The sequence below is a fragment of the Oreochromis aureus genome, linkage group 6, assembly GCF_013358895.1.
Source record: "Oreochromis aureus strain Israel breed Guangdong linkage group 6, ZZ_aureus, whole genome shotgun sequence".
NCBI classification, from domain to species: Eukaryota; Metazoa; Chordata; class Actinopteri; order Cichliformes; family Cichlidae; genus Oreochromis; species Oreochromis aureus.
The window spans coordinates 12,748,540-12,890,829 of record NC_052947.1 but is presented as its reverse complement, the minus strand read 5'-3'; the positions used below and the strand labels follow the sequence as shown (position 1 = coordinate 12,890,829).

The window sequence follows — 142,290 nt, the reverse complement described above, 5'->3', positions numbered from 1 at the left end:
ACACATGAAATTCAATCCTGTATTAATCACCATGTTGCAAAAAAAAAAAAGAGAGATGTAAGAGGCAAAACCGTGTGCCATAGTCAGGGGCATAGCTGGGCTGGGCATCGGGCATACCGGGCATTTGCCCGGTGGGCCGATGGTGATTTTTCGTTTTTATGGCCCGACGTTTTTTTTTTTGTTGTTGTTGTTTTCTTTTCTGAGATTAAAGTCCGAATTCTGACTTTTTTCTTAGAATTCTGAGATTAAAGTCAGAAAGTCAGTGATTAAAGTCAGAAAAAAAAGAGACGTGCCCACTTTTTTTTTTTCCAGTGGCCCTAATCCTCTTCCGTAGTCTCAGAACCTGACTTCAGTTTAGGAGATGAGGCTTGAGGTGGGGAAGAAGTTAATAAGGTGGAAATGAGGGTGGAGCGAGACACAATGAGAAACAGATTATAAAAATGGTCATACGTAGTTTTCATTTAAAGATCACAAATAGGTCTTTCAAAGTAACTTATAAGCAGTGTAGGGACTAACGCGTTATTAAGTCATGCGTTACAGTAACTACGTTATTATTGTGGTAACGAGCACGGTAACTAGTTATTATGCCAAAATCAGGAACGCGTTAATCGTTACTGGGATTTAGACAGGGTCGTTATTCGTTACTTCATGTGGTGGCTGTCACAGAGCTTCCACAGATTCAGTAACATTAGCAAGTGGTGGAGGCCAGCAGGTGGATGAGGGAAAGGGGAGGCAGGAGGAGCAGAGACTCGAGGCGGCCGCTGGTCCGAGTGTGAAATGAACTTCAGGTAAGAAGTTATGACCTGCAGTCTATCTGGGTCAGATATAAACCAAGTTTAGGTGGAGTTTATTTTCGGTATGCTGACATTTTCGTACTAGGTACTAGCTAGCATGATGGAGTTTCTATACAGCTGGGTGGGTGCTATGATGTTACTTATGTTGAACTTTATTTTGTTCATAAGGTTAGTTAGTAGAGTTGCCAACCATCCTGTAAAAAACGGAATCGTCTCGTATTCAGAGAAAATATTACGCGTTTCATATTGAGGTGATTAGGAACGCGATTTGTCCCGGACTTCAGCTACAATGAAAAAGACACAAAGCTGGAGTTATTCTGTCTTTGCTGCACAGCTGCCTCTTCTCTCATTCTCTCCCCTCCTTCTCCTGTTTCTACTTCAGTCATGAAACTGATCAATGATCAGCTGATCGGCTTTTCTCTCTTGTTTTGTTTATCGCCCACCAGAAATCAGAAACCAGCGGATGTCGCGTTAAACAACAGCAGCACGTTTAAGCTTGATCAGCTGTTGTTAGAATTTATTTAATATTAATTTCTAGGATCAGCTGATGTTTGCTGGAGCCACAGCTGTAAAGCTGCTGGTCATGATATTGGTTTGGATATGTGGTGAGAGGGGAACATGAAGATGAAACCAGGAGATGTCCTTACTGAATCATCAGAGCTGAACAGGTGATGGAGAAACAGGTTTACCTTTTAGGTGACATGAATGAGTTGAAGTTATGAACTGTTTCTGAGAGACAAATAACACCAGGATCCTTTTTTTACATAGCTGGCAGCTGGTAACTGTGCAGGGGCGGGTATAGCAAAGTTTTGCCAGGGGGGCCAGGTGGGACATTGACAGGGAGAGGGGGGGACAAAGACGTACTTTTCTTTCTTATTCTCATTTAAAATGTCTGGCTTTTAAAAAATAATTATCTGAATCTTACAACAAACGATTGATAGATTGATGCATATATACCATCAAAACAGTGTACATCACTGTCACAACAGTGTTTGTTTTCATTCAAAGGCTTTATGATTTTTCCTATAATGGTGGGCCGGTCTCTAGTCAAAATCCCCGGGCCGATTTTTTGTCCCAGTCCAGCCCTGGTCAGGGGTTAAAGTGGGGCAGTGTTTCTCTTTTATTTTTGTGTTTCTTTGTTTTTTGGCACAACACCGCAACTACTGCAGCTGTCCATTAGTTGCGGTTGTGGTACTTCTGCATTTAAATAGGCCTACAGAAGACGAGCAAGCATAAAGGGAGTAACACGTTGTGGCAGGTAATTTCAAATGCAACGTTTCTATCTGCTCAACAAACATCAGCAAACACATAAACTGTGTGCAGTTTGTCGCACAGTGTGTTGCTAGCTAAAGGTCCAGCTAATGTATTTCACAGGAAGAGATAAGAATCAGAGCTAACTTCACTCAGAGATGGAGAAAGATAAGAAAGACAGGACAAGAGAGGAGGAAGGAAAGTTAGATTTAAAGCTAAGGACTGCTGACTGACGCTCGATAAACTGGAAATTTAAAGCTTACATGTCCTTACAAGTTGCCATGTTGTTAAATTAGAAAAAAAAATTGAAATATTATTAGTATTATTTAAAAACTGCATGAAAACACTCTGCAGTTTAGTGAAGGATAAACAGGTTAGTTTGGTGTACTGTGATGGGTTTAAAGTAAAGAACAGTGTATGACTCGTGCACAGTGGCTGTGGCGCTCATGGTTACATCAATTATATAAATAGTGTACAGTCATTGTAGAGGATGGAAATCAGCCAAGACAACTCATGAAACATCTGCTGACATTCTGAATTCAGTTGTGTACATTCTCAAAGAGCATTGATTCTCTTCCCTACGCTGAGCCACTACAACTCATTTTAGGGTTGCCCCACCCGCTGAATCCCACTTTAACCTCTGACCTCTGTGCTCATTTTCCTGTTTAGAGGCAAAGTCACCCTCTTTATTTTCCTTCTTTTTGTCTGCTCATGTTCTGCTTAACAGATTCAAGCTGAGTAATTAGAATTAAAATTTGACTAAAGCAAAGTTTGTATTCTCCTGTAATTATTATCTTTATTGTTACATTAATACACTGTTTAGTTAGTTTTGCACAAAAATAGCTGGTGCCTTGAGGCAACTGTTGTTGTGATTTTGCATTATATAAATAATGAGCTTTATTTATGTACCTCATCTGAGGTGAGTCCGTTCAGGGAGGACAGACAGGTTCGTGCAGCTGTGACTCGCCTCAGTCGACCACCAAGGTTAACCTGCAATGTGGTGCAAAGTTGGTGTTATAAATGCTTTTTTTTCAGTTATAAATTTTTAAATAAGGTAATTCACAGTGTGTGTGCTTTAACCTGGCGGATGTAGTGTGTGCCATAGGTGTGTATGAGCTGACTGTACTGAGCTCTGGTGAAGCTGTTGTAGAATCTTGGTAGCTTAGCTACAGCCGAGCTGAACTGAGGGCTGAGAGGCGGTCTGTCTGATACTCGGTAACTGGACACAAAGAGACAGATTAGTAAATGATCTTGACAAACTATTCAAATAAAGATTACAAGATAACCTAAATTTATCTGACTATTCTGGGTTATTCAAAGCCTACCCATAATGGTTGCAGGTGACCTTGTGTGTGCTGAAGGTGTGGCGGTCCTCTTTTGTCCTTTTTGAAGCAAAGTTATAGGCAGTGGATTGCGTTCCTCCCACATCCAGGCCAGCAGCCACAAACTTCTCTAAATTTAGGCCAAGCTGTTATAATAAATGAGAAAACAAATGAATTAGTATGTGGTCAAATACGGGACAAAAGTGCTTGATTTTCTTCCATGTTTTACCTCACCAATACTGTGACATTTTGTGATGTATTTTTCCAGATCCTAATTTATGTTCAAACTTGGCCTCAGATTTCAAAGTGCAAAAAACATGCTGGCAGTGGGTTGATGGACAATTTTTCAAAAGCTAAACATTTACAGTAATTATTATTTATATATCCAAACTTTGGACCATAATTTTTTTATGTAAATTAGAGATACTCCAGCAAAACATAAAGGTTTCATGATTTGAGGTGGAATTACCCTTAATTCATCTTTTTAGCAATTGGAAATGAAATGAAAGCCAAAGTACATATTTAGGCACTTGTCTCACACTTATCTAGATCTGTAAATGTATCCATCTGTATGTAAAATTATATTGTGTTGAAAACACAACATAATTTTATTATGTAATTTCCCCATGGGTCAAATACATATTTCCTTGGGATGCTGAAGTGTATGTGAGTAAATGTGTAGTTTGTTGATTTCTTTTCTGAACATTGGTTGTGAATTTTGATGCCAAAAGGTAGATTTCATTTTTGGTCACAAGGTGGCAGTCTTGTGAAGACGTGATTAATGCACCAAGATGAATGTTTTTATAGCATTAAAATTAAAATATGTCATTAGTATAGTAAAATGTGCCCTACCTTCCAGTCAGTACTGTCCTGGGAGGTGTAAGTGTCAATCACTGAGCTGTGAATACAATTCAAAGTAAAGAATCACTGTAAAATTTTACAGATTGATTTCAAAGTTAATTTGAATGATTTTAAACAGTTTGAAAAGTTAGTATTTACAGATGAACACCTGTTATTGTAATTAGATTTTCAGCTGTGAATAATATGATGAAGAGAATTTAGGCCAGAGAAGGTGTTTAGCAATCAAAATGCTTACTATTAAATGGGTCTGACTTTTCATTTCATCATTGCCAAAGACTGAATGAGCTTTAATTAGATGGAAATCTTTAGATAGCGAGTCAACAGCTGAGCCACAAGATGCTCAGTTGTCACAACTGTTTTTCATGGTAACAGATGCGTTCTCAGTTCAGCCTGAGTATAAACAACACAATTTAACTGTCCACATTTGTCTTTGGAAAGCATGCATTAATTTTAAGCAATGATAAAAATGTATAAGACTATACCTAACAGAGCTGTGGGCACTGCTGTAAATGTCGGCACTGCATTGGCTGAATGCACGCCAGTCCACTGCAGAGACTGGCAGCTGAAAATGAAGACAGATCATGAACATGTACACATAAAGTGTGTGCTACTGTTCAAATGGCTCTTTGTTGTTGCATCTTTAGTTACTTTTTGCAGCACGTTGCCTTGAAGCGGGTTGGAGCAGAGAGTACATGTTTCACTTGGGGTGAAGTAGGTATCCACATCAATCATATAGGCTCCCTTTCGTCGCAGAGTGACCACGTCAAATCCCTCCCCCACCAGGTTGTGACCTGGTACAAAAGGAGCAGCCTTGCACTGGCTGTAGTTTCCAATCTGACAGGAAAGAACAGGGGAGTTGCAGGACAGAAAGAGAACGAGGCTCAGGTAGAGAGGAGGTGGGGTTGAATAAGACAGCATAGCTGCAGTGAAAAAGACTGATATTTTGGAGAGAGAGAGAGAGAGAGATAAAGACATAAGTGATCATCATTTCAACAGCAGGTGATTCTCAGTAAAGTAAAGATCTCCAAATGTTTGCAAACATGCAGCCTCAGCTGACTGCAGGTTTCCCCGACCTTATAAACAGTACAGGACACAACAGTGTGTGAATTAACGATTTGCATAACTCTTAAGTCTATGATATGTCCCCCTTTATTACCTGGTGCAATGAATTTAAAGAATGTTATTACCTGATCTGATACTTGATGAAGGATAAGATTTGCATAATATTATAAGCTTGGATAAACCTGCGGTCAGCTGAGACTGAAAAAGTCAGTTGGATGGGTGAGGACATGTTTCTCCCACTTAAAATTCTGTGATCGGATGAACAGAATCAACTCTCTGGAAAATATAGTTAATTGTTTTAAATCTGAATCCATCTGGCAGAATATTTCTTCAATTTGCTGTAGTTGTTTAGTTACTCACTGCACAAAAAATGCCATTTTTCTCTTGCCATTAAAATCTTTTGTTCACATACAATGCTATTTAGAGGAAAACACTTTTGTTTGTGTGCACTGGCATCACATCTGATGTGATTCCTCACAACATGCTGCTTGATTCCAACTCGTCTGAGAAGTTGGAATATGTCCAGTACTGGTGGTAGAATTTGTTTACTTCTAAAAATACATTTCACATGTAAAATGAGCTTGACTTAAAAGAAGACACAATAAGAAATAAAATAACAAAACACATATACAATACAAGTATAAACATCTTAAATCTTTGTCTTATTAAAATAAAATGAACAATAACTTTGTGTAGAATTTAAAAAAATGTTTCTACCTTTTCAAAAAGTTGCAGTTCTCTGTCAACGACGCAAATCAGACAAAAGCATAACAACGAGCCAATAAGATTTGTTCAGAAACAGACTGAGGAGCTCAGCTTTTAAAGAATAAGATGGGTACACATGCTCAAATCAACAAAGATAAGCATCATAATAAATTAACCAACAATGACTTATTGGACCCAGGATTAAGGAAGTGTCCTTGGAATAACTTCACCTTCATCAAACGAGGTGCGCCTGCTGCTTGCTGCACAGGGAGGAGAGGGCGGGGCGGCGGGGGATTCTCTGACCGGCTGGAGCAGCATCTAATAACCAACTCGCAAAATAAAAGAAAATAAAAACAAAACAACAAACACGAAAACACCAGACATTATGATACAGACTTATAATTTGCACCGATGTTTTTTCGAAATTCTATACGCGAAAAGTGAGCGCGAGAGCCCTTGGTGCGCCTGCGCGCTGCTGAAGTCAAAGTAAACTTTATTGTCACCTCCGCTACATACAGTCTAGTATATAGAGAGACGAGACGACGAGGCTCCAGTTACAACAGTGCAAGTAAACAAACAATAAATATAAGAAGAGTAAGAAAATAAATATACACTTTAGGACTAGGGGTAAAGGGATCATTAACAGTTTAAAATTTATAATTTACAGTTTGATGATTTAAAGTCTCACACACAACCTGTCGAAAGGGGAGGGGGGCCGGCTGCTTCCAAATAGAGCACATTTCATTCATAATGATGTAAATCCAAGCCCATTATGTATTCATGATTTGAATCCTGGGTTGTGTGAAATCCCAGAAATACACCTTAGACAAAGTGAATCTGTGAACTAAGGTGTAGGTCTGTTAGGTTATGTTGTGGTGATCCTCTGGTTGGGGGACTTGTGTTCATACTGGAGTGCAAAATTAAAACCAATGGAAGATGGACAAGAAAAGTTCAAAGCCATCAGGTCCTCAGTTTAGAAAAAAGAGAAAAGAAGAGGAGAAGAAACGAGCAAAAGATACAGGTAAGCAGATGTGTCATTGGATAATGGCAGGTCATCCTGAAACAATCAGAATCAGAATATTTTATTAATCTCTAAGGAAATTATGTGGGTTACAGTTGCTCCAAGAAGAAATGGTAAAAATAGCAACAGTAACAGACTAAACTCCAAACAATACATTATGTTACAGATTTTAATATTAATTAGTCATTGTCAATTGTTGATTTGTCCTGTTCTCATTGTATGACGAATTATGATGGCTGTTTGGTAGCCGTTTGCATACTATGCATACTTTCTCTCTCTTCATATGTGTGTGTATGTGTATGTTTCTTTGGCGAAATTCAGTATGTTTCCGACATTTCCGACAACAGTTTTCGCCCGGGCGCCAAACAGGCTAGGACCGCCACTGCTTATTGGACCCAGGATTAAGGAAGCGTCCTTGGACTAACTTCATTATCAATGCTGAGAAGCTGTTTGAGATAATGTGCCCACTTAACTAACTGAGAAATCTATTTGTTTCATTAATAATTAAATTAATAATGTGAATAATAATATAATAATAAACAGACTGACGATCTGGCTGGGGTGTGCCCCAACTCTACCTCTATTGACGCGCCAGCCCCAACCCTCATGACCCTCATAAGGATAAGCAGAAGAGAATAGATTATTAACGGATGCCAAATTTATTAACGAATGTTTATGGTAACAGAGGTGTTATCAGTTCAGCCTGATAGGAGCCCACTGCATGTCCCATTTTTCTCCAGTGTCCAGTTTTTCTCACCAATTCCCTACACAACGCTAGGGGCAATTTATGTGTGGTTATGTATGGGTTCACTCTCCAAATGTGTTTTTCATGTACCCGGAGACATGCACTGTCGGTTCTGCACTAGATATAAAGCCTCCTTTCATTCTGGTCAACAGACAAAAGCAGGACAACAAACCAACAAGATTTGTTAAAAATCAAACTGAGGAGCACAGCTTTTAAAAATAAGATGGGTACACAAAACAACAAAGATTAGCACAGTAATAAATTAACCAACAATGACTTATTGGACCCAGGATTAAGGAAGTGTCCTTGGAATAACTTCATTGTCAATGCTGAGAAGCTGTTTGAGATTATGTGCCCTCTTAACTATACATTAACTGTGTACGTGTAAGAGAAAGAAGGCTGTCAGCCCCCAAACCACAACAGAGATGCCACACATGCAGTTTGGTAGAAATCTCAACAATTATTAGAGTCAAGTATATTTTTAATTTCATTGCCAAATCTACTTATTTAATCAATAATTAAATAAAAAATGTAATTAATAATATAATTAATTAATAAACGGACTAATAAATTAACCAACAATGACTTATTGGACCCAGGATTAAGGAAGTGTCCTTGGGCTAACTTCATTATCAATGCAGAGAAGCTGTTTGAGATAATGTGCCCTCTTAACTAACTGAGAAATCTATTTGTTTCATTAATAATTAAATTAATAATGTGAATAATAATATAATAATGAACAGACTGACGATCTGTCCGGGGTGTGCCCCACCTCTACCTCTATGGACGCGCCAGCCCCAACCCTCATGAGCCCGATGAGGATAAGCAGAAGAGAATGGATGCCAAATTTATTAACAAATGTTTACGGTAACGGAGGTTATTATCAATTCAGCCTGATATGAGCCCACTGCATGTCCTATTTTTCTCCAGGGTTTGTTTTAACACTATTGTCAACACAAACCAAAGGGTCAATTTATGTGTTGTTGTGTGTGGGTTAACTCTTCAAAAGGGTTTTTTATGTACCCGCAGACATGCACTGTTGGTTCTGCAGCCACTAGATATAAAGTCTGTCTTCATTCTGGGTAAATGTGTCACGTTTGTTATCACGGCTCTGATTGTTGTCCCTGTTTCACTCCTTTCTTCAGTTGTTTTTCATACACCCACAGGTGCCCTTGGACTTTAATTGCTCCTAGTGTCACTCATGCGTTTGGCATTACCTGAATCAGCTTTGTGTGTAATAATCAGTGTTGGGACTAACGCGTTATTAAGTAACGCGTTACAGTAACTACGTTATTATTGTGGTAACGAGCACGGTAACTAGTTATTATGCCAAAACCAGGAACGCGTTACTCGTTACTGGGATTTAGATAGGCTCGTTACTCGTTACTTCGTGTGGTGGATATCGCGGAGCTTCCACAGATTCAATAACATTAGCAAGTGGTGGAGGCCAGCAGGTGGATGAAGGAAAAGGGAGGCAAGAGGAGAGACCCGGCGGCCGCCGGTCCGCGCGTGTCAGGTGAACTGAACTTCAGGTAAGAAGTTATGACCTGCAGTCTATCTGGGTCAGATATAAACCAAGTTTAGGTGGAGTTTATTTTCGGTATGCTGACATTTTCGTACTGCGTGCTAGCTAGCATGACGGAGTTTCTATACAGCTGGGTGGGTGCTATGTTACTGATGTTGAACTTTATTTTGTTCATACGGTTAATTATTAGAGTTTCCAACCGTCCCGTAAAAAAAGAGAATCGTCTGGTATTCAGAGAAAATATTACGCGTTTCGTACTGAGGTGAAAAGGAACACAGTTTGTCCCGGACTTCAGCTACAATGAAAAGACACAAAGCTGAAGCTGCACAGCTGCCTCTTCTTCTCTCATTCTCTCCTCTCCCGTTTCTACTTCAATCACGAAACTGATCAATGATCAGCTGATCGGCTTTTCTCTCTTGTTTATTTATCGCCCACTTTGCGCCAGAAAGAGGAAACCAGCGGATGTCGCGTTAAACAACAGCAGCACGTTTAAGCTTGATCAGCTGTTGTTAGAATTTATTTAATATTAATTTCTAGTATCAGCTGATGTTTGCTGGAGTCACAGCTGTAAAGCTGCTGGTCATGATATCGGTTTGGTTATCTGGTGAGAGGGAAACATGCAGATGAAACCAGGAGATGTCCTTACTGAATCATCAGAGCTGAACAGGTGATGGAGAAACAGGTTTACCTTTTAGGTGACATGAATGAGTTGAAGGGAAGTTATGAACTGTTTCTGAGAGACAAATAACACCAGGATCCTTTTCTACGTAGCTGACAGCTGGTAACTGTGCAGGGGCGGGTCTAGCAAAGTGTTGCCAGGGGGCCAGGTAGGGCATTAACAGGGAAACAGGGGGACAAGGAAATACTTTTCTTTATTATTCTCATTTAAAATATCTCGCTTTAAAAAAAAAAAAAATTATCTGAGTCTTACAACAAACAATTGATAGATTGATACATATATACCATCAGAACAGTGTACATCACTGTCACAACAGTGTTTGTTTTCATTCAAAGGCTTTATGATTTTTCCTATAATGGCGGGCCGGTCTCTAGTCAAAATGCCCGGGACGATTTTTTTGTTCCAGTCCAGCTCTGTATGCAGCTCATCTGCAGTCTGGTGTTACCTACATCTTCCTATTCAGAAGGCAGAATTTCCAAGTTCTGAGTACAATCAAAAGCACCACGACTGCAGTTTTTGTGTTGGATGTAAAAAGCAGGCTAGAATCATGGCGGCGGTCAACGATGGTCCAGGCGTGGGATTTCTCTCGTGGAAATGTGCACATTATTTTTTCCTTTCTATTGGTAGGTGGCACAGTGCACTTGTGGCAAGTAAGCAAGATAGAAGACTGACAATCTTGCTGGGTATCCAGTTACAGAAGCAACACATTAACAAGAGAATTCTGAGTAAAACCAAAGTTACTTTCCCTAGTAACTAGTTACTTTGAAAGTAACGAGTAACTTGAAGTAACTGAGTTACTTTTTTAGAGAAGTAACTAGTAATGTAACTAAGTTACTAATTTAAAGTAACTTACCCAACACTGGTAATAATACCTGAAATCTTTCACTAGTTGTTTTCAACAGTGAAATGAATACATTACCTATAAATCAACTTCCTTTTGCATATTTGTATTTTTTATTTGTAAACTCTTAGTGTGAACATACACCAAGTTATGTTATTCACTATAAAACATGTTCCATCACTACCTAGGCATACAATTTCAATTAATATCCAAACCTTTAAGTAGTCGGACTATTCATTTTCAAACTGTAAAAACATTACACACAGACAAAGTCTCATGAAGAGACTCTCAAGAGAGACTTATTGTTGTGTTTGAAGTAGTGAACCTTGCCTGTCGAGGTAAACACAGAGAATCATCAAGCATGCATGTTATTAAAGTATTTTCCCCCTTTTCAGCTGCTCAATAATGCAACTGTATAATAAGCCAGTCTAACGGTAGCAACGGAGTGCATTTAGGCACCTAGACATGATCATCCTGCTGAAGTTTAAGTAACTTTGAATATGGCATGTTGATGCCAGACGGTGTAATTTGGATTTTTTTTTTTTCCCATAAAATCATCTCTAGGGGTTACAGAGAGTGAGTGAAAAAGAGAAAATATCCAGTTTTCTTAGTGAAAATTCCTTTTTTTGTTTTTTGTTTTTTTGTTGTTTACAGTTTTTACAGAATTAAATCAATCATATATATTTCATCTCTGTAATATTCTGGATATTTTTAATTGAGCTATTTGTATATAGTAGAGCTATTTCTCAATTTTGTAAACTTTGTAATATATTGTATTATTTAATTTAATTCAGTCTCTTACTGTTCTTATTGTCTTGGAGCAATTGTAACCACATAATTTCCTCAGAGATTAAAAGTATTCTGAATCTGCTGATTCTGATGATGAGACTGCTTTGAGCTGATAGGAAGGTGACAATAACTTGCATAACCACTCATTAAAACCAGGATACGCAGAAGAGCATCTCTGAGCAAACAACATGCTGAACTTGCGCATGAGCACACCAGTTACACACTCCTGCCAGCTAACCCTCTAAGTGCCAAATGAGTATTACTGAATACCTGAGTGTCGTTGCCGACCATGTCTATCTGTTTTTGGTCCAAGTATACCCATCTTATGAAGGCTGCCTCCACGATAATGTGTTGTCTCACAAAATTCAATTAATCTCAAGCTGGTTTCTTGCACATGATAATGATTTAGCTTTACTCAAATGGTCTCCACAGTCACCAGATCTCCACTAGAGCCTGATGGGATGCGGTGGAACAGCAGATTCACATCATTGATGTGCAGCTGACAAATCTGCAGCAACTTTGTGATGCTGTCATGTCAATATGAACCAAAAACCTCTGAGGAACATTTCCAGCACCCTGTTTAACCAATAAGAGCCAAGACCCAACTGGGAGAGTCAATTTTGAAACTTCAACAGAAACTTTCCTCAATGTGTAAAGGGGCGTGGGTTCTTATGGGTAAATCTATGCCATGAATGATTAAGGTAGTTCTGGGATCCAGGCTATTACTAGCAAAGTGTACCTAATAAAGTGAGTATAAACAATGGAAATGAGTGTCAATGGGGAAGCCACTGCCTTTTCCCCGTCTTCCCCTATGGCACCTCAGATACGCTCCATCCCCTGCGACCCTGATGAGGATAAGCAGAAGAGAATGGATGAATGGATGCCAAATGACCTCAGTCAACTTTTTGGATGAGTTTTTTTCCCACTTCCCAGTTTCAGTCTTTTTCACCAGTGTTCATGTTTTAAATCATGGTTTCATTAAAACAGTAAAAAAAAAGGAACCCCTTTTCAACAGCACTTGGACTATTTATACAATTTAAATGTATTCTAACTTCACAACACTTTATTTATTCTGGTCTTGGTGTCTTCAGATTTGTTGAACCAACCCTGAGATTAAACAAAACAAAACAAAACAAAACACAAGTGCCAATTAATCAGGACTCGTTTATTTCGTTATGATGAGCATTATTATACATTATACCCATGCAAACAATACCGAATCAAATGTTTTATACTCTTAAGTGTTACAAATCAAAGAACTGAAGAAAAACATTACATGTTATAAAGGACTTTGCAACAATGACATACAAAAATCTATTTGTAATCGTACTTATGGAGAGGACTTGACTGTTTTTACACATAATTCAGAAAATAATCAGTGTTTTTAATGAATGCAAAGTGATTTGAATGCGTACCCACCACCAAAATCAAATGAGGATTAAACACGATGACTATCTGCCCCAAACTGTATAACACATCAAATTAGCTTTAACTCTTAAGTGTATGATATGTCCCCCTTTATTACCTGTTGCAATAAATTTAAAGAATGTTATCACCTGATCTGATACTTGATTAAGGATAAGCTACCAGCATTTCCATAGTGTGCCCCACCCAGAATGCATTTCTCACTGTGGAGATGGTTGGTATTTGTTACAGGTGGGTCCAGTCAGGTGACGGTCACACGTCAGAGTGTAGTTGACAAAAACAGTGCCGCCTCTCTGAAGGGAGCATCTGATTGTGTTTGTACCTTGAGTCAGGTAGTTCACACATGATCCTAGCCAATCATCAAACCACGCATCTTTGTCCCAGACTTCAATCCTCAGAGGACTGCTTGTTTTCACCTTTTTAAAAAAAAAAGTGAGCCAAAGTTAAAGTAGCATACAGTATAATGATGCATGTTGTGTCCATTTATTGTTTCAACAATAATTAAAAAGGAAAAAAACAGCATTTCAGGTGTGTTTCATATAATAATTTAATATTTGTTGGAGTGTTATTAAAGTCATGTCTTTAATATACAGATATAACAGGGTTTTGGTTTTTTTTTTCAAATAAGGAAATTATTCTAAATTGTTTCATCTTTGGTTTTTTTTCAAATGTCCATGCTTTTACTTTTTGTTGGGGATACAAAATTAGGTAAAAGTGTTTTGTACTGACATTTTCCAGACGGTAATAGGTGATCCAGAAGGGGGAGTTAGATCGGATCACATTAGTCTGGTACCTAGGGTAGTCATAGTAGAGCTTCACATATCTGTGAAATGGCAAAAGAAATGGAGAAAAAATTACTGTATACATGTCTATGATTGGTCTTTCCTTTGAAGCTTATCTTGTTCACTGCTCACCCCTCAGTCTTGCCCCAAAAATCTCCTTTCAGACCAAAGGCTTGGATCATGGTTATCGTCACTGTTCCCCTCTGAGTGTCTTCAGGACAACACTTGGAATCCAGGTCGGGACCCCTGCTGCTACAGGAAGATTGTGTGTTGTTTGATCTACTGATGGCGTTATCTTTTAAGTACTTCTCTATGGCAGCCTTCAGTCCTGCTTTTTGTGCTGACTGTTGCACCAGGTCATGCAGTGGTCTTAGGGAGTAGCAAACTACATCAGGCTGATCCTTGAGGGTTTTTAGCCAATTCTGGTAGCCCAGGGAGTCATTTCTGGTGAGTGAAAACTCCCCAGTCCAGCCTCTGCCTCCCACCACTTCTGAATAATGACTGTGGAGACCAGAGCTGTACAAGGCAGAGGTACTGTGGGTGTCTATAATTCATTATGATTCAGACTGGACAAGCAGGTACGTGTAGACGTGACTCGCCTGAACTGCGCTCCAAGATCAACCTGAAGAACATTAATATTTGAAAAAAAATTCATACACTTCTGAATATTAAAAAATAAATAAAAGTGATGTGTATATTAATGTTATTACCTGGTGAATATAGTGTGTCCGTATGTGTCTATGAGGCGTCTGTACTGGGCTCTGGTTGCATAGCTGCAGGTAGCTGGCAGTCTGGCCAAATCTGGCCAAATGTCCATGTTTTATATTTACATTACATTACAGTGCAGGGTGTGTGCATGTTATTGCAGGTGATTCTTTCTTACTTTGAACTGTGTATTAAAGCAAGCATGGGGTTGATCTTCCTCAATAAAGGGAAGCACGTATATATGATGTTTGTAGGGCTCTACTGTAGTTGCCTGGTTATTTTGCTTCATTTTGTTCTTTTAAATATTGTCCTTATAATGTCCAGTCATGGGACCCTCTTTTAAACATGGAGCTAGGAATGATTACAGGACTACATCAACAGTTTGCAGTAATAATAATATGATTTGCATGTTTCACTCAATATTAATGTTTCCTACCTTCCAGTCGATGCTGTTCTGGTTGGTGTATGCTGCGACCAGTGAGCTGTAGAGAAATTATTTTGTTTAATTCCCCAAAATATTCCAGTAGGAAATAAATGCATTTTCAATTATTAAATATTCAACACCATTCAGTTTGATAAATGAATTCATGTAGGAGGTGTGAGTGTTATGATGCCTATAAGTGAAGCATATATGAAACATGTCAGGGCACATTGAGTTTTTAAGTCCTAGAATACCTGATGGAGGTGTGTTCACTGTCCTCGAGATGAAAACTGCAGCGGCTGAACGCACGCCAGTCCAAAGCAGAGACTGGTAGCTGAAAATATCACCAGTGTTAGCATGTTAATGGTACGTCAAAGTAATTTGTTGATGTTTATTTATTAGTTTAGTTACTTTCTGCAGTTTGTAGCCTTGATGAGGATTGAGGCAGAGTTTACAGGTGTCACTCGAATTGAGGTAGGTCTTCACATCAATCACATAAGCTCCTTTTCGCTTAAGTGTAAGAACATCAAAGCCCTCCCCTGCCAGGTTGTAGCCAGGCACAAAGGGGGCAGACATACACTGGCTCCGGGTCCCAGTCTGACAGGAGAGAACAGGGGAGTGGCACAACAGAAAGAGGAGGAGAAGGCTCAGGTAGAGAGTGGTGGGAGTTCAAAAGGAGAGCATGGCTGGAGTCAAAGAGAGAGAGAAAAGGAAAGCAGTCAGTTTAATTTAAGCTGTAATGTAGTGTGTCAAAGAAAAACTGCAAAAAGTATTTTATATTTTGGGGGTTTTTTGTTTGATTTTTTTTATGCATTTGAATGATTCATCTCTCTTAAGTAGATATGACCAGAATATGCAGATTGTTTTGTCAATATAACACCATGGTATCATAATATTTAGGGTGGCTTCTAATAATTACTGTCCTTATCAATTAATATGCTACTTGTTTTTTCTTTGTTTTTTCTTTTTTTGGGAAAAATCACAAACATAAAAATACTCAGACTAATGCATTCCATGTTGAAAGGGTCCATCTGTCTTCTGAGGTGCTTGTTTTATCAGATCAACAGCTCAAAAAGCAATGTCTGTGATATTTCTTTACCTGTGCTAACAAATCACAGTGATACAATCTCAGCTGTTTGGGATTGGTTGGTTTGCACCAATGTTTAATGTGTTTCTGCCAGCTATATTTTTATATTTCACACAAAATCTGTAATTTAAATAAATGCATTCAATTAATTAATTCAGTCTAATTTGGCAAAAAAAAAAATCAGTGGGAGGTTTCACAGTTCACTATATATGATGCAACATTCATTTAAGCTCTTCATTGATTTGGTTTAAAAGATGTGTTAAATATAAAAAAGCCCATCAGATTACCTGTTCAGACCTCAGCAGAGAATGTGTCAAGAGATGGAGATGATGATGGTATCATCTGAGGATGTGGCATCACTGTTCAGGCAACAGCACTTTTATACTGTATCCAAGGTCATGTGACCTACACTCAGTAGTTTTTTTTTTTTGGTTTGTTTGTTTTGTTTTTTAAGATAAAGCATGGATGCGGAGAAATTGCACGTAATGAATACAAAATATTTGTGATATTGGAGTTCTGAAAAATCATGCTTTATAACGTTAAAACAAGAATTATCTGCATCTGCAAACTGACAGTAAAGAAAAAACAAGAACTCTATTTTCAAAGAGCTGGAACGCCTCCCTCCTATGAGAAAAAGAGTCATTTAAAATTCACCTGAAGCAACAGATCAGCTAAACTCCTGACATTCAAATGACACACAGGAAATGTAACAGTCGAACAGGTTAAACACCATTGCTGTGTTGACCTTCTGGCATCTTTCTCTCTTTTTTAACTTTCCATATCATGATAGCTACAAAACTATGTAACTATCAAATTATTTTGCTACTGTATATTATGTGTTATACAATAACAATGCAACATATACATTTAGTATGCTCCATCTGCAGGTCATATATCTTTCTGATATAAGAATAAACCTTTAAGAAATATTTGAGATGTAATTAATAGAAAATGTTTGATCAACTTTTTTCTAAATACTACTTATACAAACATATACTTCAGCCTAAATCTTTAATGCATACTAATATGACAATAACAATATAATATGGAATATATGTCAGTCTGTTTTAATAATTGCATTTTCTGAATAATAACAAAAAATACAGTATGTGTGTGCAGGTCTATAAACCGTGTTTTATTTTTATTAAGCAGTAAAAGATATACAGTACATGCAAAAGCAGAAACCAACAGCAAAACAGAGAACTAAAGTTGTTACAAGAACAAAAGACTAATGAATACATTTTTTTGTCGAGCACACACCCACCTGTTATTTACATTTCAAGATATCCATCAACGAGAACAAATGTACAGTGACATGTGACAGAAGAGAATGTGTTGTCATCCTTTTCTGCCATTTTACAGTCATCTTAGTCAGGCATATTATTGGTTGTCTGATGAACCATTGGGAGTTTATCCTCAAAGATTACACTGTATTTGCAAACTCGCAAATTTTACTAGGCTGCACATACTGAGAGAATGCTGTGCTACTTTTGGATTTTCTAAAAAAAAAGAAAGAAATGACCATGCAACAGATGAGAAAACAAATGATTATAAAAACTTTGCTGTTACAAACACGTAAACAGGGGATATACAGATAGATCCATTATTGTTGAACGAGAACGTAATTTTTTATAATTGTGCTTCTGTGCACCACCACACATTATTTTGCTCTGTTTCCACCCTTGAGATGCTCTGCCAGGCTTTTACTGCTTGTTTTGTGTCTTTTTGGTTTCAGTTTTTGTCTTCAGTAACTGAAAAACATGCTCTTGTGTTGAGATCTGACATGGCCATTGACGAATGTCTCAAGAAACTCTTGGGTTGCTTTTGCAGTTTGCTTTGGGTTATTACCAATTTGCCATGTGACCCACTGTCCAGTCACTCTTGCACCATATGGCTGAATCCGGGGCTGGAGTGGAACAAAAAAATCATCCTGACATTTTTGTTAGATTTTGTTTTATTATTGATATTGAAACTGGTTTTAAGGAGGCTGGCACAGTAGTTGGGTCATTTCTGCATGTTGTGACAATAATTAAAGGCTACACTTTAGCTATTAGCTATAATGACTTATAGTCAAAGTAGTAATTCATTTGACCTGAATCCTTGAATCTCTCCCTTCCTAATTATATCCCTAAGGACAGCCTATTGGCCCAAAAGTGCATTGGCCCACGGGGACAGATTAACAGTCCTGTCCTGACTGAATCTGAACAGAGAGTATAGCCCTGCACACTTCATTCTGATACTTCTATCAGCAGTCAAATAATCACTCTGGTTCCACTGGCAGCCATATATGTCCATGGTAGAAGCACTGTCAAACATGGTCACACACTGATGTCTCTTTAGGCCTCATATTTCAAATTACAGTGAAAAGGTAATCTAATCCAACACTTTCAATCAACCTAATACATTATGTTAGCTTCATGAGCCATAGTATAACACGGGAAAAGAACTGAAAAACATTAGAGTTTCTCAGTCCAATTATCCACCTAATGTTGAGTCTCTGATAGTGGAGGACTTTGTAAATAAAGTAATCACTGTAATCACTGTAATCAAACAAAGTAATCACTGAACGTTTCATTTTTGCACTGCAGGCAAAACAAGAAAAACTGTTCCTCTGTCCACCAAATTATGGCCCTAACTGTAGACGAAGGCAGGAAAGTACAGTTAGAAAATCTATTTTTGATGTGAAGTCCAAATGCATTACTCTCTGAAAATTATAATAAGACAAAACAATGGTAAAGTTTATATGAAGATTTTGTCATAGAAAATTGCATAAATGAGAGGAAAGCCTTTGAACATACTATGCTTTAGATCTAGATTTAGATTCCAATACACTAGGTCAAGCAGCAGGGAGCTCAACATTCATTCTTGGGGAAATTAAGAATGAACAAAACATTTATAGTATCTCAGTGCATTACCTTCTGTTGGAAGCTGCAACATAACTATATATGTATGCAAATCACAAAACATCTTCTATAGAAGAGTATAGCGTTAGCTACTAAGCAATCAACTTAAACTAAAAAACTTTGTGCTGTGGTAATTTTAAAACTATCTGTCAGAATATATCTAAACAGTGTCATTACATCAAAAATGCAAATGGAATCTAGACTAGCAGGGACATAGCTTCATTTATCTGAAATCTCAGGCATTCAAGATGTTGGGAGTTGGAAGAAAACAGGAGGTTACCTCTAAATGGTCATGCATGACATCCTTACACATCAATACACACTGTACTGTATGTAGACCACTCAGAAAGAAACTTAGAGAAACACTTTCTTTTTCACATAGACACACCTAACTGAAGGTTTAAGGTTTAACATGTCAGTCAAGAATCTTTCTATTTATATCCTTATTATTTGAATTAGAACACAATGAACAAAAGACTGCAGATAAGCTGAACACTGTGCTTTGGGGCGAGGCCTCATGACTGAACTCACATGCAAGAGGTTTTACCAGTTTTGTGTTTCGGTTGTCTTTTCTCAGTAAATCAGTCACATGTGAAATATTACATGTGTCTGTTCTGGGTCCTTTCGTTTTTTCTTTCTGTCTGTGCTAGCTATTGTTTAAAACAGAGCTATCAGGCTTTTCTCACTGACAGTGCCTGGGGTGGAGTTAACCTGTCTTGCCTTGGATACAAGGCAGGAAATGTGAGTGGAGATACTGCAAACTCTTTTATTTTTATTTTTCTGGTTGTATTTGTTCAAATCTTTTTTGATCTTCTCCACAATGTCATCTGCGTACAGGAACAATTTGTGATATCTGCCTACCCCGAATACACCTTTCATCTTGCATTTTCTCTAATTTGAATTGCTAATTGGGCTTAATGGGCTTATATTACATCCTTGACATGTTGAACTGGAAATACTACAAAAAGAAGAAAGTACACCATTCGTAAATACAGTCGCTTCTGGCCCCGAGTTCTAATCCATCTGCAAAAGTTTTCACCTATTCCAAATTTTTCCAGGTCCATGAATAAAAAGTTCCACTCCACCCTATCAAAAGCCTTCTGTGCAACTAAAGATATAGCCAATACAGGATTTGTTTTATTTTTACACCAGCCACAGCAGGTGTAGTAATCTCCTTACAGGGAGTCTTCCAAATTCAAAAGCTTCATGTAATACTTTAGTTAGGAATGGACATATCAAATCTATTAATGCCGGGAAGCCATCTATTCCTCGTGACTTTCCAGCTTTCATTGCACCCTCTTGTGAAACTTTTGGTATTTTCATTTTATCAAAGTATGCACTCAGCAGATCCATACTTACTTTGTTATCAGACGTGTATAAGTCTTGACAAAATATTTTAAAAATCGTGTTTATCTCTGAAGAGGATGTAACTAATTTATCATCCTTTTTAATTGCCGTAATAACATTCTGATTGTCTATTTGCTTAAGTTGTCTTGTTAATAGCCTGCCTGTCTTCTCACCTTTCTCATAGAAATTAGTTTTAAGGCAAAAGAGGGCATACTGCTTTTTTGTTATAAATTTCATGAATGTCATACTAAGCTGACAAATCTCTTTAAATTTATTATCATCAAATTTTCCTGCTAATTGTTTTTCCAATTTACCTTTATTTTACTCCAAAATTTGTATCTTTTCCTTATTTTCTTTATTTTTCTTAGATACTTTCCACGAATAAATGCCTTCAAAGCATCCCATACAGTGGCCAGCCTGTCCGTAGATCAAACATTCACCTCTAAAAAATATCTTATATCCTCTTTTAGGGTTGATACAATTTTTTCATCCCGCAATATGCTTGAGTTTTGTCTCCACCTACCCATTCTGTTCTTTTCAACATTTAGATTTATGTGCAACTATACCGGCGCATGGTCTGTTAAAGCAATCACACCTATTGCACAGTTTATTACCAAATGATCACATGATTTAGAAATAAAAAAAATAATCTATTCGGGAATATGTTTTATGCGTGTGAGAGTAAAAGGTGTATTTTCTTTCCACAGGGTGAACAAGCCTCCAAATATCTACCACACCAAGATCTTCTTTTAAAGCATTTAATGTTGTTTCTGTTAAGCTAGTGCTTGAGGTTGCATTAATGGCACTTCTATCAATGTATTCATCCATCACATTATTAAAGTCTCCACCTAACAAGATCTGGCCCTTCATGTTCCCGGGCATCATCCATAAAATTAGGTTCATCCCTGTTTGTGGCGTAAATATTGCACAGAACAACCTGAACTCCATTAATGAGAGCCTGCAGAGCTTACACTCGCCCATCTTCATCCCGGCTTTCCTGCAATAATACAAAGTTTAGTCTTTTATGAATAAGTATCATGACACCACAACTCTTGCTTGGAGTGTTGCCAACTCCTTAGTAAGGAAAATCACTATTGGCTGTCCTAAAAGTCGCTAGAAGTCGCTAAATGACGTCATCGCCTAATTTGCAAAATTGGTCATGCTTATGTAATTGTAAGCTATGTTGTAGGAGAGAGAAATAACATCATGGAAGAGACATAAAGTGAGTAAAAAACAGCCTAAATGTGTTTAGAATATATTTAGAACTATAAATTAAATTCTTTTAGCAATTGTTGCTTTTTTTTAATGTCACAATTCCAACCCTTTATCCGGGCTTGGTACTGGCAAAAGTGACCCGAAATAGGCACTCTGGTGGAGTTACTTTGTGTGTGTGTGTTTAGTTTTAAACCTTGTGATCAGGCACGTGCAGAGGGGGGTGCTAGAGGTGCTTGAGCACCTGCCCCTTTCCTGATGGGTGCCCAAAGTGCCCTTTTCTTGAGGCAACTTTTAAAAAAAAATATATATATATTTTTTTTAAATGTGTGTGTGTGTGCGGAGTCCTGTCTGTGCCCCTCGACAATAATATTTAACTATTAATCACAATTTGCTAAATAAAAGGATCTGTCGTGCATCAGTCACATGATCACCATTAACCAATGATCGCCCTTGACGGCAGAACGCGCTGGTTACGAGCCGGGAACGAGCTCATAAAGAGCACGCGCATTTTAGCGGTCCGGAGCTGTAGGAGAAACACAAATTACCTCAGGCACACAGACTGATGCGACAAAACCGGTAAGTAGGTGTACAGCGTACACTGTAGTCTACAGCACACAGGAGTGTTAGCTTATTACGTACACGTTGGTAAGTTGTCTTGTGACAACTGACGAACTGAAACAAATGAGCGTGCTGTGTGTGCAACAGCGCGACAAACATTACCTGTCCTTTTATTAACTACACAAGTAGTGCTGGTCATAGCTGCTGGCTCACTGGGTAAGGCTGTCATGGGTCTGTAGCTCTGTCACCGTTTTAGGGAACATATTTAGTTTTAAAGTAAGTTACAGGGCTTTTCCTGCCTTTCTGGAGGAGGATTATATTTCACTAAAACGATCTAATATGCATGTCCACATAATTATGGATTATTATAATTATAATATTTAAAAACATACGCTGTATTTTAAAGAACATACATTAAGACACAGATTATAGTAGATTTATATTTTAAAATGCTGATTTTATAGCAGTAAAATTTTGTATCTCTACAGTTAAAAAATGTAATAAGCTTTCTCCCTGCACAGAGTGGATAGTGAAACAAATGGAATCATCATAAATACATTATTTCATATTTATTATTGTTTTTCCTCATTGCTTTATTATTGTAGCTCTAGTAATAAATAATAATGGAAGGATTCTGGATCAGCACCATGATGCCTACATTATATACAGTATTCTGAAGGTCTAAAATGTCCCTGTGTGTGCGTGCATGTGTGTGTTTTATGTATATGGATTTTTAAATTATTACTCATGATATAACATTGTCCAGACATGACTGGTTAGGACATGAGGAGGAAACAGTAGGAGCTGTGTGAGGCTACTAAAGGCAGCAGATCCCTCAGCAGCTGGATTACAAAGAACACAGGTAACATTAACACATGTACCAGTTGTTGGAGAGGTATTCCAGTATAAAAATAATAATAAGCACAACTGGAATGTTTTGCTTCTATAACATTTTTCTGTCATCATTTTATTATAGATTAAATGCAGCAGTTGTTAGGTGTGGATAATTATATAATAGTTTATTGCAATAGCAAGTTGTGCCTTGTTCTCAGATAGACAGCAAGTGGAGAGTGATATGTGAAATGAGGGGATGGAAAGAAGAAGAGAAGCAGCGTGATTCACAGGCAGAGCCTTGTTTATTTCTCACAGTTTTTGTTGCTTTGTGGTTCCAAGCCCATTTTCTTATGTTCTTTGCATTTAGTTATTATCTCATAACACTTGTTTAATCAGCTACCATCTCTCCTATGAACATTTTAATGTCTACAGTCTCAGATCAGCACAGCCCTGCCCTCCAGCACTATCAGCAGCAGGAGCAGCAGCAACCCCTCAACAGCAACATTGTACCCATCAGGTAAAACATAGGCTACGTTTGCTTTGCCTTGTTGCCACCTCACAACAGTAATGTAGTATGATGCGATCCCATATTAGATTCTTGATGAATGTGTGTTGTTGTTATTCAGCCTGGTTCAATGTGCCCCTTTTTAACTTTGAGCACCCGCCCCTTTAAACGTCTCTGCACGGCCCTGCTTGTGATCCACAAAAAGTAAGAGTAAAAGAAAAACTGACTTTGTTACAGTCAGGACGGGAGCAACGGCTTCACTCATGCGCGATTCATTTGCAGTTTGGACACGTAGGGGTGAGCATCTCCTGCTCTGTGACGGCAGCTGGGGGCGACTGCTGCGTGAGGACGATTCACCACCTGTGAGTGCTTTGTAGACTTGTAGTCAAGACCGCCTAAGCCAAGACCAAGAAAACACCAAGACCAGAGGGTATCGAGACCAAGACAAGACCAAGACCAAGACAAAGTCGAGACGAGACCAAGACCGAGACAAAAAAGTCTTTAAACTGTAGCCAGATGCTGCTTCGTTTACGGGTGTCAGGCATATTTGTGTGTTTTTGCGATGCTTTCGCACAGCCCTCCTCACCGCTGTCTACTGTCTCACTCACTTACTGAGAGGACAGACGCACGCTCCACTTGACTGTCGCGTCTCTCACCCTCTCTGTTTTTCACATAATGATATTATCCTATATCCTCGCATGTGATTGGCCACAATATGGAGGGATTGGAGCATAGCTGAGCCACTGTGTGAGAGCTGAGCAGCGAAAGGAAATTAAGTGAGGAGCTGGCTCTCGCTTGATGGGAGTCGACTCTTCTTATTCACTACAAAGGACTCTCTAAGCACGGCTCTTAGAGCTGATGCTTTTGCGCATGACACATTATTGAACGTTACGTTGCGCGTCATGGATACTGTTGACTCCAAATCTCCCGACCACTATGTCGATCTGAGACAGCAAGACCGAGACAGCGAGACCAAGACAAGACCAAGGGATCCGAGACCAAGACAAGACCAAGACCACGTAAAAGTGGTCTCGAGACCAAGACCAGTCTTGAGACATCCAACTCTAGTGCTTTGGCACGGGCAAGGTGCCCACGGCAGCACCCACTGCTTGTTGAGAGTAAGAGCGATACGTGCTTTCACGTCAAAAAGCTGTCATAAGTCTTCCCAATAACACCAGCAAAAGTCGCCAAATTTGTCGCTAGTCGCTTTTTAGAAAAATAGTCGCTAAATATAGCGACAAAGTCGCTAAGTTGGTAACACTGCTTGCTTGATATTGAGTTATGAAATACTTTCCCAACCCAACCCCATTTTAATTTCAATACTTCACTTTGATTCCCAAAATGCATCTCCTGGATGTATGCAATATCAGCATTATGAGACTTGAGGTAGCTAAGCACTTTTTTTCTTTTGACTGGTGTGCCACAACCATTTATATTCAATGAGAAAATATTAACATCCACATTCCCCATGACTATACAGCGGTAAAGTATCTATAAGCCTTATATCTTCCAGCCCATAACCACTAAACGTGTGCTGACAATCCTGCTTGAACTAGGACATAAGTTTAAACAAGAACAGTCCCTCACCTATAGAATCTCTACCCCCCCAAAAAATAAAAAATAACAAATGTAACAAAATAAATAGCACCGTCCAAAAAAGGGAACATGACAGCGCAAAAGCCCCGTGGGCAAAACCGTCTCTGGTCCCGTGGACAGTGAACTGCTGTCCTCCTGCTGTCCCAGCGACACCTCAGGGAGCCCACCCCCGTCTTATAAAATTATTAACAATGCGCTCCCATACACGTAGTTTAGTTTGCTGACCCCTTACTCAATCACTTCTCAAAACTTCTCATGCATGAATTTCTCTCCCTCCTCAACACTCTCGAAGCTCTTCTGCTGACCTTTCCATGTTAATTTAAGTTTTGCTGTATGTGCCAGGGTGTGCTTTATCTGATGCTGCCATAGCTTCTTCATCACTGGGTACAAAAGCTTCCTCTGCGCCACTCGCTCTGCGGTCATATCTTCATAGAATGACAAGCGGCAGTTCTCCCACATTGTGCCTTTCTTCTGCTTAGCGGTTATGAGAACTTTTTGTCATGCAGTGTAACACAGAAATCTCACTAGCATAGTTCAAGGTGGTTGACCAGGTCCCGGGCGTGGTCTTGTACCTCTGTGGCATCTTTCCAGCTCATATTCCTCCCCTCGTAGACCCAGGCCATCAGCAAGTATCTTCATCACATAATCATTTATGTTGCCACCACTCTTCAGACCCTCTTCCAGACCGATAAGCCGAATATTCTTTATGCGGTTTCTGTTTTCCTGGTCGTCTACTCGGGCCCATAGTTCAAGCTTTTTTGGTATTTTTGCCATTATCTTCTGTTATGCTCCTCATTTTGTTTTCCACATCTGAGATGCGGCCCTCAGCTTCAGTCATCTGTATTTGGATTCCACTTATAGCGTTTTTAAATTCTACCATGTCTGACTGGATGTGAGATACATCGGCTGCAACACCGGTTAGGATAGCTCAAAGCTTAGACATTTCGGCAAACAAGCCGCTTATATCCATCTTTGGTCCTTCTTCTTGACTAGCAGGGCTAACATTAGTACTGCTAGCATTATTTTCCCCCACCGCCATTGTGGAGATTCGAGTTTGCACGCGCTTCTTCTTGGTTCCTGTGGCCATGTCTCTCAATTCAAGGACACTGATCTAGCCACCACAGTCTGGAAATGTACAGGGTGGGCCATTTATATGGATACACCGTAATAAAATGGGAATGGTTGGTGATATTAAAGTCCTGTTTGTGGCACATTAGTATATGTGAGGGGGCAGACTCCTCAAGATGGGTGGTGACCATGGTGGCCATTTAGAAGTCGGCCATATTGGATACAACTTTTGTTTTGTCAATAGGAGAGGGCCATGTGACACATCAAACTTATTGGTAATGTCACAAGAAAAACAATGGTGTGCTTGGTTTCAACATAACTTTATTCTTTCATGAGTTATTTACAAGTTTCTGACCACTTATAAAATGTGTTCAATGTGCTGCCCATTGTGTTGGATTGTCAATGCAACCCTCTTCTCCCACTCTTCACACACTGATAGCAACACCGCAGGAGAAATGCCAGCACAGGCATCCAGTATCCGTAGTTTCAGGTGCTGCACATCTCGTATCTTCACACCATAGACAATTGCCTTCAGATGACCCCAAAGATAAAAGTCTAAGGGGGTCAGATCAGGAGACCTTGGGGGCCATTCAACTGGCCCACGACAACCAATCCACTTTCCAGGAAACTGTTCATCTAGGAATGCTCGGACCTGGCACCCATAATGTGGTGGTGCACCATCTTGCTGGAAAAACTCAGGGAACGTGCCAGCTTCAGTGCATAAAGAGGGAAACACATCATCATGTAGCAATTTCAAATATCCAGTGGCCTTGAGGTTTCCATTGATGAAGAATGGACCCACTATCGTTGTACCCCATATACCACACCAAACCATCACTTTTGTTGTTCCAACAGTCTTGGAGGATCCATCCAATGTGGGTTAGTGTCAGACCAATAGCGGTGGTTTTGTTTGTTAACTTCACCATTCACATAAAAGTTTGCTTCATCACTGAACAAAATCTTCTGCGTGAACTGAGGGTCCTGTTCCAATTTTGTTTTGCCCATTCTGCAAATTCTGTGCGCCGATCTGGGTCATCCTCGTTGAGATGCTGCAGTAGCTGGAGTTTGTAAGGGTGCCATTTGTGAGTACCTAATATCCGCCCGAAGGATGTTCGACTAATGCCACTCTCCAGTGACATGCAGCGAGTGCTACGCTGTGGGCTCTTGCTGAATGAAGCTAGGACAGCCACTGATGTTTCTTCATTAGTGACAGTTTTCTTGCGTCCACATTTTGGCAAATCCAACACTGAACCAGTTTCACGGAACTTAGCAAGCAGTTTGCTAACTGTAGCATGGGAGATGGGTGGTCTCGTAGGGTGTCTTGCATTGAAATCTGCTGCAATGACCCGTTACTGCGTTCACCAGATATCAACACAATTTCGATCTGCTCCTCACGTGTTAACCTCTTCGACATGTCAGTGGCTGTGAACAAAGAGAAACTTGTAAATAACTCATGAAAGAATAAAGTTACGTTGAAACCAAGCACACCATTGTTTTTCTTGTGACATTACCAATAAGTTTGATGTGTCACATGGCCCTCTTCCTATTGAAAAAACAAAAGTTGTATCCAAGATGGCCGACTTCTAAATGGTCACCATGGTCACCACCCATCTTGAGGAGTTTGCCCCCTCACATATACTAATGTGCCACAAACAGGACTTTAATATCACCAACCATTCCCATTTTATTACGGTGTATCCATATAAATGGCCCACCCTGTATTATTTGGGAACGTCTGACTTTTTTAAAACTAATGTAAGGTTGACGGGGGTCAGAGACTCTCTATGGCGGAGCCATTCCCAAACGCTCCATCACGCGACTCCCATCCTGATCGATTTTATAAATATACATGTATTTTGCCAGAAATGAGAGCAGGTAAACGGATTCCACTCCTTAAAGCACTTTATAGATACAAAGAAACCACTGCTCTGCATATTGCTTTATTTTAAGATAAAATAACTTTTTTTAAGATAAAGAGGCCCTGTACACATCCTAACTCAGTGGTTCCTAAAGTGGGGAGCATCAGAATCTGCAAGACCAAAAATTCACTGAACCAGCAGCAAAAGAAGATCAAAACCACATCGTCATTAATTCCCTCTTACTTTTGCTGTTTTGCTTCCACCATGATAAAATGTTTTGTGCATCATTTGCTTGCTTATTACCCACCCGTCTACTGTTGTGTTCAGTGTTCAGTGCTTGGACGCTGTTTTTTTTTTGTGGGGGGGGGTTACTTCCGACAAGAAAGCCAAATTGCAAAACCCTTAGCTGTGTCTAATAAAACCTCAGCACCATCAGGTAATTTTCATATGTTTAGTCATGATTTTCCGATCTGCTATAAAAAGCCAGGCCACGAAAATCCCGTCCATGTTTTTCTGTTTTATCCTCTCAATTATAGAAATCAGTGACAATACCCAGCCCTAGTGCCCTCGACGAAATTTGTTTCCTCTGTGTCGGGAGCACGCACCGGGCTGTCCAAATCATGGACAAACAGTATCCCACATTCTTGATTTTTAGTTCACACACACTTCTTATAATTACTAACTACCCCTGAAATATTGGAGATGTTAGCTCTTTATAAACACAGTAAAGTTACAGTGGGATACAAATAATATCAGACTGATCCTGTTGCAATTTGTTTCCCCTGTCCAAATCACGCACAAACAGTATCCCACAATTGTTTGCTTGAGACCCATTTTGGACAGAGAGGCATTTTTTGACAAATATATTGATAGCAATGTTGAATATTATTACACAGTAAAAAAAAACCCAACTACACTTAAAATAATTACACCATAAAGATGTTTTTTTCAGTTATTTAAAAGAGTTAGTAGTTTATATTATTGTAACCTGTAATTCATTGCAGTTTACTTTTGTTTATTTGTTTACAAAAGGTTTGAGGTGTGAAATAAACTGCAATTGAGTTTGAAAACAAAATATGTGTGTGTGTGGTTGGAGGATGTGTTGGTGCACCAAGATTTTTGTGTACAACCAAGGGGGGCCTAGTAAAAAAAGTTTGGGAACCACTGCCTTAGCAGGTTTGTAGTGAAGGAATTTAATACCAGCTATATTACCCCTTAATCTGTATTCAAGGTGTAATGTGTTTCCTGTTCTTGATCACAGAAACAACACCACATCACATCCTCCTACACTATGCCATACCTGCTTGTACCATCAATCTGAATGTAAATAAACCACATCTCTTACAATCTTCTCCCTGGATGTCAGCTTCTCCTTCTGACCGAGGATAACTATTGTAGCACAGCCCAGCGTTGAACTGATGTACACCAATCTGTACAGTCAGAGTAAAACATCATTCCAGTGTTACAAGATAAAGTTCAGGAAAAGTTTTTTCATGGTTCAGAGGCTGTTCAGTAGAGGATGATTTAAAGATATGCAAGAAATGAACTGTTACAATTGGTCAAAATTACCCCATGAAAATGTGATAAATGTTAACTTTTCATAAAGAAGGAAAACACATGTAGTCTTTTCATTTAAATATATATTTTTAACGCTATGCCAGTTTTTAGCTTTGCTTAACAGTGTGTGGCAACATAACAGAAACTTTATTGCTGACTGCATCACAGATACATGTGATCATTACATTGCCTCTCTGCAGATTATTTTCTATTCTTTTGTTCCTATTGTGTCCACTAGGTAGGGTAGTTTTTCACACAAGATACAACAACTCTTGTGAATATCACATTATCCCCTTTTTTCAGTTATTTTCTCAAGTAATAACATAGACAAAACTTCTTGCTTTAAACCAAAAGTCCAAGTTTAACAGCAACTTGTGTCCTGCTAAACTTTAGGTACATTCAAACATGAAAAATGATGTGACAACACCTGCAAAAACATTTGGTACTATCAGTAAGGGTCTCATAATGTAGCTATTCCTATAAGAGGTATAGTGATCCAAGAACAGAAATGATTAGAGCACTCAGTTACACAAAGTCAGCAATTAACAACACGGACAGGGATTGAGTAGCTGTAGTATCCAAGTAGCTAACACTACTATTTAAATGTTTTTAAACAATGAATGTTATTTTTTCACATACAGTATCCCAGGGCAATTGTAGGGTGTCATGGAAAGTTTAAATGAACTGCAAACACCTGGTGAGCGTCTTTTTGTAGTGGGTTTAATAACATGTTGCAATATGGAGTGGTCTCTAACAATGGCCGTCGCCCTGATCTCTTTCATACACACAGAGATGAAAGACCTTCCACAACTCTTACATGCTCACATAATTCATGGTTGTGGTTCTTTTAGTTGTTTTCTGCATATATTATTTTCAGTTTCTAGTCTTTAGTTTTCTGTTACTGTGCCTTCCCTGGGATCCACATTTAGTTACTCTTGTCTCCGTGATCCGTGTTCCTTCTCTGTCTCCCCAATCCATTATGTCCCCATGTCTCTTTCTCCCCCGTCACAGTGTCAACCCTGTGTGCTTTTGTCTTTGTCTCACACTTTGTTCCCATAATTCACAGAGAGGGCAGTGGCGCACACTAATGACATCATAAACAGGGGTGCACATAAGTGGTCCGCAGGTGCGCATTCACTGTCAAAATAAAAGACGCGCACCAGATAAGAAATTGCAACGCGCGTTTGCGTCCATATAAAAGGCACTGTTTTTGTCTGCTAGAGTGGGATTTTCACGGCATATTCTGCACCACATCTCTGTGCGTTCATCATTTGTTTGAAGCCAGCTCACCTCCTGCAACCACTTACGCGCTCCTTCTGACATTTCTTTGGAGGTGGAGGAACACCAAAGTAATTGCTTAAAGGAGCTTGCTTCTTCGACATCTTTAAGAGTTCTAAACAAATGTCTGTCCTCCTCCAGAAAATCTTATGTACGCAAACGCGCGTTGCAACTTCTTATCTGGTGCGCGTCTTTTATTTTGACAGCGAATGCGCACCTGCGGACCACTTATGTGCACCCCTGATCATAAACCCTTTACTTAGGTTGCATCGTGACTGTTACACACTACAAAAATTCCCCATGAGCAAACACATTATTTTAGCTATTCTGTCTTTAATGGAGTTACATCCACAGTCACTACATCGGTTTAGGAAACTTCGATTGCACTTCAGTCAATCCAACACAATACAACTTTATTTACATGAGAAGAAACAAAGATGATGCCACAAGGATTTGACAGTTCTTGCACAGCTGAAAGATGGGAGTACACAATATCTGATTTGATGTTTATGTTCATAGACCTAGATTTATAATTGTAACCCACTGAAATTTAAAAAGTGCTTGTTTTTTATTTAAACTATATATAATGCTAGTCAGTGTATGACTATAATCTTGATTTATTTGATCAAAAAATACAAATGTCATAAAAATGTACATTAAATGAAGTCAACCGGAAAACTGTATCCTAATGTTAAGAGGTATAAACTGATGTGATTCTTTACGTTGTAAGTTCAACAGATCTGATACAGATATCAGATACAGGATTTGTAACTATGGTGAAGGTTGATAGCGCTCACACTTCTCTCCTGTCAGATGAGGGTGGCACATCAGAGTGTAATGGAGCTCAAAGCGACCTTCGCTGGATGAGCACCTAAATGCGTTCATCCCTGTCTGCAGTTCTTTCTCACATGATACCAAAAGATCGTCATAGGATGGGTCAACGTCCCAAATCTGGACCTCCAAAAGTGAGTTTGTGTTTACCTTGATGAGAAAAAATACAAAAAAGATGTCATGTACTTCAAATATTCAGCTGAGATTTGGGGGTTGTAGAAACAGTGAGAAGAGCAGACCTAAAGTGCAAAATATTTAATCAGACTGATGTGATCCTAACCATACACTCTTAAAAACGATGTAGGTAATATAAAGATTCACTTTTGGTCTGTAAGATTCATGAGCTGTGTTGCTGAAATCCTAGGAGGCTGTTTCTCTGAGTGCACCATATCAATTCTTCCACTTACAACTCTTTGCTTTGCTCGTTTCCCTCCACTGCTGCCATATTGGAAAGTTGCCACTGTGATTCACCTACTTTTTCTAGAAACAGTCATAATTTTGTAGTCATAATTTGTTATACATTTAAGCAGAAATGCTCTCATGAACACCCCAAATAAGAGGGCCTGTCTGGTGAATTGTGATGCCAAAAAAATTGCTGTCCTTTTGTGAAGTTAAATTTTGTGCAGTACAGCACATCTGTCCCACAAACAATTAGGTCTGAGTGCAGTACCACTTTATCTGTGAATCCATCTAAAGTGTTGGATGCAGTGGATCATGAATTGCTGCTGAATAAACTTATTAATGCTGGTTTTCATTCTAAGGTCGCTATTTGGTTCAGAACTTTCCCTGTGAATAAAATTCAGTGTGCCGATGTCATAAAGAGGACCACGGAGCTGATTTCCTAAGCTCCCACAGGATTCCATTTTAAACAGATTTTGTTCTTTATGTTTATAAATAATTTAGGCATGGGCATCCCAAAAATACTAGTCTACGATGACATTACTGCCAATACATTTACTTCCTTAGTGGTGCAAGAACTTCGTACTGCATTTCACAACCTGCTCTGCTGCATTTAAAGCCATTTTTGTAATGTTCACAAAACAGTTTAAGGACTCAAAAGCTCATCCACATGGGTTTGATTATTTTAGCATTATTACATCTTAGGGGTAAATCAATTGAAAGGGTACACTTATTGAGGTATATGTAGTGGTGTGATAAGATGTTTGCCCCCCTTCCTAATTTCCAGTGCTTTTGCATGTTTGTCACACTTAAATGTTTCAAAACCAATATTAATATTAGACAAAGACAACACAAGTAAATACAAAATGCAGTTTCTAAATGACAACGTTTATTATTAAGAGGGAAAAGAATCCAAACCTACACGGCCCTGTGTGAAAAACGGATTTCCCCCTAAACCTAATAACTGGTTGGGCCACCCTTGGCAGCAACAACTGCAATCAGGCATTTGTATCACTGTCAATGAGTGCTTTACAGCGCTGCAGAGGAATTTTGGCCCACTTGTTTTTGCAGAATTGTTGTAATTCAGCAACATTGGAGGGTTTTCGAGCATGAACTGCCTCTTTAAGGTCATGCTACAGCATCTCAATTTGATTTGGGTCATGACTTTAAGTTGGCCACTCTAAAGTCTTTATTTTGTTTCTCTTAAGCTATCGACACCAGTGGACTTGCTGGTGTTTTTTGCCATGCAAGCCATTTTTGCCCAGTCTCTTCCTTATGGTGGAGTCATGAACATTGACCTTAACTGAGGCAAGTGAGGCCTGAAGTTCTTTGAATGTTGTTCTGGGGTCTTTATGATCTCTTGGGTGAGTTGTGTCTGTGCTCTTGGGGTAATGTTGGTCGGCTGGCCACTCCTGGTACGGAATACAACTGTTCCATGTTTTCACTATTTGTGGATAATGGCTCTAACTGTGGTTTGATGGAGTATCAAAGCTTTAGAAATGGCTTTATAACCTTTTCCAGACTAAGAGATCTTAATTATGTTGTTCCCATTTGTTCCTGAATTTGCTTTGATTACGACATGATGTCTGGCTTTTGAGGATCTTTGAGTCTACTCCACTTTTTCAAGCAGGTCTAATTTAAGTAAATTCTAGATTTAGAAAGGTGTGGCAGTAATCAGGCCTGATTGTGGCTAGAGAAATTGAGCTTTCCAAAGACTTATTAATAATAAGCACCTTCATTTAGAAACTGCATTTTGTGTTTACTTATGTTATCTTTGTCTAATACATTTAAGTGTGACAAACACAAAAAAATAGAAAAACAGGAAGGAGGCAAAAACTTTTTCACAACATTATAGATACATGACAAGCTTTTCTTTAACGTATTCATTGCAAATTTTATTATAAACCTCAAAGATTTGCATTTACTTTAGATATAAGTGCTGCAATAGATTTTTAATAAGGCGCAAAACAAAAGCAAAAGGTGACTTATAAACAGGGGTGCACATAAGTGGTCCGCAGGTGCGCTTGCGCTGTCAAAATAAAAGATGCGCACCAGATAAGAAGTTGCAATGTTCGTTTGCATACATATAAAAGGCACTGTTTTTGTCTGCTAGAGTAGGATTTTCACGGCATATTCTGCACCACATCTCTGTGCGTTCATCATTTGTTTGAAGCCAGCTCACCTCCTGCAACCACTTTTTAAGAATACAGACCCCACCTCTCTGGGGACATCTCAGGCCCTCCAAGGTTTGGAGGCCCATCTCCCCCCACCACTTCCCCTGCCGGTGGCAGACGCCCTCAGACATCGGTGCATTGGTGGTTCTTTGTGTCCGGGTGGGCGCCCGGGTACCCACCGCTCACTCCTTGGCGGCTGCTTATCGGGGCATGGAGCCTGGGGCTCGCTCGGGCCACTGGGGATGGGGTGCCCTCGGCCTCGGCCCGGGCTCGGTCACTCAGGCACAGCTGGCTGCCGGCGGAGCTCACGGGCACGTCACTGCAACCCCCTGGCTTCTGCTCGCGGCTGCTGAGTGACCCCTCATCTGGGACTCTCCTCAGCTCTTTCTGGGATAGCATGCTGCTGCCCTCTGTTGGTCTTCCTTGGTCTCTTGTGTTCTGGGGGCCTCTGGATGTCTGGAGTTTTGATCTCCTCCATACCTGCTTCATGCCCTGGAGGACGGGGCAGTGGCCCCCACACCTCTAGCAGATCATTACATGAAGGAACCTTTTAAAAACAAGCGCGTTCATGCTCACAGGTGTACACACGGGTGATCACACACACAAACTACACCCTTTTTGGCTCCTACCTCAAAGCACACTGTGCGCTGTCGATCTCACGTGCTGCACAATAATGTTTAATATTTAGTATTTACTGTCATATTCCCATATATCATTGTGATGTTGTTTATTACTCTCGTTTTCTTCTGCTTGCTTTCTTTTTCTTTCTCAACAGGTGATCCAGGTGATCGATATATGTATTTTTGTCTGCTTATTCTGTTGGTTTTGGTTTTGCCCTTTTTCCCCGTCCCTCTTCTCAGCTGTTTTCTTTCCTTTCTTTCTCCCTTTCTTTCCACCAGTCAAGTCTGTCCCGTATTCAGCAAGTGAAAATAAAATAAACAATAAAAGGTGAATCAGATGGACCATTACGGCAAGGCTGGGATGGTCCATTTGGTAAAGTAAATCCGTTGGGCATCTTTCTTCGCCTTTAGACAATAATTCTGATGGCAAAAGAACCAAACGGGACAGGTTAAAAAAAAAAAAAGAAAAAAGAAAAAAAAAGAATACGCGCTGCTTTTCTGGTTCGGACTCCTTCTGACGTTTCTTTGGAGGTGGAGGAACACCAAAGTAATTGCTTAAAGGAGCTTGCTTCTTCGACATCTTTAAGAGTTCTAAACAAATGTCTGTCCTCCTCCAGAAAATCTTATGTACGCAAACGCGCGTTGCAACTTCTTATCTGGTGCGCGTCTTTTATTTTGACAGCACATGCGCACCTGCGGACCACTTATGTGCACCCCTGCTTATAAATGCTAACTAAACTGAACACGAAGAACATGGTACATGTTGTGATGGAAAATTTGTGCTTCTCCTCATCTAACCTCTGTGTACTTTTGATATGTAATTGTAACTTCTTGTACAAAGAAAAAGTGTATGGAGACAGAAAAACAGCTGAATGTAGGCTTTGCTCAAGGGACTAAATAGACAAAGATTTTATCCACATGACGGCTATAAAGGGAGCTGTTGTTATTTTTCCTTTTTGTCAATGCTGCTGTGAACCCTGTTCATGCTGTATTGATCCCTTTGCAAAGTTCTTTAATTTCTTTTTTCAATAAAAAACAGAAAAATCAGTTTGGTCTTGCTGCTCGGTTTATTTTTTCCACACCGAGAGTGAGGGAGCGAGAGACCCGCACACACACACACAGAGGGAGAACTAAATACAGACAACATTACAGAGTCTCATGAGAGACAAAGACACAAAAGGGACCTAGTTGACTAGAAAAAATAAACCAGAATACGAATATACTCTGAGACACTAACCCTATACTCTGAGAACTAAACTCTAGACTAAACTGTATAAAACTTAAATCATTACAACACAAAGAACAAATCAAATATCAAATACAAAATAAACTAAAAAAGCTGGGTCAAAGACCCAGATATCTGACAATAAGTTATTTTTGACAAATAAAGATAAAGAAAGAAATAACTATAGGATAAAAAGACACAAAGATAAAGGCAGGTCAAATCTGACTTAAAAGAAATTGTTTACTGACCGTGCCGAGCTCATATTCAGTGTTCCAAATAGGGTCGTTTGACTCAATCATTTCAGTCCTGCGTTCAATGGAATCAATCTTCAATACAACATAGCTGTGAATAAGTAAAGAAAAAAAGAGGAAAAGTTGAATAAATATTACAAAATATATTTTTAAAAAAAACTGCCAAAACAGAAGTGCTGATGCCAGGAAGCAGATATGACTGGAGGAGCACAATGTTGGAACTCCTGCATTCACATCTCAGCCAAGAAATGATTCCTTCCCAAGGTAACAAGGTTAGGTCCATAAATATTTAGACACAGACAACTTTTTTCTATTTTTGGTTCTGTACATTACCACAATAAAAATTAATTAAATTAAACAACTCAGATGCAGTTGAAGTGCAGACTTTTAGCTTTAATTCAGTGGGTTGAACAAAAAGATTGTGTAAAAGTGTGAGGAACTAAAGCATTTTTAATACAATCCCTTCATTTCAAGTAACTGGACAAATTAAATAACTGAGAATATAATGTTCATTTCTAATACTTCATTGAAAACCCTTTGCAGCTGTGAACTCATGAACATCACCAGATGCTGGGTTTCCTCCTTTTTAATGCTCTGCCAGGCCTTTACTGCAGCAGGTTTTAGTTGCTGTTTTTCTGTGGGCCGTTCTGTCTGAAGTTTAGTCTTCAACAAGTGAAATGCATGCTCAAATGGGTTAAGATCAGGTGACTGACTTGGCCATTCAATAATATTCCACTTCTTTGCTTTAATAAACTCCTGGATTGCTTTGGTTGTGTGTTTTGGATCTGTATCATGAAATGCCACCCAATCAAATTGACTGCATATAGCTGGATTTGTGCACACAGTGTGTTAAAAAAGTGTTTATAGTGGGGGAAAGCTAAAATCAATTGTAGTGGCTCAGTGTAGGGAAAAGAATCATAACTCCCAATGATTTCTACTGAGAACTTCAGTAGATTTTCTTAGTGTACTGGCTGTGATCAGCTGACCTGCTGCTTTTCGTGGATCTACACAACTGAATTCAACCAGATGTCAGCCTATGTTTCAGGATTTGTCCGGGCTGATTTCCATCCTCTGCACTAACAGTAGACTTTTCATACTGTCTTTATATTAGACACTCTAAAGTTGTAACTCGGTGAATGAAACTCAGTATCATCAGCTTAAGTTTAAATTCATTTATGATATAATTTATATAATTTAACTCTGACCAGCCGCTGTGCACCAGTCACACACCGTTCTTTACTTTAAACCCATCACACTACAGCAAACTAACCTATTTATCCTGGATAAATCTGCATGCAGTCTGTTAATAATACAGTTAGTCTACCTTGGTTTATTTTGCAGCAGGTTTCCAAATATTAAAAAACATAATGTCACATGTACAGACACAATATCTGATTTAAAAATATGAGGGGAATAAAACGGTGAAATTGATTAACCTGGTTTCAGTGAGGCTGTGGCTAAGGCTACGTTCACACTGCAGGTCTTAATGCTCAATTCCGATTTTTTGATCAAATCCAATTTTTTTGTCTGGCTGTTCACACTACAAATAAAATGTGACAGCAAATGCGCTCTAGTGTGAACGCTCAAAGCGGCCCGCATGCACAAAAGAAGACATCACACACAACGCGATCTGTTTAGACCCAGAGCAAACAATATTGTTTGACTGATGGCCCTTAATATAAAGACTTGTTTCGGACTTTACGTTTCCCAATTTTGCTTTAAGTTGTAAAGGTATTTTGTTATTTACATATGGCCTAATAATTATCCTTATTGCTGTTTTAGAGAGGAGCGGTGCTTCAAAGGATAGTTGCAGATTTCTGTCAGAATCTGCAGATTATACAGTACAAATAAAATGTTCACGTTTCTCCAACGCTGTCTTCCCAACAGTTTCACTAACATCTACACTGGATGGCCAGGAAGAGTTCACGATGTCTTCTCGGGCGCTTCTCCGGCGCTGATAATTGGCGTCTGTCTTGTGTCAGTGACGTGAAAGACGAATTTAATGCGACATGACCGTTCAAACAGCAGTCGCTTTCTAAAACATCAGATATGTATCGGATTCAGTACCACATACGAAAGTGACCCAGATCAGATTTGAAAATATCGGATTTGTGCCGTTCACACTGAGATGTCGAGATGTCCTGGAGATGTCCTGGTATTCTGAGAATTTAAAAACATACTGTCAACTTGCAGGTCCTGACCTCAGCTTACTCACCTGTCAGACGTACCCCAAGTATCTCCCGACAGATCCCAGGCTTGAATTTTGGTCACATTCAGTAGCCCCCTCCTGGCTTGTATAGGACAGCAGTTGGAAGCCAGGTTATCGGGGTGCTGACAAAATTTCTCTTTGTATGAGGAACCTATGATGTTATCAGATAAGTACTTCTCTATGGCAGTCTTTACCCCTTCCTTTTTTGCCTCAGTTGGCATCAGGTCATACAGTGCCAGAAGGGAGTACGAAACTGTATCTGGGAAATCCTTCAAGCTGTTCAGCCAATTTCTGAAGCCCACAGAGTCATCAACATTGAAGGCAAAGTCCCCTGACCAATCATTGCCTCCTATCACTTCAGTGTGGTGTTTATGGAGACCAGCGCGGTACATAGTGGTGGAATCCTGGTTTTGTAGGACCTTCATGCAAGATTGTCGGAGACTGGATGATTTCTCCTTCCCCAAGCTGAGAGAAAATCCATGTGATAGACAGGAGTGAACCTGGAAGAGAGAAAGGGGAAACAATGTCATGTATATTTAATAGCTATACACTAAATGGCAGTTTGGTGTTTTCATAGTGTTTTATTGCTGCTTTTACTAAAATAATGGTTTGAAAAAGTCCACCATCACCTTGTTTCCATGTGGTGCTACATCATGTACAGCTAGTAGAAGATTTTTGGTAATATAGTAGATATTTAACTACAGACACATTCCTTTTACAATTCTTCAGTCAGAAAGCAGTGCAGAAAGCTGAAGACATCGATGTTTTGATCTGATCCAGTTTATCTTGTTAAATAGTGGAAGGAGATGTTTTTTCCTTCATCATACTTAGCATGTTATATGACAGAATGCAGTATATTTTGTCTTGAAAGATGATCTAACTGCAAGTCTAATTGATATACTTATACTTTATTTAGAATAAGAATTTTTTAAAATAAGGTTACTGAAGACAAATAACACTTATATGTAGAACTAAAATATATTATTATTATTACACTTGTATTGTTTTCAGTGTGCACTAAAAACAATATACAGTACCTCATCTGAGTTGAGCCCGTTCAGTGTGAACAAACAGGTTCGTGTGGCTGTGATTCTCCTTAGTCGGCCCCCAAGGAAAACCTGCAATTAAGTACGATATTGTTATTTTAAAAATGTGTGTGTGTGCGTGCGTGTGTATGTGTGTGTGTTTTAACCTTGTGGATGTAGTGCGTGCCATAGGTATGTATCAGTTTATCATACTGATAGCTGGTGGAGGAATTGTAGCGACTTGGCAGATTGTCCACATCCCTCTTGAACTCTGGGCTAAGAAGTGGTCTGTTTGCTAAACGGAAACTAGACACAAAGAGACTAATTAGACAATTATTTTAACAGAAACAAACTAACTGACAGAAACTTGTTTTCAGAGCCTACCTATAATATTTGCAGGTGATGCCATGTACACTGAAGGTGTACCGATCCTCTGCAGCCCTTTTTGTAGCAAATATATAGGCTTGGGAACGTGTTCCTCCCACAATCAACTCATCATTGAGAACTATATCCAAATTTAGGCCATCCTGATAGAACAGTTAACAAGCTGTTTGATGTTCAACCATAGTCTGCATTACATACAGTTACAACATAATAATCACTTCTTTTTTTTCTAGGTTCCTTTGTTCAGATGCTGTATCTCATTTGTCACAGTCTCCATCACATTATTAAAAGAAAAGTATATTTTTCATTTAACAACAGATACGTTTTAGCATTGGGTGAAATTAAATATAATGAGATATGAAATCTTCAAGATTTCATGTTTTATTTAGTGCCATGCTGAAGATTTAAAAAAAAATAAATCAACAAGCAGTGTTTTATTATTTTATTTGACCCAAATATTAATTGTATGTCAATAATAGGTGTAATATGTTTCATACCTTCATCAGTGAGCTGTGGATACAATGCAAAGAAAGGATCTCTGTTAAATTTCACTACTGATTTCTTCAAACAGTTAAAATTATTCACGAATCAAGGGAGGATGTTAATGGGACATTTAGCTTTTTCACTTTATTAAAAATAATAAAGACCATTTAGAATCTAAAAGAATATTATTTCATGTGTTTGTTTGTCCATGCCAAATATGACATTTAACCAGCACTTAGACACCAGCTTTTATGGTGAGACACAAGTCTGTGTCCTTGGGGATATTACATAAAAGACATGCTGGCTTTAATTCTTTTAGTAATTATAACAAGGTATAATACTATACCCAACATAGTTGTGTACACTGCTGTCAATATCAGTGTTGCACTGGCTGAATGCACGCCAGTCCACTACAGAGACTGGCACCTGAAAATAGAAGACAGAATACCATGATTATAGTACAAGCTATGTGTAAGCCATGTTTAACTCACTGCACAGAATTATTTATTTATTTATTTTACTTTCTCCAGCCTGTTGCCTTGAAGGGGGTTGGTACAGAGAGTACAGTCGCCATCTGGAGTCAGGGAGGTCCTCACATCAGCCACATAGGCTGATGTTCGTCTCAGGGTGACCAAGTCGAATCCCTCCCCCACCAGGTTGTAACCTGGTACAAAGGGAGCAGACTCACACTGGCTGTAGTATTCAGTCTGACAGGAGAGAACAGGGGAGTTGTATGACAGAACGTGGAGGAGGATCAGGCAGAGAGGAGGTGGGGTTGAAAAGAAGAGCATAGCTTCAGTCGAAGACTGAAAGGTGGGAGAGAGAAGGATTTTCAGTTAGGTCCATTTTTTTTAGATAGTGACACATATTTGGTAACTTTAGCTGTTTTATTGTGAGGGAATAATTTCCCCATTATTTAATAAACAGGTCCTAAGAGGATCAAAAGTGCTGCTATTCTGTTTAGAAGCTGTGGCTTTGAACCAATGATGTGGTTAAAGGACCTTCCACTTATCACTATTAAAGGAACTCCAAACAAAACAAGTCTATTGAAGAGACAGCAGGATCATTAATTGAGACCATGTAAAATTTTTCTTGTGAAAGGGAAAAAATCACTGTTGACATCTGTGAAAAAAAGACCGGAACTTTTACAGAAGAAAGGACATGATAAAAGTATTCACTCAGTCATCCAAATCACTGAATTCAGGTGCTCTAATAACTTTCATGGCCACAGCTGTATAAAATCAAGCACCTAGGGATCCAGACTGCTTGTACAAACATTTGTGAAAGAATGGTTTTCTCTCAGGAGCTCAGTGAATTCCATTGTGGTACCATAATAGGATGCCACCTGTGCAAGTCCAGTCAGGAAATTTCCTCACTACTAAATATTCCAACGCCAGCTGTTAGTAGTAGTGTAACAAAGTGGTATCGATTGAGGACAACAGCAACTCAGCCACTAAGTGGTAGGAGTAGAACAGCGTGACATGCAAGAATAGGGTCAGTGGATGTTGAAACACATAGTGCACAGAGGTCGCCGACTTTCTGCAGAGTCTACAGATCTCCAAACTTCATGTGGCCTTCAAATAACCTCAAGAACAGTGCATAGAGAGCTTTATGGAATGGGTTTCTATGGCTGAGCAGCTGCATCTAAGTCTTACATCACCAAGCACTATGCAAAGCATCAGAGGCTGTGGTGTAAAGCACACCACTACTGAACTCTAGAGCAGTGGAGACGTGTTCTCTGTTGTAAAAAAAAAATTAGCGACAGCAGCACATTCACCACTGTGTTACATCACCTCATCTTTCAATAACAGTCTTTGTTTTTAGTTTTGAAATCCAAAAATTTTTTTGTTTGTTTAGTTGGTTTTGTCATATTTTCTGAAAGGGTTTCTGCTGCCAGATAGCAGTGCTGGCCGACAGATCAAATGTTGAAGACTCGGCTGAGTGTGGAGCGAAGGATTTGCCTGTGGTGTGATCCACTGGTGCTTTGAGTCCAACAACCCACCAACAAACCTGAAGCACACCCAAATTCCAGATTCAACTCGTTAGCAGTTCTACTGGAAGGCAAAATACCTTTATTTTGTTAATATCCTTCCACTTGCCCCAGAACCACTCAGAATGAGATTATGTGTGCTAATAAATAAATAACTTATAAATATAATTAGTACTTACATTCTCATGGACTGGCAAGCCGTTATAAAAAATGCATCCAAATGCAAAGTGAAATTCTGTTTGTGAACTGCAGCAGTGACGAAATTTAAAGTCTGCCACAGGTATTAAAGTCCACCAGCTGCATTCGAATTAACTCTTGCATCACTCAGGATATTCACATTCATTGAATTCTATTTTAAATTTTTTAATAATTTTTGCTGTCTCAAAGTTGCTCTGAGTTCTTCTCAGATATTAAAATGTTTTAAAAAATTTAATAACAGGCCGATGAACACTGAACATCTCGGTTTTAAAAAAAGTTTAAAAAAAACTGTGTATGTGTCTATGCCACACTCTTTCATTTGCACTTGTTAACTGGTCTTTCATTTAAGAATAGGACACATGATCTGACGAAAACAATCGTCATGATCTTGTCTTTTCAAAATCGCCACCATTTATTATAATAATGATTATAATAAAAATAATAATAAATAAACTTGCAATGTGAAAAAAACATATTAATATTTCCGCTAAGTACTCTTTAAAATTCCAGAATAGGGAGGCTGGTGTAGGTTTAAGTTTATTAGATTGATGAGTATTGCTGAACTATGAAATATTTTGGGTGCAGTGTATTTTTTATGTAACAGAATAGCTTTAGTCTTTTGTTTTTTAAAACTTGAGTATGAACTTATACAAAATGCAGCAAGATATTTAAAAAAAACAGTTTTATTGATTATAAAATACACTACATCGGATTCATATCGGTATCGGCAGGTATCCAAATTTATGATATCGGTATCCGACATAAAAAAGTGATATCGTGCCATCTCTAATCATTACATTGCTTCTCTGCAGATTATTTTCGCTTCCTTTAGTGTCCACTAGGTAGCGTAGTTTTTCACACAAGAAAACAACTCGTGAATATAACATTACCCAATTTTTTCAGTTGTTTTCTCAGATAATAACATAGACAAAACTGCTTGCTTTAACGAGCTGAAACTCCTAAACCCTTCATCCACTTTGAATGTGGACACCCTCAAATGAAAGCTGAGATTCTTTGCATTATGTTGTTCTCCATTACATAACTATAATTGGAATATGTTTCAGTAAACAAGTAAAAACACAAAAATTGTGTCAGTTTCCAAATATATATGGACCTATAACAGAGTCAGCCAACTGTTTCTGATCACTTTGAAACCGAGTCTATTCTGTCTGTTTTTTTGTTTTTTTTATCTTATTGCATGATGTTTGTATGTGTATGTATTCATGTTCCTGTGCATACCTGTATGTGTGTGTGTGTGTGTATCTTTATATATCCATATGTATGTGTGTATGTGTACTTATATGTTTATATAGGCATTTGTATATAAGTATATGCACATGTTAATATATATTTCTTGTAATCTTTTTATGCCATTTATTTTAATTCTTTCTTTTATTTTGACTATATTTTCCCTTTGTTCAGCACTTAAGCCGACACTTGATGTCTTGTAAACGTGTTGTACAAATAAAGCTGACTTGAGTGTCCAAATATATGGACCTAACTGTATCTTTGGCCCTCATACTGAGAGTTCCTGTGGAAAACTGTCAAATATATATTCAACACTTGGAATCAACTAAAAATGGTTTACATGGTTAATTGTAATTGCTGTTACTCATAGAATGATGATGAACCAGGTCTTATGTAGTAATATAAGGTCTGGAAATTGTTTCTCAATCAATAGCCCAATTATTTTTGTGACTGAACTCATGGACTATAAACAAGGCTGTAATTCCAAAAGCAATTTATTCAATTCTTTCGTTATAGTGTGGGCCTGCATTCACCCTGTGGTGTTGGGGAGGTTGTCAAAATTGATGGAATTATGAACACAGAAAATTATCATCACTGATTCAGGAATCATGGAATAGCATCTGGAAAGTGTCTGATAAGCAATTGCTTCATTTTTTAGAATGAGAATAAAAAATATCCTCAGGTAACCCCAGAGCCCAGAAACAGCCCAAACAGAAATATGCAATCTGTTTTAGTCTTATATACTATATTTTTATTTATGTTTGCACATTTCAGTAAATTACTTCATTTATATGAATAAAATATGATATAAATGATGGATGGTTTCCTTTTTCCCCCATTATATAACAATAAACTGAATATACTAAATTGATTAACTTCTTTATCAACTTAGAGTTTAGAGTCAAAAATTATTAAACAGAGCTTCTTAGACCCCTGGTAGTAACTTAATTTTATATATAGTGCTAATTCATAGTCACAGCCATATGGAGGTTCTTTATGTACAGTGTGATCATTATAGAGTGAAACCAAATGCTCCAAAAATTCCCCATGAGCATGTATTCTGTCTTTAATGGAGTTACATCCACAGTCACTACATCTGTTTAGGAAACTTCAATTGCACTTCAGTCAGTCCAACATAATATAACTTTATTTACATGAGAAGATTAAGCAAAAAATTATGCAACAAGGATTTTACAGTTTTTGAACAGCTAGTCGATGAGAGTACACAATATCTGATTAGATATGTGTGTTCACAGACCTATATTTAAAATTAACATGTTGAAATTTAGAAAGTGCTTTTTTTATTTCAACTATATATAATGCTAGTCAGTGAATGACTATAACCATGATTTATTTGATCAATGAATAACTAAGTGATAAAAATGTACATTAAATAAAGTAAACCTGAATCATATCCTATCCCAGTGTTAAGAGAACAAGTACATAAACTCATCTGTAAATAAACTCATGTGATCCTTTACGTTGTAAGTTCAACAGATCTGATACAGATATTAGTTACAGCATTTGTAACTATGGTGAAGGTTTATAGCGCTCACACTTCTCTCCTGTCAGATGATGGTTGCACTTCAGAGTGTAATGAAGCGCAAAGCGACCTTCGCTGGATGAGCATCTAAATGTGTTGCTCCCCGCCCTTAGGCCCGCCTTACATGTTACCAAAAGATCGTCATAGGATGGGTCATCGTCCCAAATCTGGACCTCCAAAAGTGACTCTGTGTTTACCTTGATAAGAAAAAAAAATGAAAAAAAGATGTCATTCACTCATACTTTAAATATTCAGCTGAGATTTGGGGGTTATAGAAATGGTGAGAAGAGCAGACCTAAAGTGCAAAATATTTAATCACACTGATTCTTGAAAGCATATTCTTTGCATAATTAAACATGAATGCTCTCATACACACCCCAAATTAGAAGGCCTGTTTGATGAATTGTGAATTATGACAAGTTTTTCTTTAACGTATACACTGCTAATCTTATTAGAAACCTCAAAGCTTTGCCTTTACTTTAGAAATAAATCCTGGAAAAGATTTTTAATTAGGTGCAAAACAAAGGCAAACGGTCACTTATAAACGCTAACTAAACTGGGGAAAAAACAAACACGAAGAAAATGATGGAAAATTTGTGCTTCACCTCATCTAACCACTGTTTACTTTTGATATGTAATTGTAACTTTTTTTGTACAAAGAAAGAATGTATGAAGACGGGAAAACACTTCATTATCAAGCTGGTGCCTAGATGATGGTGAGAATTCACTCCCAAACACTAAATAGACAAAGATTTTATCCACATGATATCTATAAAGGAGCTGTTGTAATTTTGCCTTTTTGTTAATGCTGGTGCGAACCCTGTTCATGCTGTATTGATCTCTTTGCAAAGCCCTTTAAAAAATTTCAATAAAAAAACAGAAAAATCAGTCTTGCTGCTCAGTTTGTTTTTTCCACAATGGCAAAACTGAACACACTGAACACAGGAAGAGTGACTGTCAAAATAAAACAGGAAACGCAGACTGAGACACACAGGCTTGACACAGGAGCCAGGAAGAAACAGACATGTGTGGTGTCGCGGAAATAAGATATAACCGGGGACGGTTACTAAAGTAGTGACAACGCCACCTGGGGGAGGGCGCTACAACCCCAGGAAAGATTTCTCTAGCCAATGAGAAGATTGTATTGGCTACCAAAGCCCACAGACTCGTTATTTAAAGGCAGAGGTGAGACAAAGGGAGTTTATAATGCAAAGTTTATTAAGAGAAACTACTAAAACATAACTAAAAGATTAAAAAGGAACCTAGGGTAGCAGGGGTAAGAGAGTAAAATAAATTAAAACCCTTTATTACCAAACGATAATTAAAACAACATACTCCCTGCCACAATGCTACCCTAAAACAAGCACAATATATTAAAAAGAAGCAACTAAACAAAATGGTGGAGACCGGCCACTTGAGGAGGCAACCTACAGGGAGGAGTGCCCAAGGTGCCACCAATTACTCACCCGTGTGATTTCACAGCAAACCTCACTCACACTAAACTCTAAATGGTGCAATCTGCCTATGCCCGGTGTGTACACTCGCATGCATCGGGGAGGGGATTCCACCTCACGTGCCTAGCCTCTAAACAAGCGGCCACACCTCCACTAAAGCAATAAAGGAAAGGATAAAACATTAAACAATCAATAAAAGATCTACATAAAACCACATCCCAAATCACTATACTTTATAAAAGTAGTGCATAACAAACAAAACGGCATCTGACAAGACAGCAGCAGTATAATATACACCTGCAACAAAAGAGGAAAACAGTAGTCAAAAGTCCACCCTACTATGCCACAGTATAATAAACAAAAGTCGCACTTACCACTCTCTAAGGGCAACTGAGTAGCTTTCCCTAAGAGATATGTGGAGCTCAACTGCCTAGTGCTGCAGCCACCTTAGATTGCCAAGACTGCCAAATGCCTTCTCCCAGTAGTGAAGCGCAGCTGTTTCTTATAGCCAGGTAATTGTCGGCTGAAAGGTGTGGATGTCAGTGGTGCGTTTAGGGACATCATGTAACATCCCAACCCAAAATCTACTTCACTACAATCTACCCCGAGATTTGAATCGTCGTCCCGACGATTGACACTCACTGCCAAGGTCTAAACAGGGTAACTGTAGTAGGCACAGGTGCCTGTGAGTTCACGGCCTCTATTGCTCTACTTCCTGCTGCCTGGGGCAAATGGTGCGGATTTGGGTGCATCCCAGCATTACCACGATTAGTCCTGCGTAAAGGGGCTATATCGTTATGAACACCAGCCATAACTGGCAGCTGGTCAGGGCAGGCCGACCTCGCGGAGGACGTTGAGGGTTCTAGCTCATCTGACCTACGAGGGCTAGGAGTCTCTGGTCTTTGTTGGCAACTGCTTGGGGCTGGAATAGGTTCAGAGACCAATAAAACCACTCGCCACCGTGCATCGGTTCTTCTACAGGGCAGTAGTATACATGGACCCATTTTGGTGAGGGGCCTTTAGCACTTTATACGCCAATGAACTCATAGCACCCTTACTTTTATCACAACCTCCGAGTCCAACTTTCTTCAGATAGACCAACTGACCTTCTCGCAGGGGAGCATCCTTAGCTTGCTGGTCGTGGCGCTTCTTCGCCAATCAGCTACAGGATTTGCTTCGGTTGGGTTGGTGCATCTTGAGCCGACTGGCATCGCTCACACTCCTGGCACCACCGTTGGACGTCTCTATACATCCCTACCCAGTAGCACCATTGAGAAACCACATCTACCGTGCTCCGAACACCCTGATGACCATGCTCCTGGCACACATGTTGCAAAACTTGACCCTGAAGGGACTTTGGCAGCAATACCTGCAGTGTCTCTCCTCTCTTGGATGACAGACCTTCCGATATAACACCCCATTCCGCCCCACTAGCCTACTCCATTGCCTGACCAACCCGAGGGCCAGCCTTGAAGTGCGACCACGCTCCTTAGCGTCAGGGCCCCGCCTCCGCCTCCAAAGGGCAGAAACTCCCGGATCACGGGGTCAGTCTCCTGCAACATACGAAGGTCAGACAATGCGCACTCCAGAGAGGGGTGAAGTGATGGTTTTGACAGCGGGGTTACTGGTTTCCTACCAGTTACTGGTTTCCCACCAGTAACCTGCGGCAACGGGTCAGGTAATACAAACTCTGAGCCTAGGATGCCCCCACCTGAATCTCGGCTCAATGGTTCAGGGGTGGAAGTTTTCCTGCATGGAAGAACAAACGACATTACTCAAACTGGCTTGCGTTGCTGTACCAGCTGACTGCACAGGCATGACTGTGGGCTCACCAGGGCACTCCCTGGCAAAATGCCCAACCTTCTGGCACCGTCTGCAAATGACAGCCTTATTACGTGAGGCAGGATATGGTGTGGAAGCACTATTCAAAGCAGCAAGACTCTTTGCGAGCTGATTCAACTGCTCTTGCTGACTTTTAAGAATCTCTTTAACTCCCGTATTTCAGAGGCATAGGGTGCAATACCTGCCGGACTACCTCTAAAAGGGACCTCCTGGACAGTGTGTTGGAAGCCTAGCGCCGGGGAACCGAGTAACTTCTATCCCTCCCGCCCCTGGCATACCTCCACGCTCCCATAATATAGCCTCATGACGAACATCCAAGCAAGGTGGCAGTAGGGTGGCTGCGGACATACTGTTTTAATTCTCTACGTAAGAAACAATCAAGCACATTTTCAACAAATTGGTCTCTAAGCAACACATCTTTGTTCAGCAGAACATGAGGGGACTGTTTCGCAACTCTGTCCATGAGGCACATAAGAGCATGCGAAAACTCTTGCAATGTTTCTCCCTCCTGCTGTCGCCTTGAAAAGAACTCTTCCTGCAGAGAAACATATGACTTAGTACAGCCATACAGTTCCTGTAAAATAGTCAAAATCTTTTCGGGATCGTCTTTCTCCTCTGGAAGCCGATATTTAATCTCTTCTCTGGGCTCGCCTTCTAGATGATCATAGATGAAAAGGGCTTGGTCGGCTGGTGAAAGATGTCGCACCCTCAAACAGGCCTGCACCTCTTCCACCCATTCGGCAATACCTATACCAGTCTTACCGTTGAACCATGGGCACTTCCTCTCCCGAGGAATATAAATCAGTCTCTCAGTCGCGGGAGCTGAAACAGCAGAATGCCCATTGGTGGATGAACCTGTAGCAGCAGCACTGGTGCCAGGTTGCTCCGATCCTCGCTCTTGCTGCATCCGCCGATTTTCTGCTTGCAGCTGAGCTACCAAGTCTCGTAACTGTGTGAGCTCTTCCTCCATAATAAACCAGAGTATTTAAATATCACTTTATAAAAACCAGAAGTCCGTCCCGACGCTGCCACTGCTGCTGTCTTGCCGCTGCACTACAATAACCAAACAGATTTAACCCCCAAAAAAACAAAACAACATGCAACAGATCTCTGCCTGAAAATATCCTGTCGACAACGCCAGATTGTGGTGTCGCGGAAATAAGATATAACCGGGGACGGTTACTAAAGTAGTGACAACGCCACCTGGGGAGGGCGCTACAACCCCAGGAAAGATTTCTCTAGCCAATGAGAAGATTGTATTGGCTACCAAAGCCCACAGACTCGTTATTTAAAGGCAGAGGTGAGACAAAGGGAGTTTATAATGCAAAGTTTATTAAGAGAAACTACTAAAACATAACTAAAAGATTAAAAGGAACCTAGGGTAGCAGGGGTAAGAGAGTAAAATAAATTAAAACCCTTTATTACCAAACGATAATTAAAACAACATACTCCCTGCCACAATGCTACCCTAAAACAAGCACAATATATTAAAAAGAAGCAACTAAACAAAATGGTGGAGACCGCCACTTGAGGAGGCAACCTACAGGGAGGAGTGCCCAAGGGTGCCACCAATTACTCACCCGTGTGATTTCACAGCAAACCTCACTCACACTAAACTCTAAATGGTGCAATCTGCCTATGCCCGTGTGTACACTCGCATGCATCGGGAGGGATTCCACCTCACGTGCCTAGCCTCTAAACAAGCGGCCACACCTCCACTAAAGCAATAAAGGAAAGGATAAAACATTAAACAATCAATAAAAGATCTACATAAAACCACATCCCAAATCACTATACTTTATAAAAGTAGTGCATAACAAACAAAACGGCATCTGACAAGACAGCAGCAGTATAATATACACCTGCAACAAAAGAGGAAAACAGTAGTCAAAAGTCCACCCTACTATGCCACAGTATAATAAACAAAAGTCGCACTTACCACTCTCTAAGGGCAACTGAGTAGCTTTCCCTAAGAGATATGTGGAGCTCAACTGCCTAGTGCTGCAGCCACCTTAGATTGCCAAGACTGCCAAATGCCTTCTCCCAGTAGTGAAGCGCAGCTGTTTCTTATAGCCAGGTAATTGTCGGCTGAAAGGTGTGGATGTCAGTGGTGCGTTTAGGGACATCATGTAACATCCCAACCCAAAATCTACTTCACTACACATGGAAACGAATAATAGCTGAGGAGACAAAGGGGTGAAACAAAGAAAGGCATAGGGGAACGAGTGAGGGAAATGACACAGAGAACCAATTAAGACACTGAGGGTAGTCCTGGGTATCGTCACTGATTTCTATAATCAATTTTAATCTGATTCAAAAGGTTCCGATTTGAATCCTGGAAATTTGCCTCAGACAGTCAGAAATATTATAATTCTGATCCTTTATCAGTACTGACACTTATGAGACTTCATCAAAGGTTTAAACAACACTGCAGATGCCTTTGTGTCAAAGTAACTGAGGATAAAACACAGAAAACATGAAGGAGATCTTCTATCTAATCTGAAGCGTCTTCTTTTACTGCTGGTTCAGTGAATTTTGGTAGGAGAGTGGTCAGAGAGCAGCCAGAGAGTGCCAAATCCTGGAGGATCAGAATCTGTAAGACGTTGGCTTTCAGCCCCGATGGCGTGTCTGTGTACGTGTCGGATGAGAAAGCTGACATCTCACAGATTCAGATGTGTCGGGTCCACGTTTTGTGTTTACGTCTTTGTGCAGAATCCGTTTACCTGCTCTCACTGTTTTAGCTGTTTGGTGGTTGTTGAAATAGTTTTGTGAGTTTTAACCTGAGATTCTGGCGTTTCTGGCAAAATACATTTATATTTAAAAATTGATTCAGGATTTAATGAATTGATATCGCGTTATTCAAGCTAAAAATTGATCTTAATCGGAAAATCCCTAACCGAGGGTGAGAGAGTGAGAGACCTGAACACACACAGAGGGAGGTGTAAAGACAGATGACATGACAGACTCTCATGAGAGACAAAGACACAAAAGGGGCCTAGTTGACAAGAACAAAATAAACCAGAATATGAATATAAACTTGGAGACACCACAAGAACTAAACTCAAGACTAAACTGTATAAAACTAAAATCATTAAAACCCAAAGAACGAATCAAATACAGAATAAGCTTAAAAAGCTGGGTCATAGATCCAGACATCTGACAATAAGATATTTTTGACAATTAAATATACAGAAAGAAATAATTATAGGATAAAAACACACAAATATAAAAACAGGTTGAATCTGCCTTAAAAAAAGTTTACTGACCGTGCCCAGCAAATAGTCAGCAGTCCAAGTAGGGTCGTTTGACTCGATCATTTCAGTCGTGCGTCTGAAGGAATCAATCTTTAATACAACAAAGCTGTGAATAAGTAAAGAAACAAAGAGGACAAGTTGATTAAATATTACTGCTTGAAGGAAATGCTTTTAGCATTGTGCAACATCCTGGGCAAGAAGTTCACAAGCATGAGGAATGCAGAGTAGAACAGGCGATAAAGAAAAGAGAAAGCTAACAAACCATTTTGGGCTAGATTTTTTAAAAATCTGCCAAAGCAATCAAGAAGCAGCTAAGCAGCAAGGTAACAAGGCACAGTTAGATCCATAAATATTTAGAAAAAGACAGCTTTTTTTTTCCATTTTTGGTTCTGTACATTACCACAATAAACTTTAAATGAAACAACTGAGATGCAGTTGAAATGCAGAATCTGAATAAAAAGATTGCAGAAAAATGTGAGAAACTAAAGCATGTTGTTAACAAAATCCCTTCATTTCAGGGGCTCAAAAGTAAGTGGACAAATTAAATAACTGAAGATAAAATAGCTGTTTCTAATACTTGGTTGACATCACCAGTTACAGGATTTCTTTCTTTTTAATTCTCTTCCAGGCCTTTACAGCAGCAGATTTCAGTTGCTGTTTGTTTGTGGGTCTTTGTGTCCAAAGTTTAGTCTGTCTGAAGTGAAATGCTCAGTTGGGTTGAGATCAGGTGACCGACTTAGCTGTTCAAGAATATTCCACTTTTTTGCTTTAATAAACTGCACAAAACAGGACCTCAAAATCTTCTTAAACCTGACAAGGCACCCAGTAAGAGATTTCAGTACCAGAGTAATGTGCTCATATTTCCCAGTTTTGGTTAAAATGTGAGCAGCTGCATTTTGTACCATCTGTAAACGTCAAAAATTTTTCTTTGGTAGCCCAGAAAGGAGAGCGTTACAATAATCAATGTGTGAAGACACAAATGCATGGACAAGAACCTCTGCAGTGTCAAGTTATAAAACTTGTATGATTTCAGCGATGTTTCTTAGGTGATAAAAGGCAGTCCTTGAATACCTGTCCATCTGAAACATGTTTTGGACACCACTGTAAAAATGGTTAACTTTGTGAAAGCCAGGCTGCTGAACTCCTGCTTATTTGTTGCGTTGTGCAACAAAGGGAGGGAACATGAGACTTTATTACTGCACAGAGAAGTTCGCTGGCTATCAAGAAAGTGCTGACCCGTTTCTTTGAGCTGAGGGATGAACTTAAAGTATACTTCTGTAACCATCCCTCTCAGCTGCCTGAACATTTGCATGATGAAGAGTACCTTACGTGCCTGGCTTATCTGTGCGATACATTTTCTTGTCTGAATGAGCTCAGTCTCGGATTACAAGGTGTTTCTGCAACCATATTCAATGTTCAGGATGAAGCTGAGGCCATGATAAAGAAGTTAAACCTTTGGAAGAACTCCATGGACACAAACAACACAACTCTTTCCCATGCTGCATGATTTTCTGTGCTTAAATGATCTCACACTCACACAAACAGTGTAAAGCACAACTGTAACATGCACCTTGAGGAGCTGGTGGCGCAGTTGTGCCAATACTTTCCAGAAACGGAAGGGTCAAATGACTGGATGTGTCACGTATTCAAGGCCATGCCTACTTTGTTATCAGTGGCTGACCAGGATAGCCTGATTGAGATCGCCTGAGATAGGTTTCTAAAAGTTGAATATGCTCAAAAGACCCTGGCAGATTTCTGGATAGTATTGTGCACTGAAAACCCTGCGTTGGCTAAGCGTGCTGTCAAGACTGATGCCTTTTGCCACCACATACTTATGCAAAAGTGGATTTTCTGCTTTAACAAACATGAACAAACATACAGAGCATGACTTTGTGTGGAAGACGATTTAAGACCTTTCCCAAATTGAGCCAAACATTTAAGAGCTGTGTGCCTCTGCTCTAGCACATCCATCACATTAAATAAAGTTCTGTTTAATTAAAGTTCACATCTAGTCTGTATGCTCTCGATTCTAATAAATCTTTTGATACACAGCTAGTATTATAGATATACTGTAATTAGAATCACATCATATAAGGCTTATGTGATTTACTGATGAAAGTGGCCACTTTCATACATTATTCTAGTATGTATACAAGTTTCATTTATATGATTTTTAAGGGATCTTATATCTGTTTTCACTGTTGTATGCTTTTCATACAAGTTTCACACAAGACAGATACAAACTTTATAAGATTTATATATATATCTTTTCCATGTGGGTTGCCTGTGGCGATAGAAGTTCTGGTGCAGACAATGATGAGTGGGTAAGATGACCAAATCAAGACTGAATCACCTTGAATAACCTCAACATCACTGGGTAAAATGCCATTTTGATGCACCAACAGAAAACATATAGTTCAGGTAACCTGCATGCCTTAGCACTTTAAAGACACTGGCGTACTCTAAGGACACATGAACACATCAAGCGATCCACAGCTAAGACTTGTGCACAGAAATCTGCAGTGACTGTACATGTAAACATTTTTAATTGCTTCATTCAACAACCTGACTTTACATGAACGGCTGACAAAATTAAAGTTATCTCTTTCCAGACTGAAAGAGGAAAGTGGTAGCACACAGTGTGCATTGACTTTCCTTGTGCAGGTACATGACAAACAGCAACAGTCACCCACTTTCTTAAATCCACTCACTCTCACAAGCTCAATCATAGTGGCTCTGTTGCTTACTAATCACTGTCCAACCACTGTAAATTCACTGTAACTGCCATTTCCTCATAAAATGTTTGTTAAACTGACCAAGCTTACATAGACTGGATATAACTACCAATTCAAGCTGTGTAGATCAATTATCTATTTTAGCCCCAAATGTTCCTAACAAACAGTACAGGATTGTCCCTGGTGACTATAGTTACACACATGTAATCTACAATCTCAGTACATATATATATTACAGATGATTTTAACAATGATTCAAGGAGCTGAATTCTTGAAACTGAACCAAAATGATACTCCTTGTACTTTCCTAAATTTATTAGGGCAAAGCATTGTGCCAAAGCAGTGGGTAGCACATGAGCTGTGAGCCCAGTGAGGTGGGATACAGACCAGTCCTTCTGCAGGGACAAAAACTGTGAATTTAATTATCCTGGTTTTGGATAAGGAAACAACTGAAGATGTCCTGGTATTCTGAGAATTTAAAAACATACTATCGACTTTCAGGTCCTGACCTCAGCTTACTCACCTGTCAGACGTACCCCAAGTGTCTCCCCACAGATCCCAGGCTTGAATTTTGTTCACAACCAGTACTCCCCTCTTATGCTTTATAGGACAGCAGTTTGTATCCAGGTTATCAAGGTCCTGACAAGTTGGGTTGTCTTCTAAGGAACGCATGATGTTATCAGATAAGTACTCATTCAAGGCAGTCTTCATCCCTTCCTTTTTTGCCTCAGTTGGCATCAGCTCATACAGTGCCAGAAGGGAGTACGAAAGAGTCTCTGGGGAATCCTTCAAGCTGTTCAGCCAGTTTCTGAAGCCCACGGAGTTATCAACATTGAGGGGAAAATCCCCTGACCAATCATTGCCTCCTATCACTTCAGTGTGGTGTTGATGGAGACCAGCACCATACCCAGTAGTGTAATCCTGGTTTCGTAGGACCTTCATACAAGACTGTTCAACACTATATAATTTTTCCTTCCCCAAGCCAACCGAAAATCCCTTCGATAAACAGGCGTGAAACTGAAAGAGAGAAAGACAAATGCCATGTATATTTAATAGCTATACACTAAATGGCAGTTTGGTGTTTTCATTTCGGTATTTTATTGCTGCTTTTCCTAAAATAATGGTTTTCTCCACCACTTATCATTGCCAGCTAGAAGAAGATTTTTGGTAAAATAGTAGATATTTAACTACAGGCATAATAAAATTTTACAATTCTTCAGTCAGGAAGCAATGCAGAAAATTAAAGACATTTATGTTTTGATCTGATCCAGTTTATCTTGTTTTATAGCAGAAGAAGATGTTTTTTCCTCCATCATACTTATCATTTTATCTGACAGAATACATTAGATTTTGTCTTGAAAAGATGATCTAACTGAAAGTCTGACTGATCTACTTATATTTTATTTAGAATAAGATTTTTTAAATAAGGTTACTGAAGGCAAATAACAGTTACATATAGAACTAAAATCCATTATTATTGAGCTTGCATTGTTTTCAATGTGCACCACTATTCATAGTTGGTTTTGTTGGATGTAAAATTCCACAATGATTAAATGTAATTTAAACAATTTAGTTTAATCATCGACTAGACAATGAGGATTTTCATGAAACTGCCATCACTGTAAATCTGTGCACACCAGGTCTTTTATGGCAGTGGTAACCAAATGTGTGTAAGTGGAGTGTGGGCAGTCTGTGGGCAGGCACATCTGCTTCATGTGCAGTACCTCATGTGAGTTGAGCCCGTTCAGTCTGGACAAACAGGTTCGTGCAGCCGTGATTGTCCTTAGTTGGCCCCCAAGGAAAACCTGCAATTTGGTACAATATTGTTATCTTTTAAAAAAAAGTGTGTGTGTGTGTGTGTGTGTGTGTGTGTGTGTCTTGACCTTGTGGATGTAGTGCGTGCCATAGGTACGTATCAGTCTGTCATACTGATCACTGGTGGAGGAATTGTAGTGACTTGGCAGATTGTCCACATCCCTCTTGAACTCTGGGCTTAAAGGTGGTCTGCTTGCTACACGGAAACTAGACACAAAGAGACTAATTAGGTAATTATCTTAACAGAAACAAACTAACTGACAGGAACTTATTTACAGAGCCTACCTATAATATTTGCAGGTGATGCCATGTACACTGAAGGTGTACCGATCCTCATGAATCCTTGCTGCAGCAAATTTAAATGTTTCGGAACGTGTTCCTCCCACAAACCAGCGACCATCCACAACTATATTCAAATTTAGGCCATCATGATCAAGCATAGCCTGCATTACATACATTATAAGTTACATTAATTAGGGGAACGTAACACAATCACTTCTTTTTTTCTAGGTTCTTTTGTTCAGATGCTGTATCTCATTTGTCATGGATTCCTGATAACATTATTAAAAGAAAATTGCATTTTTAATTGAACACAATATACTTTTTAGCATTGGGTGAAATTAGATATGTTGAGATATGAAATATTTAAGATTTCATGTTTTATTTAGTGCTATGCTGGAGATTAAAAAAAAAGCAGCAAGCTGTGTTTTTATTATTTAATCGACTGAAGTATTAATTGCATTTCAATAATAGGTGTAATATGTTTCATACCTTCATCAGTGAGCTGTGGATACAATGCAAAGGAAAGGATCTCTGTTAAATTTCACTACTGATTTCTTCAAACAGTTTATTACATTTTCTGTTCATAAATTGACAGAGGATGTTAATGGGACATTTAGCTTTTACACTTTATTAAACATATTAAAGACAAATTAGGATCCAGAAGAATATTGTTACATTATTTTATTTGTCCATGGCAAATTTGATGCCAGCTTTTATGGTAAGGCACAAGTCTTTACATAAAAGACATGAAGGCTGTTAGTCTTTTAGTAATTATAACAAGGTATAATACTATACCCAACATAGTTGTGTACACTGCTGTCAACAGGAGTGTTGCAGTGGCTGAATGCACGCCAGTCCACTACAGAGACTGGCACCTGAAAATAGAAGACAGAATACCATGATTAATAAGTACAAGCTATGTGTAAGCCATGTTTAACTCACTGCACAGAATTATTTATTTATTTATTTTACTTTCTGCAGCCTGTTGCCTTGAAGGGGGTTGGTACAGAGAGTACAGTTGCCGTTTGGAGTCAGGTAGGTCCTCACATCAGCCACATAGGCTCGTGTTCGTCTCAGGGTGACCAAGTCGAATCCCTCCCCCACCAGGTTGTAACCTGGTACAAAGGGAGCAGACTCACACTCGTTGTTGTTCCCAGTTTGACAGGAGAGAACAGGGGAGTTGTATGACAGGAGGAGGATCAGGCAGAGAGGAGGTGGGGTTGAAAAGAAAAGCATGGCTTCAGTCACAGACTGAAAGGTGGGAGAGATAAAGATTTTCAGTTAGGTCCATATTTTCTTTTAGACAGCGACACATATTTTGTAACTTTAGTTGTGTACCCAAAAATGCATAGCTATGAAATATACTAAAGTTAAATATTTGTGCGATTAATTTTCACATTATTTAATAATTAGGTCCTGAGAGGATCAAAAGTGCTGCTTTTCTGTTTAGAAGCTGTGGCTTTGAACCAATGAGGTGGTTAAAGGACCTTCCACTTATCCCTTTTTAAGTGACTGCAAACAAAACAAGTCCATTGAAGATGAGGCCACCTCAAATTTTTCTTGCAAAAGGGAAAAAACACTTTTGACATCTGTGAAAAAAGGCCTGAACTTTTACAGAAGACAGGATATGATAAAGACAAATCCCAAATGTCAACATTCAGCCAAGTGAAGAACAACCTACAGCAGGTAGGAGTCACGCAATATTGCCAAGTATTCACTCACTCATCCAAACCACTGAAGTCAGGTGTTCCAATCACGTTTGACCACAGATGTATAAAATCCAGCACCTATCATGCAGACTGTTTCTACAAACATTTGTGAAAGAATGATTCACTCTCAGGAATGTGGCACCATAATAGGATGCCACCTGTGGAAGTTCAGATAGGAAATTTCCTCTCTACTAAATATTCGACAGGCAGCTGTTAGTAGTAGTATAACAAAGTGGAATTGATTGAGAACGACAGCAACTCAGCCACTAAGTGGTAGGAGTAAAACCGCGTGAGATGCAAGAGTAGGGTTAGTGGATGATGAAACACATAATGCACAGAGGTTGCTGACTTTCTGTAGAGTCTGCAGATATCCAAACTTCATGTGGCCTTCAAATTATCTCAAGAACAGGGTATCGGGAGCTTGAGTGGGTTTCCGTGGCCGAGCAGCTGCATCTAAGCCTTACATGCTTCAGCATACCAAGATTTTGGACAATTTCTTGCTCCTAACTTTGTGGGAACCGTTTGGGGTTGTTCTAACACAAGGGTGCATCAGTACATAAAGCAAGGTCCATAAACACATGGACAAGCAAGTTTGGTGAGGAAGCGTGGCCTCAACAGAGTCCTGACCATAATCTGATAAAACGTCTTTGGGTTGAATTAGAGCAGATACTGCAAGTCAGTGTCTGACAAATGCATTTCTGGAAGATTGGATATAAATTACCATAAAAGCATTTCAAACCTGGGTGAAAGTCTTCCTAGAAGAGTTGAAGCTGTTATAGATGAAGGGTGTGCTGCAACCAAACTAAGCTTAAGCTCAATTTAAACATATTATCCAGTGTATGAAAAAATCTTTTAATCTTTTCACTGTATTTGTAACAATAGTTCAAATCCATTTCCAAAACAGCTGGGAAGCTGTGTAAAATTTAATGAAAGCAGAGTGAATACCATTTAAACTCTATGCTTAACTGAAAATAGTAAATGTACAGCATTTAAAAGATTAAGAAATGTTTTATGTAAAAAAAATAGAAAATTTATTTTCATGCCAGAAACACGTGTTAAAAAATTATGGACAGCACATGCAGCACTGTGTTGCATCACCTCATCTTTCAGTAACACTCTTTGTTTTTGGTTTTTGAAATCCAAATATTTTTTGTTCACTAGTTGGTTTTATCATATTTGCTGAAAGGGTTTCTGCTGCCAGATAGTTTGGCATCTCCTGGCAGGTCCTTGGTTAAAGTCTGAGTCTTTCACTAAGAGTCATGCTGTTGTAATCGGTTCAGACTGTTCTCAGCTAAAGCTACAGATAACAAAATTTTATCTGTTGTGAGCCTAACATTGCGTGCCAGAACAAAAACACTTGGCCCAAAGACATGTAGCCAGGTCAGGCCAAGTTGGCATATGATTGGCTGAGAGGTAAATTTGCAGTGCTGGCCGGCAGATCAAGTGTAGAAGACTCGGCTGAGTGTGGAGCGAACGATTTGCCTGCGGTGTGATCCACTGGACTACTGGCAGTGGATCCAACAACCAACCACCAAACCTGAAGCACACCCAAATTCCAGATCCAGCTCATTAGCAGTTACACTGGAAGGCAAAATACCTTTATTTTGTTAATATCCTTCCACTTGCCACAGAACCACTAAGAATGAGATTATTTGTGGTAATAAATGAATAAATAACTTAAATAAATATAATTATTACTCACGTTCTCATGAACTGGCAAGCCGTTATAAAAACGCACCCAGACGCAAAGTGAAATTCTGTTTGTGAACTGCAGCAGCGACGAAATTTAAAGTCTGCCACAGGTGTTAAAGTCCAACAGCAGCATTCAAATTAACGCTTGCGTCACTCAGGATATTTACATTCATTACATTTTTTTAAACAATTTTCAACGTCTCAGAGTTGTTTCCTCTCAGATAACATATTAATTAACTAAAATAAAAATAAGAACTAGATTTTTGACATGTTTGAAAATGTAATTAACTGAAACAATTTTGTAAGCTTGGAAAGCTAAAAAAAAAAAAAGAAAGAAAAATAAAATAAAATAAATACAGGGAATATTCTTAGTTTTACCATCTGTTAGTTTGGTAAGGATTCAATCACAACTTGCCTAATGAGACTTTGATAAATGTGTTCATTGAGACTTTAGATAAAAGACTGCAAGTCAACTGTTTTCAAGCTGTAATGGCTGTGCTGTACTGAACTCTTCATCCAGTAATAAAACTAATAAAATAATAAATGATATAGAACAAAATAAACACAGAAACTAATAAAGTAAAACAAAAACATTTCAAACAATAAAAACTAAACTGAAACTAGAAAATCCACTTTGGAAACGACCTAAAATTAAACTGACTTAAAAGCAGAAAGTTGGAATGACGTTTTACACAATCTAATTAGTAAATACAAAACGTTTTAACTCTGGATGTAACATTTCCAAGGGATCCAGTTACAATAGTTGATACAATACTTTGCATTATGGATACAATTTATAATCCTATTAACCTTTTAATACCCACCCAGTCTCTGACAACATATTTAGGGTAGAGTTATGACTGTATTGTACCAACTTATTATCATGCATGAACCATTGTGTGATCCAGTTTATATTACAGTGCTATGAATAAAAAGTAAGGAGAAATGACTCAACTTTCGTCAGATGTGATGTAACAGTTGATAGTTGCTAAACTGATATGCTTGTGACTTTTTCAGTGTAAGAACCAGGATGAGTTTCACAGCACTGGTTTCTTCTCCTGCTTCAGTGTCAGACTGTGGCTTAAGTTCACACACAGCTGAATAGAACAGATCCTCAAAACCTTGGGGTGAAAACTGGTGTTATGCAAAACATCCTGTCTGGTTCCTGTACCAAAGTTACCATCAGAACTTTATTGACCTGTTTCCCTAACATCACTGTGATGACGGTACTGGAGAAACTAGTCTCAGCCTGCTGAAGACCACAGGTGAAAACATCTGTGCAATTCACACACATGCCAAATCTGAAAGTGGATGATTGGACCATTTACATGCATTTACGTCCCCCTCTATTTATATTTATATTCTAACTCTGTAACATGCAACTTCTTTCGATATTCTGCTACTGGAAACTGAATTTCCTGGAGGAACCCATCCGAGGGATTAAAAAAGAATCGAATCTATTCTAATCTATTCTAATCTAATCTAATCTAGAGACCTTAATTCCCCCTTGATAGCAATACCTACACATTAAGGATCACTTTCTTTGATTTCTCAAGTGTATTTAACACAATTCAATTCAATTCAATTTTATTTATATAGCGTCAAATCACAACAACAGTCACCTCAAGGCGCTTTATATTGTGCTGTAGATCGTACAATAATAGATACAGAGAAAAACCCAACAATCATATGACCCCTATGAGCAAGCAATTCAGCTTCTGCTTGTCAGAGAGAAGCTACACAGCAAATGTGTAGGAATAATGTAAACCCTCCACCTACATCCAGAGGACAAAAACAAAAAATGCGGATTTAGGACATTTTCAGTGGTTTCATGTTTCACACCTGAAATCCATGTCCATCTTTTACATACAGTCTAATAAAACAGACCAATTCAGCCTCTAAAATGTTTTGCCTGTATGGAATAGTTTTCGATGGCCAAATGAGTTAGAAAAATACTATCTTTGGACCTCACTTTGGATTTTAGGCCTATGCGAATTAAAATTAGTAAAGAAGATAACATGTTGTAATGCATACTTAAATATGTAAAAGGAACAGTTATATTTTGTTATTTTCACTGCAGGAAACAGCTCGTAAAAGAGGTCAGGCCTGTTTACAAACAGATCTGATTCTGAGAATGGGAAACAAATAAAGGCAACTGGGAGGAATCCAAGGACACTGCGTATGCGAAGTGACAAGAGATGGGGTGAAATAAGGGTAAACAAACAGGGCAGAGATAGCAATGGTAAAAACATCTGCCTTTGGAGAACACAGACTTTAGATTAAATATTTACAAACAGCAGAACCAACAGTAAATATTTGTGGGTACATAACAACACACACACACACACACACACACACACACACACACACACTTGAAGAGTCAACCCACAGGTAACATTTAAATCTTTCCAGAGTTCGAGTAGAGAATACTATGAGACCTAACATGACAGACAACATATAACAAACAAACATTATATTGTACTGAAGGAGACTTTAAACTAGTAATAGAGACACATCAACAGCAAAGTTTTCTTACCTTGGTCACTATTCAAGTGGTCATTTTCTCATAGATTTCCATAAAGTCAGGATTCATATTTAATCTAGAGGATCCTCTTTATAGCACGAGGCTGTGACCATTGAAAACCTTTCTTCTGTCCATTACCATCCATTTCATTTTGTACAATCCACTCTTCCAAGTTTGTGTGGTTTATCCATCTGACCAGATGCATCTTCGTGCACAATCTTTTTAATTTATCACCACACCGTGTTTATGTGCTAAAAGAGAAATTATTTCCTTATTAAAACCGATTCTGAAATGTGATTTCACTAATAGGGTAAAGCAACCGTGGCAGTTTGTCTTGAAAGAACAAGTGTAATCTCCACATTTCGACTTTTTCCTCAAAATTTTGAGTCTATTTTCAAAATGATCAATAATATTTTTTTTTCTTAAATTGTACCCTCAGCTGAATTTGTGGTTGTATTAATAACATTTGGTGCAGAGGGTTGTGCTTTACTTTGGGGGAATGAAACACTTATATTGTTATATATCTTAGTGTCATATTAGTCTAATGTTTTGCACTAATTAGCTTTTATGTGTGCCTGTTGCACCGACACCGTTTATGAAGACAACTTGTGAATCAAGGTAACTAGAAGAAGTTCAGTCTGTAGCCCACTGAATGAAAACACACACTATGAAAACTGTCTGAACCCTTTTGTGTGGACTGTAACATGTTAATAGCCTTTTGCACATTTAAACAACAGAAATGAGTCAATTTCTGACTTTCAGGCATATTTACATGCCAGATATCCAATAAGGTGTGTTTTTGTTTTGTTAACTAATTTATGTGCAATGTAAAAATCCCAGTGAGTTAGGGATCATTAAAATATGTTCAGATATTGCAAAATAATGATGATTAATTTAATAAGTCATGACACACTCCATAATCTCCCCAACAAAGCTTCCTTCCTTATGTTAAAAGTATCCATTTGTGTATTGGCATCAGCAGTCCTGGGCCTGTATTTGGTATAAGATCAATAGCAAAACTTGCTGTATCTCACAGCACTATAATGCATATGGTTTGAGGAACTTCCACACAGCCTTTATGACATTTTCCATAAGAGAAACTTTTTTTTTGTCCAGATGTGATGGTGTCCACTGGCCTAATCACGATTAGCATGATTATTTATAAAAATTTAGATTAAAGATTTAGATGTTAATTTTATGTACATGCCTAGTAGTGAAGTTGACACGCATGCTTCAGCAATAATTGACCAATAAAAACGTGCGATTTGTTATTTTCACTGCAGAAAACAGCTTGTGAAAGAGGTCAGGTGTGTTTACAAACAGAGCTGATTCTGAGAATGGGAAACACATAAAAGCATTGGGAGGAATCCAAAAACAACTTACGTATGAAAAGTGAAAGGAGAAAAAAAAACAGGGCAGAGGAAAGCAATGTTGAAAACATTTGCCAAGGGAGAACCAGGGCTTTACAGTCAAGACTTCTAATGACTACAGAACCACCAGTACATGTCTGTGGGTACATTGAAAAGATACATTTAAAGATATGACTAAATTGCAACACTAAGGTTTATGTAGAACAGACCTGGGCACTGAACCAGGTCAGTCAGTCACAACGGTTTGGTGTTAACCACTGCACCAAATAATGGTTAACACCAAACAGTTTTTCATTTCTATAAATCAACTTGAAAACAAACCTAAAATACCAGACAGTGTCTATTATTGTGCTTTATGACAGCAGCTTTTAATTACATCAGTTTTGTGCGGTTTGTTTTTCCATTTGTCCTTTAATATTTTTCATATGGAACCTTTTTCCCTTATAGATTTCTTTTGTTGGGATGAGAAGCAAGAAGTAGTTTTCCTTTAATGCACCGCATTGCTCACATGTTTGAAAGGTCTTTATTTTTATAGGCTATGAAAAAAAAGCCTCACATACAAAAGCCAAGGATATATACAGACCGGTTTTGAAGACCCAACACATAACACCAGATCAGAGGTTTAAAACCGATATACAATCTACACTTCAGTTCCTTCCTAAAGAGTTTCTAAACTGGAAACGCTTGAAGGTGGTTAAATCATGGAAATAAAACCAGACTTACAAAAAGAGATTTTTATTTTTGCCTCAATGACACAACAGTGTTAACAGTTCATCTGAACATTGATGGTTTTAAAAGCTGTGGAGATTATTGTTAAACCCTGCAAGCTTTCAACGGTGCCATCAAGGCATATCCAAAGGCAAGAAATCATGCATTTCAGAGTGGATTGTGGAAAGAAATAAATTCCATTTTTTGAATAATTGAAAACACAAAGATTAACTCTAGTAAACTCAGAACAACAGTGCTTTCTCCATCTGCAGGGATGCTGCTAATATTAGAAAGTATTTGAACCTATTTTCCAAAACAGTTACGGAACTGCTTTGGCACACATACAGTGGAAATGGGAAATCTTATAGGGAAACATACAGTAAGTGGTCCTTTAGAAGTCATGCACATACCAAGAAGACTTTAAATAATCCTCACTCATATGAAAGTTTCCATAGGGCGGTCACTTCAACAGGCACTGTCATCGTTAATAAAAGATCTTAAAGAATAATAGTTTAATGGTGCTTGGAACAAACGGATCCTGCCTAAAATGATGCGATGCAGGCTTTAAGCTTTGTTTACTGGGATGCTGTGTGCCATTAAAATAATCTGCAGGATTGACTGGGTTAGACTTTGTATGTGTGCTTGATGATGGAAGAGGAAAGTACAACGTGTGAAGTCTTCTTGTCAACCAGTGCGTAGGATGATGTGGACTCCAGAGTCAGTAAAAACAGGGCCGCTCATGTCTCCCACTTTGAGAGCAAAGGAGGCGTCTTCAAAAGGCTTCTGCATCTGACCTAAAGCAGAAACACACACTGAGCCATTATCCAACCATCATACAACATGATGCAGCACGCACGTCTATAGTTAATCATTCATTTGTATGACTATTTCATATTAATGACATATTTAGCTAATTGACATTATTAATTACATTCATTTCTTTTATTCAGTTCAGTTCTACAGAGTTTGTGCAGCTAGATAACAGCCTTGTACAGGCTAAGCCTACACTTGAACCCACTTAGGTGTTTGATGGCAGGGGTGACACGGTGCCACTCTTATGAATGAAACTTGAGAAAATCCAATAAATCCAGCCGTGCTTATCTTGACATTTAACACCTTTAATGCTTTCAATTGGTTGCATTTGTTGTTCAACAGTTCTCTTAGTTTCCAGCGAATCACAAACCGTTTGCTCCTTCTGAACAACAACGCCTGCTGATAATTACCTGTGCCTACCTTAAGTACCATACATAAACATTCAAACAGTGACCCCTAGTGGCACACATAGGTAACAACACAAAAACAGCTCCTACAAGCCTAATGTACTAATACTAATATCAGCCGATGGCCATCTGAGTAATTTGTAATGATTGTATTTAGTAACCTTAACCCTAATAACTGGTTGTGCTTACCTTAAAAGCAAGAACTGCAATCAAGCGTTTGTGATAACTGGCAATAATCTTTTTCACCTCGCTGTGGACAAATTTGGGCCAACTCTTCTTTGCAGAATGTTTTAATTCAGCCACACTGGAGGGTTTTCAAGAACCAATGGCCAAAGCAGCTCAACAGGATTTAAGCTACATTCAGAGGTGGACTTGCTGGTGTGTTTCAGATCATCATAATAAATGAGGTCATCACTTAAAATTACTGGCAGTCATCGGTGCTACCCCTAAAGCCTTAAAGCCTCGTAGTTGATGCTCCTACGGTATAAATTTGAAAATCAAGACTTCCTTCTTTATCGCATTCACAAGATTTTCAGAAAACTTCACCTCTGATCTTGACATTTAGGTCGAGGTTAATGAAATTTGAAATTGCCTAAGATTTTTAGGAGAAACACCTATAGTGTGAACTCTGCTTTGAGTTATCGCATTGACAAACTTGTGCATTCACGCCACCCACGCATCAGTCGGAGTGACGACAATACCACATCGGCTTTTTATGGCCGAGGGGTAAAAACTGCAACTTCTGTATTTACTCTGGTTATCTTTGTCTCATATTGAAATTGACTGATGTTTGAAACATGTGACAAATATGGAATTAAACTGTGCTCACAAACTGCTGGTTTAACTTGTCACTACTATCAGTTATTCATGCACTGAATGTTTGATCACTTGATGGAGAGCTATGTGCAGGATTTCTTTTTATTCAGAAAGACAGATGAAGGAGATGCTGAATGAGAGACTGCCCTGAACAGAGAATGACATCATGCCGTGCATACCTCTACCAAACAGTCCCAGATCTCCACCGTTCTTAGCGGAGCTGCAGTCGCTAAACTGAGAAGCCAGGGACTCAAACTTCTCCTGTCCAGACTTGATCTGTTCTATGTACTCTGCACAGAAGACAGAAGATATTAAATACATCCATCAGACTTCATAAAATCTCCTCTCCCTCTCCGTGCTGCCTTACTTACTCTGAATCAAATCCAAGGCCTCATCTTTAGATCGTGTAATGTTTTGTTCCCTCCAGGAAGACGGACGACGCGACTGATTATGCTTCACCAAGAGATGAGAGCAGCGTACCTGAATTTAAAAAAATATATACATATACAAATATATCAGTATTTGTGTGTTAACACTCCAGATGTTGGAGTATCAGAACCACTTTACAATTTGGATGGCAGAATTTCAACTTTACAGCAACTCATGCAGCCCTACAACTACATTTGACTGGTTCTTCCTTTGACCCTCCACCAGATGTCATGAACATACAAGAACGCCAATCAACATTACATAAGTTGCAAGTGTAAAAGAAAACAAAACACTAAACTCATCAGTCCTAGAATAATAAAATCTATTACTGTTTCAGTCCACCAGAGGGTGCTGTTGAGGTTTTTTTCCCCCATCTGCTTCATAACTAAGTATTGTGATAAGATAAGATAGATAAGACTGATCAGCAATGACTATAACCGTTAGCTAAGTAAAAGCACACAGTTGTCCATCAGTCTTTATTAATAATCATGTGAAATACAATACTGTTAATAATTGAATTCCATTTCTCTGCACCGTTCCTCCTATCACTATTTAAATGCATACGTGTCATATTGCAGGCAGCTCCCTGATGTGTTACAGGAACATTTCAAATGTTATCCTGGAGAGCGCTATGCCCCTGCCAAATTGATTTTTCACAATAGTTGTCAAATCATAAGTAATTTGCAGGCATTAACAGTACCCTAGCTGGAATCTGAACATACCGTGTAAAATGTGTTTCAGTACCTCTTTAGGGAAAGTAGCACTGACTCATCACGTGCATCAAAAGAGAAAAAAAAAAAAAAAAAAACGCAGTTACTAAACATTACACACAACCTTATCTGGCTCTCCACGTCCGTCTCCCACTGGACGTTCCCACTGGCTGGCATTAGTGATGTGGTTGAAGTAGTACACTTTGCCTGTTGAAGTAACGACAGAAAACCAGTAAATTCATTAAGTTTTATTAAGATCTTTTTAAACACATGAAAACACAACACGACTCTGCTGCTACCCATTCACCCAGTACAGGATACTGTGCTACAGCAACTGGCCTCACTTCACACGGAAATGTCTAACACTTGAGTTTTACACAGGGATGGCCAGCGCTGACATTTGAACGAAACAAGTTATCCTGGAGTACACCTGAGAGTTAGGGCCATCATTTAAGCTGCTAAATGTCCACCTTTCATCGACAGCTGATCACTGATGATGTGTAAAAACCATGTAGTGAGCTGCCAAAAAGAAAAAAAACCAACAAAAAAACCAACCAAACTGCTTCCTGCCAAGACTGTAAATAAAGGTAATGAGAGAAGAGCATCAGAGATGCTATCAAAAAGCCACAATGACCAAAACTGACTAAAAAAAGCTTATTGTGTGAGTTTACAACTATGATCGAAGCCTTTTATGTTAGACATTACAGGCCATCTGCACAGGAGAAAATAAATATCACAGGCTGACTTCATAGAAGAATCACCTTTGAATCCTTCTCGGCCTTTCAGCAAAAAAGTGTAAAAGAAAAAAAAATGCTGCTGAGGCCATACACTTTTAAAAGAAGCACCTTTCTCTAGTTTAGCATTCGATCGTACTTAAACACTGAGTCAACTGTTTGGTTTCTTCTGTTTTAAAAGTAATTCTTATTTTAAGACTGTTTTCATGGACCACTGATTCATTTATTAGGCCAATCCCCTTCTAACCAGCCCTGGACCTTCACACCTCATATTTATATAGCAGCAGTTTTGCTTGACATTGTGTCAGCCTGCTTCTCTACAGAAACATATCCACCATATTGGAGTGGACATGGAAAGGATCACTGTAACATGACCTGCGGCCTTAAAGAGCAAGAACAACAGGTACTGTTGCCAGCTGCAGTCCAACATTATGAAATTCGAGTTTATCCTCAGGATTAGAGACTCATTGAGCAAAAGGCTGACTGCGCTGCTCGACTGTTTTTATCTTTGCAAATAATCCATGTAAACTGTTAAATGGTATACGCTCTGACATGCAAGCTTGCTACCGCTAATGTTCACTGATCACCTCTTTTGCAGTGCTAACATTTTCATGTGTGGTTTCATAAGACCAAGATGGTGAAAGCCCAACTGCCACACTGCAAGTTTCAAAGCTGGTGCCCACAAACCACGGGGTGACATTAAAGTGGCTCTGCCCAGCTTTTATATGCTTTGGGTGCTTTCCATGACTCAAGCATGCCTCCTTTCTTCCTTTGGTCAGGCTCCATCTTCATATAAAGCAATTAGCTTGTTGTCCAGTACTAGCTTGCAACTAGTTGCTAGCACTAGGAGACGGCTCTTCCTAGCCATCTCAGAGAGATGCGAAGGAGGTACGTGTCGATGGAGGCGCTGCTGTTGCTAAATGAGAACTTTGTGGTTTCATCATCAGTGTAGAGTGAGTCACGGTGCACAGCTGGGCCACCTGTCCAACTCACAGACTCCCACACAAGCCCTCATTTAAGAACGATTTCAAAGCTTAGAGCAGCTTCTCCTTCAAAGTCTGAAAAGCATTCAAATCTCTAATAGGCCAATTTAAATAAAAATAATCTCTCATGTGCCATCTTTAGATATGCTAAAAAAAACAAAAAACAATTATTAGTATTTTTTATTTTATATCTTCCAAATATTTACCTTTTATAAATAAAATTTACTTGCGTTATTGTTACTTCCTTACTTATCGTTATTAGTCATTGATATAACAGGCTAGAAGATAACAAGGTACTGTAATCACATTACTCTGAGACGGGCAGTACTGTAACATATCACTGTACTAATTTCAGCAACTGCATCACTATTTGCTTTGCAAAGGTTATTCAATTATCTCAGCAATGGGCAGATTGAAAGAAAAGAGGGAAAAAAAAAAATCAAACCAGCAGTTTTCTTCCTGTGCTGCTGTCAGCTGAGTTCAGATTTTTGCAGGGAGGAGGAAAATGGTGGAGCAGTTTACAACATTTGAGAAGTGGCGATGTGGCCATTTCACTGCATGAAAGGATGAGATCACGAATCGCAAACTGCATCCAGAGCAGAAACTGCTGCATTATACTGTTAACGCAACATCTCTTTACAAACATCTTCACGGTGAAGAACCTAGTCAGTGTATCCTGACCCTCAGTCAGCAGCCAGAGTGATGAGCCATCAGGCCCAGCCTCCATTTCTACCTGTACATGTTTCTACAGTAGAATCGGTGTGGTGGTTGTTCTGAAGGCTCCTTGAGTTGGTTTTCAACTTTGCCACGTGTTATCACTACAAAAATAAAATAAAATAAAATAAAATAAAATCTCTGTTACGATAGGAGTTTGTGTCACTGTGTGGGGCTGTAGCCTAAGGCTTATAATGCATCACAACATGCTGTCAGTCATGTTGCGGTGGAGTAACGCAAAGTATAACGAGTAGTTTAACAAATTACTTTCTCCAGGGAGTAATTAGGTAATGCAAAATGAAACAAAAACAAATAAATAAAAGTGACAAGTAATGTTTAAGACTTTGAGCAACGACCCCAGCAATGTTCACCTCACAGTAACTGCTTTCTTTTTTTAAGCAATTTGCTTCTTTGAGGGATACTAAAACATTTAAGTTAATTGTATATTAAATATTAGTGTTTCTCCGTGTAACTGTGTGTATTAGAATTTACTGGTCCTTACAAAACACCACAGCACGAGAGCTATGACGATAACCTGTGTCACGTGAGGAGGGAGGAGAGAGGACGCATAAGTTTAGCATTCTGAAAAGCGTCCTACTGCTGGGACTCGTTCAATCTGCAGGTGAGGCGCTGGGGCGGGCTGACGTCATGCAGGGCCCTGCCGCAGCCAGGTTGAATGAATCAGCTTTGGCGCGATAATGAAGCTAAGGTGCCTAAAACAAGCTGAGAAAACGCCATCATTAAATAAAGACATTGACAGCAGCGACTAACCCCTCGCTGCTTTTAGACTGCAGTGATTAAACACGTCAGTCCAACCTCGTTTCAGCACTAATGCACGATGCTGAGGTTGCTAGCTACTGAGCTAAGTTCACTATACACTCTACTTTAGCTCCCTATTTAGGACACTTAGCTTCTTGTGGCTCGTGTTTTATCACCTGAATTGCGGCTCATTCTTTTCTCCCATCCGGACGGTAGGTTCTCCTCATCTGCCATGTTGCTTTCTGCAGCAGCGTTTTCAAATTTGATTTCAATCTAGAAGCCGTGTGACGAACCAAGCTGCAGCTAGGCAGATTACGACAGTTGGCCTGATGTTTATGGTACAAGTTGTTTTCAGTATTAGGTCCGCCTTTGGTGGGGTTTTTGTTCTGTGATAGGTCTAGCGAGATCGCCAATCATCGTAGTCCTCATTTGATTGGTAGGAAGGCGAATTCGCAACTAAACCAGCTTTACGGTAAGCAGGACCGAGAGATTTCCAGAAAATATCAGCGAAGGAAATAATTGTTTTTTCTGCTATACAGTTCAAGGTAAGGATGACAGCTTCAACGTGTGGTTTTTATACGGTATCATAATGTTTCGGATTTTGACTTCATAAAGCTGCCCATGAGTGTATTTAAATATAAGCCCCGTTTGTTTTACGTTAACGTGGTGTTGTGAGGTACAGCTAACGTTAGCTAAACAAAACAACCTGGCTGATTTCACTAGATTTCTGTGGCTGTGATTTCCAGCCAATCTTGTATAAAAGAAACTCACTAGGGTTATCATCTACTTTATCATCTAATACTTTCATTTGTCTAACGTTGTCTCATCTCTTCCTCTTTTCTGCAGACGTAAAGATGATCGAAGTGGTTTGCAACGACCGTCTAGGCAAGAAAGTCCGGGTCAAGTGCAAGTATCCTTTGCTGAAACTCTGAAAATAATGCTGAATATTGTCTCTCAACACACATGTCAAAATAATGTTTTAGGTGCGGACATCTGGGATGTCTTGAGATGAGTTAAAATAAGTCAGGATGTTTAACAGTACAGCATTCATCAGCATCTGCTTTCACAGCACCCCTGCTCTGAAATTATGGACTTAATTTTAAGGTGCAAGTAAGGCCCATTTATATAATAGAATGGTGTGGGGAATAGTTTTACAATGAATCTATTAACATGTGAGTTTCTGGAGGATGTTAGAAGACTAAAATTCAGTGTCACTGTTTGTCTTGGCACCCATGCTGATTACTTCTTATGACTTATTTCATTCCGTTAATACAGAAACCCACAATTGAAAGTCTGTGGGTTATTATAATAGTCATATTTGAGGTTTCAGCTTGTAAGTGAACTTTATTAAAAACAAAAAGTCAGTATCTTACATTTTGGTCTTTCAGGTTCTTTTACCTTTTAATATGTGACCCTGTTTATGTTTATTATCATCAAATGATGTTTAAAAATGGTGCTTGCCACTATTTGCCATCACTTGACAGCAGATATAATACCACTTGAATGAACGCCACTTGACAATCAACTAAAAGTCTGATGATTTTCAGTAACTTCTGGGTGTCGCAGCTTGAAGGAATCTTGTTTGGTCAAGTGTTAGAAGTGTTTTGCCTATAATGGGTTTGGAGGCAGTCTGTCATGGGGCTACAGAGAGAGTTGGACCAGTTTAGATAAAACACACACAGGATGGCTAAAGTGTTCTGACTGAGGAAAGCAGAGCATTCAAAGCTGCTGCGCCGTCCATCTGCAGATCAAAAGAAGCAAAATGATACTAGCAGACAACACTCAGATTTTTTTTTAACCACGCATTTGTTAAAGCTCTGGATGTTTTCCAAGCTGTTACACTGCTCCTTCCTTAACTTCGGTGTTTCAGCTCTGAGGATACCATCGGAGATCTGAAGAAGCTCATAGCTGCCCAGACAGGAACACGGCATGATAAGATCGTGCTAAAGAAATGGTGAGCTGCTCAAATGGGATTTGATGTGCTTGATGACAAATAACTCATCTATTTGGACCTAAATGTTGTCCTTTGTTTTCCACAGGTACACCATATTCAAGGACCACGTGTCTCTGGGTGACTGTATCCTTTAAAGGGTTTTTCCTGTAGTTGTACTTATGTGGTTTTAGTTACATTACCTTTAATTTAATAATGATCATGACCGTGACGTTATTACACCCTCACAGAACAACTGCAGTTCCTTTTATTGCACTCACAATGATCCATAACATGAATGTATCCATAAATTGTTTAAATTGGTAAAAAAATGTTTTTTATTGATTTAGAGATCAAGATAACTGCAGCACTTATTTTTCTCTAATTAAAACAGCTGAAGCATTTTTGTAATGCGTGTAAATTTGTACCTCTCAGAATGAGCAGAACCGATAGCTGCTGTATCCAGATCACTTGTTGCACTTAACCAAAAACTCTCCAGATGAAATCCATGATGGGATGAACCTTGAGCTGTACTACCAGTAAGCAAGAGGGGAACCAGAAGTCAGATGTACAGATGTAAAGATGTTTCTTGCTACAAACACACACATGCACCACTGGAATTGAAGGTCTCACACAACGAGATGGAGCGAGAGCGACAGTCACACGGCAACAATGGAGTTTTAATTTTTCCTCTCAAATCACTTTGTGAAAGAGATGTTGTTGTTGTTTTTTTTATATTTTGGAAATAAAACTGATATTTACCTGACTGTGAGAGTGAGTGCTGGTCTTTTTTGTCCATTAATTATTTTCTCATACTGGGTGAGACTGGGAAACCTTATGCATCGCTAACGCTTTTCCAAATTACTCTTTACCTTCATCCAGTAAGCTGGAAAGCAAAGTGTTGGGCAAAAGCATGCAAAAAACATGGAGTTAGTTGCTTTTGATGTTGGTGGTAGTAAGTAGAAGGGATTAATTGGTGCCAATGGGACCTACAAACTTATCAGTGGAACTTGGCAATGATATTTGCCTATGGCTGTGCATCCAACACCATTCACGTGGGGATGTATATGAATAATTTCAGTGGAGGCAAATGGACACCATCAGGTTTTCTAGGGGCCTTCTGCTCCAACTCCTCGACAAAATTTTAATTAGACGTAGCTTTACCTCTGTACATAAGACCAGTATGGCTAATGAGTTTATCGCATATACGCATTGCAGAAGCTAAATTTACACGTATGCTGTTTTCAACAAAAAAAAGTGCTTGGACTAAAAAAATGATACTGGCTGATTAATCAGCTTTGGCAGCAGTTCTCAGACTGAGAGCTGGGGTTAGCAACCAGGGGGAATTTGTATGAAACAAAGTTTAATGATTTAGTTTTAAAAAAGGTGGTTTCTAAAGCTATTGCGCTGACTCTGAAGTATCTTTTATTGTTTAATGATGGGGGGAAAAAAGCCAGCGCTAAACCTCCCTGTACACTATATGTTTAACCTCGATATGTTAAACCATTCTTTACCACATTACACTCGTACTGGACCACATTTCAGAGGAAATTATAAGACCTTTGTGCATCTAACATGTACTTTTATTTTAGAAATCTTTCTGTAGTGTACTGATCAGATAAGACAGCTATAGCACAAAAAACACCTGCTTGTATTCACTGCATCAGTGTGAATACATATAAGGTGTATTGTGTAAACTATTTTTGCAGAAGTTCTACATGTCAGGAAGCCTGTGGCATTGATACTTTGACCTTTGTTGCAGCTAAATAAATGCTGCTACTACAGAGAAGTGCCATGGCCCGCAACTCTGTTTTAGATTTCAGATTTAGCATTACAATACAGATGTGGGCACAAAACCAGCCCCATAATCAAACATTTTCCTTTGGTGTGTAAGAACATGTCTGCACTGAACAAAGCCGTCCAACGTGTTTGAAGTGGAAGCGGCACTTTTGGCAGAGTGAGAGCGAAATCCTGCTGCCATGGAGACCTTACTTATAGACTCAGTCTTCTTGGACATGGATACTATTGTGTCTCTCAACACTTCAGAGCTTTAGCCATTGACAGCTGACATTGATGTAAACCTTTTACTAAAACTGCATCAAAGAAAGAAAAGAATGAGGGGACAGTCGTGGCACAGCTGTGGAAAGACAACAACTGCCGAATGAGGGAAGAGGTCAAATGTGAAGATATTTAGAATCCCCATATACTAGTATCATTTCCAAACTGTAGCCAATATAAGAATTTGAATCATTTTTAAAAATAAAAGGCAAGTTTTACCTTATTTGACCTTGAAAAAGAGATCAAAGGTCCAAAGTAATGTGATAATTACAATCCCCAGTTATCATTCTCTATATGCTGTCAATACAAACAATAGCAGTAAGAAAGTTTGCAATAGCTCTGCATTGTATTATTATCACTTTGACCTTGAGGGAGAGGTCAGAGGTCAAAAGTGACATAATATTCTAAATCTTTATACAGTACTTTCTAACAAAACACACCACACTATATACAGCAAACCAAGCCTAAAATACTCTGTTGTAATACCATTACTACTAATACTACTAAATAATAATTAATAATAACACAGCAGTTAGTCACATGCATGCACTGTAAAGAAGCAGTTCTTCACACACACTGCTCTTTACCTTTTCCCTACAATGGCAGAAACAAATCATCATGTACTAGTTTCTCTTGTAGTGGTTTTATGTCAGTCCTCCACACTGGCTAAACCTTTCAACCACTAAACACCTACTTCGCAACCCCCAACCTCCCACTATGTTTATCTGTGTTCAGTGGTCTACTGATGTTCTTGGTCTCCTGGTTTCTTACAGGTTGCAGACTGCAATCAAAATAAAGAAAACTGTCTTGGTCACGGGCTCTTTTTAACCCCTTTTTATTTGTTGTTGTTGCTCCCTGAGCCTGGTTGTGCTGGAGGTTTCTTCCTGTTAAACATGAGTTTTGCCTTCTCACTGTCGCCAAGTATTTGTTCATAAGTGTTTTTCTCTCTATTATTCTTGGGTCTTTGCCTTGCATTATACAGCGCATCGAGGCAAATGTTGGAAGTTTATAAATAAAACTGAGCTGAACTGAATTGTCAGCTTGTTAGCTTTAGGTTTAGCCTTAGCTTTAAGACTGCACCACATGCAGTCACATTTGCTGCTTTGGTAATTGGAAATCCGCTGCATACACAATGTACATTAAACGCCCTTTTTTCAGTTTTTAATTTAATTTCACATGAGTTCACACAGACACTTATACGTGAGCTTAAAAACAACACAGAGGTGGTTTTGTAAACTGTAAATTTCGAGTAGATATAATGATATGGCTAAAATCCATATGTGAACCAGACATCATCAGGCTGGCTGAACAGAGATTTTATTCACATCACTAGACACTCATCACATAATCACAAGTAGCAACTGGCATTCTCGTTCATACACACAGCCACACTCATGCATATTGGTTAATGCAGTCCCTCACACAGACCCCTACACATAGAGAACGAGTCAACACATCACATCCGTAGGAACATCAGCAGTAGTCAGAGTAATCCTCCTCCACATAGTTGGCTGGAAAGAACCCCACCTGGAAACACAGGAGCAGTGCAGGTCAGACAAGAAGCCAACAAATAAATAAATAAAATATTTTTGGATTTTTTACGTGTTCTCACCCGGCCGTACACCTCTCCTTTCCACCAGCCACTGTGACCCTTCTTGGAAAGGATCTTGATGGTGTCTCCTTCCCGCAGCGACAGCTCGGAGCGGTCCCTGGCCGAGAAGTCGTACCTGGCCCTTGCCACGCCGAAGTTCCTCATGCTGCCCCCTGTGAGACAGAGCCCACATTGCAGCATGGAAAAGCTTAAAGGAATAGTTTTGGGGAAACAGTCTTACCCCATTCCTCGCAGAGAGTTTTCATGAGAGTTCTCATCACCACTCATGTTAAACACAGAGTTAAAGCAGATTTTTGCTTACAATAAAGACTGGAGATGGCAAAAAGAACACATGCGGCTATCATAAAGTCATTTCTAGATTTGTGCTTTTGTACAAAATATGGAAATGTGATAAAAATGAATATGAGAGCTCCATGATCTGTAGTGATCTGCACTTCCACAACTAGGAGGTGGGTTGCTCTGTCATTTTGCACAGACATTTGCAAGTCACAGAGGACGACTTTGGTGATCACAGTGAGGACTGTAGGAGGTGATGGAGATCTTCTGTACCTGGTGTGGAATTGGGCATGTTGTCAGACAGGTTGCTTTGCTCCGGTTGTTTGAAAGGTATACAAAGTGTGGTGTCCAGGTCCTTAAAGTACTCCTTCAATGAGGTCTGCTGGTAATACTGAATCATCTCCTAATATGGGAAGGGGGCGGGAGGAGAAAAGAAGCGTGAGAAACGTAAGAGAGATGTTAGTTGTGGTTAGAGAGGAGGAGCTGAGGTCAGCAGCAATCCAGCACTAAAGATAGTGCTCAGCGGTAGGTTTGGTTTCTCTTGCTCTGAGGCAGTGCTTCAGCTTTATGACTGCGTATGACTTACTATTAGACCCTTGAAGGCCTTCTTGTCGTTGATGCGGTAGAGACCTTCACTAGAGGTGATCTTAATGTGTCTGATGTCCATGTTGAACCTGAGGGAGGAGAGAGGTGAATATTAAAAGCCACAGTCTGGGAACTCGTGGAGGCTGAACGGCAAACACAGCGATGACTCTCAAACGACAGACTCGAGAATCTTTCACTTCTGCAAAGATGAATGGATTTTGTTGGCTCCTGAATTAAAAACAGATCATGCATTAAATGCTTTGTCAGTCTGGATTGTTTCCCTGGGTTTTGAGAGGAACTGATACTTCTTTTACAGCACAATTACGCATTACACGTGTTTGGTAATACAGCTCCAAATTTCCAAACCGTTTTATGGATGGGGAACTTTTTTAAAGTGGAGGTTTATTTTAAAAGAGGATTACAATGCAGTATATTTCCTGATGAAGTTTTGTACGATTTTATTAATTTAAATGCTCCTTTGGTGCAAAAAAAATGTGCTCTTTCTTATAGTTTTAGGGTAGATATGCAGCTTATTTTTTTAACAATTAAGGTTTGAAATGCAATCGGAGCAATAATAGAATATTTAAAAGATCGCAGTAATTTGGCCATCTTCAAATCAACAGATAGATAATCAAACAGAACTTTAACTGATATAAGTCTTACTTAATGCTGATAGCATACTCTCCTCCATCTTTCTGCCGTACAAGGAAGGTACCATCAGAGCGGGACATTAATAGGTTTTTGGCGGCCGTGCGGTCCATGTTTCCCGCAAACCTTTAATAACACAGAGAGAACCAGAGCGTTAGTTTTGATTTTGAGTGATTACTGTAGCCTCTGAAATATGAATTCATACAGTTATTTTTTGACAACAGTCACAAGACCAATCAAGTTACACTGCGATCAAACACACTTTGTCATTTAAATACATTTGGCTGTTCTGTCACTACAGCATTACTTGTCCTTCTCTGAGAGTTATAGACGTGACAGCAGACAATGATTCAAATACGAGTGTCATTACAAAGAAACAATCATTTCACAAATGGCACCAAAGTGTTAATAATTTAGGATTCAGACAAATGTGAAAAATGGTCAGTATGGCGTACATGAGCCAAATTTGAAGAAATCCCCTGAAGGCGTTTGTGAGATATTTCATTAAAGTGGGTAGCCCTAAAACAAAACACCTCTGGCTTTGCTCTTTGCTGACAGCCCCTGGAAGCAGTTTTGCCTTTAGGGGTTTTTACCAGACAGACTTTATAAAGCAAAATAGTAGGTTACACTTAGTCCAACGCCTTAGTTGAAAGCCCATCAGTTCACACCTTCACCTTAACCACATCGTAAAAAGCTATCAAATTAATTTTAACGGTTGCGTTTTCCTGCACAAGCGTACATAATTCTGAAAAATACTTTCAAATGAGCTTTAAGCTGATGTTTTTCTCTATAAAGTCTGATCAATTATTTTGATAATGGAAAGCTTTGTTTATAAGAAAAATTATGTTATCTGACTGTACATGATCAGTCGTGTTCACGTTCCTGTCCACAATGTCATACTTTTCATTACCACCAGGTGTCGCCAAACTGAAACATTTTTTAACACATGCTGTCCTTCAGGAGAGCAATAGTGTGATTAAAAAGCTGTTTATAATCAATAATTTGAGGGCTCAGAACGCCATCGTCATCGTCATCAACACGAGCCTGGGGGCGTGTACCACCACAGTGTACGGTACATCCTATCAGTTTCAGCGTAAAAGTGTGTTCCAAACGCTGCTATTAAAACGCCTGTAATTTTCAGTATCGGGTTCTGCTTTTGCGTCTGTTAACTAGTACTACTCTATGTGTCGGCTCTGTGGTGTTTCCCACTGCGTTTTGCAAAGCAATGCAGCACTGTAAAAAAAATCAGACCATGGTTAACCAAGGTAAGCAGAAGCTCGGCGAGCGAGCGATTCCGCCCCGTTCCTGTCAGTACTCACCAGTTGAAGCCAGACAGGTCTTGGGTTGGCCTCTGGAAAGTAGTGAGATCACAGAAAAGTCACATATAAAAAGGCTGTGGTTGTGCAGATAACAATTTTTCATTTCCTAATTCTGCTTAATGTTTGTTTTCTTTACAGGAATGGTGCAAGCTGACAAAAACCACTTGGCTGTGCTAAATTTAGTCAGTTATGTGTTTGCTGTTCTGAGCTTATGTCTTTCTGGGAAATTAAATCTATCTGAAAATGTTGTTTTGTTTTCAAAATGGAAAAGTTAGGGTGCTTACTGGCTGCTGGATTGTACTCACAGAGAGGTAGGGCTGAACCTTTTGGCAAGGGAACCATCCCATTAGACCACTGGTCAGATTTCTTCCCTATGTCACAAAATAAAAAATAACATGACTGAGTCAACCGATCAGTTACTGAAGGGTAAATCAAGCAATCAACCCCAATTGTAAAAATATTTACTCATATACAAAAGATAGCAATCTGAGGTAAGTCACACATCAAAAAACTATAAGCAGAGGTTTAATGAGGAAGTACTGTGAAGCATGAAAGAGCTGGCTGACACCTGATTTGTGAATCAAATTTTTTGGGGGTAACTATTAACAAAATGTTAAAAACTATTTCACTAAGACATGTTTCAAAGTGGTGATGGATAGAATCACAGACGCTGCGTTGAGCCCATTTATGCAGCGCTGACAGTGAGACGGTTCAAGCGTTTTTCACTCTTTTCGGCGCATGCTTTCATTCTCATGAATGAAACTTTCAGTAAACTGTGCCACAGTGAGCCAGCGGGCACAAAAAGCACGGCCGCGAAACCTGAGCGGCTCTGTGGATTTCTGCCGTCAGATTACGCTTATTTTCCAAATCAAAACTGTCACACAGCATCGCGATTGCATGCAGATACAAGTGCAGGTTTGGCACGAGGGAGGAAGTGGAAGACTGAGACTGAGACGCAGAGAGGAAAATGTCAAAAGAGACTGAAAAAAGACAAAAGCCTCTCACACCTACACGGCAACCACAGGAAACGAGCCTTGAAAAGTCTAAAAAATAATGCATGACCCCCCTCACCCCTCCCCTTCTTCAGTTTATTGAATACAGAATAGAGTGCATGTAAATGGCTATGTTTTTTTAGGCCTACCTCCCACCAGGGCAGCTCTGCGTCAGCGCGGGTCAGCTCAATGACGTCCCCTCTGGAGAGATTAAGCGCTTGGCCGAAGCCCACAGGAGGCGGCGGCATGCCATAATACTCCTGATTTACCTCCATCTTAGGATATCCTGACAGCAGAAAGAGGAAAAAGGACACGTTGTGATATCTGGAAGAGCTGCAACATAAGGCAAGCACTCCTAAAAACTAATCAAACTGGATCAAACTATTCTCTGCATGTTTTTAAACATTTTTTGATTTCAGATAGACAAAGTTTACCAAAAACATCCCCTATCCCCGCCCGCCTACCATGATGCTCCGTTTAGATAAAGTAAAACTGGGCTACCATTAACCACACACGGGTGTTTTTTCAACGGGGTTCCCATCAACATGCATAAATTGGGTGAAAATAGTCCACAAACTAGTTAATGGTTGTCGCTCTGATATTTTCTACCTTAAAAGAGGGCTCAGAAAAGAAGACCGTGAGAACATCTTATTCGCTGCAAGTATTGAACTGACAGTTCAATTGGTAAAAACAAATAAAAAAACGAAGGGAATGAGGGGGAAACACTTTCATTCAGACGTAAGCGAACCATCCTCATTTATTTACCAGCCCTGTTATGCAACTTGAATAAATCGGGTTGGGGGAGGTTAATATACTGATATGTTTGACAGGTGAAGCTAAATCACTTGCTGTGATGTTTTCGGGCACACTGCAAAAACTCAAAATCTTACCAAGAGTATTTGTCTTATTTCTAGTCAAAATTATCTCATTACACTTAAAATAAGACAGAATCAGCTAAAGGGCAACATTTCAGTAAGCTACAGGAACTTGTTTCAAGACAGTAAATCTTAAAACTAGACAATTTTCACTTGTTCCATTGGCAGATTTTTTTCACTTATTTCAAGCTAAAATATCTTGTATTAAGTAAAAATCTGCCAATGGAACAAGTGAAAATTGTCTAGTTTTAAGATTTACTGTCTTGAAACAAGTTCCTTTAGCTTACTGAAATGTTGCCCTTTAGCTGATTCTGTCTTATTTTAAGTGTAATGAGATAATTTTGACTAGAAATAAGACAAATACTCTTGGTAAGATTTTGAGTTTTTGCAGTGCAGAACTGGGGGGAGATAAACCAAGATACTGACCTCAGGACTCTGATTGACAAAGCAAAAAGAGTAAGAATGAAAATATTACCAAGAGTGTTGCTTTTATTCCAGTCATTACAACCAATGAGTCACAGTTCAGTCATGACTTTTGAAATATTACATAAAATGAAACCTAAAAGTCCGTTGGTCACTCTGTGGGCTTTCATAAATTCCTAAAGTTGAGACATCACATTACAAACATAAATCTCTTTGAGGCTGCGTCAGCAAGAAAAATCTACAGAATCAAAAAGGTGGAGCTACCTGCCATGCTTACGCCTTCTTAGTAAGGGAAATAATCTTCTTTTGGTCAAGAGGCAAAAAGATTATAGTGTATGCTGAAAATGGATAAGGTATTAAAACGTGCATCTAGCGATAAGATTATCAGTGTCAAAGAAAATGAATCAGACAGGCTGCAAAGTTTAGTTCCGTCGCATTTCCAGAAGACCAGCTGATCTCTGTGCCAGCTCACATCAACAGATGACTTAGCAGGCAAACCTCATAAAGGGGGGGTTATTTAATACTGCAGCTGCAGCAAGCCACTCTGCAACCCACCTCCACCCCACTCATTTTCATTCTGTGTCTGACGATCTCTACTCTGTTCTGTGCTGAACTTTTGTTGCTGTTCTTCCTGCTTTATGCTTTGCACTTATGCATGTAAGAACAGAGACATATCCAAATCAGTGCAGATGTAAACAATAAGCCCCCCTACACACAGTCACACTACAGTAAAAAATACCTTCTTTTGATGAGGAAAAAATCAGGTTGCTCGGTCATTTGTTTAAAAAAAAAAAAAACAGCCGCAAGCAGTTGGGGTGACCAGAGATTAAGTGCGCAACACTCTTAACCTCAACTGAATTAACCAGCCACATGATGGGTCTCAAAAAGGTCACAGTGAAACTTATACTGACTGCAATCAGTGAGACAGATTAGTTACAGATTTTTAACACGCTGCAATCTATCTGAGTCAGTCTGCCCGAATAACCGCAACTCGTTTGCCACTCACCTCCCTGCAGTAGAGGACTCAGCTGTTTATATTCCTATATGTAAGCATGGTTGCCAAGCGCCTATGTCACTTTGCATTTAGTGTCTTATAGAAAATAGATTGCCATTAAACACATCATAATAAAATATAATCATATAGACAGGAAAAGCAGGCTGGGAATACTTGCTGATGATGTGATATATAACTATCTGAATTATTTATGGTGAACTCTGCTACTAATAGGGGAGAAAATGATAATTGCCCTGCTGAAGTTCTATCTGTCCGACATAATAGGGTATGGGTCTTTATCAGAGAAGATCACAGAGAGATTAAAGCTGATGGCAGAGAGGCTTTTAAAAATGGTCACTATATATAGATTTGGCTATAACTTTACAAACAAAAAAAGCACTTTTATAATAACACAACTCACAAGATATATGAAATATATGTAGGTTAAAACGTGGGAAGACACATCGCTACAGCTTTATATTTGAGTGTTGAACAAAAACATGACCTCAGAACCTGAAAGTCTTGTCCTGTATGCTTTCAACATGCTGGTAGAAATAGGCTCTATAAGCTGATATATCATGAATTTCTTACCAATGCTGGAATGACCAGAGGACCTTTGAGCTTTATTCTGAAGGAACAAAAGAAAGAAACAGTGAAGCAAAGTTTTGCACGAGTCCCAAAGAACATCCATCCATTAAAACTGGCACGTACAATAGTGTGAATAAAAAGCCCAAAGCTGAGCTGGAAGTTTACAGTATAAAATATATGTAGACATACCTTTTTTGCAGAAACAGAATGATCTGTAATTTTAAAAGCAGAAATGATTGTTAGACTAATTAGTAGCATTGTTTTAACACATACATATGCATGTGTGCACGTATACAGACCTGAGTTTCGTCCACAGGCGGGTACTCTGCCTAAACACTCTTTATGTGCTGCCATCTTACAGCGAGTACAGCGATAGCCCTGAAAAAATATCCCCCTGCAGACACATAGAGAAATTTTACCTTTAGAGGAGATTTTTTTCCTTTTTTTTGTTAACTTGTTAATACAGTTCCACAGGAGCTAACTTGTTAACTAGTTGGAGAAATAATCGAATAACAGAAGTACCTTAACAACATTGAGCAAGCTTTGCAGGAGGTGGTTTCCTCAAAGCAGTACATCTGGAAGTCATGGTTATTTGCTGTGGAGTTCTCAGGACTCATATTTGACCTGCAAGCATAAAGTGAAACTGTTTTGACCTCAGCTGGGGGAAGTAAGCATTTAAACAGCTGCTATTCGGTGCCAGATACTTTGGTACTTTCACCTTGGTAAAAGTACAAATCATAAGGTATCTGTTTAGAGAGACTGACGATGAAAAAGCAGTCATAGCCAGTGCAGTGAGACTGCAAATAATGTAACAAATAGCAGGTTGATGCGTTAAATCAACAACAGAAATCCATAAAACTAAACTTTTCCGTGTCCAACCTTTTTCAGATCCGCTTCTTATTTTGTATGTTCGACAACACGAACGTTTGTCATTACATAAATTAAATATTTGGGAGGAAAAAACAATTATAACCTAAAACCTGCAGTAACTTATTTTCCAGCTCAGGTTTGCTGAAATATTGAGGTGTTTAGAGAACATGTTAACAAAGAGCTCACTGGGTTTTTTAATTCTATAAGTCTGAGTATAGTTTCTGGCACTTTAGCTGCTAAATATTCTTCATAGTTGTCTGATTGCTGTTTTTAGTGCTCAGCTGTACGTCCACATATTTAATACTCACAGAGCCATCTCAAACTGTTCCAGCCATTTTTTCTTCAGTTCTCTGGTTTTGAAGAATAAATCATAGCCAGACCTTCCATAGCAATCCAGCAAGAGGAACAAATAGGACCACTGTTCACATACAAAAACACACACACACAGTCAGTCCTATTGAGATGCCTTATGGAGATCTTGTCTTGTGTGTAACAGGTGTCTCAGTGCAGATTTGGAGACCTTTTTATTGTCCTTCTCTCCTGTGGTTTCATCTCGGATCTGGTAGCTCTGTAGTTCGATGATCTCCTTCAGCTCAAAAGTCTCTCCACTCTTCTTTTTACAAATAAACACGGCTTTATCAAAGAGGAACGCGTACCTGGCAAACAGCAGAGCGCACACAAACGCAACGTCAAACAACAGCTTGTAACATATGAAATGAGACGTGCGTCAGCCACACACGCACCTGTCCTGTTTCGATCTTTTCTCTGAGCTGCAGATCTTTAGCTCTCCGTCGATTTTGGGACGCCCGTAAAGAGCTAGAGACTGAGTCTGAAAAAGGGGGACGAGAGGGAGGATGAGCAGAGAGGAAATACAAATAACAACCAAAGAGAGACTCATTAGAAATGAAATAGCGTAACCGCACCATGTTTTCTATGGAAAGCTGAAACGTGGTGATTTGCTTGATGATCTCGTTGTCTCGCTTCACTTCATTCACACTCTGCGCCAGATCCTGGAAACACACACATGCACGCACGCACATAGAAGAGGGTTAAGTATCATACATTCAGGTTACATACAAGTAGAAATACACAAATAAACACACTTACTCTCATGGCATCTAGAGCTGTTCGCAGGTTCTCCTTCTCTGTTGAGTCAGTGGTGTGTTTAACCAGCTCCTGCAGACACAAGCAAGCCACGGCAAATTAAAGCTGCTGGATAAAACCAACTGGAAATTGAAGATACAATAAGTGCCATGTATGAAGTATAAACACATACCTGTAATAGCAGGTGGTATTTGAGGACTCTCTGCATGGGGACCATGAGTAAATCTCGTAGAGAAAAACGTCCACTGTTTGCTCTCTTTGAACACTCCTGAGAGAGAGGGACAGACAGAGAGAACTAGTATCAAACAACTGTTGTTGGTTTGAGAAGAAATGATGATCAAATAAATTTGCATAAAGTTATTTAAACATGTCTATATGGAGCGTGTGTTTCCTCCTCACCTCCAGTTTCATCCTGATATCCTCCCTCGCATTTGAAAGCTTGTCAAGGTGTTTTGTTGCCGCCTCCACCTGACTGCAGTAACGACCGTACAGTAACAGCCTGGCGAGAGATGGGATACATAAACATATTTTTCATACATTTGTTTGTAAGAGAAACAAGTGGATCTGTGTGTGTGTCTGCATGAGCGGTATACCTCTCCTTGTAGTTCACAAACACCTGGAACAGATTCCTGGCTCCATTATTTAGGATAGAGTTCTGAACTTCTTCTAGCAATTCAGAATGGGTCTTAGCCAAATCCTACACACACACACACACACACACACACACACACACACACACACACACACACACACACACACACACACACAAAAAAAAAAACTATGTAAACAAAGGTTTTCCATGAAGTGGGTATATCATGCAGGTGCAGAGGTAAATGCCTTCTTTACCTGTATGTTGATGAATATACTTTCAATGTCATGTGGCTGGAGAAACCTTTGAAGAGGCTTCATAAAGTGCTGCACAGAAGAGCAAGTATGAGAATTATTTTTAATTTTTTTTCTGCATGAGTTTTCTATACTTGTGTGCTTGTGATGTATGATGAAGAATTGAAAGAGGTGTGGAACAGGTGTATAAAAAGTGATGTTGTTACTTACGGAATGTTTTTTTTGTGCAAATTTGTGATTTTAATTTCACAGAAATTCAAAATTCTTTTTTTTTTTTACATGTATGAGCTTTGAATTCCAGAAATACTGAAACATGTTTGTGTTAAATTTCAAAGATCTCAGAAATTCACATTTTTCTCCCCCAGCTCGTTTATGCTTTTTAAGACGGGCTCTGTCATCATCATTATGAGTCGTTTTTTTATTGGTATATGAATGCACCGATCTTCTTTGATCAGACTGTGGGTGTGTGCACACCTGTAGTATAGATTGCAGTGTTTCTGAGTATTTCTCTTCCGTCTGTCTGATCTCCTGCAGGCAGCACTCTCTCTTGTCCACACCAGTTTTCTGCTGCTAAAGGGCACAAAAAAAATGTCAATGAGTTTTTTTTTTGCTTTTGTTTGTACTTGCCTTATACATAAGAAATGGGGTATGGTGTTAAAGTGGCAGTAGTTATTTAAATATTAACAGAGAAGTTTAATCAACCCCTATTAAAGTCAAACAGAAAGCCTTGGCACATAGGCTCTGAGGCACTGTGGTTCCTTGACCCACAAAGAGTTTCAAAAATCAAAGGAGGTCTTAAGAACATTAATAAGATTGGAAAGACAAAGAGAAATTATTATTCCTGCTACACAAAATTGTATTTATTTTTTAAACTGCCCTTCTTGTTCTTTTCCTACTGAATAATTCTGCCTAAAAGGTCTCTAAAAAACTAAAATAACATGCTTCGGTTAAGGCTGTATATATTAGACCTCTGCAAGTAAAACTCTAATCTGATTAAGAGTCTTTGATATGCGGACTACTCTGCCTCCCGAGTCATAGCCTCACATGAGGTGATAAGAAACACAGTGAAACCCAGATTGTAGTGCAGAAGTACTTTGTTGGAAGACCTGCAAAGCTTGCAGGCTGCAAGTGAAGGCGAACACCCTCCTTTTTGTTGCAGGTTATAGGTTACATGGGAACCACTCACAGTTTCAGGCGGTTCATCTGCCCTCATCAAGTCTTCATAGATCTCATCTCCTTCATTCTCCTCATCCTCCACAAAGTCGTACAAGTCATCATCTTCATCCACTGTATCACTAATACACAAAACACATGCAAAGTACTTACTGTTATCACCTTTGGCTTTTTTTCTTAAATATATCTGTACTGTATACGGAGCGTCACTAACCTGTACACCACCTGTATAGCTGGTGGAATATAACATTTCTTCACTTGCAATAAACCATCACATCTCCCAGTTTGATTCAATTAAGATTCAAAATGTCCTGACAAGACTCTTAAATTTAATTCTTAAAAGTAAAATAATGCGGTAGTTTTCGGTTTGAGTATTTTGAACTTTTCTACAGGTCAAAATGTGGCATTATGAAAGATGTTAAAATTTTACAGGAAAATCCTCAAATCATACAGGCACACAACAAAGAGAGAGGGAGAAAAATTGGCAGCTATTTAAAACAATCTCTCTCTAGAGAAAAAGGCTTACTCTATCTGGTCAGACAGGCCGCTGTAGATCTCCTCATCAAGAGTGCATCCCTCTAAAGGAAAAGGCCTGTTTGAAGGGAAGGTGAGTGTGTTAAAGCAGCAAAAAAGAGAGAAAATTACAACTAAATAAATGTTAATATGAGTAATTAAGCATGAATCTAGGTTCCAGGCTGAAGGACAAAACCCCATTACTGTGGTGCTGACTTCCTGATGAGCCGGCATATTTAACAGTAATGGAAAGGATTTAAAATTTTAAGTGCCAAGAAATCTAACAAAAACCTGTTATGCTCAAAATATAAAGATTAAATGCCACTTAAATTAATGAGTTACAAAACTTGAAACTTTCAGGAACGTTCTGTCAAGTTAAGAAACAACAGTCTTATCTGGCACTGAGGAAGTGCTGTTATCTGCTACACCAACTTTCAGCCTAAGAAAAAAAAAAACAGCCACAAGCCTCTGGTCCATATAACCAATTTCACTTGTATAAATATTATATTCTTGCTTTTAGGGTGGCATGGCCACAGACCAACAAAAAAGTAATCCCAAGTAAGCACTTTCACATCCACGTGTTAGGATAATGGTATAATTTCATGTTGTGCAATAAACCATTTGAGACTAGTTATTTAAAGCTTGATAATTTCCACATTTCTACAGAAAACATTTATGATTATGACATTTATTATAAAAAAAGGTTGACCATCTTAAACAAGTTACTTCTCCCTTCTCTACCAACGCGTCTGTTTTCTTTCTGCCAGCAACGTAATCGTCCGTGTGATTTCTATTAGCCCCAAATATTTCAAGGAAGCAAACAGACAAATAATAAATGCTTCACACTAACAGATAACACACACATCAGATAATGAATAAAATAATACACATTTAAAAATACAGATAAAGCTTTTTACAATTGCATTTAAAGGGGACCTATTAAGCCATCCAAATATCGGCACCAACAATAGTATTGGTATCAGATCGATAGTGGCACGGAAACAAAGTATCGATTCTAAGTTCAGTATGTAATCGACCGCACTGTTTTAAATTAATTATTTTTTGGAAAATGACAGAATATACCTCGGACATGCACCATGAAAAATGTCTGAAGCTTTTTGTGTTAACTGTCACATCTATTTTATTTATAGCTTATAGCACATTTACACAACAGAAGATGACCCAAAGTGCTTTGGAGACCGGCACATTTAAATACCCCAAAACCTGAAAGTTGTGTTCTGTTGTGTTAACCCATTATTGAGGAAAGTAAAACTCACAGTGATTTAGTGGTCATTAAAATATGTTCAGAATTTGCGAACTGATGATGATTCATCTCAAAATTCATGACGCACTGCTCTCCCATACATGACCTGCCTCTATAAGTTATGGGTATTGCTATTGGTATCGGCAGTACTGGCCCTGTATTTACTTGGCATGAGATCAACACCAAAATTTCCAGTATGGCACAACACTGGATCACATATCCTGAATTTGATTAGGATATGAGGGCTGTTTATTAGAATCAGCTTATCGTAAGGAAGTCGCCTTAAAAGGAGAGTTGGGTTGAAGCTGATGGTCTAAGAATACAAGCATGGATTTAGCAGTAAGCACAAGTGGTCCTGTTAAACTTCAATTTTAATTACAGGCAGAAATGTACTTACTGAAATCCTCTGTGGACAGCAATGGATGAATGAGACAGGGTGGACAACGTATCTATGACCTTACACAGACAGAAACACACAAAGAAGTATATTAACAGTTTTGCACAGTGTGGGAACACACAGTGGCAGAGAAACTGTAAAACTGTTTAACACTTTAAATGTGAACACTAAATAATGACCTAGTTTCACTCTCGCTCTGTTTGACAGTTCAATTAAAAAGAGCATAATCACGATGGATGTTGAAATTTCATATGAAATGTGATCAGAAACATACAGAAACAGTGGTTAAAATGAAAGTGAAGCCTTTGTTTAAAGGAAAACATGTATTAGTGAGCTTAAAAGTTGGTCTTAATGGTTTATAACTTACTAACCAAGTAAGTAAGGGACAGTTTGTTTTTGTCACACATTTTGAGCTTCTTTGACATGCTTTTTCACTTTTCAGCAGTGTTGTCTTTCTCCATGATGCCACTTGACTTGTTTCAGCTGAAACTTGTCTTTCAACACTTCTGGTTAGGCAAAAAAAAAAAAAAGCACTGTCCGACTAAGGAATACGTTTCTCAGTCAGCATTTTTCGGTCTAATTTCTGCTTTCATTCAAGACAGAAAAAAGAGTAAAGATGCAACAAGAAGTGAAAGTCTGTGGTTCTGAGAAGTCCTGTGGAAAAGAAATCAGTGAACTAATTCAAACTGCTATCCTATAAGCAGAGAATTCAATAGAAAACACTAATTAGCTTTCTGATAAAGTGGTAGTTAAAAAAGATCCAAACAGCTCTGTGTGAGAACAGATGTTTCCCGTACTTAAAGGTTTTATGCTTAGCTAAGCCCATCATCTGCTGTCTGCTTGCTTTCTGTTTAAATGCATTAACCCCTTCTTTCATCCTTATATCCACCATAGCTTATTAGAAGTTCCACCTAAGTGGAATTTCTATGTTAAATCTTCAGATGATGGCTGGAAACCACTGAACTAAGCTGTATCAAAAGCAATTTATGGTGTAAGCTCTGCTATAACAGCAAAGTAGAGCTCACACACTGACGGGCAAGCGTCAGCAGTTTAATAAAGCAATAGATTATAATAAGATATCTCTCGGAGCAGGTTTTGTGCCGATGGACTTTATTTACTTGTGTACAGGATCTACCACACCCATGTTTTCTACATTAAATTGTTATGGGCGACTGAGTGGAAGCTGCAAAGTGAAACGAGAAGCTTAGTGACAGTAACACACTGTAAAGTTAATGAAATGACCCCCCCCCCTCCAAAAATAAAATGTCCTGATGACTCATTTTGAGGACATGGCTTCATCTTAGTTCGCACAGACAAAAAAAAAAAGTGCTCATTTGAAATCCACTCTTGGTTGCTGTAAATCGCTGCACTGCATAGAAAGTGAAAGAGAACTGTGGAGTACTGCATTCATGCCTCTGACACTTCAAATTAGAAAATCACCAAGCTACTTCCTGTTAGGGCTTTGTGGGTGTCTGCAAGCTGCAGTAAGGCGTTAGGACTTTATGCTTCACTTTAGACTTCTGCCGTAATGACTGAGCTACGAGTGCATAATGAGTTTCCCATTCAGGTACAATTTTGGGTTCTTCAGATGTTTAAATTTTTATTCATCGTGTAACCATCAGGAAGAGATTTCATCCGTGCAAAATACAGCAAATAAATGACCGTAAAAAGAAGATCACACAAAGTAATAAACACTTATCCCCTGGGACAAGAAGAGCAAGGAGTCCCGCAAATGATGGCCTGGACCTGATCTCAAACTCAGTCAAACAGAGTCAGCCTGAGACAGCATGACGAAACACTGAGACAAACTAAATCTACAGGAGAACTGTAGCGCGGTTCTCCAAGGTGCCTGGCGAATTTGTTTCAAAAGCAAACGTAAAATGTGGTCACAACATAAATGCAGTTTTTCCTGTTTAGTACATTTAGTGTAAAGTTCTTTCTTTGGAGCTTTGAGCCTTCATCGTGATAGCGCAGTGGAGAGAAGAAAGGAAGGGTGAGGAGAGAGAAGACACGTGCTGGATGGTTCGGGGCAGATTCAAACCCAACTTTGTTTAAAGTTAAACAGTAGTTAAAAATGACTCAGGGCATATGACCGAAAGATAGATTGGTGATACCTTTCCAAAGTCCCGAACATCAAACAGATCGAAGGCTTCAAACAGTTCGTTCTTCTTCAGATGAAACTTGTCTTGACAAACTCCCAGGAATGTCCGGATATTCTTTAAACACAGGAACTAAAAGACAACAGAAACACAATCATCACTTTTGTTTACAAGTTATAGTATTCAATTCAGTTCAGCTGATCTATAAACCAAATATCCATAAATATACATGTGCAATTTTTACATGATAACAAATATGGGCAAAGGGATTGGGCCATACCTCTTGTATCTAGGCTTTAATATGCAGTAGTGCAATATTTAAACTCATATTTAGGTTTTTTTTGTTTTAGATGCATTCTACTTGCACTGTGGATCAGAGTGAAGCTGTATTTCGATCTCGTGGATGTCCCGTACATATTGCACAACTGACAATAAAGTTGACTTTGACGTGATCTTTGATTTCGGGTGTTTTCATAGTTACAGGTGTATAAATCAAGCACCTAAGCATGCAGTCTGCCTTGACAAACATTTATGAAAGCATGGGTTGTTCTAAAGAGCTCGCTGATTGTGTTGGTACCGTAATAATTTGTGAGATTTCTTCCCTCCTACATGCTGCAACTCGGCTACAAAGATGCAGTGCACGCAAGGTCACAGGGCGAGGTCACAGAGTGCTGAGAGACGAACAGATACATGGTGCATAAAAATTTCCAACACTCTGCTGACTCAATAACTGCAGAGCTCCAAACTACCTCTGGCATTAACATCAGCACAAAAACTGTACGCTGGGAGCTTCATGTAATGGGTTTAAATGGCCGAGCAGCTCCTGTGGTCCAGTACGTTTGTCCGTACAGTGTATTCTAGCCTTACTCTGGATCCTGAGTAATCTGTTTTTCAATCTGTTAAATTAAATAAATGTGTAAAATTCAACAGACCTATTTCTCAATGATTAAAATATGTAGGTAAACAGAGGTGTTGGTAATCACATTAATTGAGGCTCTGTACTTAATCTGAGCAGAACCCTTGATTAATATTAAGACCTGAAAAGTTCCATACTTTGTGTCCGAATGGCAGCCATGAAACAGGTCTACTGGGATTTTCCTGGTCTTCAGTGGTGTTGACTGTATTTGTTATCGTACTTATCAGAAATCTATATTTTCCTGTTTTATGCCCCCCCAAAACACTGTTATAGTGATTTTTCACTGGAGGATCAAAACCTCAAATCTTTGTTAAACACAGACGGTTTAAGTTACGAAATGTCTCGTGTTTTTTAGAATTGACAATCAAACGAAACGAGCAACTGATGATGTCACAATGGGCTCTGAGAACATGCGATCAGCTTTTATCACTGTGCTCAAATACTTAGTATATATTTAGTGTAATATTTGGTAGTTCAAAATATTAACAGAAATGTTAATTAGCAGATCCATGAAAACAGGAACTATATTAACAAGTTAAAAAAAAAAGATTTCTCTTAATAGTTAAAAATAATTCAGAAGCAAATCAAAAGCAGCCAAAATGAAAACACGTCTTTTTTAGCTACAGTTTTAACAAGTCAATAAAAACTTGACAAGTGTAGAAAATTGAAAGATTACAAATTAATAATGAATATCTTCAAAGCCAACAGGCCTGTTTGAGAAGGAACAAGCTGCTGTCTTTCTTTTAACACTTAGATTCCACATACACTTTGTTACAGCCCTGACCAGACGGTGAATGTTTATCAGCAGCACGGACCACATAACCATCAAGCACAATGAGCTAAAATGTGTGCCACTAAAAAGAAACAGTTCGAAGGACATCTAAAATATGACTGCAGAAGAAACCACACGGAGCAGAGTGTGCAGTGCAACTGACATGGTGGTCAGACAGATGCCGCTTTACATAACTTCCTGCTCGCTCTCTCTGTGTGTGTGTCTCTCTCTCTCTGTGTGTGTCTCTTCAGCAGTGGGAAATGCGGAACTCTAATTTGAGAAAAGGGGAAACGTTTAGTTCTGACTGATACTGCTGCACACATCACGTCGCCCTGCCAGGAGCTCACATTAATATGCAATCAAGTATTTGTTCTTGCACTACTAAAATAATCCATATTGCAAGAGCACAGGGAAGATCCTCTAATTGTGTAATTGTGACAACAGGTGTGTGTGTGTGTGTGTGTGTGTGTGTGTGTGTGTGTGTGTGTGTGTGTGTGTATGCACATTTGTATGCGCCTGCGTGTATACGTCACAGTGTACACGTCCGACTGTCTGTTAATCAGCGGATGTTTCTTAACCACTTTTGACCTCATAGGATTTCCCAGAGTTTCCCATGCACATGTCAAAGGCCATTAACTCCTGCACTGTTTGCAGATCCCCAGTAAGGAGGACCTTCTTAAGGTTTTCCCTTAAAAAGGCCCAAGGCGCTACTTTAGGTCATAATATTCTACCATCCTGTCTTTCAAATGTTTTTAACTCATATTTTCCACCCTTCTAATTATCTCATGCCCTTCAACCCTTTTGTTTTTTGTTTTGTTTTTTAGCTAATGTGCTTTTTAGCTTGCATGCATTGTCAAAAAACTTTTTTTGACAAAGTTGAAAAGACGTGGAAATGTAGGCAGGAATCAACAGGACTTTTTGAGAGTTTTATTTAAAAAAAAATGCATAGCCTAAGTATGTATTAAAAATGAATATATAAGTAATATATAAGAAATAACGCCCTTATGTCTGTGTCGTAAATGTCCTGGAGCTAACACCCGGTTAGCTTAGTGTAGCAGAAAATGTGAGAAGATGGGAAGGTAGTCTGCCTGCTACAATCCAGAAAAAAAGGTTCACCTAACCACATCTCTTACCTCAAAAACATTGCTTCTAGTTTGTGAAATCTCTGCAAAAACTGAAGTCAGCTGTTTCTGCTCCCATTTCACACAACCAGCCTGTTTCTTATCTTTATGCTAAGCTAAGCTAACCATACCATAGAATGGTATCAGTTTTCTCATTTGACTGTCTACAACAAAGGTTAACACAAAATATTAGGCATATTCAAAGCGAGGAGAAACGATAAGAGGTGAAAGTATTTTTATCGTATCCCTTGTGGAGTATACTCTTCCGAAGAAACATGAAATTAAAGCGCTTTGTATTTGCCAGCGCGATTATGGTGCTTCATAAGACGTTCATATGAGTCCAAAAGTTTCTAAATGTCAAATACGAAAACACTTCCATAGCATGAAACATCTTTAATCTTGCTTCTAGCACAAATCCTGAATTTTCCTGAATGAGCTGTGACTATTCTGGATTACAATGCAGCAATCTGTCTTTTCAAGTTGGCATCACCAAATCCTATAAAAGTGCAGAATACATTTTTGAATTGGAAAATGTTGACAAAACCTCTGTGTGTAAAGAGATAATTAAATAACAACAAATTTAGAGGTTTTTTTAAAATTTATTTTTTGTTTCTCTTTGTCTTCTAGTTGTCTCCTTTTGTTCTCCTTCATTATCATTATCCCGATCACTACATGCTCCCGGATGTAGACCGATAATGACTGAAGCATTTTCCTATCAGGCAGCATCAGGGCCTCAGTAAGCCATGTTGGTAACAATAGCTATGTCCTATGGAAATGCATCAGGAAAAAGTTTGGGTGTGTGCGTATGTGTGTGTGTGTGTCTCTGTCATTGTGTTTTACCTGCGACATCTGTGGGCGTAGGTTGATCTCTCTCAGGTTGACAGCCTGAGGCAGCAGGTTATTGAGCAACTGGCAGAGCAGCACGCCATCTCTCAGAGCCTGAGCCAGGTCGCACACCTGGCATAGCGCACACACAGAATTAATTTGAGGAACTGAAACGGGTTTGTGTATTCACAGACAGGTGAATATGAATGTGTCGCTGCTTATTTACCTGTGCACCCTCCAGAGTGACCCTGTGGTTCTCTGGAAGAACTCGGCAGTCGATCAACCACATCGCGCACTGCCGCCACAGCTCCATCTTGGTTTTCTGAATGAAAAATAGAAAAAAAAGGCAAAGACACAGACAGAACTTAGACATGCGGTGTTCAATCAAATGGAGAGCAAAATGAATGTTAAATCAGAAAGGTGCAGAGCAGACACTGAGCAATCCCTATCACGCCATCATTCAGTGAAACACCCTTGTTGAAACGCAATGCAAAAAAAAAAAAAAAATAGTTGCCGTTGTCTCAGAAAACCTGATCATATGAGTCCAAATCAAGGCGGGACCATTTAACCATCGGCCCTTACCTTCACTGGTTCCTCCCGGCACTTCTATGTGTTCTTTCTGATGTTAACCTCCCCGTCGTCCTTTCATTATCTCATTGTCAGACTTCGGCGCTCTTGTTCTGTCGTTCTTCCGTGGTGGGTGTTCTGCAGAGCTGCACTGTGTTGAAGGCTTTTAACTTTTTTCCCGCAACTTCCTTTTTCCTCTGACGCACCCTCTCTCTCTCTCTCTCTCTCTCTCACACACACACACACACACATACACAAAAAGCTGCTACTGCTGCTGCTGCTGTTGTGACAACTGGCACAAGCTGATAAAAAAAGAGTGAGACTTGGTGAAAATGTATGTGAGACATGAGACAGAAAAGCAGCAAGTAAGCTGCTGGACTGTCAACAAACAGCCATTACTTGTCTAGTCATCTATGCACAGATATTTCGCCTCAATAAGGTTTTTTTATCCACTTTCGTGGCAGTAAAACGCTGCAGGAACCAAACACACGTCAACAAATCTGTAATATTCAAAATTACACTGCAGAGTTCATATTTAATTTGTGAATTCTGTCCTAAAAGCTCAACAGCAGAGAGACACACTGTCTATCAAAGGAAAATCCTCGAGCTGCCTAATGAATAATGAAACATCTCCTCAAACACTCTGACAGCACCCAGGGGTGATTTTACCCTTATGTTGGCACTTTTTTTTTTAAAATTCACAGCTGAGACGCCCCACAATCAAAATTCATTCAGATGTAACATCTCAAACGAAATCTTTACGAGTTTCTTTTTGTGCGACTAAAAACAGTGGAAGTACCGCCTAGTGATATCAGTAATTTAAGCCTTCACTCATTAAAAACAAAGCAGGAGAGCAGTATTTAGTCAAGTACAATTTTGGGATATTGTTATCCATATAAGTACTTCCACTGGTACTTTGCATTTTTACTCCACCCAATATATGAGAAGGAAATGGAAGGCTTTTGCACATTTTACTTGCAAAACATACAACTGTTGATTTCAAATTTTAATGCCATCTATGTTTTTTGAGTGTTTGTCCAGTTCAGGGTGACAGGAAGCTGGTAAACCCCAAAGAGCCTGCCAGTCTACAGCAAGATTGGCACAGAGAGTCAGACAACCACTCACACTCGGCTTCACACTTACAGTGAATTTAGAATCACCACTTAACCTAACGTGCAAGCCTTTAAACTGTGGGAGGAAGTCAAAGTACTCAGACAGAGAGCCTATGCAGTCACAAGGATAATATGCGAAATCCACACATTGAATTTTCATGCAGTGTTGTGTACATGACTACAAATTTGTCACATAGTAAATAATAGATTGTGGTTACTTTTACTTTTCATAATAAAAATAAATTCAGATTATAATCCTTTCCTCAGAACTATAAAGTTGCAATATTAACACGTCTATTACAGTTCGGGACACTTTCCACTGTGAGGTAGTTATCTGTATTTTTAAATATCAGATTTATCTTTCTAAATTTATGTTGGCGGTATGGCTTCTTGATGACTGCTGAGGTTTTTAAAAAATATGCATTTATTTTTAAAATGGCTGATAACTTTTCACTCAAATCTCTGTTCTGAGGTGGCAGGAAATGTGTCAAAATGATCTGAGTGTCTAGGTTAGAGTTGGAAGGAAAAAAAAGAAAGAAGTCTGGAAGAGCTGTTTTGCAAGAAAAGTCGGTTTAACTTATGGTGAACAGCAACCACTGTGGCCACAAGATGAAATTGCAGTATTACAGTAACAGTATTACTGATGGTTGAGCAACATTAGGCATGACACACACTTGACCCAAGCGTGCACGGAGGGAGGGTTTTATGGGTATTTCTTCTTTTGTTGGCATAGTCTTGGTTTAAAATATATGGACCGGACAGCTGATTCATGTAGACCAGGAAACAGAAGAGAAGACGTGGATGAAGGGTACGATGCACATCCCTCATGTTTTAGTCAAAGCTATTGCATTTCTTAAATTTCAAATGGATACTAATGATGTGATTATGATGGAACCCTAAAGCCCTGCATTGAGAGCCTGGAAAGAAAAGGCAGCAGATCTTCTGGAGGTTTGTAAGGCTGTTTCACAGCTCATCCAAGAGGCTTCTTCAGCTCTAAAAACTAATATGGCGAGTCCCAGGTATTCAGCCCCTAGTGGGCGTTGTCCCCTTTGGAGGTGAACCAGGTCGTTGACCAACTATTGATCATGTTAGTCATAACATGAGCTAAGGTGTGGAAAAAAAGACGTGGGCCATTACCGTCACCAGTGGTTAAGGGCGAACCTACTGTGAGACCTTGCCCCCAAGCCATCATGGGACTTATTGAGGTCACCTGACACCAGCTGTGAGTGGGGGCTGAAGTATCTGGGAAGACTGTATCAAGACTGCATCATCAGGGGCTGATAGCTGGTGTCGTAAATTACCACCTGTAATGCTGGTTGTTCACAGTGGACATAGATCAGGGGTGTCAAACATAAGGCCCGATCCAGCCCACTGGATAGCTCTGGAAAATGTGAAGGACAGCATAAATTTTGGACTTTTAACTTTTAAATGTTTTACAGTTTTTCCTACAGGTAAAGACCTCTCCCATGGCCATTCATACTGCACCAAAGTAATCAAGTAACAGATAAACAGTTAAATTCAGAAAATTAAATGACAGAAAAGGTCTCGTTGTATAGTTGTTGTTTTTTTTTTTCAATTACCAAAGACTTTCTCTTTTATAACTGAATGAAATGAGTCTGTGCATTGAGCTACCAGAGCTTTTTCTCAAATTTGACACATTTATTTATACAGCTGACAGATTTCTTTCATTCACTACAGCAGCATTTCTTTGTTGTGTAGAAAAACTGATGTGCATTGTTGAAACTGCTCATCTTTATTTTTAAACTCACTGATTTAATGTATATTTAAAATTCTTTACACTGACATAAAATAGACTACCACTGGTCCGGCTAACTTAAGTGGGCTGCATGTGGCCTCGAAGTGTGGCATCCTCAAAAGTATCCTTTGTCCTTTAGGTGCATTTGTACAGCTGAGTCCTCTCCTGTTGGCGAGGCTATTCTATGTTGTGCCTTGTGTTTACAGAGTGGGTGTTTGGTTTCTCCTACATAGAGGTCCTGAGCACTCCTCACTGCCCTGCACAGCAAACACTATGTTGTTTAGCTTGTGTTTTACCCTTGGGACGAACCAGTTTGTGTCTGGGTGTGATGTCATGCTTGGAGAAAATACTTGTTGCTCTAGGTTTTTGAAAGCATTTCACCTCTCATTCAGGTCTTCTTCAGTCCTCAAAACAAAAAGTGGAGCGACTCAGCTATTTCTCATCACGTACTGGAACTCAAAGTAGCTGTGATCAGGACCTCTACACCACCCGGGATAAGAACATTATCTCTAAGGGAGGACAAAGAGAAGAGGAGTGCACACATGTTGGCCTAAATCAAACCAGCAATATTTGAATTTGAACACCAAATGGAACAAATGTCGTCCTTTATGTAGCAAGTTTGTCAGAGAAACTACAGTTGCCTTTTTTTAAGATCTCAAGACTACTATGACCTGGATGACTGAAACTATGGTAAATGATAACGTTTACTCCACTGAAGATTAGAAGTTTACCACCTAAACAGAATTTAATGCTGTCGAGTCACAAGACTATAACTTTTTCCTGATCCCTGGGGTGTAACCATATCAGTAATACAATATTGTTAAAACTGAGTTTTTCCTTCCTACTGTCGCCACGTGCTTGCTCAAAGGGGCTCATCTGATTGTGGGGTTTTCTCTGTATTATTGTAGGGTGTTTACCTTAAAATCTCAAAAAGCACTTTGAGATAAATAATTGAACTGAATTCTCACAGGATGTTAAAAGTAAAAAAATAACTCACAATCCACATTCAATCAAAACAGACATCAAACTCATATCTTGCTGGAGAGAATGGTCCAAATGTGGAGTGAAGCCTTGAATCCAGGCTATGCAAATTAATGATGGCACCTAAAATGTGAGCAGCAGCGTCTGACTATTCACACTCTGTCCACAGACCTGCTGCTGCTTCTCATAATGTTAAATTCATTATGCTTTTATCATGCTTCCTAGCATCCTCTGTGCTCCACTCGCCCAAAAATTAAGATTCATGTTAATTATATAGCACTAGGTTGTAAAACAAGACTGCAGATGATGTTGGAATAAATAATTCATCCACAAAAAAAAAGCTTTTATTCAAACTACTCTGAAGTCTGGTGGTACAGTGGCAGATTGTGGCTCTTGGTATTCTTTGGCCTCACCTCACTAAACGTCAGCGATACTTAAAAGACAGATGTGTTCAATGTAACCCTTTAAGTCTTGGGTCGTACACACGCAACAATAGAGGGTGATGTTTCCTGTCAAGAACCATGGCACTGCACCACCATCATGGAAGATGTTGAAATCCCTTAGGTTCCCCTTTATGAATCAAAAAGCAAGGAGGGTTCTGGATGAAACACTGGTACATCCTCCCTTACATATGCGCCTCAAACATCCTCGCTGGGAGGAGCTACGGTGAGAGAGAGAGATGAGAGGGAGAGAAACAGGAAGGCATGCTGGTTTAATGAAAAGCACCCGGCTCAGCAGGGATTTCAAACCTTTATGTTGAGAGGCCAAACAGCTTTAAAAGTCTAGTTCTAATAAGACATTAATCCTGCACTGTTTACTTTTCCTCTTTGCAGGTAGCCTTTCACTTTCCAACAAATATACTGGCTCTGTATTGGCCAGCATTGGCCTTGCTGAATGCAATCAGCCTTATCAGCAAACAAGAACACATTCACTGGTGCCAGTTGCCAAGATAATTATCTGTGCCAAATCAATATTGCACCATATGATGATATAACACGATCACATCAAAGTCATATCAAAAAGAAAACAGCAATCTGTATGAAACTTCAAAAGTACTTAATGCTGTAGAAAAAGTAAACACCCAAACTGTCCCAGTTTAATTTCCTTAGTTACTGACACTCTTTACTTTCAGATTAACATACTGTGGCTTTCCATATGCTGAGCACTTGCCGTCAAGTTGAGTAAATTGCCTTTTGTTGTATAAAACTGGCAGGTCTGTGTCACTTTTCACTTCAACACTGGGTGTCACCCTCATGCAAAGCACCGGTATTCCTGCAGGGACTGTATCTCACAACATGCTACCTTAACAGACAGTCAGACAGGTTGGAAGACACACCGCTGGGCCTGCATTCCTATCTCTGACTTGACATGCTGACAGCTGCCTAACATTTAATATCCCCCTTCTTGTTTTTTGGAACTCTGTATCTATCTCACGGCATGTCTCTACCTGCGCTCTCCACCTACCGAGAACTCAAGAGGATTCCTGCGATGTGATTTGCTGTTTTGGGGAGGGTGCTGTGTTCCCAGTGTAAAATCTGATTGGCTTTGTGGTGACCCCGCAGGTTTGAGGGGGAGCGGGCTTCCACTATTACCACAAACAGAAAGTGAGAGGCAGACTTAATGATATAAGAAACTTTGACAAGGACTACTGCAAAGAAGGGAGGAAAAGTAAGGAAAGAAAAAAGTAGAATGAAAGAGAGATATTAAAAAGAGAAGAGACAGAAGACTCCCAGAGTGAGACGGGGGACCCTGTAAACAGGTAGGCGTTGCATACTGTAGCTGCTGCAAGGCAAACTGGACTGTCTGCTTGTGCTTCTGGCTGGCTGCTTTCTGGAAGTAAGCTGATAATCAGGCTGATCCTTCATTTGTGTTTCTTCTAAAACTCTTATGCACAGAAACATGTGCAAGCATGTGCGTGTTTGCATATGTGCTGGTATGTAATCAGTATCTTCCCCCCAACTTGTTGTTCAGACATGAATAATCGCTCCATCGCCTGGTGGCTGAGACAGATTGGCCTGCCCCAGTACACCAAGATACTTGAGAGTGAATATTATGGTCTGGAGGTATGAACAGTAAATCTTCAAAATGCATATCTTTTCTTTTTGTTCTTGTACCCTAATCATTGTTTTTTTTAAATGATGTTCCCGGTCTGGCTTTGTTTGTTTGTTTACTTGTTTACAGGGTTTGCTGAATGTGACGGACGGAGAGTTGAAGGATGCAGGGATAGAGGATGCAACACACAGAGAAACCATCCTCAACCAGCTTTCAAAACAGAGAGAGCGAATGGAGCCACACTACGGTGACATGCATTCACTAGATGCAGTTGCACGTACACACAAAGGCTGGGAAGTTTGGAAATCATGTATAAATATGCTAATTAAATATTGAAATGTACTGGATGACAGCATATAAAGTGGAGCATTATCACATCAAAGATTACAGATTTGTCAGGCTTTCTTTTGTTAAATCATGTATTTCAGTAGTTTATCCCACTCCACTTATATCCTGGAAGATTTTGGTTCATACTGACATGACAAAAGTAAATTTGGTCATGGATGTGCAGCCAGTAAATATGCAGCACATCCATAACCACATTTCCTACAACATGCTCTATTGGATGCTTCCATGCTTGCATCCATGTCTTTTTATGCCAAATTCTGACCCTGCCATCCAAGCAGAAATCAAGACTCATCAGACCAGGCATTGTAGGCCTCAGTTGCCTGTTCTTAGCTAAATGGAGTAGCACCCTGTGTGGTCTTGTGCTCTGCAGGGGTTCAAGGTTTGACATGTTATGTGGTCAGAGATGCTCTTCTGAGTACCTCGCCTCTAACGTCTGGTTATTTGAGTTACTGCTGCCTTCCTATCAGCTCAAAGCTGTTTGGCCATTCACTCGTGACCTCTGACATCAACAAGCCGTTTTCACCCAGAGAACTGCCACTTGTAAATTCTTGAGATAATTGTGTGGAAAAATCCAAGGAAATCAACAGTTTCCAAAATACTCAGACCAGCCTGTCAGGGAGGCAACGACCACGCCGTGCTATATATGCATTAATATGCGTACCTAACAAAGTGGCCAGTGAGTGTATGTCTCGAAAGAACTCAGACATAAAGATAACATCTTATCTTTGGTTGAATCATCCTTAACTTTCAGAGAGCAGAATCTGTTAAAATAATTAATGCAGTGCGTGATGAGTCGGTTTATGAAGTCAAATCTTATCTTTTTAGGGGTTTTTCTGGCTCTTCCTGCTTAGTATAAATGAAAGTAGGTGAAGATCCCTGAACGAATGGGGAACTCACAACTTAATTAATATCAGGCACTGTGTATATGTCACAGTGTATGCTTGGAAATAAACAAATACAGTTCTGTGAATGAAAACAGGAAAACTAACAGACTTTCATCACCAATTCATTTAAATTAACATTGACTTCTTTTTTTTTTTTTTAATTCCAGCTTCAATTCTAACGGACAGTCAAGACAGCGGTATGGATCTCATCTTCTTCAACTCTTCTTTAACTCTGTTTTCCAGCATGTCAACCTGTGCCATTAAAAATGTCCTTCTGTCCTCTGAGGTGGGCAAGTCATAAAGCGCAGAGTGAACCGAAAATATTCCCTGGGATCGTCCATGGATCTGGTGAGGTCGCAAAGTTTGCACTGCATGCTGTAAACATCACTAAACAGCTGAAGTCCTAACGCAATACAGACAGCTACTCCAGAGGCAACACTAACTGGGGATTTACCATTGCGTGCAGGAGAGGCCGAAGGATCTGTTTCGTCAGAGTGTTCTGCCCCGCCTCCAGCGCGCTGACAAGAAACATCGCCTGTCGGCCTCCTGCTCGCAGCTCCGCCCCCTGGATGAGGACAACATCAGTAACAATGCCTGTCAGGACAGCAAACACAGGTAAGGTGACCCCCCCCAACCGCCCTATGTCTGGCTAATGATTACATTTGACCTCATAAAGTCTGAGTCAAAGTTTGTAAGGCGGGGCAAACAATCAGTTATCCATAAATGGGCCTGAAAGACATTACGAATGAAAAGCCTTTATGAATATTAAATGACAGGATGTTACGCTGCACTGAGTCCCACCTCCCACTGACGAAGGTCAAGAACTCAGTGACAAAGTGAAAGTGCGCGTCTGCGAGTGTTCAATCCTTACAGTCCAAACAATTACAAAGAAGAAGATTTAGCTCCAGGCCATCTCCAGCAACAAAATCCAGTTAATTCAAGTTACAAAAAGCGTGTATTTTCACTCTATTCCTGGTAAGTGGCAACCTTAACCACGTCATGTCCTTCCTTAACCCATTGTTCCAGTTTGTTTGAATCATCCAGAGACCGTATGAAGAAGAGCTCCATAAAAGAATCAGTTAACTGTTATTTTCTCTCAAAACAGGCAGCAATGGAGTTTTTCAGCAGATCTGCGGTGCACAAACAATAGGCTGTTAGCATCCTTCGTCTGAGGGCAGCTGTAGATGTGAATATTGGAACATTTGAGGATGTAAAACCAAACCCACCTGCACGGCTAAATACAGCTTCAAGTGTGTCTGAAAAGATAGTTTTATAATGTGTGAAGTGACCGTTTACATACTAGCATATCACCTACTTTCTATAGGTCTGCTCATCACCTCACCTGCAGTTAAAATCAATTTTACTGATCCAAAAGCTATTTATATCCAATATATAACATCCAGTCATGCACTTACTTTTTAAATTTTGGGATGCCTGTGTGTAAGATTTCTGTTGCTCCTCCTCAGTGGACGTGACAGGTCAGCAGCAATTTATCTTTCTATTATCAACATCTGTGAAAGTATAAAGAGGCATAAAACAAACAGCATTTATTGTGCTGAAGAAAGACTTAGTAAAATCTGTTGATGAGGAATGCATGCGCAGGAGTGCTATAATACCAGGGTGATCGGTTTCCAATAAACTGAATGTGGGGCAAACACTGTGTCTGTGTGGGACAAAGTGGGACATGTCAACAATGCTAAGAGATAGACAGGTGCATAGACAAGGTATGCTACTCTATCTATCCATAGACTAGTATACCTTGTTTTGAGCAATATCTGACAATTTTAACCATTTTCATCCAAGAATGAACACATATACTACGTTTACGTTATTTCTTTCCATCATATTCAACAAAAAAGCTTTTTGGTGACTTGTAGTGTTCCCTGATAAGGATGGTATTAGACAGGATAAGCTTCTTCTGACTAGAAAAGTGCATGACCTGCAAAAACAAGTCAAAATGTGGGACAATACATCATGATATTCCTAGGACTAGGGACAAACATGTTGTCCACTCCCACATAAAGAGCCACATCTAGTTACTCTACATAACACTGATTACTAAATACTGCTTAGATTATTCATGTAAAATATAAACTTAGTAATCATGCCGGATTGTAAAAGGTACCAGCTACTCAGCAGTATATAAAGTAAATAAAACAAACAGCAGCTGCAACATTGTGAACTGCTCTGTTCTTTATACTAACTACGTTTAGGTCATATTTGGATGCTATTGCTTTTCTATGCAGGGACTTTTACTTGTGCAAATATTATAGATTGTAGCGCAGTAATGTGTAAATCGTCTTAACACTTCTTTCACCCCGATGCAAAAATATTGCTTACGTCATTTTTCATGCAATACCATTAGCCAATTTCCATTTGTTTCTTCTTCTTCTAATAATAATAATAACAATAATATCTATTTTCTACTTTTTTAAAAAATGTTTAATTTCTATGCATGGTAACCCCCCAGCCCACAACTGCTTCTTGTTTTTAAATCCTATGCTCGCCCTTGACCGTGTTTTGCCCAATATTGACTTTCAGTTTGTGTGATAAAATAAAATGTTGGGCAAGTTGACATCTAAACCAGCTCCACATGTAGGATAAACCCCCATACAGCTCCCCACCTTCCTGTCGTCCCAGGTGCTGCTGTGTCAGCTCACCTTGCGTCGGTATCCGAGGAATGCCAGACAGATAGCGGCGTTTCAGCACCGGGGCCAGGGGCGGGGAGGAGGAGAGCTGAGGGCAACTTGTGGGAACTCGTCCTGAGCACGACTCAGGCAGGAGGGAGAGAAAAGCAGGGCAGGGGAGGGGGGGAGCTGGGAGGGACCGCAGCAGAGACGGACACAAGGTTACAACTTCCCAGCTGTTGTTTGTTGGTGTGAACTCGGATCGCAAACAGTAAAACATGTCCGCGGAGAGTGAGCTGTGAGTCGGGCTGACAGGTAGGACGGACCGCTGACCGCCGTCAGTGCCGTTTTTTTTAAACAACTTTAACTAACGCGAGATGTTGGAGGTTAGGACGGGTGTTTTCTCAACAGTTAATTTACCTTTTAATGCGGATTGTGCAAGGCTTTCTGGACATTTTCTGAACATGCAGTACTCAGAACTCAGCACACGAAGCCGTAAAACTAGAACCAAAAAGTCGAGAGTGATTACTTTTGGGTTGTTGTTACCTGTACCTTTGCCAGCGAAATAACGACCTGTTGCACAATTTTAAGGCACTGGCAAGTTTAGACTCTGTCGAAGAATGTTCAGGTTGACAACAAGAGCTGTTAGAGGATATAATGGCAGCGGTCTCCTCTGGTGTGCCAAATTTCCAGAGAATTTTAATAAAAATTGTATCAAACATAGAAATATGTGGTGTCAGGTTACGTTTCTCAATAGCTGGCTGTCCAGCGTGTTGTACAGGTGTTTCTGCCCGGACCAACGCCCCTCCGACCGGATGTTGAACTAAGAGCCTCACAGGAAATCTTAAAACTGTGATTTATTCGGATGTCCTTCAATTTTAGTTTTTTACCCCCCCCAGTTTTATTTATATAGCGTCAAATCACAATAGCAGTTATCTCAAGGCACTTTATATTGTGAGGTAAAGACCTTACAATAACAAAGAGAAAACCCCAGCAAGTAAACAACCCCCTATGAGCAAGCACTTGGCGACAGTGGAAAGGAAAAACTCCCTTATAACAGGAAGAAACCTCCAGCAGAACATGGCTCAGTAACCAATTGGGGATTATCTTTGTAAGATAACTTGGATATTACTTCTTAATTAACTTGCTTCACTCTGTTCAAAATGTCCGTTTTTTTTATTATTATTATTATTGTTTTTATAATTGTTTTTATTATCAACATAACATACCTCTACATATGTTATGTTAAGGGTCACCCCTCAACATAACTCATATATTACACTAAACCTGCTACCTGTATGAAGACTGTGATGGCGTGCTCACAGCCTTCATACAGGCAGTGGGTCAGTTTTGCTTTGGGGATGCAGGTCTTTGGAGGGTCACACAAACCTCCACGTGTTAGTCAACCATACCCTTGCTCCTGTTAGGTACTGGGGTGAAATCCTCTATCCACCCACTATCAGACCTTATTCTGGTGCGTTGGGCCCTCGTCCTCATGGTCCAGGACAATGCCCAGCCTCATGTGGCCACATTGTGTGGGCGGTTCCTGGATAAAGAAGACATTGTTGCCACTGACTGGTTCTGATGCTTCCCTGACCTGAATCCATTTGAGAGCCTCTGGGATGTCATGTATCGGTGACTCCACCGAACAGACCCCCACACAGAGGACTTCACCCACCTGATGAGATGGAGGCGATCATCTGCCATCTCATCAGGAGCATAGCCAGAGGTTGTTGTGGGTTTGCACAGCCCATACACACTACCATGACAAATTACGATAAAAGTGTGTCAGCCTGTGGTTTCAGTTTTTATCTCAGATTTTTGGTTTGATTCTGGTTCCAACCTTCACGGGGTTAGTGATTAATCGTCCCCACTGGCCACTGTGACATCATTTTGTTCTCTTTGAATTACTCAGTGTATGTCAGTAAAGATTTTCAGTTTGAGTATTTCCTTCATCAAGCGCTGATGTGTGATTTAGAACAGAGAGTGGAATGCCTTTATTGTCACCATCCAATGAGATACAGAGCGTCTCCTCCTCAGTGCAAACATGTGGGAGATTTAAGTGTTTCCTTACATTTTTTTTTTTTAAAGTGTACTTATCCACTGCCACAGGGTTGAGACACAGACTGAAACTACCTCTTAGCACAATTAAAGGCTTTTTTCTGGCCTGTGTTTTGGATTAGGCTTCATACCCAGTTAATTAATTGTTTTTAGATCTTTGCAGCTTCGCTTCGCTTTGGGGGATTTGCTGTTTTGCTTTGTGTTATGTGGAAGTTGGATTTTTGGCTTTAGGAAAGTGTGATTATTATTGTTATTTTTTTGCCACTTTGTCAAATTTATAGATCAAATGACAGGTGGATTAGTTAATAAGGAGAAAACTCCTGAGTGGAATATTTAAAAGGCATACAGGATGAGGATTTGTGATGTTACATAACTGTTCAGGGAGCAAGTTTTCAAGGGCTGCTGTCATTCTGGTGGATGCTTGGTCTTGAATTCAGTGAGGACAATGATGGAAGAGAGGCTTCATTGCAGTCAGGCTTCATTGCTAGTGAAGGCAGGTAGGATGAGCGGCACTGAGGACTCTGAGGTCATGGAGGTCATAGGATGTTTTTTTTCTGGAAGGTTGGTGGACTTTTTTTAAACAACCATTGAATAACTCTCCTGTTAAAGACTTAGTTTTCATTTAAAAAATAAACATATGCTAGTTTTTTAGATTATATGTCTGAAAAGAACATTTTTGATGATTTGGGGATATAAAATTATGACTTGTTTGCAAAGGTTTTTGTGATAACAGAACACTTGATTATATATAGATCTGAAAATAGAGACCCAGTTTGATGAGCTTAATTTAACGGTGTCGCAAATGTCCTTCAAAATGACCAGTACACTGAACAAACAATTAAAAGACACAAAACATGACTCATCAGAACAATTGCACTTGTAGGATTTGAGGATCCTAAATTTGTTTTTGTAATCAGAATATACTTCTCTACATAAACCAAAGTATAAAAAATGGGGCGGGTTTTGTGTAGATGTTGATAGTGGTGATGTCCAGGCTCAAATCACTGTAACCCTTACATCACTGTTTGTGCACAAGCAATCCCTAAACAGATAATTTGTTCCAGTGACACAGAGAGGAGCAGGTCCATATGGACCTTTTATTGAATAGTTAATATAATCTGTGGGAGTTATCTTTTTCCAGCCCTGTTACAAGTTATCTGACCTCTTCATCTGCGAGCCTTGTGTATACAGAGGCAGGAAGGTGGAAGCTTGGGGAGGAAGGAAGGAAGAAAATGAAGGCAGGCTATTAAAAGTCGTTCAGCTTTTCTGGTGTTAATCGCACACCCTGACCTTGGACCTTCCATCCTCGTGCTGCTTTTGTTCAGAGGAAAAACATGGCACCATCATCTGTGGCTCTCTGGGGCTCAGACGAGTAACTCCGAATCACTTCTTGTTTTTCAGCAAGAGGAGGAGTGTCGCTGCATACTTCAGCCAGCTGAAGGTAAGAGCTTAAGCACATGGCCTTTCTGGCTGTGTTCTTTTTCATTCTATAAATTTCCCTTTAAATCCTCGCTCATGCAGAATATGAGCAGATGAAATCAGCAGTGTATCTCTGGCCTCCGCGGGGGCTGCTGTTTTTTGTGCTGTAGGTGTTTGGCGGTCGAAAAGAGATGGACTCACTGAAGAAGGAGCTGGAAGAAGAGCTGAAGCTTAGCACTGATGACCCAAGGAGCCACGCGTGGTACCACGGACCGCTGAACCGAGAGGTGCACATCAGATCTACTGTTCTCCCTGCATTTACGCACGTTTAAGCAACAGATTTACTTCCCCTCTGGAAATATGGTTATTTGCTGTGCTGTGAAAAGTTAGACTTTCATGTTTGTACAAAATAAATATCAAGTTACACCTTGTAGCTCGTTATTGTGTTTCAGCCTAGCATGAAGACTGTAAACAGACGGCGCAGAAATAGACACAAAAAACCAACTTCCTGGAGTTGTGACTTCATCTTGAGGTTGTCAGGCTGTCAGTGAAACCTCAAGGAAGTTGTTTTCTTGTTCTCACAGTTTTTGGATTGTGCAGATCAAACAAGCAAACAGGATATAATGAGTGTAGCTGCTACTCTTATTATATTTGGATAAAGGTAGCATTGAAGTTTCCTTCAGTATACAGACTTATTGCCACTTCCTGTTTAAAAACAGGTGAATAAGTAAATGAAGGCTAAGTTTAACAGCATAGTTCACCATAAATATCCTTTACAGTAATCATACATCATTCTTGACAGCTCTTAAACACTTATCTTTAGCTGACTGGCAACTTATTGTATCTATCACACAGACATGAGAGTGTGTGTGGCATTAATTTTACCTCTCCAACCGAAAGCAAATGGCTGCAGTTGCACAAAAATTTAAACAATTCCTTTAACTTCTTTGTGTAACCCACATGAAGCCTAAGATATAGGGGGAAAAAAAGATGTTGACACAAATTAATTGTCTGGCTGTCAAAGCTAACCTGCTGACTCTTCTCCAGGCTGCCGAGTCTCTGCTGGAGAGGGATGGGGACTTTCTGGTCCGAGACTCGAGCTCCTCCGCTGGCGACTATGTTTTGACCTGCTTTTGGAAGAACAGCCCCATGCACTTTAAAGTCATACGAGTGGTCCTCCGACCCAAAAAGGTGTGTCTGTGTTACGTGTGCTTGTGCTAACCTGACAACAATCCATGTCTCAAACAACACACACACAGCACATACGATATGTCTGGCCGTTGTCCCCTTATAGCAATATTTAGTAGTGATTGTGTAGAAAATATCAAAGCTGTAAATCAATAGAAAAAGAAAATATAAATAAAAATAATTCATAAAAATATTAATGCTGCTAAAAAGTTTGAGAGCTTCTTTGATGTTTGTACATATTATTATTATTATTTTTTAATCAATACCAACTTAAAAGCAACAGTAATGATTCTGGGTCACCACAGCTGCAAGCTACACTACCCATTTTTTTTTGTTTTGTTAACAATATGTCTTTCCTGCCTTTGCTTGACACATTGTGTGTATGTTTGTGTGTGTGACTGCGCCTCCATCTGTGTGACAGGGCTACTCTCGGGAGCTGTTCCAGTTTGAGGAGGATCGCTTTGACAGCGTTCCCGCTCTCATTCGTTTCCATGTGGGCGGGCGTCGGCCCATCTCCCAGGGTTCGGGCGCTGTCATCTTTCACCCAATCACACGGACCCTTCCTCTGCGTGTCATCACCGAGCGACAGGCTAAGTCCAAAAGCAGCTGTAATAAAGTTGCAGGTGGAGAAAAACAGACCGAGCTTAGCAAAAGACGCAGCCTCAGCTCCACACATGCCGACACACTGGAAGCTGCAAATCCGCTGCTGAGGTGCGAGGACGTAATTTGTGTGGTGCACATTCATATGTAGAGCGCTGAAATATAAAGCAAAGTTTAATCAAACAGGTGCGAATGATTGTGTTACTGAGCATTGTTTGATGTGTGGCAGAAGTGGAAGTCATCCTGCAAACTTGGAGAACGTGGGACGGAGGCCTTCACTTCAGACTGCACAGTCTGACAGCAACCTACGAACTGGTACAGTATTGCAAACATGCAGCGTATTCGCAGAACAGCAACATTAATGTCAGCTGCTCGATGTACCACTCGTGCTGCCAAACCAGTCCTGACCCCCTCAGAAAAAAGGAATATGTTTAAATTCTTTTTTGGAATTTAAACATTTGATATGGTTTTTTTTATGTTGGATTCTGATATGGGTTTAAAAGATTTGCAGATCCTCATTTTACACATACAGTGGTGGGGAAATGATTATTTAATCCCCTGCTGAAGCTGTAAGTGTGCTCGCTTCCAAAGAAATGAACAGTCTCTCGTATTTATGGAGAGAGAGGGATTTTATCCAAAAATCCAGAAAGAACACATTATATAAAAATTATGAATTGATTTGATGAATTTACGTTAAGTGAAATAAGTATTTGATCCCCAACATGACTTAGTACTTGGTAGCAAGCACAACGGTAAGACTTTCCTTGTAGTTGGTCACCATACATTTGGACACATCTCAGGAGGGATCTTGACCCACTCCTCTAGACAGAAACACTCTAAATCCTTTAGGCCAACTCGAAGCTTCAGCCCCTCCATCTCTCTGTGTCCTTAATGTGCTTCTTCTTTAGCCACTTCTTTGTTTCCTTGGATATGTTTTGGGTCACTGTCATGCTCGAAGACTCATCCACGCTCCATCTTCAGTGCCCTGTCACCTTCTTCATACAGGTGTTCCACAGAACCCTCAGTCTGAGGACACTAGCCCTGCCCAAATCTCCCCCGTGTTTCGGACAGGCAGTGAGCCCCTTCTGAGCCCACAGCCACGACACGCACGACCTTCCCACCCAGGTAACGTGGAGAGCCGCGCACATGCAGGACCTCTTTATGTAACAAACAAAGCTCACGCTTCCCTCTCTCTGATGCAGGTGGTGGTGCAACTTTAAGAGGTTCAGATGGGCAGCTACACCCCAGAGCTCCTCCTAAGCCTCTCAGGGTTTCTACTGTTTTCGCCAATACTGTACCTCCCCCACCCAGAGACCGGGATGCAGACCCCTCCTCTTTCTACGATGAGCTGGTCATCCGGGTAAAAGAAAAAATTTCACAGCTGATGCCATCTTTCTGTTGTAACTGTTTATGTTTGCAGAAATGAGAAAGTCCTTTCAAGCTACAACTAAATCCTCCGTGGAGACTTATGCTCTCCTATTGTTCTGTTTAGGTGCCACAGAGCCAGCGGAAAGGTCATGTGGATCGGCTGCGTGCGGAAGAAAAGTGGCAGAGTCGTGCCCGCCTCACAGAGACTTCCTTTGGCTTTTTGGAGGCTGAGAAAAGAGAAGCCTCCTCACAGCTGCTGTTTGACAAACAGTTCCAGAAGAAGGCAGAGAAGGAAGTGGAGGACTGGCACTTTGAACGACCACATGTTTGTATACATAATAATTACCTCCCAGTTTGTAGTTTTCACATTTCCCATTGGTTCTGAGGCTTCTGGAACTATTAAGTTCTTATCTGTACATAAATCTATTTTATGCTCCCCTGGGAGGCTTTTGATTTCCAATTATTTGATTATGATTTATGAAAAGCGTACTCTTTAAATTGTTGGAGTTGTGTAATTCATCACAGTGCTATCAAATCTGCATTTCTTAGATATAGTTGCATACTTCTACAGGCACAGCAGCTCCAACTTCCACATCAGTGTTTGGTCAGCTACACAGAGCTGACAGTGTCAGAAACTGTATCTGTACCAGTCTTGCCAGTTAAAAGTAGATATTTGCAAGCTGTAAAAACTTGAGATTTTAAGATATATTCATGCAGAGCGTGATTTTGCAAAATTTTACGTATCAATATTTCGTAATGAAAAAATAGAAAGTGTGTTGTGCTTGATAATTTTTTTTATCAAGGTCAGCTTTAACTAAAAATCAGCTTGAGCTGTTATTGGTATCTACCATCACACAAAATCTGAACAAACAAATGGAACAGATTAAAATACACCCTCCTCTTTGGGGGGGTGAATAAATCGGACTGTTGGTCCGAAGAGTCGTACTTTTTATAGACAGATTATTTCAAATGAAAGAGATAATTGTTGCTTAAACTCAACAGTTAAAAATACTTCTCATTTACTTTGATTACACAGCCCGAGTCTGCTGGTACGCAGCCACATCAGATAGAAAGTAAAGTGATTCTATGATCTGTGTTTCTGCAACCAGTACATAAGGCAGTAATAGGGAACTCCAGGCCTCGAGAGCCGGTGTCCTGCAGGTTTTAGATATAACCCTGGGTGAACACACCTGAATCAAATGATTAGTTCATTACCAGGCCTCAGGAGAACTTCAAGACATGTTGAGGAGGTAATTGATCCATTTAAATCAGCTGTGTTGGATCAAGGACGCATCTAAAACCTGCAGGACACCGGCCCTTGAGGCCTGGAGAGTGCCACCCCAGACATAAGAGGAAGTTTTCCATTGTTCCTGAGATCATGTCAACATTGACCTTGACTGTTATTAAAAGTGACACTTTTTTTTGCACTATTGCATGCATATTTCCTGTTGTTTCTCAACTGCAGTTTTAATTACTGACTTACTACCTTTTTGCCACCAGGTGTCAGAATAATATTGTATTTGCCAGTTTGTAAAGCCTGACTCTGCCGTCTTAACTTCATATTCACAATAAATTCAATCCATGCACATTAGTGCGCAGTTATATATAACTGTGCACTAATGTGTATCATGTGTATATGATATTCTTCTGCTTTCCTTACAGATGGAGTCACAGTCGTGTTTCCAGTTGGATCAGTTTGAGTCGCTGCTCTTACCTGAGAATAACCGACCTCTGGAGAACAGCGTCCTGGTGACGCTGAAAGAGCTCTTTACCCAATCAGACCCTAAAACCATGGCTTTGCACATGCTCAGCGTTGACTGCCAGGTGTCCCTGGTTTTTACTCTTTTCTCAGTTAAAACTTTAGCTGTATTGAATTTAACAGTAGTTTCTAATCTTGAGTTGTTTGATAAACACTTTATGTACACATGAGCTGTTGAAATTGCTTCCATGAGCTGGATCTGGAATCTGACTGGCCATTTATCGCTCATTGTGCAGGTAGCACGCATCATCGGGGTGACCGATGAGCAGAAGAGGCTAATGGGAGTTGGCTCAGGGCTGGAGCTTGTCACTCTGCCACATGGACACCAGTTAAGACAGGATTTATTAGAGAGGTACATGCAGCCTGCACACTGTTTTAAAAAATCATTTCAATGTTACACTTTGTCAGTCATCCTTGGTGTTGTTGGTTTATCTCGTGGCTGTACACAGAAACTGTAAAAGGATCAGTTTTATGCTGTCAGCCGTTTGTTTGTTTCTTTGTTTGGGGTTTTTTGCACATTTTTTTCTAATTCTCTGGGTACCACAAAATTCGTTTCACCTCAGCTGTATTTGCTTGGACTCTGGTTGGGTGAAAGCCAGTGTTCAGAAATGAAAAATGTCCCTTACCAGTTACTGCATTCAATCTTCTGTCCACTCAGATGCCTCTAATCCACTCAATGTGCATTTTTTAGGCATCATCTAATAGCACTGGGAGTCGCAGTGGATATCCTGGGCTGCACAGGGAGGGTGGAGCAGAGAGCATCTGTTTTACACAAAGTAATCTTATTGGCTCAGGCCCTGAAAGAGCACACCCACAACTTGTACTCTTTCTCAGCTGTGATGAAGGCTCTGGAGATGCCTCAGGTGGAGTATTTATGACAGAGGACTGTGATTGCTGGATGTAAAATTATTCACAGTAAAATGCGGTTCAAGTTTTCTTGCATATATTGAATATTTGTTTACATACAAATGTGCAGATAACGCGACTGGAGGCGACATGGAAAGAGCTGAGGAGGGAGTACACAGAGAGCGCAGTTTTATTTGAGAAGAATCTCAAACCTTTCATGAAGTCGCTGAATGAGGGAGATGGTGAGTGGCTGTGTTTACATCGTATATGCAAGTTACTTTTGTTCAGCGCGGTTAGAAATATTTGTTTCTTGTGGTTTGATCAGGCGTTACAAAGAATACAGTACTGTGCAAAAGTCTCGAGCACCCTTCATTTCTTTAGATTTAGCTTGTAAAATGGTGAAATAGGTGCAGCGATTTATTGAAACCTGTGCAAACATGCATGGAAATACAGTACGTAAGGCAGAAACAGAATTTGTACATTTCTAATGAGCGTATTCTTCAACGCGGCCTGGACTCTCTTAGGCAGGTTTTCTTGTAATTTCTTTAAGTAGTTTTCAGGAACAGTTCTCCAGGCTTCTTGAAGGACAATCAAAGCTCTTCTTTAAAAGCTTTTTTCTTCTCTCTGTCATGATTTTGCTGCAGTATCCCTTCTCCTTATAATATCCGTTGCCAGTGATTTTCATCCAGCTCTAGTGTAATTTGGCACACCTCAGCCCTTTCTCCTCGTTTCCCTTGCGTAAGAATGGCTTCTTGACAGCCAACTTATTTCTGATGAGGCTTCAGCAAACAGTAAATGGATCAATTCATCACTGAGGTCCTGTCTCAGGCCTCTGCTGTATTTTTTCAGTTTCTTAAGGACATGAATATCAGACTGTTTATCTGCTGTAGACAGTCTTTTTATGCCTCCCACTTCTTCTTTTGTCCTCCACTTGCACAGTTTTCTTGTTTTTTCTTTCTTTCATTTTTTTTAAGGAGAGACCGCAGAAAATGCTGAGATATGGCAAGTTTACAGCTAACAGCTCTTTGGGAATAACTTGCTGGTGCAAAAATACTACTCTGTGCCTGTCAAACTGTGTTATCTTTGGCATTTTTCATAGATTCGACTAAAGAAATGGGAACAATTATTTATCTTTCCCCCACAAGCTGTACAAAGTGCCTAAAGATACAATTTTAAAGTGCATCTTTGCTAAGTTGTCTGTTACACACAGATACAACACTGATTCATCACTTGAGTTAGGTGCCTTTTTATGCTCAAATTATTCATATGTTAAACCTCAAAACATTGACAAACAAACAACAAAAAAAACATTCATCTGAAAGTGGACAGGTACAAGGCCTGGACCGAAAATGAGTGAAAAAGCTACCAACACCCAAAACTTTAAAAGAGCATCAGAAAAACCTGGAGAACGATTAATGATGTCTGGCTCCTTAGAGGCAAAAAACTTTTGCACAGCACTGTAAATTCACTACACGAGGATTTCTGTGTAATATTCAAATTCATTTAAGGTCCAGTTATGCTTGTTATGCTCCTCATATATAACTCTGAGGAGGTTCTGCTAGGTGAGGTCCAGCTAATTAGAAGAAAGTAGTCTCTCAGAGAGAGAAAGAGACCGGAGCTGAGGGCTTTTCTCTGCCTGAACCAGCATGGGATTTTTCCCCCATTTAAAGCTTCTCTAATTTAGTCCAAGAATTGAAAAAAATGTTGTTGTTTTTGTAATTATTCACAGAAAGTATAATATGTCCTCTTGAATGTATAGGTTTATTAATAACAAGACTTTCTCATTATTGTTGCTAAGCATGTATGGGTTAGAAAATGAAATTAAATAACTTCATGCAGCTGGATACTGAAGACCTGTCTAGAAGCCCTGCAGCATCATCCTCTTCTTTGGACAGTCTTAAGTTTGAAAGCCTACCAAGAAAATGAACTTTATGTAACTCTGCTCAGTACTGTGCACATTTGGTTAAACTTACATATAATTGGAAATAGTTTATCTGAATTTCAGGAGCGGGACCACACCTCTATACACTTCCTGTTCTCTGTCTATACATGACCCCCACCGGTTCTACAAGCTGTGCATTCTCATTTTCAGACCCCACTCACTCTCCCTCCCTTTTTCAATTCACTCACTCTTCATTACTACATGAGGATCTGCCCGGCCTTCCCTAAACCGCAGCCTCAATTCATGCTCAAGCCGTCTGCCTTCATCTACTAGACAAGCTGTCAAACCTAAATGACGATGTGGTCCCAACTACTGAAATGACATATAGAGCACAATCAATATAAGACTTTTAAGACCGATACTAATATTTGGTGATTTGATATATTTTGGCAAAACACACAAAACATAACTTTCACTAAAATTTGACATGTATAATCATTTATCAGTCCTTTCTTAGATAATGTGACAATGCAGTTTTCTTCTTTTATTGTCACAACAAGTTGTGAATTAGTCATTTACACTCTGCCCAGTTTTCCTTGCATCAGCTGTTTGTGGTGTTCCAAAAACATCAAGTTGCAGAATGCCGTCTCATAGACAAACTATGCAACATCAACATGCATAGCATGGTCAATGGCTTTCCTTTTTTTTCCTTTACTAAATTTTCAGTTGCCTGATCAGGCTTTAATTATATACGTTAAGCTCTTATATAAATATGCAGTTGGTGTAGTATTCCCTTAAATGTGTAAGCAAACACACTGATGTGTAAAATCTTTGCATTACCCCTATGAGGTTAATGGGTACGGTGTTTTTGTTTGCAGGCTCTGTAGTCCAGGGCCCCATAGCCTTGCCACATCTGGTTCCACTGCTGATGCTAATGGAGGGCGAGGACCCAGTAGAGGACAGCGAAAGAGGCTGTCAGCTACTCTACGATGTCCTCCAATCTGCTCGCAGCGCTGCGTTGCATGCCCATGATTATCAGGAGCACGCACACGCTCTGCTCTCAGGTATGCCGATCATCCACACAATACAGTACAACATTATCAATAGTGTTATTAAGGAAACTAAAATTTCAGTGCACGTGAGTCCAAATGAGGGGCGAAATGATATTCAGTAAAATGTTTAAGAAAAATACAGCTTGTGTGAAGATGCCTTGAGGCAGCTGTGTTACTGAGCTGAAATTCAAGTCGAGAAAATGTTGAACCCAAAACTGGCAACCTGATGATGGTGATATGGTGAGCAGAATATTCACTGTGCATCAGTTTCCTTCAGCTTTATTAAGTAAGTCGAGAGAGTGTTTTGTGAAATATGGAAATGAAGTGGATTGCTCCCACAGGCTACCGATAATTGGTTCATCTGAGTAGTTTTTGCACGGAGCCCATTGTAATGTAAAATAAACACTGGCGGGGACAGGAAGTGGAAAAGTAAAAAGTATTATGCTCAAAAACTGTGTACATTGTGAAACTTGTATCTTGGTGGTATCTGATCTGATCAAGTGTCCAACGCACTGTTCCAACAGGAGGCTGGGAGCCAATCCCCAAACTGCTCGAGGCTTTCCGCACAGAGTTCGCCCTGCGGCTGTTCTGGGGTCAGCTGGGCGCAAGAGCAGACAGGAAGGAGCGATATGAGAAGTTTGATAAGGTGCTTTGTGTCCTCTCAAAAAAACTGGAATCTAAAGACAACCCGAACCTTTAACCTGAGCCTCAGCCCTCCGTTTCTCTGAACAGAGAGCGAAATCGGCACTTTTTTCACTTGAGGAAAACAAGTTTTTAGCCGAGCCTCTGTGTGCTGTGGAGGTAAAGGAAGAGACATCTCAACTGGGAGATAAAACAGAAAGAGCAAAAAGTGTTTTTCTTTTCCTGCACTTGCTGAGAAATGACTGGATGTCGAGCTCGTCAAACAACAGCTTAACAACTTTCTTTTTCTTTTCTTTTCTTTTTTAACTGGAATGTGTGCGCAGACCTTTATTGTGAAATAGGCCTGCGCCAGATTTCAAAATTGCTTTTCCAAAAACTGGAATGTGTTTACAAAATGTACATTTCTGATCCTTTTTTTAAAAATCATTGTTTAAAGAAGCCTCACTGGATACTCTATTTTTCACTTCGGTGTTTCGATAGCATAAATAAAAGTTTTCCTTTGTCACCTTGTTTCTTATGAGTAACACTACAATAAAACAAGAGACAAAAATGTTTTTCCTTTTTTATGATACAAGTAAATACAGACATTTTCTTTTAAAAAATGACAATGATTCCTTTTAAATGTTGAGAAAAACATTTACTCGTGTGGGTCAGAGTGGTGGAGAAGACGTGAGTAAACCTTATGTGGCTCATCTTTAAACGTTTCAGATTCGATTTTAGAAATATTTGATGACTGTTGGGACAGATTCCAGTGAGGAGGTGAATCATAAAACTCATTTCCTTTCCCCTGATGCCAGTGATTCTTCAGAATATTGGCTGAACGGGCCATCGGCATTTCAAGTTTAAAGAAAAAAAAAATGAAAGAAAAGGAAAGTGTTTTTTTGTAAAAGGCCCTCGTTTTAGACGATCTGACCAGGCAAACATTCAGGAAACAAGCAGTTTAAACCATTTGAGAATATGAGAAACAGAAAGCAAAAAGTTGACCATGAGAGCTGAAATCCTTCCAGCGTGAGTCCGACCACCGCCAAAGACTGCCTGTAGACCACATTTGTATTAACAGATATGATAAAGCCAATGAAGCTGCACCCTCAAACACAAGTAATTCACAGGGATCAAAAAAATAAACTCTCCATTTTTTTTTTTTTTTACAACTTTGATCTTTCATCGCCAGCACTTTTCCTTTCGCTTTGGACAAATCTTTAATTCACAAAAAGCACCACAAAGCAAGTTCCCTTCCAACCCTCTGTCACAGAGAAACTACAATGTCTGGTGTGAAGACAAAGGATAGGTTCACATTGTTCAAAAAGTCTTTCTTCACAGTACTCGGGTCCTGCATAAGCCCCCTTTCAGCCACCTTCTTTTATTCTGACAGCTTCATGGCCACTTTTCTGTAAACGTCACTATGTTGGAATGTGTAACATCACTTTTACGCGACACGAGCCTGAACGCATGCCACGAGTTAACCGAGGACCGTGCGCCGGATTAGACCGTGCACAGGCTCTTTGTAAGTTGCTTGACTCACCAGAAAATGCCCCAGACAGCAACAACATTGTGCTTTCGTTATCTCTCCAAGTCAGTTATTAATTTCCAATAAGATTAAGACAGCCGTCTGCCTTTTTCCCTTTCCCAATCTAGAAGCGAAATCTCTCTCGCTTTCAGGGCCTGCGTGTGACGGGCAGGGTACAGGTCTCTCAGCGGCACCGTGCAGACAGAGACGCTGTGCTCTGCGTGACAATTGCGGCGAGATCTAAACGTTCAAAAGTATAGTTACACTTCCAGCGTTTGTTGCGCATAGCGTGACTGTCTATGCCATTGTCGTGGCATGTCTGAATCAGGTCAGGAGGAGTCAACAGCAAAGTGAAAGTGTTTGAATAACCGGTTGGTGAAGCCATGGAGAAAAATGACTAATCTTCACATGAAGGGCCCGAGTTCTGTTCCAAACAGACCATAAACACACGTACACCTATCCTTTCCTCTCACTGTCTACTGGGAGGGTCATTGTGCACTCCCTACTGAGTAGTGGTTTTTATCCAGTTAAAAGTAATTAAACATCACACTTCTAAATAATAATAATAATAATGATAATTAAAAAACCTCACATTATCCTCTCACGTAAAGCAATTGGGTAAATAGTTGGTGTTAAAACAAGAAAAGGTTCAGCAGGTTAATTCAAATTGTTAGCAAGAAAGTCAAGTGGATGGATACAAACATTGCCATAAACATATCAAAGTATGTTACAGGAGTGGTCACTTCACACGTGACAAAATGTTCAGGCATACATTCAAAAGTTTGGGGTTTTTTTGTTTTAAAAGAGCTGAAATCTATAAAAGTCAAAGTTTCGTCCGTCGGCGTTTAGAGGCAACGTCTGCCACGGCGAGCAGAGATGGAGTGTATGATATTGCGATCAGCCTCGATAACAAGCTTTATAATCACTCACTTTCATCTCTCCATACACATCACTAGCTGAGATAAAAGATGTAGAGAGCAGCTCCAATTATCTTGGATGACTTTGTGTTCACCTTTGGCTGTTAACTTCCAGCACAAGCTCTGTGATGGAAGTTAGGGCGCGAGTTTGACATAGGATGAAGGTATATAGCCCTCGTCTCCAGTGGCTCTAAGGACTCTCATCCATCCGTCGCCTTTATCCTCTTCCATTATGCTCAATAGCTCTCCCTCTTTAATGGAAATGGTGCCCTCGCTGTTGCCTGCACATAAACACCCAAGTAAGAGATGTATAAAAGGCTAAATGGAGACCTATTTATTAACAAGTTTAATGTCAGTCATAAAATTCACCTTCAAAGCTGTACAGAGCCGTGCACTGGCCAATAGGACTTTCTATGTCATCAAACTCTTCATCGAACTCTGCGTAGATGTTCACATCCGGATCATGTGCTACCCTGCTGGACATGCTCGTCCTCAGATGGAAAGAAAAACACACGGAATTTACTCAGTCTGGTTCACTTTAAATGTTCACACTTAAGAAGCGGTAAGGTAACTGGTATCAGTGTGAGACATCAAGCTACAGCCAGCAGTCGGTTAGCTCTGCCTGGCTTTGTTTAACTGGAGCCGTTTGTGACTCAGGACACAAGGCACCCCTGATTCAGAGTCCTGATTCAGTCATGTGTCATGTGATGGCCATGGCCAAACCAAGGCTCCTAAGGAGGTGCCTTGGTTTCTTTGAGGGGGGAAAAAGTCATAAACTTCAGACCACCACAGCCAAGTTTAAAATGTGAACATCTTCAGTGGCCCAGCCCAACTTTTAGTCACAAATCTCATCACCAAACTAGAAAATTAGGTATTTTCTACAAGTATAAATACGTGATTTCAGTTTTAAACAAGTTTTGGACAGTTTCTTTTCTTTTTATGACAGGTGGTCTAATACATTTCTTAGGTACTGTGCTTTTTACATCAAGCTAAGCTAAGCAAACTGAAAGAGACACAGTCTCGTCATACATTTCCTTTAGACTTACCTATACTCTGTGTTGTTGTTGACAGGAAATGGAGATTCCTCTCCTCCCAGAGCTTCTGAGAGCCATGTCTGTCAAGAACATGAAAACATGAAAGTTCATGAAAATTGCCCCAAAATACAGTACAGTATTAGCTTGCGTGTGCATATGTCTGTGTGGGATAACCTCGTATTTGGTGAGCTCTCCCCTCAGGCGGCTCATGTCCTGGGTCATTTCCAGGATCCGAGGTTCCAGACTGGAGGGGTCTCCCATCTGTGGATTCTGCTCGTACACACCCTTCATCTTCTCCAGGGCTTCACTGAGAACAGTGATGAAACGAGAAGAGAGAAGTGTTAATGTTTGGGGAATGTGAGTGATGTTAAAGGAAGCCTTTTTGAGAAAACTTGTTGAGCTGCCGTTTTAAATCACTGCAAAGCTGTTGAATGGGGTCAGGGTCAGGGCTTGGTGAAGTTATTTTTTTATCTATTAATGGAGCTGACATGAGCGCTAGGTACTATTATGTTCAAACAGAAAATAACCTTTTTAAGCTCCCACAAAGTTAGAAGTACACTATTATTTAAAATATGAAATTATGACTTTGCATTTCTATCTCTCTTATATATTTGCTGCTGTTTTGGTTTAAACAAGAAGCATGTGTGGGAGATCCAGCCTCGGGCAGCCGCGTTTCATTTCAAAGTTAGTTCATGCACAAAGGAGCTCGCACTCGGCTCGGCTGTCTGTCACAGTCAAAAGCATTTTTCAGAGACGTCTGTCATATTGTTGCCGACGCTTTCACCTTTGGTCCTGTGCCTTCTGCAGATCTTTGTGGATATCGTCAATCTTCGTCTGCAGCCTCTTCTTCCTCTGCTCCGGAGGAAGGTGAGAGTAATCTTCCGCAGGAGTTTGCTACACAAACACACACGACACCAACAACAACGGAAACGCACACGCAAACAGTTAAATCTCCTGAGCATCAAGTATACAACAATCATGAATTCTGACCACCGGCTGTCTTCATCTTTCCCACCTCTAGACACACACAGGTTAATGCAGCAAACACAGCTTGTTAGTTAAGGAAACAGAAACGAGAGAGAGATATTTATAGTAAAAACCCAGTAAATCTCAGCTCTGTAATACTGCATTTACAGTTTATACTGGATGAACAGCTTACAGACAGAACCAACAAGGCCGACTCTCTCTCCTGTGATGGCATACAAGTACGCATTTAAGTAGCGGAAAAGATTCAATTCATTACACGTTGTACATTTTAAAAGACAATATAACGAAGAGGGACAGCAAACAAGTAAAATATGACATAGCCACAAATGCAAACTACAGAATACTGTTTTATATTATACGTTTTTAGGAATATGCCTAATCGGGAAAAATATGACCCTGTATGATTTATGATACTGGGATTTTCTTCCTGGTTTTGGTTCTTAGTTTATAAACCAAAACGAAAGTGTTTTACACAAAGAGCGAGGACTTCTGTGAAGGTAGCAGGTGTTGTGTTATGCTACACTGGAAGGTAAAGTGCCAGCACTACTGATTCTACAGTAAGACAATAATAATAATATTGACACACCAGTTTAAAAGAAATATGTTTTAAACTACTTAAAAGTAACCACTGTTTGTCGCAATGACTGCTTAATATATTGTCACCATGTCTTAAATAAGAATAATGAGATGTGCCATTATTGTATGCCATCACAGAGAGAGAAAATTCAGAGATGATCCTCAATAGAGAAAAAAAAAAAACAGCCTGTTTTCCCATGAGATAACAGCATTTGATTGGGGGAATTAAAGAGTAACTGCAACCACACTGAGAACCCTGCTTGCACTGCCCACTAGGCCTTTTTCCACACACCACACCCCGCTGTGATTACAGGTGTAATGCGATATCACTTATTTCCTTTCAGATCTCTTATCTAGCATAACCCACGCTGGTGCCACCAGTACTAATGCTGATAACAGCCACTGTGTTTCAAAACTTTCCATGTCCAGAAACAGTAAATGGACAGTAAATGCAGCGAGCTGCTGCTCTTGGAAAATCGCCTACAAAGGTTAAATCTCATTTAGGATGAAGTATCTAGAAATTAGAAATGCACCAGCAGGTGTAGAAGACCACTGGTATCTGCAGGTTACACAGCACTTTCTGTTCAAATTTGCATCCGTCAGCGCTGGGTGGAAGCAAATGACACATGAATACATTTACAATATTGGCAATAAAACAGCCATTCCACCTTCAGAGGCTGGGAAATTCTAATAAAACTGAGAAATATTTTATTGAACTGATGTGACAGGAGCCCAGACACAAGCTTCACTACCAGCCCAACTCCCACAATGCAGCCCTGACCTTTACAGAGCTCTTTATTGTGGCAATTACTTATTTCATCACTTCCTTACTTGCGCCTTAATTCTAAAACAAGTGTGCTTACATAACTATATAATTAGAAAGTCTTTATAATAGCGTAAATTAAATGGCATGCGGCTTTAGGAGCGCAGGGAACTGGTGTTGTTTGAAAATTACCCCACAAAGTGAGGCCTTGACGAAAGCGAAGCTTCCTTTCCCACGGTCAGTGATAAACGTTTTGAAAGCTGCACTCGCTCTCCCTCTCTGTACCTGGATACTGCCTGGAGCTACCAAAGGATTCAAAAGACACGTTTCTATCCTGCCAACAGCACCTTTCTTCTCTTCTTCAAACAGGCTACATGCTCACGCAATTATAAAGCGGTACGGCCGTTCCAAGCATCTGGACAATGACAACATTTGTCATTTTGCCTCTGCACGCCACCACAGTGGATTTTACAATCAAACAATCAAGATGTGATTGAAGTGCAGGCTTTCAGCTTTAATTCAAAGGGGTTTAGCAAAAGTATAGCATTAGATGTTTAGAAATTATAGTCATATAGGATTTTTCCATGTAGTTCCTTATTTTTGCAGTCAATGATTGCCTGGGGTCTGAAACCCTGTTTCCTCCCTTGAGATGCTCTTTAGTGCAGCCACGTTTAGTTGCTGTTTGTTTGTGGGTCTCTGTGCATTCAGTTTTGTCTTCTGTAACTCAAATGCATGCTCTGTTTCTCTGAGATCACGTGACTCACTTGTGTATTTAGAAATATCCAATTTCTTTGTCTTGAGAAATTCTTGGTTTGCTTTTGCAGTGTGTTGTTGGTTATTAGCTACCTGCTCTGTGAACCTGCTGAATCTGAGCAGAGAGTATGGCTCTGTATGCTTCAGAATTCATCCTGCTGCTTCTATCGGCAGGCATCAATAAACACTAGTTACCCAGTTCCGCTGGCAGCCTTGCATGCCCATACCATAACACTGTCTAACATCCAATATGTTAGACAGATAATGTGGTATGCTTCAGATCATGAGCGGTTTCTCTCCGTTAATCTTGGTTTTATCTGTCTAAAGATGTTTTTTTTCCAGAACTGTAAGTTAAATCTTGCCTTTCTGTTTTTGAGTGTAACTAGTGGTTTGCGCTATGTTGTAAATGCTCTGTATTTTATTCATGACGGCGTCTCTTGTTCTTGACTTAGATAAGGCTACCCTGAAGCATATCTAACACATTTGAAAACACTCGGGATTCTGAATGTTCGTGACTTGGTTAGATATTGGGAAGTTATTCTTACCCGTTAAAAAATTATTTAATCATCCATTTCAGTGGTCTGCTATGGTCTTTCAGGCCTTTATGTACTGATAGGTTGGTCAGTGCTTTCTTTCTGGTCTCTCTGATAGGCTGAAAAAACAAAATAAACCTAATGATGTTCCATCACATCTCTTTTGGTTTTGAACTGAGAGCTCCAGTAAACAACTAAACACAAGTTCAATGTTTGTAATCAACTCAATTTATTTTTAAATCATAAGATAAAGAGGAAACTGCCCTCATGTGGCTATGCTTGTCATTCAACTGGCCAATTGCTTTTGAGCTTTGGGAAAAAAGAAATGGCTGCAATTCAAAAACACTTAATGCCATACTTTTGTTATTAATTAAAAGTCTGCATTTCAATCACATCTTGATTTTTTTTTTTTCATTAAAATCCTCAGCTGCAATGTATCGAGGCAAAATGACAACAATTTTGTCACTGCGCAAATACTTATGGACCTAACTGTAGTTCATATACACACATGATGATTGGAGGAAATAGTTCCCATCTGTGGAAGGAGCTGTAGTTTACATCTATACTGCTCAAAATATTAAAGGAACACTTTTTAAATCAGAGAAAAGCATCAAGTCATTTAAACTTCTGGGATATTGACGTGCGCAGTTAAGTAGCAGAGGGGGTTTTAATCAGTTTCAGCTTTTTTGTTTTTAAAGAAGTTAACAACAGGTGCAACAATGAGACACTACAAAAACAGGATTTTTCACAGGTGGAGGACACTGATATTTTTCCTTAATCTTTTCTGGGTGGTTGCTTTTTTAACTAGTTTTGCATTTGGCTAAGGTCAGTGTCACTACTGGTAGCACGAGGTGATACCTGGACCCTACAGAGGTTGCTCAGGTAGTCCAACTCCAGAAGGACAGCACATCGATATGTGCCATTGCGTGAAGGTTTGATGTGTCTCCAAGCACTGTCTCAAAAGCATGAAGGAGATTTCAGCAGACAGGCGGTTACTCTAGGAAAGCTGGACAAGGCTGTAAAAGGTCCTTAACCCATCAGCAGGACCGGTGTCTGCTCCTTTTTCCAAGGAGGAACAGGAGGAGGAGGCCACTGGACTGGAGAGACCATGAAAGTGTTATGCTGCCCATAACATTGTTCAGGATGACCGGTTTGGTGGTCTCGACAGCCATATCCATGGAGGGACACAAGGACCCATAAAGGCTAAGCAACAACACCCTAACTAGATATCCTTGGATCGCCTGGCAGACCCTACATTGGTGCAGCGGGTGCTGGGGTCCTCCTGGTGCGAGCCCATGCCCGGCTTCATGTGTGAGAGTATGCAGGCAGTTCCTAGAAGTTGAAAGACTTCCTACCATTAACTGACTTCCACGCTCACCTGACCCAAATCCAACAGAACACCTCTGGGACATTATGCGTCAGTCCATCCAGTGCTGCTGGGTTACATCTCAGACTGTCCAGAAGGTCAGCGATGCCTTGGACCAGATCGTGGAGGAGATCCCCCAGGACATAACCCATTCCAGTATACATATCCAGTGTGACTTTTTCCCCATTGAGATCTGATGTATTTACAAAGTGTTCCTTTGTTATTTGAGCAGTGTAATGTATTGCAGCATCCCCCTGCAAGCAGTGACTGGAAGAGTTGGAGCAAGTACAACATCAACCAGCTATCCGGTGACATTTTATTTCCTGAATGACATGACTTGGAGCAGATGCCTCCCCGTGTCAGGAATCTAAAGCCAAGCAGGAAGTAAATTCCTGGCTTTGTAGGGGTCAAAGGTACTGAAAGCCAACTGAACTGTAGCTAAGAGCAAGAAAGTGGGGTCAGTCAAGAACAGAAGCTGTCTAACGGAAACAGATATGCCCCACAGCTGTGATGAGCGATCAAAATAGTAAAAACTAAACTTCTTTGCAATTGAATATGTCCTCTTAACAGTTCTCCGTCTCTTTTTTTATTGTGGTGGTCTATAGGGGACATTTTTTACTGAGTGGCTACTGGGATAACTTGACAGCAAGGGCGTCTGTGCTTTCTACCCACAAAGGTCAGTGCAGCATTAATTAGTGTGGAGTTACTTCTTATATATCACTTCCCCCTGAAAAGAATCCAGCACCAGATCAAGTTCTACCCGGTCTACCCTCTATGTAGTGATCATAATTGTTACCATTTGCTTTTGAGCTTGCATTATCTAGACAGAAAGAAACAAAGACTATGAGACAGGTACACAACAAACACATGGCATGGGACGCACAGATACAATATCAACAAAAGCTTGTGTACATGAAACAGATTAGAACAGCAAAACAAAGGCGTGAACATGGCAGTAAGCGAGGGGATGGAGGTCAGACGTGAACCAAGACGGGGGCGTCACTCACCAAGCAACATTTGTTTAACATCTTTAAGGTGGAAATCCTGAGTTTGACAGAGAGGCTGGGGGTTGGGGTGGGATAAAGAAGGATGGGAAGATGGAGGAGTGAGGGAGCGGAGAATAGGAGGGATAAAATGATGGTAATGAGAAAAGAAGAAAGGAGAGAGAGAGGGTGAAAAAGGTGCACAGCTTGAAATAATGTGTGTAAAGAGGGACAGTGAGAAATATGGGGCGTGTCTGTGCAGCAGCCTGGAATCAGGATCGGCCCCCTAGGCAATGGGGTAGTGGGGTACGACATGAGTGGAATGTGAGCCGAGTCTGATGTATGCGTGTGTGTGTGTGTGTTTGAAAATGCTGCTATAAGACTATGACAGGACCGTATTTGCAATTCTTGATAAGGTCGACAGGAGCCAGAGTCCCGCACTGCATCGAGCACCTGCAGGTTTTCTGTTTCTAGAGTTTGGAGATTAACTCTGTAAAAGTGTTGAGAGACTGACTAACACTGTATTGTAAATGGACTTTGAATGGGATCTGCTGATGAAAAGAAAATACAGAATAAAGCTCTTCCTGCAGTCTGCTGGATAATAGACCTTTTTCATAACTTGACACGTCACAGCAGGGAAAACACAGATGCCTTAATGATGGCTGCATTCCACTTAAGGGAGGTCCTGCTTTTGTTCCATGCAGTGGCTTAATGGGACACTGAAAGGAAATGGGCCATCATTCTTTCCACCTGTGCTTTCTGTATTACAGTACAAAAAGTCATAAAGGTCTGTAGAGAGAAAAAAGGTCTTTTATCACAATTTCAGAGACTTGCAACACAAAAACAAACTGCCTGTCAGGTTAAAATGAGTTCTCTCTATAATACTAACAACAATGTTTATGTTACATCCTGATGAGATTTGTAATTTTAAGCTCCATATTTAAATAACTCAAGGCAAAAGCAAAAGAGTGTCTTTGTAAATTGATTAGCATGCCCAATCATGAAATCATCACTGGTTATTGTTTCCACTCTGTGCCTTCATTTCAAAATAATTTAAAAACATTAAAAAATGTCATCTTAGCCCACATTAGAAAGGATTTTCAGGTTTTCACATGCAGAAGAGGAGAGTGCGTGAAGAACTTTGTTGCACTGTTTCCACCTACAGCACGAGTTTACCTTATGTTTCTTGCTGAACGGCCAGATCAGGCCGCGCACTTTTGGCGGGTTGAGGCTGGACTCTGAGATTGCCGATTTAATGCCCTGGGAGTAGTCTTCAAACTCCACATCTGCAGGCGGCTCGAAACCAGATTTGTGCTGCTCGATGACCAGAATAGAGTCCTCCAGAGAACAAAACAAAGAAATAGACTCAGTCACATCAAAGCAACAAACGGAGCCCTTAAAAGGGTTGGCACTGACACTGGATTTTTAAGTGCAGCAATTAGAGGCGTTTAATCTTTTTATTTCATTATTTATTTTATTTTACAAATTTTACAGCTAAAAAGCAACATCAAAGTCAAAAACCACCATTCCTTCCACTAGATGCTGTCTTCATTCGCTGGTCAGAAGTAAATGCATTTAGGGATATTTTTCCCCCTTTGTAAAAACAAAAAGAGGTGAATTTCGGTGTAAGTGACTCATTTCCAATTTGTAGTCTGAAAGTTGTTGTTTTTTCCACTTGACGTTTTACATGACAGATCTGGATTTTCCAGACGTTAGAGAAATTCTGTAGCTTAATAATTAGCCGTTATCTGTGTGACAGTCAGACAGTATAAAAGATGGGTGCAGCCTTGATGTCATGACTCATATCATCTTGGTAGGGGAAAAAAACAAAAAAAACCCCAAACACACTCAGTGGCTAATGGCTTGCGATTGGCCATTCCACTAACCAATATCGATGCAGTTTCATACCACAGATAATCCTGTATTTTGAAACACAGTATGAGCAAAATTTATAAAACTGTTTAATTTTTTAATCAAAATGACCCAAAACAAGTGACTGAGCTCATAAACTCAGCAGGAAAATGTTAACAGTGACATCTCCAAGAAAGTTTTGCTTAAAGTTGTGTTTTCATGGAGATGACTCTAAACCTGACAGAAAAAATATGACAAACATTTCACACTTGCCTGTTTCTCATTAACTTTTGTCCCGGCAGCAGAAATTCCTTCTAGACACTTCGAGATGATGGGCAGCACCTTCTTCTCGATATCTGAAAACTTGCAGTAGCCATCCGCAAGGCTCCGGATCCTCCGCTCATCCATGCCTTGCAATTTCTGTTCACAGCACACATTAAAGGGCCTTCTTACATTTCACAATAAGACTTGCTACTTTTCTACAATGGCCACTCATAGATGTATGAACTCACTGGATTGTTGTTTGGTTTATATTGACATATGTCATATTAGCTTTGTCCACTTGTGCTACATCATCAATGAGTGTTTTTATGAATAAGTTTGTCTTACATTGAGGAGCTGCGGTATGTCGGTGTAATAGTGGTAGTTCTGTTCCTTGTTGTATTTCTGGAGTTCTGCTGCATAGTCGTTCCTGCACTCCTCTGCCGTGTGAGTGCGAGCATGGGCATGCTGCTTGGCCTTTCAGAGTGAAGGGCAGATGGAACGACAGAAACAAGAGATGGGAGGATAAAAGGGTTCAGCAAGAAAAAGAAATGAAGAGAGACAAAACAAAATCCAAAGTGGAATGCAGGAATAGATGCACGGAGGTGATGGGAGGATACACAAGGAGGTGAGTGGGAGACAGAAAGTAAAAGTTCATGGAGTGAAAATATCACAAAATCCAAAAGTGGTAAAAACAAACTAAAAAAACGAAACACTGCTCAAATAAAGCTAGCGTGTGCATGTGTGTGTTTACTTTTTCGACATCGACTCTGGTGGCAGAGACCTCGCTCTCCGCTTTCTCTGCTTGTTGTGAGGCTTTTTCCGCCTCCGCCCACTCCTTGGCATAGCGCTTCTTCGTCTGTAGGCATAAACACACACATATTACACTTAAACACAAACTTTATTTTTAAATAATTTCAGCCCTAGTAGTATTAACAATTTAAAAATGAAGGAACTGAGTTCCACTTGAGATACTAAGAGTGAACTCATGGCCATATTTTACTGTCTCTTGGGTAATCTGTCACCTGAAGGGTTTGCAATAAATTATTAACAGTATGACAGCAAAAATCATAACAACATAAACTCCAATGATGTCATTGAGATATTGCTGTAACATCTGTAGAATAAAGAATTACCACCAAGAATATCTTCATCATGAGGTACCACTTGAGTGATCTGCTCAGTAACAAACTAAAACCATGAACAACACAAGACTCACATTTTCTAGGTGCTTAAAGCTGCTCTCTAAATTCTGCTGGGCCTTCTTGACATCAGCCAGGTGCTGAGGAAGGAAGAGGATGCAATAAATGTCAGGCGGTTCAAGATGATGATGGCAAAGTGTGCAAATCAGTCTTTAACCTGCCAAACTTTCCCGTCCATTCTTCCTTTCCTTTTCTCCCCCTCCCTATCTCCCTCTCACACTCGCTTCCTCCTTCCCTCACCGTTTTCCGCTCTAGTTTAAAATCCTGAGACTTCTTCAAGAGATCAACACAGATGCCAGTCATCAAGTTTTCAGCAATGAGCTCACGTTGCCCGGCGTAATCGTTTAGCTCGTTGAGGATCTCCTGGAATGAAGCATGGTTGCTGAACCTGTGAGAAGATGGCAAAGGGACAAACTGTTGGCTCCAAAGGTCAAGATTTAACGTACTATTTGGTAAAAAAAAACCAAACCCTACTCTGAAGTGTGAGTGTTTTTGCCATTGCCGTCTTGGTGTTTTTAAACCAGACGTGGCAAGCAGCACATCTGACTGAGAAACTGAGGTGTGCTACATGCTAATGAGTTGAGGTTATAATGGGGACTCTATAGCTATAAGGCGCTTCTTCATTTGCTTTGTTTTTCACACTCAGAATGATATAGTTTCGTATATGGTTTGCGTATTCTCTATGTCTGACATGCAAACATTAGCCTTTATCACCTATAGCTAACTACCAAGCTATAGCTATCTACTGATTAGGATAATTTTAGACCATCGGTTCAAAATCTTTTAAGCCTCCAAACCACAGTTAGCACAATTTTTAATATCACATGTAATTATGCGCCATGCTACTCCACTAGCTCAAGCTTTTTATCCAAATATGCGAATGCAAAGAAGAAAAAAAAGATGCTAAACTTGAGATGTGAAAATGTTAGCCCACATGAACACATCATTCTCTTACATACAATCTTCAGCCATTTCTGTAAAAACTCTGCACCATTTGCAACTTAACTGCAGTCATTAAAGTATATAGTTAAAGGTTATATCAGAAAAACCTCAAAAAGCCATGAAAATGTTATTTACAAATGAAAGATAAAAGCTGTGATCGAGAAATGTAACAAAGTTAAAACTGGAGCTGGAAACGAGTTCTTTTTCTCACTTGCAGTCTTGGTCTTCCTTGTTTCCTCGTTTGGCATATCTCTTTGTGAGATTCCTGTTGGAAAGTTGTAAAAACATCCATTTGACTATCATGCATAGGGTAAGAGCACACACAAAAAAAAAACATGTCCATGATCCCATTTCATATAAAAACGAATAACCATTCAGAAGGAGCACACCTGAGCTGCTTGGCGTAATTTTGTTCTATCTCCGACCGCTCCTTCACAAATTTGATGTAGCGGTCCAGCAGGTCAAGGCCCGACTGTGTATGCTTGTCGATGACATCATACTGATCCTGAAAGAAGCAGCACAGAGAAACATGTTTTATATCAAAATATCACCTTTGGTTTCTGGACAATTTCAGTGGAAACTTCTCCTTCCATTGAAATTGTCCTTCCTTCCTTCCTTATCCTGTTTCCTCCCTAACTATACAAATGCCATAGCATGTCAGTAGGTCAGCTTACCTTTTAAAACTCTAAGCTCACCATGCACAAACAAAAACACAGCTTCAGCAAACTATGAAACAGGACTGAAAAGATTTTTTCACCAACAGCCACTCTGATAAAGCAAACATCCACAGCGCCGTGTGCTGCAGGGCTGCAAAAAATTATTGTTTTTATCATTGGCTGCTGAGTATTTTCTCAGTGAGACGACTTGGTCTTGAAAATGTCAGGAAATACTTTTAAATGCCCACGAGAATTTTCCGAAGCCATAACAGATGTTATGAAATGGTTTCTTTTGTCTGACACAAGGTCAAAAAAGCCCAGAATACACAGTTTGCAATCACAAAAGAAAGCAAAAGTTCTCACAGCGCAGACGTTGGAGAATATTTGGCCTTTTTGCTTGACTTACACAATTAGTTCACAAAATGAGACTCATTGATCAGCCCAGGATGTATTTCACAAGGCGCATGTTCTGCATTTAATTTAGGGTTGCAATTAACTTAATATTCTCATTATTGATTCTTCTTAATTTTTCTTCTTCTATTGAGCTAATATTAGGTCTTTTTCTTAATGTAAGTTGTGCTGTAAGTTCCCACAGCCCAACATGACTTCATATAACTTCATTTTTTTGCCCATTAAAATTTTTAAAAACAACAAAATTATTCCCTTCATAAAACAATAAGCAGAAAACATTCACGTGTGCCATTCTGCATTAAAAAAATAATTAAAACAACATAAATTGATCCATTATTAAGACGAACGCTGATTAATTTCCTGTGGCTCAGCTAATCGTTTGAGCTTTAATTAAATTGCCTTTCGCAACTCATTTAATCTGGCTGTCGATCTGCCACACATAGAAAATGGAGGCCTAGAATAACTCTCACTGCACACGGATACACACAAGTATGAAGGTGTAGTAGAGAATAAAAGCGCTCCAACAGTACTCTCCTGTCAGCATTCCTCCCTCGCTTTAGACACATCTGTGCAAATCAAAACACACACACACAAAAACCTGTTGGACCGGTAAGGGAGCCCTGCTGGCTTTTATTTACACTGTTTAATGACATACAGTGAGAAGGCCCTCGGAGGAGAAAACAATCTGATTACATGGAAACATGAGAGTCTGGGACACATAATAAAGCCCCACGGGTGGGTCCCTTGTTGTGTCTCTTGTGAAACACAAAGAAGGGCTCCACCTTTTTGTTTGTTGTGGTGTGTGTGTGTGTGGTTAAGTGCATGCGTTGCTGCTGGAGGGCCTTCTGGGACCAGAGACACAGATACCGAGGAGGGGGAATCTAAATGGAGATCACACAGTAACACAGTTTGATATGAGAGGCCATGAAGGAGGCGAACAGGATAAGAAAACAGGAAAGTATGATAAAGCAACATAGATGGTTTATGCTAGGAAGTAAAACGACTGTGGAAATCAGATTGAATGATTTAATGCAGGTTTCGATGTAAGAGATTAAAGAGTCTGTGACACAGATTAATGCGCGCGTTTCCCACTTCTGTTGCACTACCTCATAACTTTTACTGGAATACATCTGCATGCTTGTGTGACAAAAGGAAACTGATTGTAAGACAGAGTGCGTTCAAGAATGAGATAATGATTAGCTCAACGTGAACCTCCACCCTGTGACTGACAGTCCCAGGGGCCTATCTAAACCCTGGAACCAGTCTGACTGGTCCCGCCCTCATAGTACTGCCAGCAGCAGCCGTGTTTCCTGACTGCAGCTGATCTGGTGTCAGATTTTTACCTCATCTAATCATAAAAGCCACCCAACAAGATTTACTATAATAACTACTTGTAAGTCAGTTTCTAAGTCATAAATGGCTTTTGTCAGAGTGGTTTGCTCAATTTACTCAAATGGGTTGTATAATTCGTGTTTAAAGGCAGGTATCAGGTTTACTACACATTACTACGAATTCTATTACTTACTTTGCAAATTTGTTTTTGTATCATACAAGTTCTGAATGTGAATTTCATGTTAAATTGTACATGCAAATAAAGCTAATTATCTAAATGTTAGCTCATCAATACCCATTTTTAGAACAAAGAGCTCACCCGAAACCCTGGCTGATTAGGTCCCACACCCGCTTTCACACCTTGGCTCATGTGATTAGAGGATCACCAGGGGGTCCTTTGTCGCTCTTTGGGGGGATACTCCCACTGGGTTTAAATCTGGGACTCTCGGCCATTTGACCTTAGAACTGAAGAAGCTTCTCGGATGAGAGGTGAAACGTATTCAAGCAACTTAAAGAAGTCCAGACGCTTTTCTTTGCAAACTCCTTTGACTACGATGACCTGGATGACTGAGAACCTTCACAGACACCCATTTTTAGAACAGAAATCTAAAATTTGAATAAACTGTTACTGAAATATGAGATACATTGATTTTTATTGACATATTGGAGTCAAAGATTTTCAAAGAGGCTCTTTTGGAATCGTTTTTGTTCTTGTTTTTACAGAATACGGTAAATGTTAAGAAAAAGTCATTTTTCCACCTGAAAGCTTAGTGGATGTAAATTTGACCAAAGTAGAAATCTGTCACTTAAAGCATGAAGGAATAAAACTCCTTATAGAAATCACCCTTTAAAGATATTACATATAACAGACAACTCAACCAAAGAAATCATTTAAAACTTAGACTTTGCTTTGCAACAAATTTGTTCCCATTTCTTTAGAAATAATCTGCCAAAGATAACCTACTTTGACAGGTGTAAAACTGGTCAAACATGGTGGAGGCTCTGTCATGGTTCGGGGCTGCATTTCAGCCAGTGGTGTTGGGCATCTTCCAAAACTCCAAAAGTGATGGAATTATGAACACAGAAAAGTTTAGTGAGATTTTGATTGACCATGCAATACCATCTGGAAAGCATCGTATTGCCAAATGCTTAATTTGTCAAATCTCAAACACACAGCCAAGGCACTAAAATCATATCAGGATAGAAAAAACACACAATGAAACACTATCAGTGATGGATTGGCCTCAACTAGCAGTGCGGGATCATCCTGACAAAGAACAGAATAAAAGAGAGCCAACATCCAAAGAAGAGCTTTGAAAGTCTTTCAAGAAGCCTGGAGAACTATTCCTGAAAACTGCTGAAAGAAATGACAAGAATGCTGCCTGCAATGCCTTCTCTACTACACCTTCATACTTGTGTGTATCCGCTCAGGCGGTGTTGAACAAATGCAGTCATACCACATATTGACTTTCAAGCTTGTTAGAATTGTACAAACTCTGCTTTTGCTTTATATACTGCATTTCCTTTCTTGTTTGCACATCAATAAATCACTGCATCCATTTCCAAATTTCATAGTAGAATATAAAGAAATGAGTGGTGTCTTAAAACACTGTACTACACTGCTCTGTATGCAAAATAGGCATTACGTCAATAAACATGCAGCAATGTCCAGAAATGCATAACATACAATTAATATTTCTTATACAACCACCATTGCTTTACATGTAAACAACCCCGGGATCAAGATAAAGGAGAAAATGGGCGCAATGGAGGAAGCAGTGATGTAGCTGATTTATATCTAGGTCCCTGAATTACATATCAGCAGGATACAGGCAGATCAACAAAGAGAGACCATTCCACAGCAACATCAGCCTTAAAGTTTGATTACCCATTCTGGGCGAACATGTACAATATTTGTTATCAAAATGACCTAAATGAATGAGTCAGTTTCCAAACATTTCCACTGTTTTCCACGGCTAGCTTGTTTCAGTGTCATCATGTGATCAGGCAGATTTCATCCAACTGAACTGGCAAAAAGCAAAACGCACGTACGCGGACACACACAATGATCCTGATTGCAAAGTAGATGGTTTTCAATGTGACAGAGTTCCCAAGCAAGAGTTTAAATCCACATTACCTGAGATGTTTCATTTCTATTAATGGGACAACTCCTGCTTTAAACAATTATCAAAATCTTTGATAGGAAAATAGATATGCTGAACCTTCTGCACAAAGTACGCTGCTGTCATCATGTTTTCTTGTTACGAATTGCAAGATTTTTTTCTTTTTTGAACAACATGCGATTAAATCCTCGACTTGGCTCGGCTGTTAGTGACGCTGTGATTCGGCACCTTCTGGACTGCGTCATATTTAATAAGAACTGGTGGTGGTTTTAACTAAGCAGCCAGTAAGTCGGTCATTACAAAGCTATGCCGTGCAACAAAATATTGTCTAAACCCACAGGACTTTATTTTGACATCAAGCACAGAGTCGAACGCTCACCAAAGACAATAAATATGTCTGAGTGTATTTTAGAGGGCATGTGTCTGAAATCAGGCCCAATAAATCTTTTATGATTTAATTTGATGAGATGGTGACGATGCACACCAAAGAAGCCGGAACAGCTGAAGGTTCTCCCAGAATTAAAACAGCACTATTAAATCGGCTGAAAAAGAAATGCATGACATGTTTCCAGGGTTTGTCTCTCCTCATCCGCAAGATATTCAGTTTACACAAACAGAGAGTGACAGCATGTTAACCTAAAACTAGATCAATCCATCCATCTTCTTTTGTTTATCCAAATCAGGGGGAGGGCTTCAGCTTCTCCAAGCTATCATAGGGTAAGAGGTGAGGTACACCCTGGAAAAGCCCCAAATCTATTGCAGAGATAACACACAGAGACAGATAACTACTGATGCTCGCATTCATACCAAGAGCCAATTTAGAATCACCAGCATGTCTTTGGACTGTGGGAGGAAGCCGGGATACCTGAAGAGAAAGCATACTGCTACAGGGAGAGCATGCAAACTCCACACAGAAAGGCCCAGGACACTTCTTGTTATGAGTCAAGAGTGCTAACTACTGCACTGTGCAGGCTGAATTTCATATTTCAGTGTCACTTATCTAAATTATAATGCAAAAAGCTATGGTTTCACATCCTCGAATGTGAGAATTGTACCCGTTTCTTTATTCGATGATGAACCAAATATCTTCTGAATTTGGAAAGAATCCTAAAATGTCACATTTTGCTTTTGTCTACAAGACATTTACTCACTAAACTAATAAATAAATAATACTTTTCTCATGGTTTCAGGTCTAGGCCTCTAACTCTTGCTCCAGTATCAATGAAGTGTCATACACCCAAGTTTATGGTATGCAGCCAAACCCACTGCAAGCAATTGAATGCAGTTGAATGAGTTTCAACTTCAACTCTTTTGGAACAAACACACATTAGATCCAGGCCATCAGCCTCACCAAGTCTAACTTTATCTGTGCAATTATTTCAGATCGCTGTGCCCAAATGTTTTCATTTTCTTTGAACTAAAATACAACAATGTGTAGTCAAAGGCACATGCAGTCACCTTCACTCATCTGATTAACAAAAAGTCGAGCAGGAACTACTCTGATAATCAATGAACTGTTCAAGAAGCAGAGATGGTGAACGATCTCTATCTGGAGCTTCCCAGATGGGAGGATTTCCTGTCCTTCTGTGACACCCGGCAGGACAGAACTTTGCTTCAGGATTTTGGGGAAGAGGATTTCTGATCTTTAGAGCCAAACACTGAGAGATCTTTATCAGTCAGTGCCTTAGATCTTGCGGCTTGTAGCCACAGTCCCTTAAATGCCCTGTCATCCAACTGAAGGCACTGGTGTCGGTGTGCCGTGACTGATGAGGAAGCTGACTGTACTGATAATTCACAGCTGAGACACGGGCAAGAGCAAGGAGGTTATACTTTCCTAAACATTGCACTGCTCTGATAGACAGTTTGTATCTGCAGCCAGGACACTTCTTGTCACAAAGCAAAATTTCAGGTTTGAGCTTATATGAAAGAAGAGGATAAAACAAACAGTGTGTGTGGTGGAGCACACCCTAAGCTCACTGTGTGTACACAAAAGTGCACCAGAAAAGAGTAATAAACCTCTCCGTTTCCCTCTGCTTATGATAAGGTATGCAGCAGGAGTTGCGAAATCCTGTCGCTGCAAGCTTTACAGATAGACTCCTGCTGTTGTCTTACTTAGCCAAGGCCGACTACTGAAAAACAACTGTGGGCTACAGTGAGTGTCGACGAAAACAATTAAGAGGGCACCGCACTTTTAAAGAAAGAGTGAAAAGGCGGAACGCTGTCCTTTAAAGACTTATCCCAGAAGGCTCCTCCGCTTCTTCTGAGCCAGCTGTCAACTTACCCAGAGCTGTGTTCCCCAGTCCATGTCGGCAAAAAAGTTCAGATGCCTGAAGATTCGCAGAGCAGGACTCTTCGGTGTGTTAAAGCAAAGGCAAAAAACGATCAGGTAGAGATTGTTTTTGAATTATTAGTATGTTTTTTTTAAAAGTAAAACTCCTCTCGGAACAAAAATTTCACAAAACTTTGAGGCACGAAAGCGGAGATGGTGGAGGAAATGTTTGAAGGAAGTCTACGCCTTCTCCTTGGCACGGACACGACTGTCCTGTTTCTTCCAGCAGGCAGCGAGCGCAAAAAAAGTGTTCCTGAAACAACTCTGGGTCCGAGAGAGAGAGACGGAGAGAGAGAGAGAGGGAGGAGGAGGAGGAAGCGGCCTTTCTGTTTGTTTTATCTTAAAGAAGCAGCTTGAGGTTTTTTTCATAATAAATGCTGGTGTTGGGCTCAAACTTTAACCCACTGATGTATCCAGTGCTTCTCAGATAACCCATAACATTACACATAAGATTAAACCAAATAAACTGAATCATTAACTTTTCCCCCACAGCACTAATAGAGGAAGTAAGGACATTCTTTAGGTTACTTAAGACTTTTTTTTTTTTACCCTCGTTAACATAAAACAGCAGGTTCCTTGTGGGGCACTTTTTCGTGTTTAAAAAGTATAAAAGTTTTTTAATGGCCAGCAGGGGGCGACCTCAAGGAGCGCCCTTGTATAGCCCATTTAGGGAAAAAAAATTCTCCAGCTGTGTTGTTCTATGACATCAGTGCACACATTCCAGATGGGTTTATGATCTCACTAGTTTCTGATAATGTAACATGGTGTTAACTTTGTAAATTATAGTGAAATTTAAAGCAAAACAGATGATATAGCAGTCTAAACCTGCGACTTTTGGTTTAAAAAAAACAAGAGTCACTTCACTATAGTGGGCAATGTCACTCGGGCTCTTCCTTTTATACAGCGCTGTGCAAAAGTCTTCAGACATTCCTCTATGTTTTGCTATGAAAATGCAAAATAGGTGCAGTGATTTACTGAAATATGTAAATGGACATGATAATACACCATATAAGGAACAGAGTTTGTGCAATTCTAATGAGCTTCAGAGTCAATATTTGGTATGACCACCTTTATTCTTCAACACAGCCTGAACTCCTGAAATCTCTATAAGTAGTCTTCAGGAATATTTCTCTAGACTTCCTGAAGGACATTCAAAGCTCTTCTTTGGATGTTGTCTGCTTTTTATTCTGTTCTCTGTCAAGATGATCCCACACTGCTTCAGTAATGTTGAGGTCTGGGCTTTGGGGAGCCAATACATGACTGATAGTGTTTCACTCTGTTTTTCTATCCAGGTATGCTTTCACTGCATTGGCAGTCATCATTGTCATGATGAAAGTGAAGCATTTGCCATTCAGATGCTTTCTAAATAATATTGCTTAATGGACCAAAATCTGACAGTACTTTTCTGTGTTCATAATTCCATCAATTTTGGAGACCTCTCTAATACCACAGGCTGAAATTTCGCCCCAAACCATGACAAAGCGTCCACCATGTTTAACAGATGATCCTACCTCTCTCCCAAACTTCCCCGTACATTCTGCGACAGTTTGTCCCAAAACATTTGAACTTTGATTTGTAACTCCATAGGGCAATTTACACTTGGGACTATTAATAAATATTGCTAATATAATATTTAATACCTGTCTAACTGGGTTATCTTTGGCAGATTCAACTAAAAATTGGGAACATATAATGTGCTTTGTGAGAGGCCGCTACTAATAGTAAGTAAATGAAAATGGTCAAGTACAAGGTATGGACTTTAAATGAGTGTGAAAACATCAAAATACGAATTAAAAAAAACCATCAGAAAGCTATAGATGAACATGCTAGCATTATCCCTGTTAGCTAGTTAGCCAGCTGAAATTAGCTTTAAGCTCAAAGCTCTGCTGCCCCCGATATCAGTCTCAGAGCACCTGGCAAGAATGTAGACTCTTTGAAAAATGACAGAAGTCAAGAACAGATAAACATTTATTATATTTATGAAACAGCTAGCACAATGAAAATGCCTTTCACCTTTTCCAGTAGCATATCATACAGTTTCTAATAAGAGCTGTATGGCACCTCCTCCTCCTACTAACTGCAACTTATAAACTTAGTCTACTCTGTCTTAGAGGATAGAGAGAAAGTATCAGTCCTGTAGCGCTAGTATCGATCAGATACCATTACCAACGTTAGTATCAATACTACTGATATTTGGGTCGATATGTTATTAAATAACATAATACTGTAATGAGAAATTTCAAAAGTAGATGTATGCAGACTTAAAATATTATTACAGTTTGTATTTTTGAAACAAAGCACTAAACTAAAAAAAGAAAATAAATGGGTGTTTTAACTCTTTATTGCTTGTAAGTTAAATTCAGCAAGAACAACACGGGTGTTAGAGATGGTGTCCCCACACATCCCAGCTCTTCTCTTGCGATGGAGGGTGGGTACTATCATAGTCTCGTTTATCTTTAGAAAATCAGGTTAGTTTCTGCATGAACACTTAGGACGTAATCAAATTTTCATGGCAATGGTCTTGAGGGAGTAGTTCCAGCCCTTCCATGTACGCCAAATCACGTGGACATTTTCATACGCGATGGCACCATTAGGCGCATACATGCCGTTTGGGTTAGTGGTGTGACACTGTTTGTACCAGAACCCACCCAAATATTGCTGAGCGCAGTTTTTATCCAACAGATCCTGATCTTTGTCGTAGGTGGTGAACTTCATGGAGTTGTGTTCAGATAAACTGTCCCCTGGAAGAAGAAAACAGGGGAAAGATGTGAGCGCAGTCAAGACTAAGAAGGTTCTATGGTCTTTTTTTACTTTTCTCACATGGGTTTGCATTTGTTATTTGGGTTTTTGTGTTTGACAGGAGTAGTTAATTTACTTGGAGGTAATATGTAGAGGAAATTAGTTTAGAACTTTGCCTCGGCCTTTATTTTCAGCAGTTAATTCCTAATTATTATCTTAACAATTGTCTCTTTAGCTGTTTTTCCTTTCAAAGGAAGAGAATGACTGTAATTTCACCATTTTGTATTTTTTTTCTGTTTTGATTCATTACAGATCCTCTGTTTGTTTGCTTATGAGTCTCTTTACAGACCAAATACTGCACTTTGCAAACCATTAAGAAAAAAAAAACATTATTCAAATTAATAAGCTACACTGGCATATCTCTTTAATAGGATTTTTCCACTTAAACAAAATTTTAAAAATCAATATGTTCTTTCATTATTATAATTTTATTTTGGGTCAGGTTTAAAAATGATCCACAGTCTCTTGTGCCCGACACACTCCTCACCTGCTGCACCGCCAGTGAAGCTGCCCAGGTGAAGCTGATACCCAACAGACTCAGACTTAATTGAGAAGGAGG

General features: G+C 39.6%; 9 protein-coding genes across 13 annotated transcripts in view; 2 read left to right on the top strand and 7 right to left on the bottom strand.

Annotated features, from left to right (window-relative positions):
* Positions 1–6,131, bottom strand: part of LOC116336323 (perforin-1-like) — an 8,379-nt gene extending 2,248 nt beyond the window's left edge. The window contains exons 1-7 of the mRNA XM_039613209.1: positions 6,008–6,131; positions 4,877–5,163; positions 4,711–4,790; positions 4,220–4,265; positions 3,371–3,513; positions 3,126–3,264; positions 2,955–3,035 (exon numbers count right to left, since the gene is read on the bottom strand). Of these exons, the coding sequence (XP_039469143.1) occupies positions 2,955–3,035; positions 3,126–3,264; positions 3,371–3,513; positions 4,220–4,265; positions 4,711–4,790; positions 4,877–5,146 (759 nt within the window). The 5' untranslated portion in view covers positions 5,147–5,163; positions 6,008–6,131. The remainder of the gene's footprint in view (positions 1–2,954; positions 3,036–3,125; positions 3,265–3,370; positions 3,514–4,219; positions 4,266–4,710; positions 4,791–4,876; positions 5,164–6,007) is intronic.
* A 6,937-nt stretch (positions 6,132–13,068) lies between these two features.
* Positions 13,069–15,376, bottom strand: LOC120440796 (perforin-1-like). Its single transcript, XM_039614062.1, has 6 exons — positions 15,340–15,376; positions 15,183–15,262; positions 14,944–14,989; positions 13,935–14,054; positions 13,750–13,843; positions 13,069–13,436 (listed from the first exon to the last, which is right to left on the bottom strand). The coding sequence occupies exons 4-6, from the start codon at positions 13,982–13,984 to the stop codon at positions 13,221–13,223; spliced, it is 360 nt and encodes a 119-aa protein (XP_039469996.1). The 5' UTR covers positions 13,985–14,054; positions 14,944–14,989; positions 15,183–15,262; positions 15,340–15,376; the 3' UTR covers positions 13,069–13,220.
* A 15,755-nt stretch (positions 15,377–31,131) lies between these two features.
* Positions 31,132–60,194, bottom strand: LOC116323520 (perforin-1-like). Of its 2 annotated transcripts, XM_031743869.2 has the most exons (11): positions 60,109–60,194; positions 57,670–57,948; positions 57,493–57,572; positions 57,187–57,199; positions 56,701–56,858; positions 56,484–56,622; positions 56,325–56,405; positions 55,483–55,617; positions 38,451–38,809; positions 36,233–36,326; positions 31,132–31,716 (listed from the first exon to the last, which is right to left on the bottom strand). In XM_031743869.2, the coding sequence occupies exons 2-11, from the start codon at positions 57,931–57,933 to the stop codon at positions 31,507–31,509; spliced, it is 1,533 nt and encodes a 510-aa protein (XP_031599729.2). In that variant the 5' UTR covers positions 57,934–57,948; positions 60,109–60,194; the 3' UTR covers positions 31,132–31,506. The 2 variants fall into 2 exon arrangements, with proteins under 2 accessions (XP_031599729.2, XP_031599727.2); XM_031743867.2 differs by lacking the exons at positions 31,132–31,716; positions 36,233–36,326; positions 38,451–38,809 and adding exons at positions 44,821–45,512; positions 51,878–51,971 and having other exon boundaries at positions 55,124–55,617; positions 60,109–60,193.
* A 4,517-nt stretch (positions 60,195–64,711) lies between these two features.
* Positions 64,712–71,425, bottom strand: pin1 (peptidylprolyl cis/trans isomerase, NIMA-interacting 1). The gene is made up of 5 exons (XM_031743870.2): positions 71,242–71,425; positions 68,000–68,082; positions 67,108–67,216; positions 66,916–67,026; positions 64,712–65,494 (listed from the first exon to the last, which is right to left on the bottom strand). The coding sequence occupies exons 1-5, from the start codon at positions 71,297–71,299 to the stop codon at positions 65,385–65,387; spliced, it is 471 nt and encodes a 156-aa protein (XP_031599730.1). The 5' UTR covers positions 71,300–71,425; the 3' UTR covers positions 64,712–65,384.
* Positions 71,426–71,487: 62 nt separating this feature from the next.
* ubl5 (ubiquitin like 5) lies at positions 71,488–73,767 on the top strand. Its single transcript, XM_031743871.2, has 5 exons — positions 71,488–71,610; positions 71,912–71,975; positions 72,936–73,019; positions 73,105–73,142; positions 73,495–73,767. Exons 2-5 carry the CDS (start codon positions 71,920–71,922, stop codon positions 73,536–73,538), a joined length of 222 nt encoding a protein of 73 aa, XP_031599731.1. The 5' UTR covers positions 71,488–71,610; positions 71,912–71,919; the 3' UTR covers positions 73,539–73,767.
* A 2,587-nt stretch (positions 73,768–76,354) lies between these two features.
* LOC116323525 (proto-oncogene vav) lies at positions 76,355–105,898 on the bottom strand. Of its 3 annotated transcripts, XM_031743873.2 has the most exons (31): positions 105,623–105,898; positions 104,378–104,473; positions 95,845–96,131; positions 95,489–95,584; positions 95,278–95,394; positions 91,644–91,760; positions 89,530–89,588; positions 87,882–87,947; positions 87,369–87,477; positions 86,657–86,752; positions 86,186–86,254; positions 85,933–86,036; positions 85,739–85,838; positions 85,512–85,607; positions 85,343–85,411; positions 85,159–85,245; positions 84,979–85,064; positions 84,756–84,891; positions 84,544–84,653; positions 83,888–83,989; positions 83,665–83,759; positions 83,555–83,577; positions 83,369–83,405; positions 80,635–80,771; positions 79,778–79,864; positions 79,494–79,525; positions 78,190–78,300; positions 77,528–77,615; positions 77,215–77,344; positions 76,666–76,817; positions 76,355–76,580 (listed from the first exon to the last, which is right to left on the bottom strand). In XM_031743873.2, the coding sequence occupies exons 4-31, from the start codon at positions 95,573–95,575 to the stop codon at positions 76,527–76,529; spliced, it is 2,556 nt and encodes an 851-aa protein (XP_031599733.1). In that variant the 5' UTR covers positions 95,576–95,584; positions 95,845–96,131; positions 104,378–104,473; positions 105,623–105,898; the 3' UTR covers positions 76,355–76,526. The 3 variants fall into 3 exon arrangements, with proteins under 3 accessions (XP_031599733.1, XP_031599734.1, XP_031599735.1); XM_031743874.2 differs by lacking the exons at positions 104,378–104,473; positions 105,623–105,898 and having other exon boundaries at positions 86,657–86,749; positions 95,845–96,105; XM_031743875.2 differs by lacking the exons at positions 104,378–104,473; positions 105,623–105,898 and having other exon boundaries at positions 79,799–79,864; positions 95,845–96,101.
* On the top strand, positions 101,257–118,911 carry sh2d3a (SH2 domain containing 3A). Its single transcript, XM_031743866.2, has 20 exons — positions 101,257–101,437; positions 101,650–101,741; positions 101,860–101,977; positions 103,130–103,159; positions 103,249–103,310; positions 103,429–103,577; positions 109,052–109,091; positions 109,240–109,356; positions 110,117–110,260; positions 110,679–110,968; positions 111,087–111,172; positions 111,863–111,982; positions 112,060–112,217; positions 112,350–112,550; positions 113,888–114,049; positions 114,221–114,336; positions 114,676–114,847; positions 114,961–115,072; positions 117,591–117,776; positions 118,289–118,911. The coding sequence occupies exons 2-20, from the start codon at positions 101,652–101,654 to the stop codon at positions 118,462–118,464; spliced, it is 2,529 nt and encodes an 842-aa protein (XP_031599726.2). The 5' UTR covers positions 101,257–101,437; positions 101,650–101,651; the 3' UTR covers positions 118,465–118,911.
* A 45-nt stretch (positions 118,912–118,956) lies between these two features.
* LOC116323510 (cdc42-interacting protein 4 homolog) lies at positions 118,957–139,205 on the bottom strand. Of its 2 annotated transcripts, XM_039613417.1 has the most exons (15): positions 138,885–139,205; positions 132,471–132,586; positions 132,293–132,346; positions 131,380–131,527; positions 131,157–131,219; positions 130,692–130,796; positions 130,286–130,414; positions 129,950–130,096; positions 129,002–129,163; positions 127,639–127,662; positions 122,649–122,758; positions 122,039–122,171; positions 121,877–121,944; positions 121,200–121,321; positions 118,957–121,111 (listed from the first exon to the last, which is right to left on the bottom strand). In XM_039613417.1, exons 1-15 carry the CDS (start codon positions 138,906–138,908, stop codon positions 120,966–120,968), a joined length of 1,551 nt encoding a protein of 516 aa, XP_039469351.1. In that variant the 5' UTR covers positions 138,909–139,205; the 3' UTR covers positions 118,957–120,965. The 2 variants fall into 2 exon arrangements, with proteins under 2 accessions (XP_039469351.1, XP_031599718.1); XM_031743858.2 differs by lacking the exon at positions 127,639–127,662 and having other exon boundaries at positions 138,885–139,204.
* Positions 139,206–141,255: 2,050 nt separating this feature from the next.
* The window catches only part of LOC116323530 (microfibril-associated glycoprotein 4-like), a 5,782-nt gene continuing 4,747 nt past the window's right edge, over positions 141,256–142,290 (bottom strand). The window contains exons 5-6 of the mRNA XM_031743881.2: positions 142,219–142,290; positions 141,256–141,673 (exon numbers count right to left, since the gene is read on the bottom strand). The exon at positions 142,219–142,290 is cut by the window's right edge and continues 96 nt beyond it. Coding sequence (XP_031599741.2) covers positions 141,432–141,673; positions 142,219–142,290 — 314 coding nt within the window. The 3' untranslated portion in view covers positions 141,256–141,431. The remainder of the gene's footprint in view (positions 141,674–142,218) is intronic.

Excerpts from the sequence above, each read along its gene's own strand:
- pin1 (XM_031743870.2), bottom strand. The coding sequence starts at position 71,299 with ATGGCAGATGAGGAGAACCTACCGTCCGGATGGGAGAAAAGAATGAGC. Across the intron at positions 68,083-71,241 it reads AAGAATGAGCCGCAATTCAG|GCAAAGTGTACTACTTCAAC; the intron begins GTGATAAAACAC and ends TTACTTCAACAG. Across the intron at positions 67,217-67,999 it reads GACGTGGAGAGCCAGATAAG|GTACGCTGCTCTCATCTCTT; the intron begins GTTGTGTGTAAT and ends TTTTAAATTCAG.
- ubl5 (XM_031743871.2), top strand. The coding sequence starts at position 71,920 with ATGATCGAAGTGGTTTGCAACGACCGTCTAGGCAAGAAAGTCCGGGTC. Across the intron at positions 71,976-72,935 it reads AAAGTCCGGGTCAAGTGCAA|CTCTGAGGATACCATCGGAG; the intron begins GTATCCTTTGCT and ends TCGGTGTTTCAG. Across the intron at positions 73,020-73,104 it reads AAGATCGTGCTAAAGAAATG|GTACACCATATTCAAGGACC; the intron begins GTGAGCTGCTCA and ends TGTTTTCCACAG.
- sh2d3a (XM_031743866.2), top strand. The coding sequence starts at position 101,652 with ATGAATAATCGCTCCATCGCCTGGTGGCTGAGACAGATTGGCCTGCCC. Across the intron at positions 101,742-101,859 it reads GTGAATATTATGGTCTGGAG|GGTTTGCTGAATGTGACGGA; the intron begins GTATGAACAGTA and ends ACTTGTTTACAG. Across the intron at positions 103,160-103,248 it reads AACGGACAGTCAAGACAGCG|GTGGGCAAGTCATAAAGCGC; the intron begins GTATGGATCTCA and ends CTGTCCTCTGAG.
- LOC116323525 (XM_031743873.2), bottom strand. The coding sequence starts at position 95,575 with ATGGAGCTGTGGCGGCAGTGCGCGATGTGGTTGATCGACTGCCGAGTT. Across the intron at positions 95,395-95,488 it reads TCACTCTGGAGGGTGCACAG|GTGTGCGACCTGGCTCAGGC; the intron begins GTAAATAAGCAG and ends GCGCTATGCCAG. Across the intron at positions 76,581-76,665 it reads AAGGAGAGGTGTACGGCCGG|GTGGGGTTCTTTCCAGCCAA; the intron begins GTGAGAACACGT and ends CTGTGTTTCCAG.
- LOC116323520 (XM_031743869.2), bottom strand. The coding sequence starts at position 57,933 with ATGCTTTTCTTTTCAACCCCACCTCCTCTCTGCCTGATCCTCCTCCTG. Across the intron at positions 36,327-38,450 it reads ACTTGGGGTACGTCTGACAG|CTATGTTGTATTGAAGATTG; the intron begins GTGAGTAAGCTG and ends ACTTATTCACAG. Across the intron at positions 31,717-36,232 it reads CTGAATATGAGCTCGGCACG|GTAAACACAAACTCACTTTT; the intron begins GTCAGTAAACAA and ends TTTCTCATCAAG.
- LOC116323510 (XM_039613417.1), bottom strand. The coding sequence starts at position 138,908 with ATGGACTGGGGAACACAGCTCTGG. Across the intron at positions 130,097-130,285 it reads ACATACCGCAGCTCCTCAAT|AAATTGCAAGGCATGGATGA; the intron begins GTAAGACAAACT and ends TGCTGTGAACAG. Across the intron at positions 121,322-121,876 it reads AACAACAACACAGAGTATAG|GACGAGCATGTCCAGCAGGG; the intron begins GTAAGTCTAAAG and ends TTTCCATCTGAG.
- LOC120440796 (XM_039614062.1), bottom strand. The coding sequence starts at position 13,984 with ATGATCCAAGCCTTTGGTCTGAAAGGAGATTTTTGGGGCAAGACTGAG. Across the intron at positions 13,844-13,934 it reads TTTTGGGGCAAGACTGAGGG|ATATGTGAAGCTCTACTATG; the intron begins GTGAGCAGTGAA and ends GCCATTTCACAG. Across the intron at positions 13,437-13,749 it reads CCTATTACCGTCTGGAAAAT|GTGAAAACAAGCAGTCCTCT; the intron begins GTCAGTACAAAA and ends TTTTTTAAAAAG.